We start from the raw sequence: 144,179 nt of genomic DNA on the forward strand, positions 1-144,179 counted from the left end.
TACAAAGAGTTTGATACCTCTGCCATTTTTCCTGGAGCCACAAAAATGCTTTTGATACTCCGTAACCTAACTACAGAGAAAAACATTTCCTTGGCTGCAAAGATTAACTGTTGCTATGACAAAAAACAGAAACAATAAAGTGGAGATGAGCCCAAAGCCTGAGCCAGCTTTTTCAGATACACCAGACACCTCAATTTTAATAGCCCCACATTCCCTCTTTATGATCAAGGATTTCAAGAAGAATTCTTTAATCACTTTATTGTCCACCATTGATAATAGTGCCTTCTTCTGCATGGACTTCAGGCGCCAAATATTTTGGATGGCTACTCATCCTCATGAGCTTTTAAGGCCCTGGTGCTACTTATGTTTAGGTCATGGCGTGCTTTGGCAAGCTGTAGGGGTAACTGGGCACCATCCATCGATTTGATGTCTTCAGCCTGCCATAGCTTTAGCCTCTTGCTTCTGTGGTCTCTTTATGTTAGTGTTAGTGAAGGGCAAGGCCATAGTAGAGAAATAATCTAGTTTCTGAAGTGCTAGCTCAGAGATTGAACTCAACTCTGTCTGAAATATGAGCAGTCTCAATGTACATTATTATTTTCGTAGACATTACCTTGGAATTTTGAGTTATAGTATTTGCAAAGCATTTCATACAACATTTAATTACTCCTAGGATAACAACAACTGTGATAAGTACTAACAAATCAGTGAGTAAAACAGAGTGAACTCAAGATCCTGCTCCCTTAGGTAACCAACTGAAGATATCAAGAAAGGGAGAATTGAGCTTAGGGGGCACATGAAGCCAAGTAGTCTGCTGGCATATCTGTCTAATGTGTTTTTCCACCTCTCCTGATGTGTTTATCCACGTGCAGCAGAAGGTGTTAGTGATAGGGCAGACTCTTCTTGGTGGGCCTGGAGACAATCAAGAGATATGCTGTCATCTATCACAACTTTGACCAGGGAGTTTAAAGACTTTTGTTGGGCTGCCACTACCAGCAGCAGTGTCATTGGCTATCTTTTCCGTGGTACCTGATAGATTACAAATAGACCTTTCAGGCTCAGGGATATGATAGACTGGTAGGAGGGATTGGAAGAACATTCATCTGTCTCCTGATTCATCTTTCCCAATTAAAGAGAACCGCAACCCTTGCCTGGACTGTCCAACCAACCAAAGACTCACCCTGTAAGTTAGGTCTTACTGATTAATAATAATTGACTTATATATTAGATTATTAAGCAAAAAGCAACAATTTCAATAGTTTGTGTTACCAGGTAATAAGACCTACTTTATGTAGTGCATCAGTCACTACAAGGAAACCTCAAACCGGAAAACACTGTCCAAAGATGTCTTCAACTTTAATTTTCAAAAGGCCTTGTTCTGTGATCTTGGAAGAAGTTGCCTGCTTCGAGTGCAGTCATCTGCTTCTGGCCCCTTTGTAATTTAGTGGCACAAGGATTAGTGAGAAGGACCAGGTAAGGTTCCTTCTGTTAAGGCTCAAGGGAGTCTTTTAATTGTCTTTTCCAGTAAATATAATCTGGTTGAATAGTAGGTGATTTAGACTCTTCCAGCTTTTGGGTATCAGAAGTTTCTTTAACTTGTGAAAAGTATTCTCTACGATATTGAATTAAGGACTTACAATATTGGAACAAGTCAGACTGTACCAGATTTGATTCAGAGCAGGTTGCTCAATATAGGAGGGCCGTTGGCGCCCCAGTAATAATTTCATGAGGAGTCAGTTTGTGAAATCCAAATGAAGTAATTCTTAAATTTAAAAGAACCAGAGACAACACCTTTGTCCAAGGTAATTGTAAAGATTTGGAAAGTTTGGCTAGTTGAGTTTTTATTATACTGTTAGTTCTTACAAGTAGACCAGAGGATTATAGTTAATAAGGACAATGGAGCCTTTGAAAAATGGGAAAAAATTTACATACTTCTTTGATTATTGGTCCAGTAAAATCGGTGCATCAGTCAGTACAAAGGACTTTTGGGACTCCTCAGGTGGGGATAATATTTTGAAGAAGATTGTTAGCCAAAAAAGCTGCAGTAGCTTGATGACTGGGGAAGGCTTCTACCTAGTGAGAAAACCTGAAAATCATTACTAGTTCAAATTTTTAGCCACTCGAGGGTGGGAGGTCAATGAAATCAATTTACCATTCAAGCACTGGCCCTGAAAGGCAGAGGGCACCTTCCAGGCAGAGGTTTATAAAGTTTATCTGAATTATACTGAGAATGGACAGGACATTCAGAAAGTACTTGTTCAGTGGCTTCATACAAGTGCCCCCATCAATATTTCTTTAAAATTTCTATCATCTTGTCTCTTTCCAGATGGGTATTCATGTGCAATACTTCCAGCACAGAGGTTTCTAAGGATTTGTGGAGAACTAAGTTCTCATTGGGACTTTCCCATATTCCAGAGGTGGAACACTGGGAACAACCAAGTTTTTTTCCATCTTGTTTTGTGAGTCTGATTCTTGATGTTCAAACACATCTTTTAAAGCAACTCCTCCAGACCTGGAGGGGTTCTCTGTAAGCATATTAAAGGGGTGCTCATCAAGTAAAACTGCCCTGACATGAGGAACCATACATAACTGTTATGAGCCTGTGGGCAGAACTATCAGGAAGATAGTCCTCGAAACTGTGGCAAAGTGCATGGTCAACAGGAGCAGAAAAATCTCCCCACCAATAGTTTTCTAGAGCTTGAATCAGTGCATCTGCTTTCATTCCTGTATTATTATGCAAATAGCTTCAAACCATGGGACCATGCAGACACTCTGGTAAAATGAGTTTGTTGTTAGGCTCAGTCCATAAGCTGGTACTTGTATCTTGGTGGCAGCCAGCCTGTTTCCATTTCTCAGTTTCATCCTTTGGAGTTAATTGCTGGTGTTTAAAAAGTGACTTTGGAATTTCTTTTAGGTCAGATTTTGGTGGGGAACATTTTACAGGTGCCATGACTGCTCTATCCTTATTAATTATTCCCTCCTTTTCATCATGATCACAAGTGGGATCATCACTGTCATGAATGGGCAGTGTCTTTAGAAGGTGATTAGGAAGTGGCCTGTTTAGCAGCTCTATCAGCCAGGTAAAAAAAGTTTCCTTTGATTTCCTCTGTTTGTGGGACCCCTTTGGTTTGTTGGGCCTGAATTTTAATTACAGCAGTCTTTGAGAGGAGCAAAAGGGCTTCCAAGAGGTCTGCCACTAAGGGATCATTTTTAATTTAGGTTCCTGATGGGGTGCGGAATCCTCTTTGTTTCAACAGCATACCAAAATCATGGGTAAACCCCAAAACATACCTTGAGCATAAAAACACCGACTGTCCAGAAGCCAGTTTGTGAGCCTTTGTGAGAGCAATCATTTCAGCTTGTTTAGCTGAAATGACTTTAGAAGGGTGCCACTTTCGAGGACATTGGTGGAGATGGTCATGGCATATCTTCCTGGTAATGAGGGGGCTGGTAGGTTCAGGCTTTAAATATGACCCATAACAAATAGAGCTTATTCAGGATTTGATAACAGGTTTTTTTTTTCTTTTTTTTTTTAAATAAATCGGGACAAAAGCTGTTCAGTAAGATTTAAAAAATCATAGGATGGATGACCATTATCATTAGGTGGAGGTAACAACATGGCTGGGTTTAAAGAGGTTACAGTATGTAACTGAATATTAGAAGCAGCTAAAAGAAGAACTTCATAAGAAATCAGCCTGTTGGCTAAGAGATTTTGGATTAATGTTGAATTTAAAATGGCTGACACCACATAAGGAACATAAACATCAAGAAAATTTCCTAAAACTTAACGTCTGCTGTGGTCTCAACCAACCTAGCAGTAGCAGCGACTGCTTTAGGCAAGGGGGTAGCCTCTAATGACGGGGTCCAATTGGACACTGTAATAGCCAATGGATCTGCTGTCCTCCGTGTTTTTGAGTGAGGATTCCTAGAGCATTTTCAGAAGTTTCATATACAAAAAGTGAAAAGTCTAAGTTATGATTAGGAAACCCTAGAGCTAGGGTATTAATTAATGCTTCTTTTAATTGGGTGATGTCCTGTTGGCCATCCTTGGACAGCTGAAAAGGGTCAGGTTCTGAAGTTTTCAAATATTGCTAAAGCGGTTGAGCTAACAAAGAAAAATTGAGTATCCAAGTTCTGCAGTAACTGCAAAGTTCTAAAAATTCTCTCAGTTGTTTCCTTCTGGTGGGGACAGGATAAGCTAGGATAGTTTCTTTTTTGGGGGTCTGTAGTATCCCGTTTGTGGAGATTATATGTCCTAAGTATTTGACAGAAGTTTGGGCTAGTTGTAATTTGTCCCTGAAGGCTCTGTGCCCTCCTTTGACCAAATGTTGTAATAACAGGATACTATCTGTAAAACATGCTCATTGAGAGTTAGAAAAGACCAGTAAATCATTGGCATGCTGTAATAATGTAGACCCTTGAATAAACTATAATGGCTGCAAATCAGTGTGTAAAATCTGAGAAAAGTAGGTGGGGGACTCAGTTAACCTTTGAGGCATTATGGTCCAGGTGAATTGTTGATCCTTTCAAGTGAAAGCAAATAAGTCTTGGCTGTATGGATACTGGGATGCTAAAGAAAACACTGCAAAGATTGATCACTGTAAAGTGAGTTGCTTCAGGGGGTACCATTAGAAACAAGCATGTGAGGATTGGGGACTGTGGGAAATGTAAATGGTTAATGGCACAAAGTCCTGTACAAATATCCATCCTCGACTGCCAGGGTTCTTAACAGGGAACATTGGAGTGTTTCATGGACTGGTGCAAGGAATAATTAAGACTTTAGCAAGAAAACCTTTAATGATAGGAAAATGTCCTTCTTTAGCTTCTCATCTTAAGGGATGTTGGGAAATTTTAGGCAAGGACTTGGAGGTATCTGTTTGAATTTTAATTAATTCTGGTGATAATACTTGGCCAACCTCAGTAGACATGGTGGCCCATAAACTTTCAGGTGTGGATTAAAAGTCTTCTGTAAAATTGGCTAAGATAAAGGAGCCATTTTCTTGTGGCTACGAGTTAAGTGCCTGCGAAAGCAATGGACTTCTTCATTTACAGTATTCTGTATTGTAGAGTCTATTTGTTAATTGGTCTAAGACAAATCTAACAGCATCTCTCTTGTGCCTGAAAATTTTATTTGACAATTCCATTGGAGTAAAAGATCTCTTCCTAGCAAGTTTACTGGGGTGTCTAAATTGAGCAAAAATAGATGAATATCTTCAACAGGGCCTAAAGAGATAGAAACAGGTTGAGAATGAGCTAAAACTTGTTCTAGGTTAGTAACCCCCACTATTTTTGAGATTTTATTACTCTGGGGAAAAGGTTTTTGTGAACTAGTGCAGTTCAAAGCAGATTAGGCAGCTCCTGTATCAATTAAAAATTTACATGCTTCCCCATTTATTTGAATAGTAGTGTCTCCCTGAGAATTTAATGTTACCACAGGAAAGGCCCCTGTATATTCCCCAGAGCCCCTTCATGCTATTTTAGGAGATGTCTTGTTGATTGATATATTATTAGATGTTTTTTCACTTTAAAACAATCCTTAAAATGTCAGGGTTTCATGCAGTAAAAACAAGCCTTAGTCCTAGGCTCATTGTTATCTCTAGATCTTCTTTTTTTGAAATGGAAATTTCTCACTTGGCTGGGTTTGTATATGTTGCAGCTGTTAGGCCGTCAATTTATTTGTTTTAAGAGCTTGTTTAGCCTCTATGGTTTGAACCAGTTCATGAACTAAACAAATCAGTTCAGCGATTGGGGTACTTTCCAATCTAAGTGATGTCTCTTAATTACAGCTGAGAGATCAGGATTAAGGCTTGATAGAAATGCTGCATTAAAAGCCCCTTAAACTCCCAGAGTCATCAGGTATAATTTGGAATGTTCAACAAATTTTTGATACAGCCTGTTTTGATAATCATAAACAGTTTCTTTCTTAGGTTGTATACAGGATTGAATTTTTGTCCAATCCATTACAGGAGAGAAAAGCCCTTTCCTCTTTTTCTGAGCTTCTCCAAGTATTTCCTCAGCAGTCTTGTTGGTATCTAAAATGACACTGGCTTGGGCATCTTTCCAGCCTGCATGTTCCAACCAAATCTGAGCAGCCCCTGGGCTTACTAACATATGCACTAATTGGTATAAATCTGGCAGCCCAGGTTGGTAAGCGTCAGTGAGAGTTTTAAATTCTTTAGCAAATTTATAGGAATTCTATCACAAGTTTGGGAAATCTTTAACACTGTTACATACTTCAGTGTGAGTCCAAGGAACAAAGGACATGCTAGATTATTTAGGGTTTTCTCTAATCCCTACACCCAGGGGTGCAGGGCAGATTTTAAAGGACATTTCAGGAACAGGTTTATGTTTAACTTCTAAAGATTCCTTAAGACAATAAGGGAGTTCAGATAAAGGAATTTTCAGAGAAATAGGATGGTAAGGAAGGGTAAAGAGGGGTGTCTGTTAGAGAGGTAGAGGGAGGTGAAGGGACCGTTGCTGAGTAGGCAACTGGTGAGATTGCAGATCTCTGACATTGTAATTTTTTTGTTTGTTTATCCTGTTTGGAGATGGTTTCCAGCAGGGAGGTAAATTTACTGTTCTGCTATTTCCTGGAATCTTCCAGGTACCAGTGAAAAAAGGCTTCCCACTTTTGTTTTATTTGGGAGCCTTAGCTTCTAAATTTACTGTGCAGAAAAATTAGCTTATTTAAATCAAATGAGCCCCAAATACCACTGATCTTCTAGATGTCCCTTAGTTAGTGCATGACAGTGGTCACTATACAAAACTGAACTGAGGCCATTATGCTTGCTCATATGAGCTGCAGGCGTCCCTGAAAGGGTCCTGAATCAGTTTTTGATGTGGCATTCCCAATCTTACTAAGAAATTTGCAGGCATTAAACCCTGGATGCATGCAAATCTTATGGTGCACCAAAGAAAAAAGGGAGTTCAATAAAAATAGGCTGGCCACTAACTAGATGGCGATCTCACCAAACTTAATTTGGCAGTGAACTCAGCATGATGCTTGAGAAGAGAGCAGAAAATGAAAGCAAAGTGAAAGCGTAGATGAGACATTTCTCAAAGAGCTGTCTTTGCAATATGTGGAGGCCGGATTCAAGAGGGCTTACCTTAGGTGATTCCTGAGAGTTCAAGAAAACAACTAAGCACCAGGGGCTCGTGCTTAGTACTGGTTCACAGCTTCTCAGGAATGCAGAAGATAAGACACCTTTGAATCCTGCCAGACTACACCAAGAGGACATATGCTATAAAATTATTTATCTGAAATTCACATTTAACTGGGCATCCATTATTATTAGCTAAATCTGACAACCACTCATGTCTCTTCTTTGTCTAGCTTTTTGTCTCCTTCAGACTGGCTTATTAACCTTGTTCTTTGCTTATTCAGTTTGAAGTTTACATGCTCAGGACCATTCACTGAGAACCTCATTCTCTCTGATTTTCAAAGTGGCAAGTGACTAGTCTGATAAAGTAATGTAAATTAGAGTGTTTACTAGCAGTAATGGATTCATGCATTATTCCTTCCAGGTTATTTATTTATCATGACCTTCTGGAGTTAATGCAGAGTAACTGCAAAGGCTAGAATTTTAGATCCTGTGCCAAGAAAATGGGGAAGGGTTTTGAAACTAGTTTTTTTTTTTTTTTTTTAGTTATTCTGGTAGTTCTACTTATAGAACTTCAATTTGTGACTTCAACTATATTTTTTTATCTGAAATTTAATTACTACAGTTATTTGTTTTCTTGCTTTTGATTCTTATGTAGTTCACACATTTTAAAGACAATTTTGGTGCTTTTTTTTTTTTTTACTTTTTTAAAACCAAGTGTGGTAGTATATGTTTAAAAAGCTTAATGGATGATTGAAATCATTAGTAATTCTTGTCACAGATTGAATTGTGTCCCCCTGAAATATGTGTCAACTTGATTAGGCTGTAATTCCCAGGATTGTGTGGTTGTCCTCCATTTTGTGATTGATGTAATTTTCCTATCTGTTGTAAATCCTAATCTCTGCTTGTGGTTAAAGAGGCAAGATTAGATTATGTTAAAGAAGATTAGGGTGGGATGTAACACCCTTACTCAGGTCATATCTCTGATACAATGTAAAGGGAGTTTCCCTGTGATGTGGCCTGCACCACCTTTTATCTTACAAGAGATAAAAGGGAAGGGAAGCGAACAGAGAGTTGGGGAACTCCTACCAGCAAGAAAGCAGTGCTGGGAGCAGAGTGTGTCCTTTGGATCAAGGGTCCCTGCACCTAAGAAGCTCCTAGACCAGAGGAGAATTGATGACAAAGACCTTCCTCCAGAGCCACAGAGAGAAAACTTTCCCCTGGAGCTTACACCTGAATTTGGACATCTAGCCTACTAGACTGTGAGAGAATAAACTTCTGTTTGTTGAAACCATCTACTTGTGGTATTTCTGTTATAGGAGCACTGGATGACTGAGACAATTCCGAGAGTATATTTTCACTTTAGGTAAAATGGTAAATTTAGTAAAATTTATAATAAACTTTATTCTTGAGCAATCAAGTGGGAGAAGTTAGAGTTCTCGGAATCCAACCCCTTAGTCATATGCCAGGGTGGCAACAGACTGGGCTTCTCAGTATACCCAGTCCAAACCAGCACTGTACATGCTCTGCCAAAACTGTAGGAAAGTTGTGTCTTTACAAAAAAAATCTCAGTGAATGCTGGAAAACCACTGGGTAGATAAGGGGGATAGTTTTATTATTTAGTTACCATGAAGAATTTTATTGTGGCCCTGGGACAGATTACCCAATAAGCAGGGTACATATGGGCTTACTTGTGCTTAGTTACTAATATGTAGTGTGCAATTTAACCTGTTTTTTACCACATCGAAAATGTGGTGAAACCCATGTGAAACTGTACATTACAAATTAATAAGTAAACACGATTAAGCCCGTGTGTACCTTGCTTACTGTAGTCCGTGCATTTTTTACTTACAGGCTTATCTGTCCCTGTCGGGGCTCCAGACTCATTTCGGACCACTGAGTGAAAATAGTGTTGTTTTGTTAGCCATAATATGGATCAGGTCAATTCATCTTTCTGGATCTTGGGTCTTCATCTGTAAAATAAAGTGGGGGGTGGGGCTGGATAATATCTGAGGTCATTATTACTGGCTTCAACAGAATTGGGAACTCCGAAGCCAAATGAAGGTTTTTCAAAACTACTTCTCAGGATGCCTTAAGTTAGCTGAGTGATTACAAGAATCACAGCAACTATGTGCACATTGCTTGGAATAGAAACGATGAATCCAGAAAGGCTGCTTCTGTGTTCTCTGCAGACAGAAATGTGCTTAGATTTGACTACAGACGGGGAAGGAATATTTACAGGGTTAAATGACATGCTTTACCTAAGTGATGGGGGTTAGCTGAGATAGCTTTTTAATGGGCCTTTAATTGTGCCATGTCACTTTATCCTTTATAAGTAACGCATCTGAATTTTGATTCTCTTCCTTTTTCCTTCCATCTCTTTTCCCCTTCTATTCCTCCTTCCCTCATTTTCTTTCCTCCTGTTTCCCTTCTTCCTTCCTTGCCATACTAATAGAATGAAAACAGGGCTTTTAGTTCTTGACGAGATAAAAACAAAACAAAACAACGACAACAAATGATGAGTGGATCAGGCATTTGTAGAACAGAGTAGAACTGCCCCATAGGGTTTCCAAGGAGTAGCTGGTGAATTCAAACTGCTGACCTTTTGGTTAGCACTCAAGCTGTTAACCACTGCACCACCAGGGCTCCGGATCAGGCATATTACTCAGTATATATCAAAATCCTAAAGAGGGAAAGACTCACGTGGGCTCAGATAATTGAAAGGTCAGTATGAGGTCAATGGAGTGAGGAGAGGCGACGCTGTGCCTAGAGCCTAGTTCTCCAAATATTTTTTTCTGTTACTAAATTACTTCCTTCCATTTGCTTCTCTTGGTGTTCCATTTTCCAGCAGCCTCATGTGTCTCTCTTTCTTTTTGTATTTTGGTAACAGCTTTATTGAGATATGATTCACATACTCTACAATTCAGCCATTTAAAGTGCACAATTCAGTGGTCTTTAATGTATTTACAGAGTTGTTCAACAATCATCACCATCATTTTTAGAATATTTTCATTACTTCACAAAGAAACTGTACCCATTAGCTGGCACCCTCCAGTCCTCCAATACCCCCTTCCCCCAAGCCCTAAATCACCACTAATATTCTTTCTGGGTCTATAGATTTGCTTATTCTGTACATTTTAGATAAATTGAATCATATAATTAGTGGTCTTTTGTGTAATACTTCCTTTTAAAAACTTCTGTTGTGTGTTCATTTGCTTCCCTCTCTCTGCTCCTAACTCAATGAGATTAGGGTTTTTTCTTGCCTTCAGTGTGCCAACTTATTCCAGTGATCTATTTTTCTTTTTTCCAGAAAATTATGAGCTTCTAAATTCAAAACAGTATTCAGATGCTTAGATACAGTAGTGAAATTCTCATTTATGAAGAATCACCTTTACTCATTATTTTTCATTGTTTACAAATCTTTATAGGTCACCAGTTGGTCTCCTTTTACCTATTATCCAAATCTGGTTTCTTTTACCTAAAAGGATTAGGAATCTGGAATGAGACTGTGTAATATAATAGACACTGCATAAAGCTTCTGTGCTCTTCTGAATAAGAGGAACACTTGCAGAGTGTGCATTTTGATGATTTGGATGGTATGTGTGACGTACAAAAACTTAAAAAAATCTAATCCAATGACTTAAAGGTAGACTGCTTTAAAAATAGAACAGTGATAATTTGGCGCTCAATAATGGTTATTTGTCAGTATGAACTTAATAAATATTTGCTGACTGATACATAATAGCACTATTTTGTTAATGGTTGGATATTCACAGTCTGCTGAAAATCAGAAAAATATAGTTTAAAAACTGGTTTAGTTATAACAATTGGAATTCCTTGATTTCTGGGAAACTGGGAAGTTGCTACTTTCCTAGCTAGGGAGATAAATTAAGAATAATTAAATAATTAATCTTTGTTTACTTCTGACCAGACAATTTGTGGGGTGAAGGAGGAGGTGGGGGTAAATCAGACACTATTAAATGTAAGCGGTTGTAGAAAATCCTTTTGTGAAGACCAGAAGGAAAGAGTCAATGTCCTTCTTGGGCCAAAGCTTCGGCCATTGTCACTACCACCCTGCAAATAAGTAAATAAACACTGATGTTGTGAGTAGGGGGGAGGGTGAATGTGAACCTTGCGTTGTAAAAAGTTAGGGGGTTGTCTTAGTCATCTAGTGTTGCTGAAATACCACAGGTGGGTGGTTTTTGACAAACAAAGCTATTCTCTCACAGTTTACAGGCTAGAAGTCCAAATTCAGGGTGTCAGCTCCAGGGGAAGGCTTTCTCTTTCAGTTCTGGGTGAAGGTCCTTGACATCAATCTTACCCTAGTCTAGGAGTTTTTCAGCACAAAGACCTTGGGTCCAAAGGTCTCTGCTTTCTTGGTGGTAGGAGGTCTCCCTATCTCTGCTTGCTTCTCTCTTTTATATTGCAAAACAAATTGACTCAAGATACAACCTAATATTGTAGATTGAGTCCTGTCTCATTAATGTAACTGCCTCTAATCCTGCCTCATTTATATCATAGAGGTAGGATTTACAACACATAGGAAAATCATATCAAATGATAAAATGGTAGACAGGCACACAATACTGGGAATCATAGCCAGCAAAGTTGACACACATTTTTGGGGACACAATTCAACTCATAACAGGGGCTTAATTCCAGAAAAGGACTTTATACCCGCTCCTCAAAGAAAGCAGGTGCAGGCAAGCTACCATGCTCAGTCATCTTCTGTCTTCATGATGTGAACAACATCAAATTAAAAAATTGTGATTGCAGTGATAGATAATGAGAGTCAAAATTTAAGACCACCCTCTGTCCCTCCCTATGCCATCCTCTAGTTTTGTTTTAGGCAAAGAAGAAGCTAATGTCAAGTGTTTAAGAGCTATTTCAGCTAATGGCAACAGATAGATGGTGGAGAATCACTGCTTGTTCTTTGGGCCAGGTCATAATTACAGACTTAGAGAAATGAGAGTTGAATGTATTCCATTCTCTTAACACCTTCACACGCCTCTTTTTTAACATTCTCTGTTACGTGTGCATTTGCTTCTTTCTCTTTGCTCCCAAGTCAGAGCAATTAAGGGCTTTTTCTTGCCTTCAGTGTGCCAACGTGTCCCAGTGACGTTATTTCTCTTTTCTTCAGACAATTAGTAGCTTCCAAAATCCACAACAGTCTCCAAATTGCTAACTACAGAAGTAAAATATAACTGCATTCGAAGTGTTTAGAAACTCTCATAAGATTGTAGTAATATGAGGAACAATAGGCAAAATATTTTGTCATATCTGAATATATTCAAAAGTTGCGATTGAAGCTTTTAGCCTATTCTTCACGAGTCTAAAACTTAATATTACCTTCTGAATTAAGTGGAAGAAATGAATAATTTTCCAAAAAGAAAGTATGTTTCTTTAAGAAAGATTATTCAGAAAATGGCACAGAATCACTGAATGACCTTGGCTGAGTCCCTGGACCTGTGAGGCCTTAGCTTTCTCATCTGTGAAATAAAATTTAGCCTAAATTGATTTTTAGTGAGATGGCTCATAGAAGGCTGACAATGAGGAAAAGCTTTTTCAAATGATTTTGTCTCTTTATATCAGAATCCCAATGAGCTCTGCCTTTCCTCCCCTCTAAATAAGGTGACTTTATTTTTTATAGTATCCTTGATGGTACAGCAGTTTAAGAGCTTGGCTGCTAGCCGAAAGGTTGGCAGTTCAAACCTACCAGCCACTCTGTGGGACAAAGATGTGGCAGTCTGCTTCCATAAAGAGTACAGCCTAGGAAGCTCTATGGGGCAGCTCTACTGTGTTCTGTAGCTTCGCTATGAGTTGGAATCGACTTGAAGGCAGCGGGTTTTTTGTTTTTTTTTTAAATTATGATTAACAATTCTTTTAAAGTAACTCTCAGAATTAAATCAACTGGCTATGAACTTTGGACCCTGGTCCAACTAAGTGTTCAGGCCTCACCATGGAAACAGTTGACACCGTGGTATGTTTGTCAAGGAAAGCTGACCTTATTGGAAATTAATAACACAAAAACACAGGGATATGAACTCTGGTTCAAAACAGAACAAACTTCATCAAAATTACCTATGACATGGCAATAAAAAACAGAATTAATCAAAGAAAATAATTATAGACTTTGGGCATATCAAAACCTCATCATATATTTAGAGCTTACCTTACCCTCTTAAGAAAAAAAAAAAAAATCACTGGGCTGTTAGTCAGTGGTGATATTCTAGGTGGCATATAAGACTTGTCAAATACCCATGACTTGAAACTAGAAACGGCATGACTTCTTGTCACTTTAGGGAGACTTAGGAGCCAAGTCTGGTAGCTTTGGCGTGCGCTTATTTTTAGCAGTGTGTGATGTTTTTTCTGGTTATTTTCTGGTTATCATCACTGGGCTCAATCTTGCAGCCATAGCATACAGAGCCCAGTCAGCAGATATGAACATTTCCACTTAGTAAACTCTATATCCGTGAATACCTTTTTAATGACTTAATGGACTCAGTTTTTGTTGGCCGTTGAGACTAGTAACCAGAGACATCAAATGGAAAAAAATGATTATCATAGGAAAAAGGGAAAGCAGCATGTTTCTACAAATGCTTTCATGTGGCTTACTCGGAGAAAAACATTTTAACTATTGAAAGTTGCTGTGGGAAAACATGCAACGTTTTCATGGCATTACATAAATATGAGTGCATTATGCACTTTTTCTTTCTTGTTTGCTTGAAGTTGTTCTTAAAATATGTATATATGTATGTATTGTTGTTGCTGCTGTTAGTTGTCGAGTCTTTTTCAACTCATTATGACCTCATGTATGCAGACTAGAACTGCTCCATAGGGTTTTTGAAGTTGTGACTTTTTGGTATCATACCTCCAGGCTTGCCTCCTGAGGTGCTTCTGGGTGGGTTTGAACTGCCAACCTTTTGATTAGTAGTTGAGTGCTTAACTGTTTGCACCACCCAGGGAATCCATATGTATATGTGTGTATATATATATATTTATATATAAAGGATACGTGGTTGTGCAGTGGTTAAAGCTGTCAGCTGCTAACCAAAAGGTCGGCGGTTTGAATCCACCAGCTCCTCGGCCGGAGAAAGATGTGCCAGGCTGTTTCCACAAAAATTACAGCCTTGGAAACCCTGTGGTGTCACCATGAGTTGATTTTGACTCGAAGGCAATGGGTCTCGGTTTATATGTGTGTGTGTGTGTGTATATATATATATATACATATAAACCCATATATATGTATGTATATGTGTGTGTGTATATATATAAAAAGGAGCCCTAGTGGCGCAGTGGTTAAAAGTGCTCAGCTGCTAACCAAAAGGTTGGCAGTTCAAACCCCCCAGCTGCTCCGCAGGAGAAAGGTGCGGCAGTCTGCTTCTGTAAAGATTTACAGCCTTGGAAACCCTGTGGACAGTTCTACTCTGTCTCACAGGTTTGCTGTGAGTTGGGATTGATTTTATGGCAGTGTTTTTTTCTTTTTTGGTTATATATATATGTATATATACACACGCACACACATATAATTAAAAAATTGTTTTTTAAATGCCCAAGTGCCCTTTCTCAGACAGGGCCAACAGAGTAAAACTTAGCTTTGATTATGTTTAGCAACCCCCACCCCCCGAATGCTCCATTATAACCATTTTGTGAATAACTTTGTGGTTGTTTCCTGTATGTGTGCTGGCTGCTTGGCACTATTGTCTTCTCTGTGTTCAAGCTGTGGGACTCCTTTAAAGTTTAAGACTCCTTAGCAAGAGGCTTGGCATTTCAGAGATTGAATTCTCTTATGGCTGAGCTATACAAAATGACCTGCTTTATTCCTAATTCTGCTTGATACCACATTACTTTTCACTAACGTCATAAAAAACAAAAACCAAACCCTTTGCTGCTGAGTCAATTCAGACTCATAGCGACCCTACAGGACACAGTAGAGCTGCCTATTAAGGTTTCCAGGGCTGAAATCTTTATGGAGGCAGACTGCCACATTTTTCTCTAACAGAGTGGTTGTTGGTTTCGAATTGCTGGCTTTTTGGTTAGCAGCCAAGCATTCAGTCAGTGCACCACCAGGGTTCCTTATTAATATTGTAACCAAACCAAAGCTGTTGGTGTCAAGTCAGTTTCGACTCATCACGACCCTATAGATAGAACTGCCCCTTAGGCTTTCCAAGGATGTAATCTTTATGGAAGCAGACTGCCACGTCCTTCTCCCACAGAGTGGCTGGTGGGTTTGAACCACCAACCTTTCGGTTAGCAACTGAGAGCTTAACCACTGTACCACCAGGGCTCTTTTTACTAATGTCATAGTATATATTAGTTAAGAAGTGTTGTTAAAGGACTGTTAGGAAAAGAAATGAGCATTTGGGTGACTATATAAATTCCTTTTATAACTCCGATGGAACAAATTTATATTAAGACAATGGAGCTAGTGGTTAATTTCCACCATTAGCTTCACTTATGCCTGTCATTATCATGGATTGAATACAGGTCAGAGATTCTCATGTATGACCCTATTTGATGCAGTAGATATTGCTTATGAATCCTTAAACGCAGAAATTAGTCACAGGGACTGCATGAAAGGAAAGAGAAGAGAATCAATGGTAAATTATCAACATTAGTGAGCAACATTTTTGCTCATTCTTAAACACTAAGAGTTTGATTCTGAATCAGACTTGTGTTTCACATTCTAATCCTTATCTCCATGCCCATCCTCATCCTCAGTCTAATAATATTAGAGTGAAACCAGAAATATTCTTTTCTGTTTGTTACACTAGGGACTTCAGAGGGAATCCTGCTTTCCTAGAGAAAAGAGAATCTGGCTAGTTTTGAGAAACTAAAAATAAAGCTAAGCAAAATTGTTTTCAGAATGGAATTCATTGGCATTTTTTTTAATGCATGACAACCCGTAAGAACACATCATTGAATCAAACTGTAATTCTGACCTCAATGATTTCTGTAGTCAATTTAAGAATGCTGACTATAGATTTTCTTATATCTATGTGCATTATCCCCAATGAGTCTGTCAGTTTGTCGTACTGTGGAGGCGTGTGTGTTGCTGTGATGCTGGGGGCTCTGCCACAAGATTTCAAATACCAGCAGGGTCACCCATGGTGGACAGGTTTCAGCTGAGCTTCCATACTAAGACAGACTAGGAAGAAGGACCCGGCTGTCTACTTTTGAAAAGCATTAGCTGTAAAAACCTTATCAATGGCAGCAGAATGTTGTCTGGTATAGTGGTGGAAGATGAGCCCTTCAGGTAGGAAGGCAATCAAAATACAACTGGGGGGAAGAGCTGCCTCTTCAAATTAGAGTTGACTTTAATGACATGGATGGAGTAAAGCTTTCAGGACCTTCCTTTGCTGATGTGGCGTGACTTGAGATGAGAAGAAACTGCTGCAAACATCCATTAATACTCAAAACATGGAATGTACCAAGTACAAATCTAGGAAAATTGGATGTCATCAAAAATGAAATGGAACGTGTAAGCATCGACACCCTAGGCATTAGTGAGCTGAAATGGGCTGGTACCGGCCATTTTTTTTTTTTAATTGTGCTTTAAGTGAAAGTTTACAAATCACATCAGTCTCTCATACAAGAATTTATATAGTCTTAGTTGCTCTCCCCCTAATGAGACAGCACACTCCCTCTCCACCCTGTATTCCCCGTGTCCATTCAGCCAGCCTCTGTCCCCTTCTGCCTTCTTATCTCCCCTCCAGAAAAGAGCTGCGCACATAGTGTCATGTGTCTACTTGAGCCAAGAAGCTCACTCCTCACCAGTATCAATTTCTATCTTATACTCCAGTCCAGTCCCTGTCTCAAGAGTTGGCTTTGGTAATGGTGCCAGTCTTGGGCTAACAGAAGGTCCGGGGACCATGACCTCCAGGGTCCTTCTAGTCTCAGTCAGACCATTAAGTCTGGTCTTTTTATGAAAATTTGAGATCTGCATTCTACAGCCCTCCTGCTCCATCAGGGATTCTCTGTTGTGTTCCTTGTCAGGGCAGTCATTGGTTGTAGCTGGGCACCATCTAGTTGTTCTGGTTTCAGGCTGATGTAGTCTCTGATTCATGTGGCCCTTTCTGTCTCTTCGGCTCATAATTACCTTGTGTCTTTGGTATTCTTCATTCTCCTTTGCTCCAGGTGGGTCGAGACCGATTGGTGCCTCTTAGATGGCGGCGTGCTAGCGTTTAAGACCCCAGACACCACTCACTTAAGCGGGATGCAGAATGTAATCTTAATAGACTTTATTAAGCCAATTGACCTAAATGTCCCCTGAAACCATGGTCCCCAGACCCCCTCTTCTGCTAATCTGGCCTTCGAAGCATTCAGTTTATTTAGGAAGCTTCTTTGCTTTTGGTTTAGTCTAGTTGTGCTGACCTCTCCTGTATTGTGTGTTGTCTTTCTCTCTCACCTAAAATAGTTTTTGTCTACTAACTAATTAGTGAATACACTCTCCTTCCTTCCCTCTCCACTCTCTTAGCCATCAAAGAATATTTTCTTCTGTGTTTAAACTATTTCTTGAGTTCTTATAATAGTGGTCCCATACAATATTTGTCCTTTTGCAACTGACTAATTTTACTCAGCATAATGCCTTTCAGATTCCTCCATGTTAAGAAATGCTTCACGGATTCATCATTGTTCTTTATCAATGCGTAGTATTCCATTGTGTGAATATACCATGATTTATCCATTCATCCATTGATGGGCACCTTGGTTGCCTCTATCTTTTTGCTATTGTAAACAGTGCTGCAGTGAACATGGGTGTGCATATATCTGTTCGTGTAAAGGTTATTTCTCTAGGATATATTCCAAGGAGTGGGATTGCTGGATCGTATGGTAGTTCTATTTCTAGCTTTTTAAGGAAGCACCAAATCGCTTTCCAAAGTGGTTGTAGCATTTTATATTCCCACCAGCAGTGTATAAGTGTTCCAGTCTCTCCACAACCTCTCCAACATTTATTATTTTGTGTTTTTTGGATTAATGCCAGCCTTGTTGGAGTGAGATAGAATCTCATTGTAGTTTTGATTTGCATTTCTCTAATGGCTACTGATTGTGAGCATTTCCTCATTTATCTGTTAGCTGCCTGAATGTCATCTTCTCTGTTTGGTGAAGTGCCTGTTCATATCCTTTGCCTATTTTTTAATTGGATTATTTGTCTTTTTGTTGTTAAGTTTTTATAGTTATCGTGTAGATTTTAGAGATCAGACACTGATGAGAAATGTTATAGCTAAAAACTTTTTCCCAATCTGTAGATAATCTTTTTACTCTTTTGGTGAAGTCTTTGGATGAAGCATAGGTGTTTGACTTTTAGGAGCTCCCAGTTATCTACTTTCTCTACTGGTGTTTGTGCATTGTTGGTAATGTTTTGTATCCTGTTTATGCCATGTATTAGGTCTCCTAGCATTGTCCCTATTTTTTCTTCCATGATTTTTTTTGTTTTAGATTTTATGTTTAGGCCTTTGACCCATTTTGAGTTAGTTTTTATGCATGGTGTGAGGTGTGGGTCTTGTTTCATTTTTTTGTAGATGGATATCCAGTTATGTCAGCACCATTTGTTAAAGAGACTGTCTTTTCCCCGTTTAACTGACTTCGAGCCTTTGTTGAATATCAGCTGCTCATATGTGGATGGATTTATGTTTGGATTCTCAATTCTGTTCCATTGGTATATGTATCTGTTGTTGTACCAGTACAAGGCTGTTTTGACTACTGTGGCAGTGTAATATGTTCTAAAATCAGATAGTCCGAGGCCTCCCACTTTTTTCTTCTTTTTCAGTAATGCCTTACTTTTCTGGGGCCTCTTCCCCTTCCATATGAAGTTGGTGATTTGTTTCTCCATCTCATTAAAAAATGTCATTGGAATTTGGATCAGAATTGCACTGTGTCTATAGATGGCTTTGGGTAGAATAGACATTTTTACAATGTTGAATCTTCCTATCCACGAGCAAGGTATGTTTTTCCACTTACGTAGGTCTCTTGGTTTCTTGCAATAGTGTCTTGTAGTTTACTTTGTATAAGTCTTTTACGTCTCTGGTTAGATTTATTCCTAAGTTTTTTTTTATCTTCTCTGGGACTACTGTAAATGGTATTGATTTTGTGATTTCCTCTTCGACATTCTCTTTGTTGGTGTAAAAGAATCCAACTGATTTTTGTACATTTATCTGGTATCCTGATACTCTGCCTGAACTCTCCTATTAGTTTCAGTAGTTTTCTTGAGGATTCTTCAGGGCCTTCTGTGTTTAAGATCACGTCATCTGCAAATAGAGATACTTTTACTTCTTCCTTACCAGTCTGGATGCCATTTATCTCTTTATCTAGCCTAATAGCTCTGGCTAGGACCTCCAGCACAATGTTGAATGAGAGTGGTGATAAAGGACATCCTTGTCTGGTTCCCGTTCTCAAGGGGAATGCTTTCAGACTCTCTCCGTTTAGTATGATGTTGGCTATTGGCTTTGTATAAATGCCCTTTATTATGTTTAGGAATTTTCCTTCTATTCCTATTTTGCTGAGAGTTTTTATCATGAATAGGTGTTGGACTTTGTAAAATGCCTTTTCTGCATCAATTGATAACCTCATGTGGTTCTTTTGTTTTATTTATATGATGGATTACATTGATTCTTTTTCTAATGTCACACCATCCCTGCGTACCTAGTATGAATCCCACTTGATTGGTATTGGCCGTTTTGAATCAGGCAATCATAGGGTCGTCTATACTGGGAATGACAGCTTGAAGAGGAATGGCATTGCATTCATTGTCAAAAAGAACATTTCACAATCTATCCTGAAGTACAATGCTGTCAGTGACAAGATAATATCCATATGCCTAAAAGGAAGACCAATTAATATGGCTATTATTCAGTTACACACCAACCATTAAGGCTAAAGATGAAGAAATTGAAGACTTTTTACCAACTTATGCAGTCTGAAATTGATTGAACATGCAATCAGGATGCATTGATAATTAGTGGTGATTGGAATGAGAAAGCTGGAAATAAAGAAGGATTAGTAGTAGGAAAATACGGCCTTGGTATAAACAATGCCAGGGATCACATGATTGAATTTTGCAAGACCAACGACTTCTTCATTACAAATACCTTTTCTCCTCAACATAAATGGCGACTGTACACATGGACCTCACCAGATGTAATACACAGGAATCAATTTGACTACATCTGTGGAAAGAGATGATGGAAAAACTCAGTACCATCAGTCAGAACAAGGCCAGGGGCCATCTGCAGGTAAGACTATAAATAACTCATATGCAAGTTCAGATTGAAAATGAAGAATATTAGAACAAGTCGACAAGAGCCAACGTATGACCTTGAGTATATCCCACCTGAATTTAGAGACCACCTCAAGAATAGATTTGATGCATTGAACCCTAATGACCGAAGACAAGATGGGTTGTGGAATGACACTGAGGACATCATACATCACGAAATCAAGAGGTCATTAAAAAGATAGGAGAGAAAGAAAAGACCTAAATGGATGTCAGAAGAGACTCTGAAACTTCCTCTTGAATGTCAAGTAGCTAACGCAAAAGGAAGAAGTGATGAAGTAAAAGGACTGAACAGAAGATTTCAATGGGCAGCTGTAGAAGACAAAGTATTATAATGACATGTGCAAAGATCTGGAGATGGAAAATCAAAAGGGAAGAACATGCTCAGCATTTCTTATGCTGAAAGAACTGAAGAAAAAATTCAAGCCTTGAATTGGAATACTGAAGGATTCTATGGGGAAAATATTAAACTGCACAGGAAACATCAAAAGAAGATGGAAGGAATACACGGAGTCACTCTACCAAAAAGAACTGGTCAATGTTCAGCCATTTCAGGAGGTAACATATGATCAGGTACAGATGGTACTGCAGGAAGAAGTCCAGGCTGCACTGAGGGCACTGGGGAAGAACTAGGCTCCAGGAATTGACAGAATACCAACTGAGATGTTTCAGCAAATAGATGCAGCACTGGAAGTGCTCGCTCGTCTTTGCCAAGAAATTTGGAAGACAGCTACCTTGCCAACTGACTGGAAGAGATCCGTATTTATGCCTATTCCCAAGAAAGATGTATTGAACAACATCATTAATATCATATGTAAGCAAAATTTTGCTGAAGATCACTCAAAAGCAGCTGCAGCAGTATATCTACAGGGAACAGCCAGAAATTCAAGTTGGATTTAGAAGACAGTGTGGAACCAGGGATATCATTGCTGATGTTAGATGGATCCTGGCTGAAAGCAGAGAATACCAAAAAGATGTTTACCTGTGTTTTATTGACTGTGCTAAGGCATGCGACTATGTGGATCATACCAAATTATGGATTACATTGCAGAGAATGGGAATTCCAGAACACTTAATTGTGCTCATGAGGAATCTGTACATGGGTCAAGAGGCAGTCGTTTGAACAGAACCAAGGGGATAGCGCATGGCTTAAAGTCAGGAAAGGTGTGCATCAGGGTTGTATCCTTTCACCATACCTATTCAGTCTGTATGCTGAGCAAATAATCGAAGAAGCTGGACTATATGAAGAAGAACAGGGCATCAGGATTAGAGGAATACTCATTAACAACCTGTGTTATGCAGATGACACAACCTTGCTTGCTGTAAGTGAAGAGGACTTGAAGCACTTACTGATGAAGATCAAAGACCACAGCCTTCAGTATGGGTTACACCTCAACAGAAAGAAAACAAAAATACTCACAAGTGGACTAATAAACAACATCATGATAAACAGAGAGGAGACTGAGGTTGTCAAGGATTTTATTTTACTTGGATCCATAATCAGCATCCATGGAAGCAACAGTCAAGGAATCAAAAGATGCATTGCTTTTGGCAAATTAACTGCAAAAGACCTCTTTAAAGTGTTGGAAAGTACTAAGGTGCGCCTGACCCAATCAGTGGTGTTTTAAGTTGCCTCATATGCATGTGAAAGCTTGACAGTGAATAAGGAAGACTAAAGAATGGATGCCTGTGAATTGTGGTGTTGAAGAAGAATATTGAATATACCATGGACTTCCTAAAGAATGAACAAATCTGTCTTGGAAGAAATACAATCAGAATGCTCCTTAGAAGCAAGGATGGCGAAACTCTTTCTCTCATACGTTGGACATGTTGTCAGGAGGGATCAGTTCCTGGAGAAGGACTCGCTTGGTAAAGTAGAGGGTCAGCCAAAAAGAGGAAGACCTCAAGGAGATGGATTGACACAGTGGCTGCAACAATGTGTTCAAGTATAGCCACAATTGTGAGCATAGCAACAATTGTGAGGACCAGGCAATGTTTCGTTCTTTTGGGCATAGGGTCGCTATGAGTTGGAACTGACTCGACGGCACATTATGACAACAACATGTTGCTCATATCTAAACAGACCTAATATAAATCTCTGAAGCAGTAATAGTGATATTACTATGATAGTGATAGCAGTGGTACTTATTGATATCATTATATGTGTCAGACAATGTGCTAAATTATTTTACATCTGTTTTCTCTTTTAATTCTCGTGACTACCTTTCCAATTGGGTAGTATTAACCTCATTTAAAATGCATCAAGTTAGAGAAAATGTCTTGAACAGTCTGACAAAAATGAAAAACTTCTCTTAGGAAGTGAACTATATCTACAAAGATGTCTATGAACTCCCTACCTGGGTGCATGTTTTCCTCTCCCTCTTGCAGTTCAAGGTCTGGGATGTTGCTGATGCCAAGACTTCAGAAACAAGAACTGGATTCCATGGTAGCATGAGAAGAGTTTGGAGTTCCTGGGTTTATGTGAGATGGAGGGAGTGTGGAATAGAGATGGGAAGGGCAGAAAAAAAAGGAAGTCAAAGTGGAAGACAGTGAGAATCTTTCTGTAGAGTTTATTAGTGTTTAGTTTTGAAAACTGGAGAAGGAATGGAGCACTTGGACCAAGTAGGTACAGTGCTGGAAAGAGTCCAAGAAACAGAGGAGGTGACAGGCTGCAGCCTCCCCAGGAACTGGTAGCAAAAGAGGTAGGATTACTTTGGATGTGCACTAGCCAAAGAATTAGAGGTTCAAGCCTGCTATGTTGTGAATTTCAAATGGCAGGCAAGGGAATCCACAAGGACACCTCTCACATCACAGGTTAGGATATTGAGGTTAAGGACTTGCCCAAAATCATCTACCTAGTCAGGGCCAAAGCTAGGAGGAAAATCCAGGTCTCTCTTAATTCAGAGTCCTTGATTTTATTCAGTGCACCTTACCAGCACTCTACAATAATGAATTCTAGCATGATACATAGTAAAGTCCCAACAAATAAATGTTATATTTGTTTACCAGCAATTCTAGATTTCTTCCATTTCTAAACTTGGTAATGAGATATTTTAAAATTTTTTTATATGATGTATTTGTTTAGAGAATGGAATGTGTGCTTGGAATATTAAAAATTTAATTCAATTCAATATCATCATCATACCATTATAATCTGGACTTTTATGACATTTTATTTTACCCTCGGCACTAAGCAATTATGGAACATATGATGCCTTACTGATAATCTACACATGCTGTGTTTTACTATCTTGTTTTCTGATAGTCACGGAGAAGGAAAGTGGCAGATTTTATAAACTGGTTTGTAATGTATTGGGTTGTACAAGAGGAACCCTGGTGGTGCAATGGTTAAGTGTTCCACTGCTAACTCAAAGGCTGGCAGTTCAAACCTATTGAGCAGCTCCATGGGAGAAAAGACTTGGTGATCTGCTCCCGTAAAGAATACAGCCTAGGATACCCTATTGGGCAGTTCTACTCTGTCACATGGGGTTGCTATGAGTTGAAATAGACTCGACAGCACACAACAACAGCAACAACAAAACAAGACACCTGTGATAGGATGAATCATGGTACCCCATAAGGTGTTGTTGTTGTTAGTTGGAATTGAGTTGGCTCTGACTCATGGTGACCTTATGAATAACGGAATGAAACACTGTCTGGTCCTGTGCTATGCCGATGTGATTAAATTAAGGATGTTGAGATGGGAAGAGTACTCTGGATTATTCAGGTAGAAGGAGGTAGAGGAAGATTTGACATACACAGAAAAAGAGGAGGCAGTGTGACCACGGAGGCAGAGATTGGAATGATGCAGCCACAAGCCAAGGAATGCTGGCAGGTGGCAGCCACCAGAAGCTGAAAGACTCAATGAACAGATTCTCTCCTAGAGCCTCAGTAAGGTGCATGGTCTTGTTGATACCTTACTTTCAACCCAGTGAAACTGATTTCAGACTTCTGGCCTCCAGAACTGTGAGAGAACAAACTTCTATTGTTTTAAGCTGCTGAGTTGTGGCAATTTGTTAAAATAGCCACAGGAAACCAATATATCGCAATAGGGAAGTCCGAGCCCTTGACCTACCTTTGTCCTTAAAAAAAACAAGATCGAAGATATTGGCTCTCCTTCCAAAGCCAGGGCACTCATTACCCAGGTAAAATTCACATTTTGCTAAAGCGAAATCTCTAAATTTCTGGGGCCTTTCCACTCGGGGGGAAAGGAGGCTCTGATAGGAAACCAATGGTGGCAGGATAGTCCCATGCGTGAGGTTTCTTGGCAGCATGATATTGCCTCTCTTCCCTCAGGAAAGACAGAATTGGTCTAAAAAAGAGATTAAACATTAGGAATTTTGTTGTTTTTTTTAATTTAAAATATTGACATACAAGATATTTTACGGATTTTTCTTTGAACTCACCAAAATAATAAAAGTAATAAAGTATGTCATCTTCCCAAGAATTTACAAAATCATTCATCACATCTTGAGTCGGTCTAGATTTCATCTCTTATTGTTTATTTTAGTTCAAATAAGCAAAATTAGGAAAATGCATCAGTACTTTGCATTATGAACGTGATATCGTTCATAATTGTTTATAAAACAATTTTTTTTAATTATGTTTAGACAACTGATTATTCAACGCTTTTTTTTTATTTAGCTGAGAAAACTGCATGCATCTAATTATAATAGTTTAGACTTTTTTTATGAATTATTGTTTGGTGTGTAATGCTTCGGAAAACAATTTTCTTTTTCTTGCCAGTTCCAACAATTTTAACTCAGATGCCTATGCCATTGAATATATACATCTTGTTCTTTCTTTAAGATCCTAATCATAAAATATCAAATTAAGAACAAAGAACATGGAGCAGTTCTGTTATGCCTTCTTTAATTTGGAGATGATTCAGATTTTGAGTGGATTTTTTTTTTTTTTTTTAATTAAGTGGCTGCAGTAGAAGTTGACTTCCCATCCCTTCGTAAAGCTGAAATTCTCAATGAGCAGCATTTTTTTTTAGAACAAGCCAGCCACTATGAAAACAAGCTTCTTCAGCTGGTGAGAAGTCGTGTGCCCTGATTAGCAAGCAAACTGCACTAGGCTTCAAGCATTTTAAAATTGAACTGAGGGCCCTGCAGGAGCACAGCTTCCATTGTTCGGTAATGAGTATTTTGCAGAGTCCTTTCAAAAGTAAACTGTATTGTTCCCTTGCTAGTTTCAGGACATCTGAGCTAGGTGATTATGGTTTCTTAAAAAGCACTTTCAGGACTGGAAGAAAATTATCTGTTTGAAAGAGGTTTTTTTTTCCCCCATGTCTGGTGATAAATTTTAAAACCTTGAACATTTCATGAACACCTTAGCAAGGGGCTTTAAGTTATCTGGAAATCCTACCTTTGATCCTTGGTGCAGTGGAGTCTAAAAACCCATCAGAGCCTACAGGCAGGGCTCTCCTTCCTGAGCTGCGGGTTGGACAGGAAATTTTGCATAGTAAATACTTGACAATTTTGTATTCCGAAAGGAGTATTAAGTCCCAAGGAGGACTGGCATCTCTGAGTAAGTAGAGCAAATTTTCCTGACTCCAGGGTACTTGTGTAGATATTGAGACAACCTAGGCCGTCATATACAATTTAACGCTGTTGGCTGCGGAGCAAGGGACAGATGGAATTGGAGCTCATTTTCATCTCTCCATTCCCATATATCCCTTATCGAAGTTACTTGTGTTATTTTATTATTACCAAGTTGATATGGCCACAGCCTTGGTCCTGCTCTAAGATATTATTTAATGAAATATTTGCCTTATAGACTTTAAATATCTTAGTGTAACTGGAGTTTGGAATACGGAGGGCAAGCACAGCATAGGTCCTACAATACCCTATCAGGTTATTGAGTTTGGATTTCCCCACACACATCCTCGGGTTCTTAATTTACTGAATTGATCCTAGTCCTTTATGTTTTTAGGATTCCTTCCTCGATCCTAACTGAATGAAAAGTCTTGTCTGAAGGACTCCCCTGTGCTCTCATCATCGCCTCAGTGTTTGTAGTTATTCTTCTGTCACTTAGAGAAGGTGAGGCTTAGTTATAGAGTCCATACCCCTAAGGATCTCCCTTGTTTTTCCATTGTAAGCACATTATAGGGGTTATAGAAGGGATTTAAAAAACAAAACACAAAACCCATTGCCACCCAGTCGATTCCTAGTCTTGGTGATCCATGACTGCTCCATATGGAGTAGAACTGCTCCATAGGGTGTTTTTGACTGTTACCTTTATGGAAGCAGATCACTAGGCCTTTCTTTAGCGGAGCCACTGGATGTGTTTAAAGCACCAGCCTTTAGGTTAGTAGTCAAGTGCAAACCGTTTTCACCACCCAGGGACCTTACAGAAGGGATTTTGTTGTTAGCGTGTGTCGAGTTGATTCTGACTCATAGTACTAGACCCTATCTGACAAAGTAGAACTGCCCCATAGGATTTCTTAGGCTGCAAATTTTTATAGGAGCAGATGACCAGATCTTTTCTGCCATGGAGTGGCTGGTGGATTTGAACTGCTGACCTTTCAGTTAGCAGCTGAGTGCTTAATCATTGCACCACCAGAGCTCCTTATAGAAAGGAGTTAGAACTGTCTTAGTTTGGCCAAAATAAACTCTACCCTTAAAATATAAGGTCCTGGCAAAATAATCAACTAGAGCAGTGTAATCCCTTAGACGAGCCCCAGTTCTACCCACCCTTTCATAACCCCTGTAGAGAGTTCTCATTCTTATCTCTGAGATTCTTTTCCCTGTTGAAAAAATACCTGTTTGAAGATTAAATTTATTGGCGTCTTATGCACTCACACAACTTTCTATGGAGACATCTCTTATTTTGTTATTGGGATGGTTGAGGTCAACATCACCGCATAAAACTTTGTTATCCCTTCTTCCTACAAGGGAATTAGTCAAAGTTTTGTTAATTCCCTAGCTATTTCTCTGCTTTGAGCAGGAAGGACAACTGGTCATACATATAGTTTGGTCCTTTCTGGAACCAGCTTTTCTTAGTCAATCTGATAGCCTCCCAGCTCACCCTCTCCCGGGCCTCTTGTTCTGTGGTGGTCCATAGGGCTGCAGACTCTTACTTCCACTGGAATGGAACACAGTTAAGACTTTTCCCAGAGGGTTTGGCAGGTCAAGAGTATACAGCTTTTTAAATGTTTTTATCTCCTGACTCCAATTCTTCCTGACCCCAAGTCCCTGGAGTAAACCCATCGCAGTGAGTATTGTACCAAACTGATGGGGCCTCTCTTCTAAAAACCTTCCGTTATAACAGCAGCGTACACAGAAGCTCTGAGTTTTGTTGTTAGGTACATTCAGTCCCAGGGGGGTCCTTCAGTTTCAAGCTTTGAATACCATGGGCTTTAAACTGCATTAGATCTGTGGTAACCTAGTTGAGATACTTCTAAAACACTACCCCCTGCTGCCCCTCCACCCAAACGTAAGCTATGTGAGGGTAGGGAGTTTCTCCTCCTTTTTTGTTAACTGGTATATCCCACACACTTAAGACTATTGTTGAATTGAATACACAGTATCTGTGGTGACATATAGGGTTGCTATGAGTCAGAAGCAACTCGAGGGCAGTGGATTTGGTTTTGGTAGTGACATACTTGCATTTTGGAGAAAATACTACTAATAATTATTTCCATAACCTGGGGGGAAAAACATGCCTCAAAGAAATAAAGAGACAGAACTCTACTAGTTGTTAACTCCTGAAACACAACTGACTACTTTGAGACATTTTTGAGAAAACTCTTTGTATATGATACTGGTGGTCATTCTGTTTAAGAAGACTACATGCTATATAGGTTATGTTTATTGACAGGGTGGTGGCAGATTCTATTTAAATTATCCAGTCAAGGTACAAGTATGTAAGTAAGATGAATTGCTGCTACAATGAAGTGAAAATTGAAAGCAATTTAATTAATTTAAAGGATGTCAGTGTCCCCTTTTTTTTAACTCATTAATCTGGCGCAGGGTAGGGCTATGCATGACATATCCTTTTAGGAGCATTATGCAAAGATTCTGTGCCATGTGACAGATAATCTCATTAAAAGGAGGAAAAAGTCCAATTTGACATGGATCACCTGGGAGCGTCACAGTTTTCTCTTGCTGGCTGTATTTATGCATAGAAAAGAAAATCTCCAAACTCCAAACCTATGTACCTGTCACACCTGGTTTTGATTTTAATGATTTTCAAAATATTCAGTGGGAAGTAAATAAAATAATAAAATCAGTTTTATGGAAAATTTTTGGAAAGAAAAAAACATTTTCTGATTATGAATAATACACATTATTTTAAAGAAAATAGGGAAATTAAAAAAACGATGGATAAAGGAGATAAGATCACATTAAATATCAGCATTCAAAGGGAATCATTCTCATTCTGATGTACAGGTAGTCCCCAATTTATGACATATTGGACTATGACAAACTGTACTTACGACCATCTTTTTTGTACAGCTTATTGTTAGTGATATGTATTACATACAATGTTGCAGCAGGTAATTTGTTGATGTTATTCTCAGATGTTCACTCCAAAATGTTCAAAGATTGAATTTATAGAAATGCTGATAATAAATGGTAATAATAATGAAAATTAAAAAAAAGAGGTATTTGACTTATGTCAGAGCCGACTTATGACTGAGTTGTTAGAATGAACCCTGCCGTAAGTCGGGGACTGCCTGTATTTCCTTCCGTTTGTTCATGGAAAGTGAAGCCTTCTGAACTGTCTTTTCCTCATTCTTTATTTCTAATTTTTGTGACTGGGAACTCGTGGTTTACTAAGTCAGAAGCCTAGGAGTTATCCTTCATTCCTCCTTCTACTCATCTCCTTCATCATTTGACCCTGGTGGTCCTCCCTCCTCCAGTATTCCTGTGTTCCAGCCTGTCTGATTCAACCCCACTTTTATTATCCTAGTTCAGTCTCCCTTCTTCTCCTATTTGGAATCCTGCAGCAGCTTTCTACTCAGGCTTCCTGCCCGTAGTCATACCCTCCTCTGCTCTATGCACCTCTCTGAGACCAGTGTATTATTTTTTTCCAAATGTAAGTGAGATTGTCATTCTCTCCTTTTCATGATCTGCCCCGATGATTCCCCAGCCTCACTCCTTGCCTTTTCCCTCCTTATTGTCTCCTCAGCTGTCACCTTAATCACCTAAGCAGTTCCTAGACTATCTTTTGCTCTCATGGTGCTCACACATACTGTCACTTATACCTATAATACATTTCTTCTAACCTCTTTGTGGTCTTTAATCATTCTGAGGTCTAAAAAATGAAACCTGTGGCACTGAGTATTCATTATAATTTCTGTTTCTTCTCCATAATTCAGGTTGTCATCACCAACTCTGGAAACCCTCCATATCCACAAAGACTAAGTTTGACTCTTTTTGTTTCCACCTCTTTATGTCTAGTACTTAAGCATTGCAGAATTCAGGTCAGTGATGATCCTGAATATTTTTGTCAGGTGAAAATTCCTGGGAAGCTGTATTTTAGGTAGATTTTATTTGAATAGTCAGCCATATATATATATATGGGTTACGTACCATATGCTAGGTGCTGTTTTCTGGTTCCTGTGAATTAGGCAGGCATTGTCTTTGCTTTCGTGGAGCTTGTAGTGTGGTGGTAGGAGACAGACCTCAATAAGCAACAATGAATTTCACATGGAGATAAATGACTTGCAGGATGATGTGATGGGATTGGATAACCTCGAAAAAACCAAACCCATTGCCATCGAGTCGATTCTGACTCATAGTGACCTGATAGGACTGAGTAGAACTGCCCCATAGGGTTTCTAAGGAGTGACTGGTTGATTTGAACTGCTGACCTTTTGGTTAGCAGCCATAGCTCTCAACCACTGTGCCATAATTTTATGTGAGTGAGTTGGGAATAACTGTACTATTTCATATATGCCAATATGTTATTTGGGTGTATGCCAATCAGATCCTAGGTTAACATCAACTGGTAGTGAGAGTTGTGCATATTTATGGACTAAAGGTATTAGGCTTAAAGGAATATTTGAATAAACCTGAAAAACCAAAAAAAAGAAAAAAGGTTCTGCAAAGTAGAATTGCCCCAAAGGGTTTCCAAGGAGTGCCTGGTGGATTCGAACTGCTGACCTTTTGGATGGCAGCTGAACCCTTAACCTCTATGCTACCAGGGTTTCCACTTGAGTAAACAGAGGATATTTAGTTAAGATTTGAAGCAAACATGGTGTCTCTGATTGAAGAATTGAATGACTATGTTATGTAATGAAGAGATTTTGGTTTACCCAGAAGCTGAATATAGTAGACCAATAAACAGAAGTTATGGAGAGGTATGCACCAACTCAATATAGAGAATATCTTTTACATGTAATATACTCATCATGGGAATGAAATGTATTGAGTTTTTGACCAGGGACTTGCTCAGGAAGAGAGTGATCTGACAGAGGTGAAGTAGATAATTTCATTTGGAGAGAAAACTAGTCCAGATGATTGCACAGATGCCTGTTGTGCTGTTAGGGAGCTCAGCTTAGGAGGAATAGTTAGGTACCTGCAGAGGAGGTGATCCTAGCCATACAACAGAGATCCCTCAAAAGAGGTGGATGGAACAAAAAGATGACAAATCTTTGGAGAAGGGACATGTAGCTGATACTTAAGAATGTTAATTCACCAACAAAAGCGTCTTCATGCTATGGAACCAGGAAAGAAAAAAAAAAGTTCTAGAAAAAGAAAGGGTTTTATTGAAGAAGGACTCTATCAGTTGATTCAGGAAAATTGAATGTAGTAATGCAAGGTATCAATTAAGGGGATAAGCTTTGATTATAAGATAATATCTGGCTGGGATGTTTCTTGAGTCACTATTTCTTAGGTAATAGTTCTTGTTCATTAGTAGCTTGAACATTATTATGTGAATTAAAATAATCTGGAATGGTATGCTTATCTTTAATTTTATGCTTAATAATATGGCAAATTTTCATTTTAAATATTCAGAGTTAAAGATTGAGGCATGAATTTGCTCGGTTGCAAGCTTGGTGAGGAAAAAACAAAAGAGCATGTTTTTCTTCAGAGCTGCTATTATGGCCTGTTACGTAGTGGTTGGCGTTTGGCAGGCACAGGTATTAAATTGTGTGCCACCCAGAACTAAATATAATTAACTTAGTTTTCTCAGGCTTTGAAGAGAGAGGCCTTGGCTTTTGAAACTATTTAGCAAGCTTTATGAGTAACAATGGCTGCAATACAATGCTTTTACTTTTATCCATGTCATGTATTTAAGTTATATATTATTCTTAGATTATTCTTGTGTTTATGTTTTCCTTCTAGCAAAAACAATTAAGTGCCAGTGTTTTAAGGTATGAATGTTGCCTAGGAAAAGATATAAACTTTTCCTATTGAGGAAAAAAAAAAGCAGACAAAGTGGAAAGCCCCCTCAGTCATTTCCTAATCTTCTCGGAATGCCCCGGGGCACTAAACAGACTTAAAAAAAAAAAAGACGTAAGGCATCACTTAGAAAAGAGAAAAACAGGAATTACAACACATTTGATAGAAGTGTAAGTAATAAGGAAAAGATATTAAACCAATCCTGACTGATGGAAGTTTGATAATGCCGTGTAGACTGTTATTGTGTCTACCTAACAACCTCTTTATATGCTGTATTGCTAAATGAACAGTATGCTCATTGGTGACTATGTGTTTTTGATGACCCATTTCGTAAGCACCCAGTTACAAACAGACCTCCTCACACGTGGCTGTGCCTGTTTGGAGATATGCAGAAGAAACCCTCCCAATGAATTACTTCTTGATTTTTCAGACTTGACGTGAAATTGCTTAAAATAAGAGGAAAAAATAAAAATTTGCTTGTTTCAGTGTACATTTGGAAGCTTACAAAAGTCGGGTTAAATATTGATATTTGCTCTTGGTATTTTTGTCTTTTATTTGGCAAGTTAATGGGGAGACTTCCTTTGGTGAGGTCATTTTCTGTGAACTTGGGAAGACTCATTTCTCCTGTTTGCCCGTGAACACATGGAAATATGTCATTTTGAGCATATGCTGTTGATCTTTTTATTATGAAATGTTTTAGTAGTACAGAAAATACAAATAATAAATTTTCTTTTTGCTTTTTTTATATCGTACTTTAGATGAAGGTTTACAGAACAAACTAGTTTCTCGTTAAGCAGTTAGTACACATATTGTTTTATGACATTGGTTAACAACCTCACGACATGTCAACACTCTCCCTTTTCAACCTTGGGTTTCCTATTACTAGCTTTCCTGTCCGTTCCTGCCTTCTAGTCCTTGCCCCTGGGCTGGTGTGCCCCTTTAGTCTCGTTTTGTTTTATGGGCCTATCCAATCTTTGGCTAAAGGGTGAACCTCAGGAGTGACTTCGTTACTGAGCTGAAAGGGTGTCCAGGGGGCCATACTCTCAGGGTTTCTCCAACCTCTGTCAGGCCAGCAAGTCTGGTCTTTCTTTTTCGGTTAGAATTTTGTTCTACATTTTTTTCCAGCTCTGTCCGGGACCCTCTATTGTGATCTCTGTCGGAATAGTCAGTGGTGGCAGCTGGGCACCATCTAGTTGTACTGGACTCAGTCTGGTGGAGGCCGTGGTAGATGTGGCCCATGAGTCCTTTGGACTGATCTTTCGCTTGTGTCTTTAGTTTACTTCATTCTTCCTTGCTCAGGAAGTGGTGAGATCAGTGGAGTATCCTAGATGGCCACTTACAGAATTTTAAGACCCCAGGTGCTACTCACCAAAGTAGAATGTAGAACATTTTCTTTATAAAGTATGTTATGCCGATTGAGCTAGATATTCCCTGAGACCATGGCCCCCACAGCACTCAGCCCAGCAATTCGGTCCCTCAGGGAGTTTGGATGTGTCTGTGGAGCTTCCATGGCCTTGCCTTGTACAAGGTGTACTGGCTTCTCCAGTACCATGTACTGTCTTACTCGTCACCAAAGTTACCACTTATCTATTGTCTTAAATAATAAATTAACAAATGCTCAAGTATCCACATTCATCTGAGTCAAATCTATATATTTTATCATATTACCTGAAGACTTTTTATTTTGAGAAATGAAGCATTTCAGATATACTTGATACACTATTTACAATTCACTTACCATCCTGAGTATGTTGTTTATTGTTCTCATCCATGTCTTCTTTATAAACTACACATATTTTTGCATACATATTATATAATATCTTTTTGTATGTTTTTCAACTTTATATAAACAATTTTGTATTATCCACACCATATTTAAGCTTATTATTTCATTGTTGTTGTTGTTAGCTGCTGTTGAGCTGGCCTGACTCATGGCAATGACATGCACAGTAGAAGGAAAAACTACCCAGTCCTGTGCCATCCCCATGATTGGTTGTGGATTAGACTGTTGTGATCCATGGGGTTTTCATTGGTTGATTTTTCAGAAGTAGATTGCCAGGCCTTTCTTCCTAGTTCATCTTAGCCTGAAAGTTCAGCTGAAACATGTTCAACATCATAGCAACACGCACTCCTCCACTGACAGATGGGTTGGCTGGGAATAGAACCTGAGTCTTCTGCATGGAAGGCGAGACTTCCATCACTGAATCACCACTGCCCCATTATTTCATTAAGTTACCATAATTTTTGAGATTTATCCATGTTCATGTGTGTAGCTCTAGGTCCTTTACCTTAGCTAGTATATAGTATTCTAGTATATAAATTACCACAGTGTTTGTAAATCCTTTCTCCTGTTGGTGGATATTTAGATTATTTCAGAAATTTCTGTTCTAAATAGGCTTACTGTGAACATTCTTGTGATTGTGCCCAAGAAGACGTGGGAGAATTTCCCTAGGAGTAGAATATTGAGTCATGTATTTGTTTCCTATGCTGCTGAAACACATTACCACAAACTTGGTGGCTTAAAACAAGACAAGTTAATTATTTTTCAGTTCTGTAGGCTAGAGATCTGACATGGGTCTTTCTGGGCTAAAGTCAAGGTGTTGGCAGGCCTGCATTCCTTCTGGAAGCTCTACGGGAGACTACATTTCTTTGCATTTCCCAGGTTCTAGTGGCCACCTGGAACCTGGTGGTGTAGTGGTTAAGTGCTACAGCTGCTAACCAAAGGATCGGCAGTTCAAGTCCTCCAGGCGTTCCTTGGAAACTCTGTGGGGCAGTTCTATTCTGTCCTGTAGGGTCGCTATGAGTTGGAATCGACTTGACGGCACTGGGTTTGTTTTTTTCGGAGTGGCCACCTGTATGACGGCCTTCTTCCACCCTCAAAGGGAGCAACATTGTTTTTTTTTAAACAATTATTCCATAGTCTCATCTCCCTCTGACCTCCTCTTCTGCCTTTTAGGGACCTCGAAGGTTCCTGGGTGGTGCAAATGGTTTGTGCTTGACTACTAACCTAAAGGTTGGAAGTTTGACCCACCTACCAGTGCCGTGGAAGAAAGGCCTGGCGGTCTCCTTCTATAAAGATTACAGCCAAGGAAATCCTGTGGAACACTCTGCTCTGTAACACATGGGTTCACTGTGAGTCCGAATCAACATGATGGCAATGGATTTACAGGGTCTTTTTTTTTTTTTTGTGATTACATTGAGTTCACTTGACAAATCCAGAATAATCTCCCTATTTTAGTCATTTTATTAGTAACTTTAATTCCACCTTTAACCTCAATTCTCTTTTGCCATGTAAAGTAGCATATTAATAGGTTCTGGAGATTAGGTCATGGGCATCTTTGTGGGGGAGGGGGGCATTATTTTGCCCACCAGAGGCCATAGAGAATTATAAATCTTGTACTTGACTGGATAGTCTTAAATTGCTCTCACATGGTGCATGCATTTACACTCTCAAAGGAAGTGTAGGAAAATTCCAGTTTTTTCTATATCCTTGCCAATATTATGCATTGTAAATCTTTAAAATATTACCCAATTTAATGGATGTGATTTGGCATCTCATCGTTACTTAAACTAACATTTCTCTGCTAACCAGTGAGATCGATTATCTTTTCATGTAGTTATTGGCTGCAGAAATTTTCTTTTGTGTTCATTGCCTGTTCCCTTTTTTGTTTCTAAATTTTTTTTTTTTAATTTTCTTACTTATTTATTGATATTCTTTAAATATTCTCATTACCAATATTTGGTTGGTTATTTTCATTGCAGTGTTTTTTTACCTCAGCATGATTTATCTTTACTTTTTTTTAAAGTTTCTTTTATTATGCAAAGGTTTTAAATTTCAAAGTTGACAAGTTGTGTCTTTCTAAGAAACCATTCACTACTTGAAGTCAAGAAGATATCCCTATTTATATTTATTCTTTAATAAATGTTTGTTTAACAGAGTAAATTATACATTTTAATGGTTGTCTTTATCTCTAGGTGTGTATATCTCTCTTTATGAGGTATAGTAGCAAAAACAAGTCTGATTTACTGGGTTGGCTCAAATGTTATTTCTAGGAAGAACTTTAGGGTTGGTCTGGTCCAAAGCTGAGGCTCAGAGAGACAGGAAGTGGAACTTCTAGAACTACTTCTGCTAACGGAGTGAATTGCATACATATTGCAGTATGTTGTCCTTATTGGCTAAGGAACTTGCCTTGCCTTGAAGAGAAGTTTCATAGCACTGGTAGAGAAAATAACTCTTGGACTGAGTAAAATAATGGATGGTGATTTATATCCAAGAAAATAAAACAACAATTTACGTACAGAAATTTCCATGAGAGAGTAACAGATCACTTTATTTGCCATTTAAGGGGGAAAAAGCTGTATTAAGAGCACAGAATAGTTGCTTACTGTGATTGTCACTCTTATTCTTCCTTCAGTGATGAGGGTGTAATTATAAAAATGATAACTGGACATCAGTTTTGCTGAGAATCATCTACTTTTTCCAGAATATGTTTTGTCTTTTAGGGGTCTTCTGTCACAAATGTGCCTCTACTGTGATGGTCCCGGAGACCAGCTCCCAAAAGAAAAACTTACTTTATTTAGCAAAGTCTGACTACTTTTCTGACTGGTATGTCATCCAGAGCATTACCTGTACTGCACACTGCCTCTCCTCCAACTCACTCAACACGTTTTATTTTCTAAAATCACTCAATTTTCAGACTCTTTAAACACAGGGATAAATTAAGTGCATTTCGTGGGCCCGAAATAAGTGTCTCAAGAATTTTTCACTGTTTTTTTTTCTTAAAGGAGTGTTGCAGAGGAGCTTAAGAGTGAGTGACAGTTGATAGAAGATGTGGTTGCCCAGCAACTGGCAACTTAAATAACTCAGGAGCTGATATGATTTACCAATCTGATAAACAGGAAGGACTTTAATACAGTCCTAAGGACTGCTGCAGATGTTGCACTGAGCTATTTATATGTGTTGATCTGTTTCAGTTTGTTTTAGTATGTGTGTGTATGTGTGTATACGTGCGTGTGCATGTACACATACATACACATTTTTATCTGCAGAGCTGGAATATGACACCAAAGGCCAAATCTCTTCCACTTGGGAACATTAATAAAAGTTGCCTGCAATGAAATGATTTGATTTGGCTGCCTTGTCTTTATACCAATATTCAGTTTCAAAGGAAGCTTTCTTACTCAGAGGGAATAAGCATCCTGTTGATTGAGTGCAGGGTTTGTCTTGAGTCCTGAGATTGTATTTATATACCTACTGCCTTAGGCTGGGCTTTCTAGAGAAGCAAAACCAGTAAAGTGTATTAAATATATATATAGGGAGAGATTTTTATCAAGGAAATTGTTCACATGGTTGTAGAGACTGGAACGTTTCAAGTCTGTGGATCAGGATAGACTTGATTCATGTAGCTGCAGGGGCTGGCAAACCCAAGGTGGCCAGGTCACTGAGTAGCTCTTGCTTACAGGCTGCGAAGATTGATGATTCCCAAGATCAGCAGGCAAGATCGTAGGTAAGCTCCTAGCTCAAGTTTCAAGAGCTGGAGGTCAGATAAACTGGAGCCAGCTGCAGGATCCAGCGTGAGCAAAAAGCTCCGGAGCCTTGCCTGAATGTCTGCATATATTCGATGCTGGCCACATGCCCAAAGAAACTCTCTTTCGACTGATTGGGCACTCACAGCAGATCCCATCATGGGGGTGATCACATATCGAATCTCAACTGGGAAGTGATCACAACATTATGTGACTGTCAAAACACTGAAAATCATAGGCAGCCAAGCTGATGCATAGTCTTGACAATCATACCTAGTAGTTGATACCACCTTATTCTTGTGGTTTTATAATTTGAAGCTTCTCACCATTTTTGGAAATAGAGTAGTCCTTGCTCCTTATTCACAGGGATATTGAGGTTTAATAGCATTGACTCTTATTGAGTTGATTTGATTGGTTAACATGCTTTGCCAATGAGATCATCAGAAGTCTTGAGCCCGTCATGAGCCAGCCAGCTAGTTTCCTGGAGCAGGTGAATCTCTTTCTTTGCTAAGGGCAGCTTCTGTTAGCCTCAGTAGACATCTCACATGGCTCTTCCATAAGATTATAGAAAACCTTTAACTCATCAATCACAATAGCTTAATAATCCAAAGAGTGTCCCTCCTAGGAGATCAGCACTGTTATTTTGTATATAAATAACTGATGGTATACTTGAAAATGGTAGAATTCTCACCTTTCATATGGGACACCTTGGCTCATTCCCAGCCAGGGCACCTCATGTGAGTCACCACTCATCTATCATTTGAGGCTTGTGTGTTACTGTGATGCTGAACAGGTTTCAGCAGAGCTACTAGATTAATATGGACTAGAAAGAAAAGCCTGGCAATCTACTCCTGAAAATCAGCCAATGAAAACACTATGGATCAGAATGGTTTGATCTGCAACTATTCACGGGGATGGCACAGGACTAGGCAACGTTCCCTTCCATTGTGTGTGGGGTCTCCGTGAGTCTGGGGCTGATTCCATGGCAGCCAACAACAACAACAATATACTTGAAAAGCAGTCTGTATAAAATTCTGCCATCTCATTGAGAATGTGTTATATAATACAAACTAGAAGCATCCTGTTACTAGTACAGTACGGGACGTAATATGAGGATACTTTTAACACTAAAATACAAAAATGTAGTATTTTAATCATACAATAGTTGAAGGAAGCACAGTAAGGTAATTTTTAAGTTCTTTCTTGAAACTACAATTCACTGAGGTTAGAACTTCGGGAATTTCTGAGAAAGGAGGTTTCCACCACCTATGCATCTTTGAATAAAATTCAGTATCTAAAGCTGTGTGCCTAGTCTTCCACGGCACCTTTCCCTCCTACCTCTGATCACCATGCAAACTCCCTTCTCCAGGTTACTGTAGCACTTGTTCTGTCGTGTCCCCTTTAGGAAAGAACAACTATCAGGGCTGCTGTGTTTGACAATTCCTGGGGTGTTTTGCAGCACAGTGGCCCTGACTATCGTAATGATGTCTCACATTTACTGAGTGCTATGCTGTCTTTTATGTATATTATCACTAATCCCCAATGACACTGCAAGTAGGTATTCTAGCCAACAACTTACCAATGGGGAGTAACTACCAGTTTACCAACGAGGAAACTCAACAGCAAGGGTGGTTAAAGTAATTTGCCTGTGAATACACAGCAAGAAAATTGGAGAAGTGGGCTTTGCTTTAAGGTCTGTTGGAATCCAAAGCCAGTGCCCTTTTCATTGTGTCACTTTCTGTAATATACTTTTTATTAATTTGTTTTTAATGTTCATGTGCCTGTGTTGTTTTTCCAGTGGTTCTCATACTTTAGCTCAGTTAAGAATCACCGTGGAAGCATGTTAAAAATGTGGTTTCTGGCCTCTTGTAACATAGATTCTGATTCAGGAGGTCTCAGATAAGTCCCAGGTGTCAGAATTTTCATTTGTACAGACATCTCAGGAGCCTCTGATGTAGGGTCTCTTGGATCACACTTTGAGAATCATTAGTGTGGAATCCAGAGGCAGGAACTCTCTCAGCTGCCCTCTTAGCTCTGTACTGAACGTCCATAGCAATCACTCAATAAGTACGTGCTCCATTCAAGCATGATTAAAATTGTCTCTTATGTGCTAAATATAGCCCCAGGAGTTCCAGAGCAGGAACTTGGATTGCTCTAACTTGAATATAAAGCTTGGTAAGCTAGAAAAATTAATACTAATTGTCAGGGTGGAGTTCAAAGGATGAGACATCTGATATCATGATTCATATTTTACATACTAGTGTATTCTGGAAACTTAGGTGTATCCTAAGGTATTGGTGTAAAGTCACTCATAAGGAAGCCTCTGTTGAAAAAGAAGAAGTAAAAGCTTGGAATTGAGATTAAGTCTTAGGTATAAAATAGAGTTCTTTGGGAGGGGATGGATGAGAAGGAAATAAAGATGGGAGATGTGAGGTTGGTTCAACTTGTTAGCGAAGGTGGGTTCTTTAGAAAGAGGTCAAAGAAGGAATGACATATTCATTTGGAAGAGATTCTGGAGAAGGCTAGTGGGAAAGTGGGTCAAAGATAGGTGGATGACAAGTAAAAGGAATCTGTGACAATATGGCTCTTGGTTGGGGAAGGGTCCCATGCACTTCACATGTTTTTACATTGGCCCTGGTGGCTCAAGGCTCTTCCTGATTTCCTTGTTCATTATGGAGTATTCTGCTGTTTTTATTTCTTCACATAAGGGACATATCTGTCAATGCCTGGGGATGTATCTTGGCTGGTCTAAAGTTGGACTGGCCACCAGCAATAGCTAGAGCAGTTAGTAAAATGATCAGTGAAATCCTGCCCCAATAGGAAGAGGGGCCTTAAGCATCTATTGAAATTCCCAAGGTGATCCATTAAATCTACAGGGTCAGATTAACCAGTTAGCTAGATACTCATGAGCTTACTTGTGTTCATTTACTAATCTGTAGTGAAACCCATGTGAAACTGTGCACTAGAGATTAGTAAGTAAACACAGGTCAACCCATGTGTGCCTTACTTATTGGATAATCCGTCCCTGTTTGTAACCAGTTGTTTCAGGGCTGATTCTGAATCTTGGCGGCCCCATGTGTGTCAGTGTAGAATTGTGGTCCAAATAGTTTTCACTGGCTTGTTTTTTGGAAGTAGATAGCCAGGCCTTTCTTGCAAGGTCCCTTTGGGTAGATTCAAAACTCCAACTTTTTGGTTAGCAACAAAGCACCTTAACTGGGACTCTGTTAAACCTATAGAAATGTTCTTTATGGATCTGCAGTAGTAACAGTACTAAGGAATGTATTTCGGGTTTCTCTTCAAGCTTGTACAAAATGATAGTTGCTCCTAACTTACTGTTTTTTATATTCCTATGTTTTCCTTTCCGTCAATACCCAAGTGATTTTTGTTATATTAGTGACATCAGTAAAACATGAGGGTAAACAGGGTGTATCTGAAAGCAAAGGGTAGCACAGTATATTTCCTTAGAGTACGCATTTACCTCCTAATAGAAAAGGAAAGAAAGAAAAAAGCTTCGTAATTAGATCCCTGTTGTAACCCTCGTGGAGTAAGAAAGATTAATAGCTGTGCTGCAGGACTCCATTCTACAGTGATAGGTACTGTGTGTTAACTGCTTTCTCCTGGGATGGAACTTGGTCTGAAGTAAAACACAATGTCTATAATAATAATGCTAGCAATAGCTAACATTTTTGAGCACTTTCTCCTCACCGATTGCTTTATATTTATTTTCTCCAAACCTCACAATGACCTAGTAAGTTAAATAATTTATGTTTAAGGGGACTGAGACTCAGAGAGGTTAATTGACTTCCAGAAAACTCAGCTAGTTAGACATTTTACATAGGCATTTTGCTGCAGGTGGGGATTATCACATCTTCAAGAGGCAAAGGGCAGTATTAAAGAAAAGATAGATTTAAAAAAAAATGTACACAGTATTGGAGCTTGTAAAAGAAAACCATGTCAATCTAAATTGCAATGGTAGAAAAAGGTCCTTTCTGTGTGTCTAGCTAGTCATACCCAGTGCTCGACAGCAGCGGGTTTTTTTTTTTTTTTTTAGCTAGTCATAACCCGTGTCTTCATTCTGGCAAGTTAGTAGAGCTGGGGCCGGGTTCTTTTAAGCATGTTTGCTTGGGCAGTTTTCTGCAGGGAAGGTTACAGTGTACCACTTACAAAGCCCACCTACTGCACAGGTATCAGAGGTCGTCTGTTACAAGTTCCTTCACTTTGACTGTAACTACCTTTTCACAGTTCTATTTTGGACTTCTAGCTCATGTGTATTTACAGATACACAAAGCTTTTTTTTTTTAATTTTATTTTTTTTAACAACTCCTTTGCTGCGACTCTGAAAAGTAGCCTTGTGTATCTTGCAGTTTCTGGACACTGTGATCCTAGTTTTAAACTCAAATTGGTGCTGATGGTGATTGTGAATCCCTGTTGTGCAAAGAAGGAAGTTCCGGGTAGGGGCCTTCAAAGATGATCCCATAAAAATCAGTGCAGTAAGGTTTTTTGATTAAAAAAAAAAAATCTTTTTTTTTTTTTTTTTTAATAGAGAGCTGTTTGGGATATGCCCTGGCTACTGGATACCCTGGGGCTAAGTCCAGTATTTTAAAAATCAAGACTTACTAAGAAAAGACCTATTTTTATTAGTGCAGGTCCTATACTTGGCAGAGTTGCTTCTTATGAAATGAAATATCCAGGAGACCATTCCTGATTATGTTCTGTATTTTTAGATGTTACCATTGAGTTATATTTATAGTATAGACTACTGAATCTGATCTTAAATATGCAAAATATATGCATAAGTAACCTCCCAAGCGGCATTGCCTGCTCTGTATTACATGCTACAATGTGGCCTGTGCTTAAATGCTTCTTCAAAATGTCTTAGAATGGAGTTTATTATTTGCTTTTAAAATGTGCACAGAGAGTGTATTTGAGATGTGTGACCGTCTCAGTGACAGGTTCTGCACCATTAGCTACACTCTCAGGGTGAAGTCAGCAAATCTGTGGCAGTGAAGGCGGGTAGTGAAACCAGTAGTCTTGCATGGATAACTAGCAGAGACCACAATGAGTAGAAAGGAGTTGGGCTTTATCGGTAGTCATTTTTATGGAAGCAGATTGTCAGGTCTTTCTCCTGCAGAGCCATTGGGTGGGTTTGAACTACCAACTTCTTGGTTAGCAGCTGAGTGCTTAACCGTTTGCACCACTAAGGCTCCTGGTTGTAGTATTACTTTAAAAAAAAAAAAATCCATTGCCATAGAGCCATTTCCCACCCACAGCAACCCTCCAGGACAGACTAGAACTGCTCCGTAGGATTTCCAGGGCTGTGTACCACATCTTTCTCCTGTGGAGCGGGTGGTAGATTTGAACCACTGACCTTTTTGGTTAGCAGTCGAATGCTTAACTACTGTGCCTCCAGGTATCCTATTAACCTGTTGCCATCAAATTGATTCCAACTCACAGTGACCCTATAGGACAGAGGAGAACTGTCCTGTAGGGTTTCCAAGGAGCACCTGATGGATTTGAACTGCAGACGTTTTGGTTAGCAGCCCTAGTTCTTAACCACTATGTCACCAGGACTCCCATTAAAAAACCAAAAAAATACACCATTGCTGTCAAGTCGATTCTGACTCGTAGGACTCCCGTTAAGAAAAGTTAAATCACTGACTGCATCATTGGTGTGGCTCTTGCCTGTACCTGTCAGTTTCCCAGTCTAGAGAGCCCCCAGATTCCTAGCGTCCTGTTGCTTAAGACAACATAAATATTGTCAGGAGCATTATGAGCACAGTCTTGCTTCTGCTACTAAAGTTGACGTGAATCCAGATTCTTAAACCTCTGCATTCCATTCTCCAGCGTCTTGATGAATAATGTTTGCTTATTTTGATTTAAATGTGAGTTTGGAGAGCTCTTCTAATAAAGAAATTATTTCCTTTGGGGGGCGGTATCTGGAGGTGATAGGAGGGCAAGAAGCTCAAACCTTCCAAAGTTCTGAGAAATCACTTCAATTTAAAAGCATAGGAACTGACCCTACCCTGTCTTGGACAACATAATTCATGGGTGAATTTGGTTTGGGGTATCTGGTGTCTCCCCTCAACCCATGAAGGGTACCCACTCCATCTGGGTTTGCTGTTCCTAGGTGGTAACACAAACTCTAAAATGTTTTTCTTTCTTCCTCTGATTCAAATCAGGAGCTGTGTTCTAGTCTTTCAGAGCCCTATATCAACAAATTGGACGAATGATTCTGCTCTAAATTCAGAAAACCACAGATTTATTGGTTTAGTCCTTCCCCTCATTCACTCATTCATCAAGAATTTATTGAATACCCACTGTGTATCAGGCATTGTGCTAGGTGCAGGAGTTACAGAGATGAATATGATATAATCCCTGATCTAAGGAACAAAATTTCATGGTGGATACAAGCACTGCACCAAGTGGCCGCTGTCTGACATAGCGGATGTTATTCTAGGTGTGATACAAGACACAATGGGAACACAGATGAGGAAGCTGATCTTTTGCTTGGTGTAGGGGGTTAAGAATTCTCATTTGAATGTGGACTTAAATAATTAGAGTCGGCAGGTAGGGCAGAGGTAATAGTAACCTTTGCAGAGACAGGCACAAAAGGACGCCATACATGAAAAATCAGGGCTACTGTTCAGTTGGTGTTATTTAGTACAGCCAAACTGGTGCTCATACAAGAAGTGCTCACCGTGATTAGTTGTTGCCCTACTTCAGAAGTAGTTAATAATGTTGAGTATCACCCTAGGAATATGACAGATTGCCAGGAACATGGAATTATTTATGAGGAAAATAAGAAAGGTGAGAAAGGGGGGTGGGAAGAATCTGATTAAGATTCAGGTAAGGAATTAGCAGGTCGTGAAATTTTATTTACTCCTTCATCCATTCATTCATTCTCTAGAGTCAGAGATACCAAGCAAAAGGTTATACCAAGAATGTAATCAAGAAACAACTATTTCAGCCAATGTAGTGTTAATAGAGATGGAAAAGAGGGCCCAGATGTGAAAGATATTTTTAAAGAAGTCAGTGTGGCTTTGGTGACTGTCTATGGGGAATGCAAGAAACAGACAAATGAAATAGAATCTGAGTTTTCCATAATGGGTAATGGAGTGTCCTGGATGTGCTCAATAAAGGCTTTTTGAATTGAATTGAATGTTGAAGGCAATTTTCTAATACTTTTCTCTAAAGGCAAAATTATGACAGAATTCCAGTTCTGTGGCATCAGGGACAGATTGTGGATCAGATGAAGCCCCTTGTGCCCAATGCGCTGACACTGTAGGCTTCTTCTACCAATATACTGTCTGTACAGCAGACATTAAAGACTAAGGCTTCTGTATGGATTACACCTGAACACTAAAGAAAATAAATTTCTTACAATGGGACCAATAAGCAACATCATGATAAGCGGAGAAGAGATTGAAGTTATCTAGGATTCCATTTTACTTGGATCCACAGTCAATGCCCATGGAAGCAGCAGTCAGGAAATCAAATGACTTGTTGCATTGGGCAAATTGGCTGCAAAAGATCTCTTTATAGTGTTAAAAAGCAAAGATGTCATTTTGAGGTCTAAGGTGTGGCTAACCCAAGCCATGGTATTTTCAATCACTTCATATGCATGTGAAAGCTGAGCAATGAATAAGTAAGATCAGAGAAGAATTGATGCCTTTGAATTATGGTGTTGGCGAAGAATATTGAATATACCATGGACTGCCAAAAGAATGAACAAAACTTGGAAGAAGTACAGCCAGAAACCTCCTTAGAAGCAAGGATGGTGACACTTTGTCTCACATACTTTGAATATGTTACCAGGAGAGACTAGACCCTAGAGAAGGATATTATGCTTGGTAAAGTAGAAGGTCAGTGAAAGAGAGAAAGACCCTCAACGAGATGGATTGATACCATGGCTGCAACAGTAGGCTCAAACACAGAAATGATTACGAGGATGGCACAAGACTGGACAGTGTTTTGCTCTGTTGTACATGGAGTCGCTATGAGTCTGAACAGACTCAACAGCATCTAAAAACAACAACAAAGTGGACATTATAAATTGAGTCAGCTTATGAAGCTGCCTCGATGGAGGAATCAGGGGCTAATGGCTCCACCTGAGAAGGACCTGTAGATGAATGTGAATGGCTTTGTAGACTGAACTACACATTACAATTCACCTTATCTGGAAAAGATATGTTAGAGACACATAGGCAAGGTTTTTCCTAGCTACATAGCTTGTGCTGTCTTAGTAGTACACGGTCCAAAATAACACCAAGTAGCCAAAAGATAAAAAAAAAAAAACAAAAAACTATAATAAGCTCAGATTATGGTTAAAAAAGCAAGAGAAAGACTGGTATTCAAGGAACATGAAGCCTAAGTCAGATTTGAAAGCTTGTGCTGTGAGACTTCTTGTAGATATTTCTTTCAAATTTTGATTCATTTCATCAACCTTTGTCATGAATTTCGGTCTATTCAATAGGTGGATAGATTCCTTAGTAAATGAGTCATTACAGAAGTTGTGATTACTAGGTAGGAAGGGCCTTGATAGTCAAGCAACTCTGCTAGAATGGCTTGTAATTCATTTTGACGCAATGAAAAGAGCACTGAGCTAAGAAAACAATTCCAGGCCTGCCATTTATGAGTCACATGTCTATGAACAAATCCCTTAAACGCTCAAAGTCTCAAATTTCTCATCTGTGAAATGGGAATAATAATTGCTTACTCACTATACTTCAGAGGCCTGTGGTGAAGATCAAAGGAGATTATCAGCATGGCAAATGCTGTTTAACCTGTAAAGCTCAGCCAATTTGCAGTGTTGCTACTAGTGAATAGGCCATGTAGATGGAACAGTTAAAGAACCTGTGGAGCCACCACCTCAAATGATGTTAATGAGGGTAATGATGCTCGTAGGGTAAATGGCTCCAGGGGCAATGTAATATGTTTGTACCCTCTCTTTCCCTTGTTCGGGTGCAAGCTAGAGATTGTAAGATGCCACCAACTTGGGCTGTTGCCTTGTGTGATATCCCTGGATTTTATTTGCAGATAGCTGACCAACTTGTAGTCAGAGATGATCTTTTTGAAGCAAAGACCCTTTGTTCCTGATTGTGGATCCAAGTAGTTCAAGGATTGTAATCAAGCGGTAAAATAACCATTCCTGCATCTTAGTAGCTAAATGATTTGCAGCAGCAGTTTTGTTCTTGCTCTGCTTGTGTTTTTTTTCCTAAACGTGCATGTATATATTCTTAAAGCATGGACGAAATAATGTGAGAGTATTTTTCTATTAATTTAAAGCAAATATACTTTTATTGGTGCCCTGGTGACACAGTGGCTAATAGCTCAGCTGCTAACCAAAAGGTTGGCAGTTTGAATCCATCAGCTGCTCCTTGGAAACCCTATAGGGCAAATCTACTCTGTCTTATAGGGTCTCTATGAGTCGGAATCAACTGGACAGCAATGGGTTTTTTTTTTTTTTTTTTTTTTTGGTTTATACTTTTATTATAGACATTGAAAAGCCATACTCACAAACGGTGTGCATTTAAAAAAAAATTTACCTGCCCCAAACCAAAAATCCTTTGCTGTCGAGTCGATTCGATTCTGACTCATAGTGACCCTATAGGACAGGGTAGAACTGCCCCATGGGGTTTCCAAGGAGCGGCTGGTGGATTTGAACTACCTATCTGCCAGTTTCCCATTATTTCTAGTTCAGGCTTATCATAAGAATGGCTAATATACTAGGGGAAACTTCTTTATTCTAAGCAGTCTGTTTCCCTGCACCCCAGGTGGATAAAGTGTGGGAGGATTTGTGAATACACTCCCCATTCTCACTGACAGATGTTCTCCACTGACCCCTTTTTATTTTCCACAGCAGCTTAAAGTGGTCTTAATTTGTATAAAATTCTTTATCAACTTTCCACTTATCAATATATCATGGATGAATCGACTTGACAGCAGTGCGTTTTTTTTTTTTTTAGTCTTATGTATTATAATATTTGTGGAAATAACAGGAAGAAACGTGTGGGAATAGAGGCATCTTATAAATTTAGATTTTGGTACAAGAGATAAAAGTTTAGCTTTATTATTACCACTGTTAAACTCTTGGAAATCTCCATCTTCACAGCTATAAAGGAGAGAGGTTACAGGTTACCTATTAGCATGGTTGTGGTGAGAATGTCAGATGTGGTGATATGTCTAAAAGAATTTTTTGAACCTTTAAAGAACTATGCAATTGATGTTATTGTTATAATAAACACAGTATTGACGTTTTTAAATTTGGAAGCCAATATAATAATGTCCATTTCCTAAAACGAAAATTAAAAGACTTTTCTGCTCTTCATTCTTCATCTTCTTTTTGTAGAAATACTGCTTTCTTATCTACATGGAGATTAAGATTCTTTAGATACTGGTAATAAAATAAGCACATCAGTAGAGTTTTGAAGGAAGGTTATAAAAATGTAATTCTTATTTAGTTACTTAGTTTTAATACATGTTAAGCACTGAAGATGTGATGAGAAGGAGCCTGCTAAAACTGATGTCTCTACTTGACTGTTTTTATAACTGAGTAGCATATTTCTATTTATGAGACCATTTGAAATATTATAGGTGTTTTTGGTGATGTTGTACAGTTCTTCAAAGGAAATATGTATTTATACCATGCTTTATACATTTGGGTAAAAATGTATAAATAAAATAAAAATGTGTAAAAAAGTAACAATACTTTCAAAATACTGATGGGAAAATGAGTCACAATAAATATGTTGGATTCTCAAGATAAAAGATGTACAATTCTCAGAGTTACAGTATTTTGTCTATAAAAATAGTGCTATTGGGATACACTGTTTTAGTAAGAAACTCATTAAGTTTAACTTTAAAAGCTTCTTCTTCCTTTTTTTTTTTAACTTTGACATTCCAGTAAACTGTTAGGAAAATGTCCTTTCAATTACTTTTCTTCTGCCTAAGTATCTAGAAGTGGGAGTACATTCAAATGAAAAGCAGAAAGTCCCTTAAATTCCTTTCAAGAAATTCATCTTGTTAGTACCACTTCTAGAAAAGTCATAACTATGGCTGCTCTGACTTTTGGCTGGGACAAGATTGCAAAAGACTTCAAGAAGAAATGAAAATTTTGACGGGAATTTTCTGTCACACCTTAGTTTATGGGTTGTTTGTTACTTTTTTAGTCCATGAAGTTATTATCTCTAGAAGGAAATCTTTCACAATGATAGCTTAAAATATCATGTAATGAGATACTTACAATAAAAAAAAGATTTTTAATTTCCAAAATAATGATAATAATAGCAAACAAATTATACTAAATAGTAAAGTAATTATAATTATGTAAAGTGCTTTCCAGCTCATAGATTCCTTCCAGACCTGTTATTTTGGTGTTCCCAAGATTCCTGTGATATAAACAAGACTGATAAATTTGCTCATTCCTAAATGAAGACTTAGAGACCTGGGAAGTTCATGTGATGGTCTCAAAGACACATGGTTGAACTGTGGCTGTGCTGAGACTCATGGCCAGGTCTTTATGTTGACTTGACATAACCTATATCTTGTTAGCTACTGTCAAGTTGCCCCACTCTAGGCGACCCATGCACAATGGAGGAAAATGCTACCCAGTCCTGTGCTGTTCCCATCATTAGATGTAGTCTTGCAGATCGGACCGTGGTGATCCATAGGGATTTCATTGGCTGATTTTTGGGAGTAGATGCCAGGCCTCTCTTCCTAGTTTATCTTAATCTGGACATCCTGCTGAAACCTGTTTAGCAGCATAACAGCGTACAAGGTTCTACTGACAGACAGCGGCTGCACATGACCGGGAATCCAACCTGGGTCTCCCGCGTGGAAGGCTACCACTTAACCACCGATGTCTCCAATCTGTATTTTACACATTGTATTTTTCTCACATTCTAGGTTTCTCCTGGACCAGCTGAACAAAGGCTGTGAACCTTCATCCTAGCCCACAGAGAGCCCTTCTCTTGATTCCCATGATGAGCTCGCCAGTGCAGCCTGGTCAGTCTGCTTGCTTTTTAAACTCTTAACAGACTTTATGTGAAATATGTTGATTTGTGTTGCTTCATACCAAACAATGTAGGTCATGAAAAGACATTTTTTTTTTTTCTAATGAAGATTGGTTGATATAATGAATTTTGTATTCTATGTCTAATCTTCTGTTAATTAGCCCAGTTTGCTTTTTGGGCAACTCATTTCATTTGTGTTATCTGAGTACTAGACTTTAATTCTTCTGCTTCTAATGTAGCATTCAGATTTAATTTTTTGAAGTTATAAATATTTATTAAATGTGAAATAGACATCTAATTCACACCCACAGTCTTTCTGACCTAATGCGTGTCTGTGTGCTTTTCAGTTGTGCCTGGAGCTTTGGAAGTCAGGCCGTGGATTGACTCTGCCTGAATTTCTTCCACACACAGGAAGGACACTTGCCTCCTCACCTTTCTTTGCCACCATTCCTGTTTCCTATATACATATTTAATTATAATTTCAACACCTGGTTCCTCCAAATACAGAGTGATGTGTGTGGCTCATGTAGTGCTGTGATCAGCACAGCCACCACTCATTCCTCCAGGAACAAGGTGTCACTTTTGGAACAAGCAGAAGCCAAGTCTTGAGAATGATGGAATTGGGTCAGATCCCACATGTGAATGCATAGACAAAGTTTAGAAGAGTTGTCTGCTTAGATCATTACAACAGCATTTCTTTCTATATATTCCTTGGAATTGGGTCAGATCCCACATGTGAATGCATAGACAAAGTTTAGAAGAGTTGTCTGCTTAGATCATTACAACAGCATTTCTTTCTATATATTCCTTAAAAAAAAAAAAAACTTTTAGCATGCTGATGCCCAACTTTCTAGGTTTTGTATTCAGGGTTTATAATGGGAGAACTTTTGCCACGATTTTCACTCCAAGGAGTGCCACAACCAGAGTAACTATTCTGGAATTCTACTTCCTCATCACCCTTTCTTCCTCATCCCCAGTAGGCCACTGATTGGTATCATGAATTTGAAACTGGAAATTATTGAAAAGTGTAACTGTGATTCTGTGTGATGTAATCAAAATTTCCAAGAGTCCCTAGTTACAACCCTGATTTGTAAGTGGCACCATGTTATACAGGAAAAACAGGTGAAAGTTTTGGAGGCCTCTTATTCCTGAGCCCCTACAGTCCAGTGGTTCTCAAACTTTAGCACTGCTTGGAGGGCTTATTCAAACATGGATGGATGGGCCCCATCCCTGGAGATTTTGATTCAGCAGGACTGGAGTAGGGCTCAAGATTTACAATTTTTACAAGTTTCTTCAGGTGATGCTACTGTTGCTTGTGTAATACATTTTGGGAACCACTGGTCTAGCCTCCTATATACCTGTTCATCCCTGCGCCTTCCCAGAAAGCACTGTTGTGAGCTGCATTGCCCATCGTAATTATAGTATAACATTATTATCCTTTCTGTTGAGGTGAAATTAAAGTCAGGTTCGTATTTTGTATACATATTTAAACGTCTCAATGGAATAATTTAAGAGAAGCATTTAATTTAGAACCATCAAGTCAAAAAATTTATTTTCTTTTGATAGAATGTGTTGGACTCATTAGAACACACACTAAAAGCAATAGGAACAAATAGGTCATTAAGTACAGAAATGGCAGTAAACTCCCTCCACCTCTGGAACTTACTGTCTAGAATTTACATAGAGGTTTGTCATCAATTCTCAAGAGTAGAAACTACACTTTTTATATATTTAAAAAACTAGTCCACGTCTCTTTATTCTCCACACATCCCTCTCCATCCTTTTAAGTAAACAGTTTATTTACATCCCACTTTAACTTCACAGGAGAGTAACTGGGCAGATTGATTAATGGGGAAAATAAAATTTATGACGGTGTCAACAACTGTATCCAAATGAAACATTTGATAAGGTGTTTCTACCTTGATATGTAATCTTGAAATGTACACAAAATACAGATAGAGATACCACCAAGGCTAGTGAAAGATGGAACGACACAGGAACAGTTTGAATCCAAATTATAATCAAACTCACTTTATAAAACTTAATAACTTTTAAGCAGTGAAAGTATAGCAATATTATGGTTTACCCACTGCTGTTGAGTTGATTCCAACTCATAGTGACCCTATAGGACAGAGTAGAACTGCCCCATAGAGTTTCCAAGGAGCGCCTGGTGGATTTGAACTTGCCGACCTTTTGTTTAGCAGCCGTAGCTGTTAACCACTTCACCACAGGGTTTCCATATCATTGTCTGTATGGTCTTTATTTAACATCTTTCTAACCTATATGGACTTGGACCAGCTTGTTTTGGATGAAAACACATAATCCCGTTAGAACACTGTTATAAGTGGTTAGATTCAGGGCTTTGAACTGGTTTGCTCCAGTTCATTCCTTTTGGAACCCCTGCTGAGAATTTGCATTTCCATCCCAGATCTACTGTATCAGAATCTTCATTTTAACAAGATCCCTGGGTGATTCTTACGTATACTAAATTTTGAGAACCACTGCTCTACTAGCATTAGTGTCACCTAGAAACTTGTTAGAAACCCAAATTCACAGCAGGAGTTCAAACAGCATGAAACAGTTTCGAAGCCCTGGTTAGATTCTAAGAGTGGTCCATCAAAGCCTATTTAAAGGCAACTAGCTTGCAGATTTGCAAATGTTGCATATTTACAATGAAATGAGTACAGAAATATTTTGACAACATTAGTAGTTGAAAAAGAGAAACAATACAGTGTAATATGAAATATTTTTAAGTGTTACATGCTTAAGGGAAAGTGGGCCAAATGGGGGAATATAAATGAGAGAAATTTTGTGGTGATACTAAAAGTGAACTGTGGGCATCTTAGGGAGCCTCTCAGGTTGGTCTCTGATACCAGTATATCTAATTTCATTTTAAAAGTAATGTTTTTTTCTGGGGAGTTGGCATAGGGTACTTCTCTTATTTTCTCATCTTATGTGTGGAACAAGAGGATAAAAGGTGAGTTATTTATTTATTTAACTGCATTAGATAACGCGGGGGTGCTACAGTGGGCTCAAGCATAACAACGATTGTGAGGATGCCGCAGGACGGGGCACTGTTTCATTCTCTTGTGCATTGGGTCGCTATGAGTCGGAACTGACTCGACAGCACCTAGCAACAACAACAACAGCATTAGAGGTAGAGTATTTTGGGCAAGAAAGCTGTAGAAATGGTGCCTATGTAAGGACCAGATGGTCAGGGGTAAAATTTACTGAACTCTGTGAAGTAAAAGAAAAGGAAGACAGGTGCACGCATGTACCCAGTTCTTCCTGAGGGGAAAGATGTAGAGGTGATGAAAGATTTAGGGTTAAATAGGAGTCTTATTGTCCACATAGATTGTCAGCATAGATTGTTAGTTGTGTAGAAAATGATACTTGATAGCACCTGTGTCAAGGTGCATATAAAGAAGGAAAGGGTAGTATGTATAGTTCAGCTGCCTATACTCAAGATGATAACAACTTGTAGCATTTTTTAAAGTCAGAGTTTCTATATGTTTATACATATTTTTAATATATGTGGTGGTCAAATCAATTAGATTCTTTAAAAAAGAAAGATGAAGTAAAATAATACCAAATGCTTTGATTAATTCTACATATACCTAATACTGGATCACAACTGGTAACATCTGGCAATTAAAGTCTGCCTTCCCCCCCCAGAATATTGATTATGTAATATGAAAATGTCCTTTGAAGCTATTATTTGATGAGGAAGTACTGGCCAGTCATGAGAATTGCTTGGTTAGGAGAAGGGAAAAAGTGCATGGTAAAGGAGACCACCTCTGAATGAAGCTTATTTGACTTTAAAAAAACCCATTTCTGTCGAGTCGATTCCAGCTCCTAACGACCCTGTAGGACAGGGTAGAACTACTCCATAGGGTTTCCAGGGAGCACCTGGTGGATCAGAACTGCCCACCTTTTGGTTAGCAGTCAAATGCTTAACCACTGTGCCACCTGGGCCCCTATTTGACTTTAGGTGCGTAAAATTTCTTTGAGTACTTTTTTTCACATGTAAATAATTCTGCCCTGTTGAGAACAGCAGTATATGGATGTTTCAGTTGACTCTGGGAAGTTTTTATGAATGAAATATAAATTGAGGAGCCATAGCAAAAGGGCTAGGTTGATGGGAGGCTCATCTATTTATTTCAAGTAACAAACTGTGATCAGAGAGCTGAAATGCACTTTGCATTTATAAAGGGAGATGTGCTCGCCACAAACATAAAAACACTCTTCTGCTCTTATTAATCTGTATGTTATGGTGCTGTGTGTATTCTATTGGCAGGGAAATAACCTGATCATTTGACTTAGAAAAAGAGTTTTTTCCTACATCTCCCTTTTTTTTTTTTTAAAGTATCTGAAAAGAGAATGAAATTGGTCTTAAATGCAATCACCATCCAATTATTTTGCTTTTGTTCCACAAATGGTTCTAGGAAGTTATTATACACTAGAAAGAAAAGCAGACTCATTCCAGTTACAGAAATTTTTAATAGTCAGAGTTTCAGACAGTATTTATGTTTGTCTTGAAAACTGGTTCTAGGATAGTGTGAATTCTTATTTTCTCAGTGTATCAACATCATGCTCAGAGAAGTTCTCCATCCATATTCAACTATAGTTGATATCAAGTACAAGATATTATTGCCTTGATCATTTAATCAGTAAAACAATTGTCGTTAGTTGCCTTTGAGTCAATTCTGACTCATGGCAACCCGCTTTATGCAGAGTAGAACTGCTCTGTATCGTTTTTGAGGCTGTGACTTTTCGGAAGGAGATTTCCAGGGCTGAAAAAAAAAAAATTTTTTTTTTTTTCTTCAGAGGTGCCTCTGGGTGGGTTTGAACCACCAACCTTTTGGCTAGTAGTTGAATGCTTAACTGTTGCAGCATTGGTTGTTATATATAGAATTTATTGGTTTTTATTTTAATCCTTTGATGCAATAATGTTCTAAGTTAGAGCACTGGGTACTGCCTGTGCACTGAGGGGCCTAAATGAAGGGAAGGCAATCTGAATAAAATTGGCAACTAGCTGCTGCAGTTGAGGCATTCATTTGTTTCTTCACTGATTTGTTCAAACTTACTAAACATTTATTTTGTGCCAGTTATTGTATTACCCAATAGGGACACAGAGAGTACTGAAATATAACTTTACATTATGGTCGGTATCCATTAGTGAGAGAGACAGAAATGTAAATCGTTTTGGTCCATTCCATGTGTTAAGCGTTTTAATAAATATAAGAGAAATTCATTTCTTTTGTATGCTATTCAATTTTTATTATTTAAATTTTATTTAATGTATTTTACTTTTTATTAGGATTGCCAAATCTCAGAAAGAAAGACTTTAGGGCTCATCTAATCTAGCATTTTCCAAACATCCCAGACCATAAAAATCACCTGGGATATTTGCTAAAAATACAGATTCCCAGACCCAGCTCCTGAAGAGTCTTATACCATAGATCTAGAAGGTACTAGATAACATAATGAATAGTGTTCTTCACTGTTACTTGGCAAAATACAAAAATGTTATTTTAATCTGTCTACAGTACTAGTGTTTTTCATTTTGAGGCTGTATTGTTGTTGTGTGCTGTCAAGTTGATGTGCGATTATAAAACTAAAAATACATCATTAAATCCTAGCTCAGTGTAGGTATTTCTCCTATAAAATAATGCTGTTGAAACCTAGAGGAGGTCATAAATTTGTGGGGAAAATTCTACTGGCTTACATGTATTCTGTTCTATCTAGGTCATCCTGGTTTTTTGTGGAGGTGAAGCAAAGAGATTCTTATAGGTGGAGTATATTTTTTTTCCTCAAAAAGAAGTTTGAACCTACTTTAACCCATAATTGATTTTTAGTATGGCCCCAAGATTATAGGAAATATGACCTGAGGCCGAAGTTTTTTTTTTTGATCATCAAATGTATTTTTATGTATTAATATGTAATTTTTTTATAGTACTTTAGATAAAGGTTTACAGAGCAAAAAAAAAAAATAAATAACATTGGTTAATAATCCCACAACATGTCAACACTCTCCCTTCTCAACTTTGGGGTCCCTATTACCAGCTTTCCTGTCACCCCCTGCCTTCTAGTCCTTGTCCCTGGGCGGGTGTGCCCCTTTAGTCTCGTTTTGTTTTATGGGCCCGTCCAATCTTTGGCTGAAGGGTGAACCTCAGGAGTGACTTCATTACTGAGCTGAAGGGGTGCTCCAGTCTCTGTATCAGGCCAGCAAGTCTGGAGCCTGAACATTTTTTAAAAATGGTAATAGATTGGACTGCCTCAGCCTTAAAATCATCCCAGCGTGACCTTTATCAATTGTGAGAAAAGGACATTGTGTTTGGTAAAGCAGAGAGATGGTCAGTGAAAACAAGGGAAATCTCAGTGAGATAGATTGACACAATAGTCACAAACAGTGAACTCAAACATACCAATGACCATGAAGATGGTTTAGGACTGGGCAGTGTTTCATTCTGTTGTATATAAGGTCGCCATGAAGCTAAGCTGAAATGACAGCAACTAACAACAACGAACAACAAATTTCAGGATGTAATTTTGATGAGATTTCATCCAAAGGAATCTTCCAAGCACAGAACACAATGTCTAAGATGTCCCCTGGAGTTGTGCAGTGCTATGGCCTTCTGCAGCCTCTAGATGAGTTTGGAAGGTAGAGTTGTCATAGCTCTGTTGCAAAGCCCTGTGTATAAAGGTAATTCATTTTCCTTTTCTTCACCATTGTGGGAACACTTATTACAACTACTTCATGCATATGAAATAAGAGGACCGACCAAGCTATGTATACAAACTAAAAGTTCGTGGTGAAAATCTTATATTCTATGCATTTTTTTTTTCTCATTGGCAAATCTTAGGCAAAAATCAGTTAAGGGTTTTCTCTTCATACCCGTTTTGCCAAACAGCTGAATTCTCTTATAGAGATGTAGAGTAGGTCTAACTAATGATCCTAAAGTTCTTTGAAATATAAATTGTTATGGAAATGCTAAGTAGTATAAACAATTTGAGGGCAAACATTAATAAAAGCTTCACTGCAAGCATTTTTAAAGAGGACTAATAAAAACTTCACAGTTCAGTTAACACCGCACAACGTTGGGTTTTCTAGAAGTGTATGGGACCCAGAAGGCCTGCCCCTGTTTTTAAAATTTACAGACTCTTTAATGATTCACCGCTTTTACTCCAGTGCATTACCCACTGTGGTGCCATTTAGTCATTAAGTAGGAAACTAAAACCAGGACAGAGCTACAAACAAATATCATAATGTCCAAGTGGGTATTTTTTCTTTAGTTGGTTCACAGTATGTTATCATAAAAAATGAGTGTTAAATGAAATGAAGTCATAGGACAAATCCAGTAGGTTATGGCTTCCTTAGATGAGTATGATCGGTTGACTTTTTAATGAAATACAGATCAAATCCCATTACATTAAGCTCTATATAACTAAAATATTTTCAAGCCTGCAGCCAATTATTTATTTAAAGTAGTATTCAAGAGATATTTTCCAAGATGAATAAATTAGTCCCTTGAAGTTTGTTGTAACGGAATTCAGACACACGGCAGAGTATTAATGGATAACACTGCATGTTCAGTTTTTTATGTATAGTTTTGGTTAGATCTTTTTTTTTTTTGCTACTTTAACTTCCCAGTTAAGTGATTCATTCTTTGCTGTTGTTAAGTTTAAACTTCTCAATGATATTCAAGTTTGAAACATAAACCAGAGAGAAAGAACATTTAATTCATGTTCCAATTCCTGAGAATGCTTTAAGAGTGAGGCACAAGTGTTCTGGTTAAATTCCTTTTGCACATTTATTTATCCTTACATTTACTTTTCACAATTAATTTTGGTGGGTAACTCAGTTCACATACTTCTTACTTTGTTCATTATGGTAACACTACAAACAAATCCCATAATGTAGTTCACACAGAAGCTTATTTCTTGCTCACGTAAAGACTAAAAAGCTTTTCCGTAGTGGTGGGCTGTTCTTTTTCTAGTGGCCATTCAGGGACCCAGACAGCTTTCAAATTCGTGGCTTCTATTCCTTCAACTCAGGTTCTACATGCTCATCTACAACAAGACAGTGGAAGGGAAATGGAACAGGTGGGTTGTGTGTGGGAAGTTTTCCATAGGCACATCACTTCTGTTCACATTTCATTTGCTAGAATTTAGTCAGATGGCCATGAAGCTAGGAAATGTACTCTGGTAGTAGTCCGGGAAGAGAAGGAGACAGGTGTGATGAACAGCTGGCCAGTCTCCGCCATGTTTGTCTTGAATATTTATATGTAAGAGTGCAGATATATCTGTGCATAGGAGGTAAACTATTTCATAATTACTCTTGACCAATTATTAAAGAGTTAAGTTCCTTCAAAGAGATAGAAACATGTTAACATCAGGGAAAATCAGCTTGCCTACGTTTCCTAAGAGTTGCCTGTCTTTATGAATTATGCTAAATATTGAAGCACGCTCAGTGTTGCTGTTAGAAAATTCAAATTCCTGTTATTAATGGGAGCTTTCCAGAGAATGGAAATAAAATGTATAATGTTATAATAATATATGTTATTATATGCCCCTAAGTAGTATCTAAAAGTCATGTCCATTTATCCAAAATTATAATTGTATAAATGCTGGGGAAGAATTACTTTTAATATTCACAATTTTTAAGTCTGTTCTTTATTGCATATTGGGGTAAAGTTTTTAAGCACTTTCATGGTTTTAGATATTACGATGAAAATCTGAGCTAGATATACACTGCTTGATAAATACTTGTTTTACACTGACCTTTCCATGACTGCAATTAAAAAACAATGTTAGGCTATATTTTCCGAAGACCCATGAGCAAGATTTTGGTACTTCTGCAGAGTGCACACGAGCATCCTTTTGTTTATAGCCTTATGTGGAACTGTTATAGAATGAGCCTTTTTCTTTACGGCTTAAGGTTTTGCTCTTAGGAGTACCAAAACTGTGTGTGTGTGTGTGTGTGTGTGTGTGTGTGTGTAATTCTCAGGGAATACAGAAGTGTGTAGAATCATGAAATCTGCACTAATCCCTAAATATTTTATTTTCTATCGTTGTCTGTATATTTCTTAGTTTTTATCTGTCATCTCCTGAGAATGTCACTGTGTAGTAGTCTTCTTTTATCATTTATTGCTAAGAACTTTGTTGAGTAAAATTGTTGGTAAGGTAAGAACGAGTTTAGAGGAAATGCTCAAATGTCTCTTTTCTGAGCCAAGTACATGTGTTTGTTTTTTCTTAGATACTGTAATTAGTCTTCAGCCGTCTTCTCACACACTTACTTTATTGGTTCTTCCCGTCTTAGCTATATAGGTTTCCAAATTTCTAGGTTGCCAACAGGTGGTTTCCATTATTGTGGTTTCCATTTTGCCATCCTTTTCCTTATAAATTATGATAAGTACATTCAGTGCATATTCATATGTTGATTTGTGTTGCTTTGGAGCTACTTTAATATCTAAAATAAAAGACTCACTTTTATTATTATATAACTTATTAGTGAGTTTTTCTTTAAAATCTTGTATCCATTCACAGGAAATGGAGAAACTGAGGGAGTCTGTGAAATTGGTTCAGTATTTTTTTCACGATCATTTTCTAGCATATGATACATGGTTGCTCCTCAGATAGCACTTTGTATTTAACCTTTTCTCTCAGACTCTTCGCTTCCAAGAAGACTTTCTTTTCATATCGTCTTGTCATTCCACTGCAAGCTGGGTGAGCTGGGTATTTTCCTTTGGATTTGGGATTTGCTGTAATAATTTTGTTCTCTTTGGAATTCCCTGAGTCCTGAGAGAGGGCAAATAATCACAGCTGCACATATGTAGGTGCTCACCTTTTATCTCTCACTCTCAGAGGACATTATTCTTCAGGAAGAAATGCAGAAGTAATATATGAACCAAGTATTAGTAAAAAACAAACAAACAAACAAAAAAAACTAGTGATGAGGTTTGGCTACTCAGGGAATGTGAACATGTTTGGTAGAGACTAGGAATATCTGTGTCTTCTATGACTGGAAATGCTACTTCTTCAGCTGTGTTTTTTTCATCCCAAGCTTTCCAGTGCTTTTTTGAAGACCCAATAGGCAAAGCCGGAACTTTATCCTGAACTCTTTATAAAGTCTCTACCTGATGGGAAAAATGTGTCACTGTCCCTGGGGATCCCACATCACCCCAGTGCATTCACGGACATGGACATTTGGGGGAAACTATTCTTCAGGGTATACTGTCTGTTGAAAAAGACATCAATCTGGTGATTGTTTATAAAATAGCTCTTTCTCAAGTCATGTTTCCTCTCATTATATGTTGTACTAAAAGTATTATTATTAGAGATATTTTAAAAATGACTTTAAGAAAATAAAAGCATCCCAATTTACTGGAATAGCTATGAAACTTCTTTTTGGGTAATTTGTATGTTTTTCTTAAATGTATACTTGTATGTATATTATGGTGCTTCATTTTTTTAATGAAGGAGAATTGAATATACCTTACTTTAGCTTCATGTTTAAAGTAAAGCAATAAAGTGAAAAACAGATTTTAAAGGTATATCAATGAAAGGACCTAGAAATTAGTAGAAAAAATTCAGGAAGTCAATGACAGAAGTAGAAAAAATAATGCATAGTGTAACGATTACTAGGTAATGTGTGATATTGAATCTTCGAATTTCAATAAAGCATGTCCAAGTAAAGTTCATTTTCCTTTCTGTTGGGAGAACAAATAATCTGCCTACCCATCTGCCTTTCTTAGCTGTCTTTCGTTACTGTTGTTTTATCCTGAGTAATTCCAAAAAGGATTTGCAATCTATATATTAAAATACTCATATAGTGAGTATTTTAAAGATTTAAAAAATAAACTATGAGGGGTAAGTGACAATAAAGGAAGGAAAATTGGATAAATACCCTTCGTACCTACACTGATGTTGTGTAAAGTTGCTAGAAGAGGATAGATTTGGTTCTAGGTTCCCTGGTTGCGAATCCGTTTTCTACTGTTGGATTAGTCTTCATTCAGCATAAATCTGATGAGTCTCTGCCCTATTTAAGAAATGTTAATAGCTCTCCATCCCCTCCATCACCTCTGCCTAAGGTACAAGGACCCTGGATCCATCTCAGGTTTTTAACTCACCAGGGAACCTTCTCTTGGTCACCACATGGAGCTGTGTGCCTTCCCCTGCTATTGCTTTCCCCAACTCCTCTGTCTCTTTTTTGAGAAGTTTCTTGACCTTCAAGGTCCAACCCAGACTTATTCTCTCTGTGAAGACTTCTGGTGACTTTAGGCTTCTCAAACATTCCTTACCTCTGTCCATTGTAGAACTCATCACTGAGTGCTGGCATTTGTCAATAACAACAAGGGGCATCTTTTTTTGTGTGGGGGATATAAAGTGAAACAATTGGCTCTTTTATTCATGATTACTTCCCTACTTAAGCAGTACACTGCCTAGCACATAAAAGGGGCCAAACAAATGAAGAACGAAGGGAAATATATGAGGGGGCTGGTGATTGTGGTGAAATTATCTGAGCAAACCAATCAGCTTAATCTCTGTGATGAATCATGTCCCTCCCTGTTGTTTCTTCTTATTTACTCATTGTTGACTTTCTAGTCTTTTCAACTCTTCTGAACGACAGTTCTGAGATGTTCTTTTGCCTCTATTTAGCGCTACCCACTGAAATATTTTTTCTGTTTCTAAGATGACTTGTCTACCAGTTGAACAATGTTATTGTTATCAGTTGCTGTTGAGTCGGCTGTGACTCGTGGCAACCCCCTGTACAACACGAGAAAATGCTACTCATTCCTGTGCCATCCTCACGATCTTTGGTATGCTTGAGTCTGTCGTTGCAGCCACTGTATATTTTGAGTGTCTTCCAAGCTAGGGGGCTCATCTTGCAGCACTGTACTGGGCAGTATTCTGCTGTGATCCATAGGGTTTTCATTGGCTAATTTTCAGAAGTAGATGGCCAGGCCTTCCTTCCTAGTCTGTCTGAGTCTGGAAGCTCTGCTAAAACCTGTCCACCATGGTTGACCCTGCTGGTATCTGCAATACTGCTGGCATAACTGTCAGTATCATAACAACATGTAAGCCGCCATAGTACAACAAACTAACAGATGGGTGTTAGACTTGAACAACAGACATTGCAATCAGGTGGATATTGTTTGTAAGACTCGTGGCCTCATACTGAGTTCCCTAAATGTGGAGAAATTGTAAGTTTGGAACTGCTTTAACTAGCACAGTGCTGGAAGCAGGCCCATCACCCTTTTTCCTTTTAGTACCTTGAACTTCTGCCTGTACCAATGATTACAAGCCACCCTCCTTCCCATAAAAAAATACATAATATCATTAAGAGTACTAGAAATGGTATAAGACACTGAATTATGGTTAAGAAGGAAACTGTTTTAAGCTGGTTTAGAATTCAGTGATCCAACATCCTTTAAAATATAGCTTTTTAAAATTAATGCATTTTTGTATACTGTATTATTTACAGTAACTTTTTAATATGCTAGGTTTCTGAGAACCTTCAGTAAAATATATATATAAAGGAAAAAAGCTGGTTTAAAAATTTATGATCTAATTTATGTTTTAAGTTCCTCTTATTTAAAATAATTAACCTACAAACACTTTAATAGCTGAAGCCTTCATGAAGATTAAATTAGGACCATAAACTTTCTGTGTCTCCATTAAAGATGAGTTTCTGGCTTTATTATTTGGCATTGTTGTAGAATGGCATTTGATGGGTAAAGTGATTGCTTACTTTGAAATGTATCCAGTCAAATGGAGTTCCTTTCCTCTCTGGTCAGAAAGTTCATTTTTTAAAAGATCATGGAAAGAACAAACGTGAAACAGGCAAGCACTACATGTCTTTCACTCACAGCTCTCTGGGGAAACCTCTTGGGGTAGGCTTTTGTTTGTAACACACGTAACAAGTATGTCTTAGCCTTGAATGATGCAATGGTCCAGCCTCCTGTGGGGTAACATCCACTGACAATAATGCCATACCCCATTAGTTGATTGCAAGCACCCTGAATCCATAGGGACGAGTCAGTCTCAATGAGTGACTAATTCTGAAACACAAAGTAAATGCTGAAATGCCTTAGGGAGTAGAGACATGTTAAGGCTGGATTGTTTATTTTGCTTGTTATAAACTGTAGGATCATTAAGGAAATGTTTACATCTTGTTGCAGTTATATATTCTTAATCAATATATGGTGTGAAGGATGTTTGATCTATTTTTTTTTTTCCCTGCTTCCCTTATGTTCCTTACCATTCTCCATTCCTACCTCTATGAAAAAAGTGTTCGTACTCATCTACCTAAATAAACCCATATCTCTTGCTTTGGATATTTTGTTACCTCAGCTGTTTATTAGGTAATGAGAAATTATACAAATGCATATACAAAGTTATTAATAAAAGTGTAATTACACACAAGCTCTGGAAACACCTGTACTCTAGCTATAATTCACCAAATCTCCCTAGATCCCAGTTTTCTCATGTGGAAAATATGTCGTGAATTTGTAATATCAATACATAAAAGTTATAATTGCAAAAAAAGAGAGTGAAGTATTAAGTGTTCGCTTATAATCACCACAGGTAAATTTATGCTTTTTCCCCCTCAACTGTGACCTTGTAACTCTCCTTTTGTGAATGTCACTGTAACGTCTGATTTCTTTCCATGTTTCTGTACTGGTTAGGTAAATGCCTAAAGCCATCACTTCCAGGATCTGTCATTTACAATGTCCAGTTTTGTCTCTCAAGGTTTACTTGCTTTTGAGCAAATGGAATTACGCCATTCCTCTTTTTTATTACGTGCCAGGCCCTGACCTCACGCCACCTCCGATAGTGAGTGACTGTTGCTGGGCCATACAGAATAAATGCGGGAGGGTGAGTGGGTGAGAATCTAGATGATGTAATCCAGATTGTAAAATCAGTTCTTTGTAATCTCCTTTTGTATAATTCTAGAGCACAAGCCACCATCACGCTTCAGTGCTGGTAAATCATTATAGTAACTACAGGGGTTATGCGCAGCCTGTAGACCAGAAAGTGTTTTATGGAAGGGAAAGCATCTATCACCTAAATTCAGGTCAGAAAAATGTATTGAGTGCAAAAATAAGACCTAGACCTTATCCTCCAAGGAATTTATAATCTTACACAATTCTCCTCAACCCTGGAGGTACATTGGCTTCAACAGAGCTGTAAACACTTCTGATGCCAGTTCTCTCACCCACAATCTGCTTGGTTCTGAGGCAGAGCCCAGGGGTCTATCTTTTTTTTTTTTAAGCTCATCAGGAGATTCTTACATGTTGCAAGTATTGAGCACCGAGAACCTCTGATCTACTAGAAGTGTAGGAAAACAGTAGAAGCACAGGTACTGATGAAAATGCAAGACAGAATGCCGTAAGTTCCATTAAGATCTATAGAAACAAAGTACTCAGAGCATGATGAGATCATACCTGGCTCAAGGGGCATCTGGAAGAAGAAGCATTGAAATGTCCTTGATGGATGGGTAAGATTTCAACAGGCATCAATTAGAGGAGGGTTGTGGTAATAGCATCTGAAGAGGTGTGGTAATGGGGGGAGGGAGTGGGATCATGGCTGGAGGCAGGAGCCAGGGGCCAGAGTCTAGGCACCAGTTCTCCTCCTGCTGAGACTTTCTGGCCTGGAACCCTCCAGAATATGAAAATTCTAAGTTTAAACCTGGCCTTCCAGATTATGCAGGTATATTTTTTTTCACAGTAGCTGTTGTTGTTAGCTGCTGTTGAGTCAGTCTTTGACTCATGGTGCCCCTGTACACAATGAGGTTGGACCGTTGTGATCATAGGGTTTTTTTTTTTTAATAATTTTTATTGTGCTGTAAGTGAGAGTTTACAAATCAAGTCACTCTCTCACATAAAAACTTACATACGCCTTGCTACATACTCCCAGTTACTCTCCCCACAATGAGACAGCCTCCTCCCTCCTTCCACTCTCTCTTTTCGTGTCCATTTTGTCAGCTTCTAAGCCCCTCTACCCTCCCATCTCCCCTCCAGGCAGGAGGTGCCAACATAGTCTGAGGTGTCCACCTGATCCAAGTAGTTCACTCCTCACCAGCATCCCTCTACTACCCATTGTCTAGTCCAATGCATGTGATCATAGGGTTTTCATTGGCTGATTTTCAGAAATAGATAGCCAAACTTTTCTTTCTAGGCTTAGTCTGGAAGCTCCACTGAAGCCTGTTCAACATCAGAGCAACACACCAGCTTCCGCTGACAGAGGGGCGGTGGCTGTGTTTGAGGTACACTGGCTGGGAATCAAACCCGTGTCCCAAACGGAAGGGAAGAATTCTACTGCTGAACCATCACTACTGTTTATTTAGCAGCTGGTTAGCTTAATTTATGTTTTTTAACACTTTCAAAGCATGATAGTTGGGCCTCCGTTTGTACTCTTGTTCTTGGCCCTGTATATATTTGGGGGCAGACTTCAGTAAGAAAAATAAAAAATGGAGAGAAAGGTTTCATTTAAAATGTTTTGGAAGAAGAATAGCTGGGATATACTGACTGCCTGGAAGACAGAAAAACAGAGCAGAATAACAAAGGTAATTTTGAAGTTTCAAGAATGATGGTAGAATTAATAAGAGTGAGGAATATTGATTAAAAAAAATAGTTAGCTAACATCTGCTGAGTTCTGTGTACCAGCTGGAGGCTTTGTTACTGCATTTTCTTTATCTTCTTGAATTTGCTTTATAACCCTTGAGATAAGTACAGTTATTATCTCCATTTTACAGATAAGGGAATTGAAACTTGAGTGGTTGAGGATCTATCAAGTCTCCCAGTAAATTGAATGGAAAAGGCACCCTAATTCTAGAGTTTACATTGTTAACCACAGCTCCATTAGTTGTCAGAAAGCTAGCTCGAGAGTAAAGTTGACGAAGAGAAGTTGGGCCCAAAGATACAGGCTTGAGAATCATTTAAGAGAGATCCTAGTTCACACACAGGTACCATCAATTTAGTAAGGATTGTCATATCAATTAAAAGATGGAAGAAAGACAAAAGAGTAGAGTGACAAGGGCCAAACCTTGTTGGAACTTTCAGGGACAGAATCTTACCTCCCTTTGTGCCTGCTAATCACTTCACACAATGATTGATTAAAAAAAAAAAAAAAAAAACGGGTATTTAAATAAGCAAATGAATCAATCTCTCAATCTTGAATTTTTCTGCCTAAACCTAAGAATCTACATACTTAATAACTTCAGTGACTTGCAGGAGACAAATCTAAATACTTTTCTCAAATTCTGTTTCTGGTGTTTGTGTACCTAGTTCAGATCCCTATCCTTAGAGCCATTGTTAGGTTTTGTTTTTCACCTTACTTCTTGTTTTTCCCCTATAGAAGAGGTTACGCTGGTGTAAGAAGATCAGAACAACCGTTTAGTATTTTTGTCATTTAAAACAGTTTGTAAACTAAGATATTGGAGAGACAAATAATACATGAATGGTGAGTTATATTGACTGTTGAGTGTCTCTTTCCTCCTCTCAGAATGCCCTGAAACTTCATTTTATTCCACTGCTCTTAACAATGAGTATGCATAAAGAGGCATTATCAAATAACCCCAAAAAATAAAATTATTGCCTTTGAAGTATATAAATTATATTCCTTTATGCTATCTGTTAGTGTAACCAGATCAAATTTCATATACTTGTCTGGTTCTGCAATCAGAATCTGGCATATTCATTGGAAAGGTTTCATGTATCAAATAAAAAGGTTTTCAAAACAGCTATATGGTTGTGTCTAATATTTTAATGTTCTAATTTGGAATCACAGTTTTTTCTCATTGAGGTTTCATAATTTCCACTATTAAAAATTAGTATCATCAGTAACTCTTTAAAAAACTACAGAGCTCTCACCTGTATCATGTGTGTCTTGTTTTTCCTACACTCTGTCCTATAGGGTCGCTATGAGTCGGAATCGACTCGATGGCACTGGGTCGATTCTGGGTTATAATTGAGTGGCTGTGGATAAGATGGTCTTCCTACGTAACTTATCCTACCTAACTTTATTAGGGAAATGAATGGAATGGAAATCTCACAAAAGTATTTGACTAGAATCAAGGCATATCAAACTGTAACTTGCATTAAAAGTCAAGAATGGCTTTCAGAGAAAACAGATTTGCCATTCAAAATAAACCTACCCTTTTTTACATACAGTAGTTAACAAGGCAAAAAAATCTATCGTTTTTGTTGTCTGAAAGACATCAGGTAAGCCAGTGATTCTGAATTCGGGCTGTGCATTAAAATTACTAGAGAGCTTGAAAAACAAAAACAAACAAACAAAAAACCCAAAAACCTAAAACCTGAACTGGGACCCCAATCTCAAAGATTCTGACTTAATTTGCCTGTGTGGGCCTCGGCATCAGTATTCGTTAAACTTCCGCGGTGATTTTTTTATGCAACCAGTGTTGAGAGCCACTGTTAAACGAAGCATCTGGAGAATATGAAAGAGCAGGATAAAATACGTAAATATAAAATTCTTACTTTCTAGGAGATGACATATCCTTTCTAAAAGAGGAAACGTTTCCTAATTAGTTTTAAAAACTTAAGTCTTAGCTACTTCTATTTTGAAAGGAGACAAATCAATCTTATCTATATATTGTTACAAGAATACATCAGAGTACATATTTTTTGTGTTTTCAAAAGCCATTTCTTGTGTATTTCTAAACTAATTTTCTTATGTTCAAGGCTATTGAGTCTTAGCTGTCATTTCCAGAGGGCCTGGTTTTTGCCTCCTCGTTATTCAAATTATGAACTGAAAATGTGCACTAATTTACAAACGAATAATTCAAAATCAGTGGATTGAATCAGTGACACTGGTAGTTGATAAAAAGTTTATTAATTATCTTGCGCATTTTTTTCTCCCCAAGAAAAGCATGATTACTGTTACAAAGTGACGTTTGGTCACTTTGTGAGAAGTATCTTGATTGTTCTGGGCCTAGGTTGTTTTTTGTTTGTACCTTAGGATAGCACACGTCTTTGAATAGCAATGGGCATTTATTGAGTATTTATTATATTTCAGGTTCTAAGTGTACTAAGTGTTTTACATGTGCTATCATTTTATCACAGTAAAAACTGTATGGAATAAGTGCTAGTTTATCTCTATTTAAAGATGAGAAACCAAGTGCCAGAGAACATCAATAGTACCAAGTAGTATAGTTAGTTAAAGTTAGGGCCAGGAGGTGAATTCAAGCCTTCCAGTGCCATGGCCACTGGTAACAAGACAACTCACTCTGAAGATCAATTTTCTGTTTAATCAGCTGGTGCTTGTGCCTTCTTTACAGGAAAGCTTTCCAAAAAGACAGTCCTACTATTTCCCAGCTGAACACTAGATTTTTCTATTGACACTAACGAGGAACAGGAGACCTCTGCTGGCATTAGATCCACCACTGGCACTGGCTAGAGGGAGGATGCTTCCCTCTGGTGCTGGTTGAGTTTTGAGGAAGGAGCATTACACTCAAAACCTCCCCAAGCCTACAAGACTCTGTGCCACTCTTTGCTTCTAAATCTTAGGAAAGAGAACTTGTGGGGAAAGCAGTAGAACGGAACACACCTGCAAGAACAGAAACTGGCTTGATGAGTGTGGGTGATAGGAAGCTCAGTGAACTTGGGGTCAAAATACCTCAGCTAAACTCCTAATTCTGCCACTCATTTCTTAAAAGTCACTCAGCTTTTCTGAATCTCAGTTTTCTCATCTTTAAAATGATAATAAGCATAGTAGTAACTGACTTCCTTACTTCAAGAGGCTGAAGATCAAATGAGATAGTATACTGCAAAGACTAAATAAAATGATGTTTTTTTTAAACAGCTATTGTTGTTAATAAAGCAGATTTTGTATTCTAACTGGAAGCTTTTATCCCTTTAACATGCAAAAAACGCAGAAAAACAAATCCAAGAAAACAAGCGAAAAAAACCAACAAACAAAAAACTTTTACTCTGTGTGACTATTTGAATTAGAATATCTTCACCAAAACATTTGGACTAACTTACTTCCCCCAAGTGTTCAAAACCCCTAGGCATTTAAGCAGTCTCCAAGTGCATCAGTTACTGCAAATCCCATGATCTTTTCTCTGTCTTCAGTAGACTTGTGATGGTGGTAATAATTCATTCAACAAATGTATAATGAGTGCCTACTGTGTGTCTGGAACAGTTTTAGTCATCAGAAATAAAAATCAGTGAAAATAAAGTCAGACCAAAATGAGATTGTATAATTATTATGCCTCAAATGTTACATATTGTCTCTAACTTTCGTAGCAATTCTGCAAAAAAATATTGTAATAGTATTACTTCATAAATGAGGGTACTCAGGTTTAGAGAGCTTAAGAGACATGTTTAGCACCTTCTAGCAAGGATACAGTAGAATTGGGATTAAAATGCTGTCTCCCTACTGCTTTATACCCACTAGAATAGCCTATAAAAAAAAAAGAGTAAATCTTGGAAAGATGTGGAGAAATTGGAACCCTTGTCTATTGCTGGTGAGAATGTAAACTTGTGTAGCAACTGTGAAAGAAGTTAAACATAGAATTACCATATGACCCAGCAATTCCACTCTTTCAGGTATATACCGAAAGGAGTTGAAAGCAGAGACGCAAGCAGGTATTTGTACAACAGTGTTCATTGCAGCATTACAGCCAAAAGGTAGAAAGAACTTAAGTGTCCATCAATAGATGAATGGGTAAAAAAAATGTGATGTATATATATACAATGGAATATTATTCGGTCATAACGAAAAATGAAAATTTGATACCTGCTATAACACGAATAAACCTTGAAGACATTCTAAGTGAAAAAAGGCACATGCGAAAGGTCAAATATTGTATGATTCCACTTACAAGGAGTATCTAGAATAGGCAAATGCATGGAGACAGAAAATAGATTAGTGGTTACCAGGAGCTTGGGAAAGGGAGAAATAGGAGTTATTGCTTAAAGGGTACAGTGTTTCTTTCTGTTTAGGGTTATAAACAAGTTTTGGAAATAAATGGTGATGTTGGTTGTATAACATTGTGAATATAATTAATGTGACTGAATTGTACACTTAAATATGGTTACAAGGGCCAATTTTACCACCATGAAACAAACGCTCTATCTTCTTTTCTAGCAAATGGTTTTTCTTTTGATCATTCATTCATTTATACTTCAACTAGTTTAAATTCTTTCAACTCTCTTCTTTCTGTGAACATCACAATTATCTTCTTAGTCACCCATACTTTAAACCATGGTGCCATCTTCTCCACTCCTCCCCAGCTTCAATCTTGATTGACTCAGTCTTCCATTTCTGTTGCTCTCATTACTTCTTGCTACTACTGTCGTTCCACTGCTATCCGTAAGATTTTCATTGGCCAATTTTTTTTTTTTTTTAGGAAGTAGATCACCAGGTACTTCTTCCTAGTCTGTCTTAGTCTGGAATCTCTACTGAAACCTGTACACCATGGGTAACCCTGCTGGTACTTGAAATAATGGTGGCATAGCTTCCAGTATCACAGCAAAATGCAAGCCAACACAGTATGTCAAACTGACAGACAAGTGGTGAAGTTTTCAAGGATTTAATTTTACTTGGATTCACAGTCAACACCCATGGAAGCAGCAGTCAGGGAATCAAATGACATGTTGCATGGGGCACATCTGCTGTAAAAGACCTCTTTAAAATGTTAAAAAGCAAAGATGTCACTTTGAGGGCTAAGGTGTGCTTGAGCCAAACCATCGTATTTTCAGTTGCTTCCTATGCATATGAAAGCTGGACAGTGAATAAGAAAGACCAAAGTAGAATTGATGCCTTTGAATTATGGTGTTAGCGAAGAATATTGACTATACCATGGGCTGCTAGGAGAATGAACAAATCTGTTTTGGAAGAAGTACAGCCAGAATGCTCTTTAGAAGTGAGGATGACAACACTTCGTCTCACATACTTTGGACACGTTAGCAGGAGGGACTGGGCCCTGGAGAAAGACATCACGTTTGGTAAAGGAGAGGGTCAGCAAAAAAGAGGAACACTCAAAGAGATGGATTGACACAGTGGCTGTAACAGTGGGCTCAAGCATAGCAACGATTGTAGGGATGACACAGGACCGAGCAGTGTTTTGTTCCGTTGTATACAGGGTTGCTATGAGTTGGAACTCACTGGCACATAACAGCAACACTACTATTGTAATAAGTTTTTTTCCTCTAAGTGTTATTTATTTTTTTTGTTGTTGCAAATATACACAACAAAACATATACCAGTTCAACAGTTTCTACATGTACTATTTAGTGACATTGATCACATTCTTCGAGTTGTGCAACTATCTCGCCCTCATTTTTTGAGTTGTTCCTTACTCATGAACATAAACTGTCTGGTCCCCACCCCCCCCACCGCCATCTTTCGAGTTGCTGTTGTCAATTTGATCCCATATAGATAATTCTTAAAAGAGCATAATGCTCAAGGCAGACATTTTTTACTAGTTAAGCTGAATTATTTGGTTTTAAGAAGACTTCATGGGGCATTTTTGACTTAAGGTTTAAAGATAATCGCAGGGCAATAGTTTCTTGGGTTCATCCAGCCTCCATGGCTCTAGAAAGCCTGGAGTCCATGAGAATTTGAAGTTCTTTTCTGCATTTCCCCCCTTTTGATCAGGATTCTTCTATGGAATCTTTGATCAAAATGTTCAATAATGGTAGCTGGGCACCATCTTGGCAAAGGAGGCAGTTGTTCATGGAGACAATTAGTGACACATTCCGTATCCTCCTCCTATTCCTGATTCCCTTTCTTTCTCTGTTGCTCCAGGTGAATAGAGACCAGTTATTGTGGCATGGATGGCCACTTGTAAGTTTTTAAGACCCCAGGTACTATGCAACGAACTAGGAGATAGAACAGAAGTACCTACCAAACATGTTATTAGGCCAATTGACTGGGATGTCCTATGAAACCAGGGCTGTTAACTTCCAAACCAAGGAACCAAATCCCATGAGGTGTTTGGCTGTACATAGCAGTCTCAGCAGCTATTCTTTTTTGTAAATATATGTGTCACACAACTTTTGCCAATTCTAATTTTTACAGATGTTTATTGACAGCAATGACAATAATAATTGGCTGTGCAACCCTTAATCAGTGTGATTTTTACATCACCATTAACCTCCCTTTTTCCCCCTCCTGCTGCCCATGGTAACCGCTAATAAATTTTGGTCCCCATACTTTTGCCTTTTCTTGTGTTTATATAAGTGAGGTCATGCCATGTTTGTCCTTTTGTGATTGACTTATTTCACTTAGCATAATGTCTTCATGTTCCATCCATATTGTAGCAAGTATCAAGACTTCATTTCTCCTACTGGCTGTGTTGTATTCCATTGTATGTAATATCACCTTGTATTTATCCATTTATCTGTTGATTGGCTTTTAGGTTGTTTCCACCTTTTGGCTGTTGCGAATAGTGCTGCAGTGAACATGGTGTTCAAGTCTCTTTTGAGTTATAATAAGTTTTTATTTTTTTACTTTTAGCCTCTCCTTCATTTAGCCTAATCTGTAGCGTGCTGCCTGGTGAACTTTATTAAAACACAAATCAAATGATTGCTTTTCTCATAATCTTCATGGCTTGCCATGGCCTACAAAAACGATCAGTGCTCACTAGGCATTCTTTGTGTTCAACGTATAGAGAAAACCTTATTTTCAACCTTCTCTCTCAGTGTGCCCCCTCCCATACATGCTATCAGTGTTTTTAAGGCTTGTCTGATAAGTATCACCTGTGGCTTATTAATACACAAGTTCCCAGGCCCCACTTGAATGTACTGATTTAGAATCCTCAGGGCTTTACAGGCCTTGTAGGGGATGGTACCGCCTGGCCATCTCCGAGAGGCTCCGATGTACACAGGTGCAAAGCTGTGATAGCCTCCATGCTGAAATCTCTTGTTATCACTGTGTTGAGGAAGTCAGCCGGTGCTGCCTGATACAATGGCATTTAGTCATACCTGAGTCCTCATGGCCACCCTTTCTTACATATCACTGCGTTGCAAACCAAGTACCAAAAAACCTGAACACACAGTGGTTAACATGAATTCTCCAAAGAGGTGTTTTTCTCACATTTGTATGAGTATATTTTTATGTGAGCACAATGTGAAACACATAAAGGAGTTTAACTGGTAAATCAGTGTTTAGCTAACACATGAATTGTCCTGTTTCTGAATTTTACATATATACATGTAAGATACACATATGTGTGTATAAACATTAAGTGTATGTGTGTATGTGAAGGTATATGTTTATGTGTGAAAATAGGTATATGTATATATGTGTATATGGGAAGATAGGTCACCAAGAATTGGACCTGACTTGCCAGCTACTAACAATAATGACACGTACACATAAATATGGCTTGCCTTCCCCCCAAAAGAATAAAAGAATGTAAGCTGATAAAAAGTTCCCTGATATTGCTAGATAGAAGACATTAAAAAGAGGAAAATAATGACCAGAAAGTAAGAGGGAGTGGAGGCATTTTTCTGTAAAACTTTGTACATTATTGTTTTAATTGCCTGGTAAATAATGTGTTGAAATAAAGATTATTCCTTTTGTCCTTCTGTTCCTCTCAATTTGGACCACTAATAAGTTGAATTAGCTAGTTTTTAAAATCTCTTGGGTTCATCACGCTATATAGTTAGAATTTTTTTATTCTCAGTAATTTCTATTTTCCCCAAAGTGCTTTTAAATATAGTGTTTTTATGAACCTAGCATTTTAAACATTGCAAGTGAAGTAGTAGCATGTGGTTGTTCTGTTTCTGAAAGCAAAAAAATCACATCTTTTGGTTATAGTACAAATCAGGTTTAGAAGTAAATATAGATTCGTGTTTACTTGGAAGGTGAAGAAATCATATTAAAGCTCCTAAGCAAAATGAGATATTTAATTATACATTCTGAATGTGGCCAAGTAATATGAGTACTAATTCATTCTTTCCTTTTTTCCTGCCTGCATGCATCCACCCACTCACCCATCCCTACCTCCCTCCACAGTGTATTTATTAAGTACCTACTGTGCACAGTAAGGAGGCCTGTGTCTCCATGGGAGAAAAGACCTGACAATCTGCTCCCATAAAGATTTCAGCCTAGGAAACCCTATGGGACAGTTCTACTCTCTCCTGTGGGGTCGTTGTGAGTTGGAATCAACTTGATGGCAAACAACAACAACAACATGCACAGTGCCAGAACAGATGTACACTCCTGAATTTTTAATTATAGCCTTGATGTTCACTGTCTGTCTAACACTGACTTTCTCAGATCTGAATAAAGATAAATGAGATCATTGTCAACATCCTAGGTTGATTTGCTTCAATACCAAAGTTCTTTTGTATTGATTTAATTTGTTAAGTATGTTCACAGGAGAAAGACTTGGAGATCTGCTTCCATAAAGATTACAGCCAAGAAAACCCTATGGGACAGTTTTGCTCTGTCATATGGGGTTGATATGAGTTGAAATCAACTTGATGGCACCTACCAACAACAACATACATCTTTATTCTCCTGTTACTCAGGATTATGAAATGTTTTTTGACAATTATAATCATACTATGTATGACCACGAGATCAGTGGCTCTACTGAAGTACTATATTTGTACATAATTCCTTTTACGTTTGGTTGCTAACCATGCCCACCTCCCACAAGGTATTTTCATAAGTGCTGCTATGCTATTTTTTTTTTTTTTACAGCACAAATGTAGAAAGTGCGTGTTATTTGCGTAAAAATATGGCATTGGATTGAATACCTTTTTCAAGATGGGACAGGTTAGCCTAGGATATATACTCTTAATTAGTTCCCTATTTTTTTTTAACTTTTATTGTTGTAAAAATAAAAAAAATGTAACATTTGACAATTCAACATTTTTTACATGTGCAATGCAACAAAACCAATTACATTAATCATGTTGTGCAACCTGTTTACTTCTTATACAGAGAGGAAGTATATGTGCCAACTGTGCTTGCAATTGGCTGTTGGGATTGCTCTCTTTCTGGGTAAAAAGGGCCATGCCGTGCACAACCTTGAAGAGACAGTGAGGTGGGCTGTTCCTGTCCTCGGTACAGCAGACCTGTTTCGGTAGAAAGAGGCTGGGATTTGAAGTTAAGTAGACCCATGTTTAAGTCCAGTCTCTCTCACTCCTCATTATCTGATCTTGGATACATGACCATTTTTGAGTCCCAGTTTCCTCATTTGTAAACCATGGAGAATTTTATTGATCTTATCTTACCTCTCATTCACCACTGATAAATATTTGTCAAATACAAGTAAGAGATAACATTTTTAGAATTATAAATTACTTGTATCAAACTAATTGTAATTGTTTACCTGTTGGGTTCCCTGGCTAAACTTTTTTCTAACTCCTTAGACCAAGGGCTATAATTGCATCTTGGTTCAGGATCTCCAGTGTTTAGCATGTTGTTATTGTTAGCTGTGGTCCAGTCAACTCTGACTCACGGTGACTCCATGCACAACGAATGAAGTGCGGCCTAGTTCTGCACTCTCCACGTGGTTGCTTGCAGATCGGACCACTGTGCTTCATAGGGTGATTTTCATTGGCTGATTTTGACTAGATTACCAGGCCTTTTTCCTTAGTCTGTCTTAGTCTGGAATCTCCACTGAAACCTGTTTAACATCATCGCTGGTATGGAAACCTTGGTAGCATAGTGGTTAAGTGCTATAGCTGCTAACCAAAAGGTTGGCAGTTTGAATCCGCCAGGCACTCCTTGGAAACTCTATGGGGCAGTTCTACTCTGTCCTATAGGGTCCGCTATGAGTCGGAATTGACTCGACGGGAGTGGGTTTTTTTTTTTTTTTAACATCATAGCAACACACAAGCTTCCACTGACAGACTAGTGGTGGCTGTGCATAAAGTACATACATTGGCTTGGAATTGAACCTAGGTTTCCCACGTGGAAGGCAAGAATTCTACCATTGAACCACCACTGCCCTCCACCGCTGCCCTCAATATTTAGCATACTCTCTGGTATATAGGACTCAATAAGAAACCGTTGAACTTAATTTAGGATAAAAAAACCAAAAACCAAACTCATTGCTATTGAGTTGATTCTGACTCATAGCGATGCTATAGGACAGAGTAGAACTGCCGTGTAGCATTTCCAGGGAGGGTCTGGTGGATTTAAACTGCTGATCTTTTGGTTAGCAGACGTAGCTCTTAATCACTATGCCACCAGAGTGCCTGATAAATCAGTCTTTCATGTTCTTATCATCTACAGCCTCCATGGATCATGACCCCCTCCAACAATACACAAAAAATAATCAGAGTTTTAGATACAGGTAAAACCAAAAATCTATAGTTTGATTAAAAGGCCAATAGGAAAAACAGTGAAATACTGTTTCTACCATGAGATTGGGTATCAGTACGAGATTTAAATTCTAGCTCTGACGTTTCTTAGCTAGGTGGCCCAGGAAAAGTTAAGTAACTTAATCAAGCTCAGTTGATGTCATCAAATAATCTTTTTTGAGAACTGACCCAAGCATTAGATGAAATCATGTAATAATAAAACAAAAGTGAAGGTTTTTCTGGTAGTTTTACCACCCCATGCCGTCATTTAAATACATCTCCCTTATTTCTCAGTTTCTGAAAGAATGACTTTAGACTAACTGGAGAACTTTCCTTTGAATGTCATTCTTTGCTTCAAATGTATTTCCTTGTGGTAGGAAGCAATAAAAACCCGTGGCACAGACAACTACTGACTGAAGAGGAAGTTAATGGTGTTTGTTTTTTCTCCAGATATAATAGTTCAAAAATTAAAAATGTGTCTTGCCAGGTTTGGAAAATACACAGAATGCTTTGATTAAAGGATTACAATGGACTTAATTTTTTTTCGACATTTGTATTTCTTTGATATTTATGAATCGAAGTGTTTTTTACATTTAAAACTTTCAGACTTTACATTTTATTTTATAAGTTTCACTGCTTTAAATATCCAAATACTTTCATACATATGAGGAGTTTATTTCTTCTTGACCCCAAAGACCCACAAACCAAGAGAATATTTAGAGTAAAGCATTTTAAAATTGCTGACAAGCACAAATGATATTGTTAAGAGTCCATGTCAAGATTGTATTGCTTTTGAGGAAACAGTGTTTTAGGTGGTTTTTAAGGCATAATGATTAGAAGAAAACAAGGCTATGTACTTTCCCCACCTATGTACTGAAAATAAACCCAATTTTGGCTCTGCAGTATTGTATGACAAAAAAAGCCAACTCATTTCTCAGCAGAGATGCCTGCACACCCAAAAGTTTGGGGCATTACTAAAGATGGCAGAGGTGAGATAGGGTGAGGTGGGGTGTGTCCAAGTAAAAGGCAGTGGATTAAGAAAATCTACAAGAGTGACAGTTAGATGCTATTCTGGAAAGTTAGAACATTTTTCTTTCAGGGAACAAATAATGTAGTTTGGAAGGAAGGAAGCAACTTCTTTGAAATATCTTTCATTTAATTAGATGAGATGGTTTCGTGTTGCATGGATGTCATTTTGACTTTTGCTTAAATGTTGCCTTGTGGTTTACAAATTTTCAAATATGCTTCATTATATTATGAGTAAAAAGGAGTTCTTTCGGTACATGTTTAATTTTTTATTTCAAAATCTCTTGTGCTTACTTCTGCTGTCAGGTTTGGCAGTAGCCATGTACGTGGGAAATCATTTTTGAAGACCACTGAGTTGAAAGGATCAGGGGCATTTACTGTGGGAAGTAGAGAAGACAAAGATGTTTTAGGGGTTATATCTTCACTCAAGAATTAGCTTTGGAAGGTCATTGAAGGAATAGTACTTGGGAGTGGCAGATATTTTTAGATCACTTTTAAGTAAAATCATGGCTTTTATTTTAATGAACTGGAGAGAAACTATCAAGTTCAGTGTTTTCAAACTGTATGTCATAAACTATTAGTGGATTGTGAAATCATTTTAGTAGATTGCATTAAAAAAATAAAATAAAGCAGGCTACAATAAAATGTAACCAGAGTGCACACACATTGTAAGATGAAGCATTAATTTGTGAAACTTATTTTTTAGTTTTACATATACAAGCATGTTTTTATACATGTGTGCATATACTGGCCAAAATCCACTGCCATCGAGTCAACTCTGACTTGTAGCAACCCTATAGCAACCGTATTGAACAATATCATTATTCTCATACGAGAAGTAAAATTTTTCCTGAAGATAATTCAAAAGCAGTTGCTGTAGTACATCGCCAGAGAACTGCCAGAAATTCAAGCCAGATTCAAAAGAGAACGTGGAACAAGGGATATCATTGCTGATGTCAGATGGATCTTGGCTGAAAGCAGAAAATACCAGAAAGATGCTTACCTGTGTTTTATTGACTATGCAAAGGCATTTAGCTGTGTGGATCCTAACAAATTATGAATAACATTGCGAAGAATGGGAATTCCAGAATTCTTAATTGTGCTCATGTGGCACCTGTACATAGATCAAGAGGCAGTCGTTTGAACAGAACAAGGGGATACTGCGTGGTTTAATGTCAGGAAAAGTGTGCATCAGGGTTGTACCCTTTCACCATACTTATTCAAAATAATCCGAGCAAGTGGACTATATGAAGAAGAATGTGGCATCATGATTGGCGGAAGACTCATTAACAACCTGCCATATGCAGATGACACAACCTTGTTTGCTGAAAGTAAAGAGGACTTGAAGCACTTACTGATAAAGATCAAAGATCACAGCCTTCAGTATGGATTACACCTCAATGTAAAGAAAACAAAAATCCTCACAACTGGACCAATAAAACATAAAGAAAATAAAAATCCTTACAATTGGACCAGTAAACAACATCATGATAGATGGAGAGAAGATTGAAGTTGTGAAGAATTTCATTTTACTTGGATCCACAATCAATACCCAGGGAAGCAGCAGTCAAGAAATCAGACACCTTATTGCACTGGGCAAATCTGCTGCAAAAGACCTCTTTACAGTGTTGAAAAGCAAAGATGTCACTTTGAGGACTAAGGTGTGCCTGACCCAAGCCGTGATATTTTCAAATGCCTTATATGCATGTGAAAACTGGATAATGAATAACGAAGATCGAAGAAGAATTGATGCCTTTGAATTATGGTGTTGGCAAAGAATATTGAGTATACACCATGGACTGCCAGAAGAATGAACACATCTGTCTTGGAAGAAGTACAGCTGGAAGGCTCCTTAGAAGCAAGGGTGGTGAGACTTCATCTCTTGTACTTTGGACATGTTATCAGGAGGGACCTGGAGAAGGCCATCATGCTTAGTAAAGTAGAAGTTCAGCGAAAAAGAGGGAGAACTACAAGGAGATGGATTGACACAGTGGCTACCACAATGGGCTCAAACATGGCAATGATGGTGAGGATGATGCAGGATCAGGCGGTGTTTTGTTCCTTTGTACACAGGGTAGCTATGAGTCAGAATTGACTGTAAGGCACCTAACGACGACAACAACAACGTGTATACTGTGTTTAATATGAAATGTATTTCTGAGTGGGAGTGGTAGTCAAAAAAGTTTGAAACCCACTGATCAAGTCCTTTTCTTCTTTTACAGATGAGATTCTCAGTTTAGGTGTATAGGTTTTTCTTGAGGCCTATCTACCTTTGGGGCAGTTCTACTCTGTCCTATAGGGTCGCTATGAGTTGGGATCGACTCGACGGCACTGGGTTCGGTTCGGTTTGGTATCTACCATTAGTGCTCTCTCCTGTTAGAATTGCTGTTTTTTTCACCTGTGCATCTTGTAGTCTTTCTTCCATGCTTTAAAATTCTTACATATTTGTGACCAGGAGTTTGGTTAAATATACTGATTCTGGAAAGATGAATTGTCACTGAGTCTCTGAGTACCATGTTTGGGTGAATGGTTGCTACCTATAACACTGAGTTCCAAAGAACAGAACATTTATAGCTTTCCTACAGATAAGACTAGTCTTTGCCCATTAGTAAAGTCAGGTAGAAATTTGGAACACTAATGTATTTCATCAATTGATAGAGATAATCTTTACTAGCTTCTGCCTCTTAGTTCAGTTAAACAAACATTTATTGAAATACTATTCTGTGCCAGGTATCTTGCCAGCCACTTACTTCGTCTCTTATAGGAATGAATTATTGAGATAATTAAATTGATCCCTTAGTTTACTTATATAGGCATGGAATAATATCCCAGTGAGATTTACTGAAGTACGTGGTGCTTTGGGGCTATTTGTTAAAGATAACAGAAAATATAGCTTCATGTTTTATAACACAGTATGTCCCTTTAGAACTCTGTTACGCTTTCTCTAGAAATGTTTCTTTCTCCTTTCACTTGTTAGGAAGTCCTGCAGTGATAAAGTTCATGAAGAATCCTTTTTTCTGTCTTTGCTTTCATAACACATCGATTTTATTGAAAGTTCTCCCTGTTGCTATTTACGCAGGGTCAGTTCTGCACTAAGAGTTAATGAATGTTGTTTTTCTCAGACGACCTGAGAATCAAGGCAGCAGGGCCAAGGGGAATGACTGTCTGGAGGCCTTGGAGGGCTTTGTGGTTCCCACATTATTACTGCTTTCTGGTTGCCTTTTTCTGTGGCAGTTCCTGAAGGTGGTCATCTGTTTTCTGTCTCTCCTTCTTTTTGTTTTTAAATTGCTTGTGCAGAGCATGTTGCTCTGTTTTTAGCTGGGTTATTAGTTGAGTAATGGCCAAGTAAGTCATCGCCGGAGGCAGCTACAGATCAGGGACCCCAGATGGCACCAGGAGTCTGCTTTTCCTTGATAGTTGTCAGCACAGAGTGGGATACCCACTTGGTCCAAACCAAAGGAGGGAGATGTATAAACAGAGCCTGATTTTGTCATAATAAGACAGAGCTTCTTGAATGAACCCCTAATTAATTTTCTGGGTCCAGAGCTGTCATGATTATTGCTACTTCGCTTAAGGAAGTATTCATACCTTAAAGAAACAAGTGAGCACGTGTTCTCATATGACCATCTTATTGCACATGTTCTGTTTTGTTGATTCTTTGTAGTCCTCCACTTTTTATTTAATCTACTGATGTTTGAAGTCTTTCTGGCTTGCCAATGTGGCCTTTCCAGCTGTGCAAGGAAATTTGCTTTCTGTTTGAATACACAATTCCAGGAGCCCTGGTAGCACACTGGTTAAGAGCTCAGCTGCTAAACCAGAAGTTGGCAGTTCAAATCTGCCAGGTGCTCCTTGGAAACCCTATGGAGTAGTTCTGCTCTGTCCTATAGGGTCGCTTAAGTCTGAAACGACTTGACGGCAGAGGGCTTTTTATGTATTAAGGTTTTAGGCAGCAAAGAAAATGTTTTATATTTTTGGTGGTATTGTTAGCATTATAAGGGGGAAAAAGGTTGATGTAAGTGTTCATGATTGGTCAGTTAATTTTTTGCTTTTGATTAATATTATTTAAGTAAAATACAGTGTGTTGCTGATTACAAAGATGGTCAATAATAGTGTGTGGCACTGAAAAGTTATCTTCCATTTAACAAAATGTTCTTCCATGGACCCTAACATTTTTTTGGACAGTAGATGCCTTTGTGTATCTGAGTGAATCTCTAGAACCATAAAGTCTAAGGTCCATAGAATAGTATCAAATCCTTAGGGACCAAGCGTATTTTGGAATTGAGATTTTATCAAATTTTAGAAGTATAATATGAAGGATATACCCTATATTACCTGTTACCTTTAGTGGGATCTGGGACAGCTCCACAGAATAAAAAAAGATACATTTCTGCAGTGAAAATTATAGATATTCATATTAAATGAGATCCGTAAAGATGATAATTAGCCTCATGTTTATTTATGCCGTTTTTTGGCGGCCAGATGAGTTCTATTGCCAAGTGAATTATGGAAAATCTTTTATTCTTTAGGATTGTGGATAAGGGATTGTCACCTATACTTGAGAGGCTTTCAGTTCCCTCTGTTAGAAGTGGATTGGCTCCATGCTCCAGCCATCTAACTTGTTGACCTGCTGCCTGGTTCTCCTAGACTTGGCATCCTTGATGTTAGGGACATTCTTGCTTCTGAAGCCCTGTACTTACTACTCAGTGATTCCTCTGCTGAATTTAACCTCCCCTTTTTCAGCTGTTCTGTATTTGGGTTCTGAGCCTTTACACCCAGTGTGTTTGCCAGTGTGTGCTGCATGTAATAATATCAGTGACAATAATTATCTTTTTATTTAGGTGGATTAGCCAAATATGAGTCATAGAGTATGATTTGGTCTTAATTTTTTTTACCTTTTACCCCAAATTCTTAAGAACAGATTTCGTTTTAGTAAAAAGGTATAATTTTTAGAATTGTGACTTTGTTCTCAGGAGCATACTCTAATATCAACTGAGCTATGAATCTGAATAGAATGTACCCTCCCTTTTTATCCCAAATAATTTTCCCAAGTGATTTAGCTCCCAGTGTTGTGCTTCAGATACTCAAGATCTCTGGACATTGCTTTTTCTTTTATATTTCACTTGAGATGCAGCTTTTTAAATGAAAACTGAAACAGGAATTTGGATTCCTCCACTTTAATCTTGACTTTGCCTTTAAGAATATTTATAGACTCAGATTTGATGGTTTACTTCCTAGGACTTTGATTTCCTTTTCCAAAAATGAGAAAGTTGAATTAGAGAATTTTTAGAATTTCTTACAGTTTAGAAATTCTGGGGCGAGAAATCTATATGCCAAGAGATAGAAAGTAGATTAGTAGGTGCCAAGGATTTAGGTGAGGAGAATATTGGCACTGATTGCTAGTAGATATGGGGTTTCTTTTTAGGGTGATGGAAATGAACTGAAATTACATAGTGGTGATGGTTGTACAACATAGTGAATATACTAAACCCCCCTGAATTGTACAATTTAATGTATCGAATGTTGTATTATGTAAATTATATCTCAATAAAACAAAATGATTTACACACACCAAAAAAATTTTTTTAATTAATGCAAATTAGGCTTAAAAAATCTATATTTCAAAAAATTGTTAAAAGCTGCAAAAATGGCCTTGGTTAAATTCAGAAAATAAATACAATATTACAGTAAATCTTCTCCCTCGCCTCTTTTCTTGAAGTTTTTATTAATTTAATAACAATCAAGATATTAGGTTAAATATATCAAAATTCTCATATAAGGTTGTCTAGAAGCAGCCTTGGGCTAAAATTTTTTTTCCCAAAATATTAAAGTTGTGATATTAAAAGATATTTTTCACAGCAGACCTAACCTTACTTTAAAACGAAAATACCTTACTTTACATATTTTTAAATTCATGTAGCTATACAAAAAAATTGAAGCAGCATTTTCTTTAAATCTCAGGAATTTTATTAAAAATTGTTGGTTACTTAGTTTGAATTACTGTACTTAATTCAAAATTTTGTTGCCCCTTCTCATATATTTCTACATCTGTGATAACATCATACAGATTCACAATACCCATTTTTTATTTTCTTTGCAAGAATAATTTTTGTTTTTCCTGAACAGCACTTTCCTCTCTGGTTAGAGCAGTGATTGTTATACCCTATGTCAGTTTTAGCTATACAGGAGTGTGTTTTTAAATTATAATCTTTGCCCTTTAATATTTTTTTTTTCTGACTCATTGTGCAGTTTGCAATTTGGTGAATTTCCAAAAATGGGCTGAAAAAGAAAATAAAGGCCTGTTTTTAAAATGTGGAGCGTATATGTTGGTGTGATGTATTTGACACAGAGAAGGCAGAACACTTGGGGGATAGATGCCATCAACTTAAAAAAAAAAAAAAAAAAAAAAACAGTGCCGTCAAGTCGATTCCAACTCATAGCAACCCTATAGGACAGAGTAGAACTGCCTCACAGTTTCCAAGGAGCACCTGGCGGATTCGAACTGCCGACCCTTTGGTTAGCAGCCGTAGCACTTAACCACTACGCCCCCAGGGTTTCCCAAAATGAACCCAAGGACAAATTATTTACCTTCAGAAGAAATTCAGAGAAACTTGGAAACTCTATGGGGCAGCTCTACTCTGTCCTTTAGGGTCGCTAGGAGTCAGAATTGACTCGATGACACTGGGTGGGTGGGTTCATTTTTATTTATTTATATATTTGTATCTGAGTCATTTACATTGCTCAGTTGCACCTTAGTTGTATTTGTAGCAGGGCTTCGAACTAGTTCGTTCCATGCCAAGAATCTGCATTTCTGTCCCCGATAGGCTGAATCGGAATCTACATTTTAACAAAATTCTCAAGTGATTCTTGTGTTTGCCTTCCTGGGAACTTGTTACAAATGCAAATTTTCAGCTGGGGTTCAAATCTGAAGCCCTGGTATGAGGATCTGCTTTTACTGTTTGTTCTGCAATCAAATATATAATAGACTAAAAATAATAAAATCTGTATATTCAGGAACATAACAAAGCATTAGTAAAACTTTTGTGAACAACTTTGCCCCCTTTATAAATCACACTAATGAATGCTTTGCTTCTCAGTAATTTTCCATTTCTAATACTTGATACCTGGATACACAGATATAATGAAATTGAACAAGAAAACAATTATCTGTCTGGTGGAAATAGTGTACTTAACTCACTGAAACAATTGACTTGTTTAAAAATATGTAGAAGTTTTCGTTCTGATCAGGCTGTGGTTACCTGTAATTTGTAAAGGATTTCCAGGAAGAATTAAAATCCTCTCGTAATGGGACCAGCTACTGGATCTGCTGATTGGGAATGATAAATTTCTGTGAATTATTCCCTCTCGTTCAAACCTCCATTTGGAGCCATGTTGGATTTGAGGGCTTTTCTTCAATAATCTGTGTAAGAGCCTTGGCTAGATCCCTGGAAAACTGCACCCAAAGGCTGTATCTTCCAGTGAAAGCTTCATGTTGACTTGTGGTTTCCGTGTCAGTAGAACATTTCAGCACTTTTCTGGCCTGGCTCACTGCTTCTCGGCAATTTCTGTGGAGTCTGGCCTAACCACCTATAGGATCACATTAGATTCCGGATAAGTTCCAAAAGCCATAATTCATCTGCAAGCTAATTTGAAATTTTACTGGGCTTTGGTAGTAGGGTAGCACCATTGGGCGGTTTTGGGTTCAATATTTTTTATAATATTTCTAAGGATATATTTGCTTAAAAACAAAAAATAGAGTCTGCTCTTCCTTTATCCCAACTCTTATTCTTTATCTGACCTTTTCACAGAGGTCAATGCCCTATTTTAATTCCTTATTATGAGATTTTCCTTCCTCAGCAGTTTCTAAAGCTACTGCGGATCAACAGCTTTTCCTTCTTTCTTAAAGAGAGACTGCTCTGGCTCTTGGCTGACTTGTCTTCTGATGTGGGACTGATGTGGAGTTTCATTTTCAGTTTAAAGGTACTGACAAAGCCAGTTAACTGTAGTTATTACATTATAGAATGTTGGTGCCTATAGGTACCCTAAAGATCTTTCTGTCCAGTCCCCTCATTTTACGCCTAAGAGGATCCAAGCCCAGTTCCTAAGTTCTTTCAGGAAACCCTGGTGGCACCATTAGTCTGAAACTCATGTGACTCTCATCAAAGAACAGGCCTAAAGAAGCCCCCAGACTGCTTCAAGATCCACCTCCGTTCCCTGTCACAGAGTTTGTAACACTAGATATTTTTCTTCTTTTCTGTAATGCTATTTTTCTTCTTTAATGCTTTTTTAACCTTAGCTCTCCAAACTTCCTATTAATTCGGGAAACCAGGCAGAAAATTTGATTTGCACTTGGTTGGGGTTCCAGGGCGTTATGTACACCCCTTTCTGCCTTACTCTGAGCCCAATAAGTTATAAATACAGGAAAGAGTGAAAATAACCATTCTTAAAAATAACGTTGGATTTGAAAACACATAGTGGACCCAAGATGGCCTTAAGGGAGGACTAGCAGGCTAGTGCCTCTGAGTGTCCCCAGAGCCCAAGGATCTCTTGTCACTGGCCCTTTTTCAACTCAGGCCAATCAAAGCAGCCCGTCCCCAATCGATGGGAAGCAGCGGTGAGGCAGGAAGAAAGATACATGCCCGATGGGTTCCTTTCAAGGAACTCAGCTTCTAGTGTCTTCGTCTTCTTTTTTTCTTGCTTTGTCATTCCTATTTCCCACCAGCATTATGACACCAATGTTACTGCTTTTTTTCTTTTCCTGCAAAATGAATTATTTTCTTATTATTCTCCTGAACAGAGTTGAAAAAGCAAGCATAGTGAAATTAGCCTGTGCAACTGATTATTCACAATTGAGGAAATTAAATGAGAATTAGGCGGCTGCTAATGAGAAATGGCACCTTGTACATGTGCTCAGTATACCTTGCAGTAATGGAAAATGAAGAACTTTCCTCTCTCTCAGCAAGAGGCTGTTCATCTGACATTTTTAAGAAGAGAAAGCAGGGGAGGACTTTTACCTCTCTATCTACCATCTTTGTGTAAGCTCTAGACCCCTGCTGGCACCAACTGTTAGGTTTTAATAAAAAATTCCCCATCTATCTTATATAGCAGATTCAATGATTGTTTTGTCTGTTTTGTTTTCCTCTGGGTCTGAATTAAATGTATTTTCAGGTCACAGAACTCTCTCGGAATTTTTTGTTGTCTAGGTAGGTTTCTACTAGGTTTCACTACTTGCGTGTGTGTCAGGTATTTTAATATGATTATCTTATTTCTTTATCTTCTATATTAACTTTCTTCAAGGTATTTTCTAGACTAGACATGAGAATACATAAGTTTTCTTCTTATTTAGGAAATTTTTCCTTAGGATTTCCTGCTTTATGAAACGTATTGCACCTGTGTGCAGACACTTGTACTTATTAATTCAGAGATAAATTAAAAAGTAATTTAAAATTATAATGTTCTAGATACTCATACCTCCTTCTCTGGTGGTTTGCTTGTGCTTGCTAGACTTTTGCTTCCTCTTAGCAGATTAAAGGACTTCTAGAAGAAAAGATACTGACTTGCAGACTGAGAGACTTAAGATGTTAAAATACCATACTTGGACTCAAATTCATCATCTTTAACTGTTTCTGAAGAAGTGGTGTTATTTCACCTCTGTTGATTGATTAATCATATTTTTGTTTGGTGGGTACACCAAGTATGTCTTACAGGGGAAACATAGGAAATAGCACAGAGGTAATCTCAATACGCAGCAGCTGGCCCTCAGGCAGTAGAGAGTAGTGGGGGAGACCATGGATTCCAGAGCGGCATGCCTGAGTTGGAACTCATTTCCAACACTGCATTTCTTAATCTGTTTCAGTTTGCTCATCTGCACAATGGGAATAATAAGTAATGCCATCTCCCTTGAAGGGCTTTTGTGAGAATACATGAATTAATGTGCATTCTGCGTTGGGTTAATGGGTCATTACTCATCTGTATTTTTAAAGTGTTTCTCTTCCAAAAAACCAAACCGGCTGCCGTTGAGTCAATTCCGACTCATAGCGACCCTATAGGACACAGTAGAACTGCCTCATAGAGTTTCCAAGGAGCGCCTGGCGGATTCGAACTGCTGACCCTTTGGTTAGCAGCCATAGCACTTAACCAGTACACCTCTTCGTACCCCATTATTTGGGAAAACTAGACTGGAAAGATTGGCAGTTTACATTAGAAAGATTGCTGGCTTATATTTTTAAACATGAACTGGGCATCAAGAAATCATGAGCCTTAATTTTGTATATTTTAAAATCAATAAATTAACTAGACTATTTGTAGTCTGGGTGAAATAATTGTTGATGTCAGCTCATTTATTTCCCACTGCCGAAACATATATATTGTTGGCATTGTTTTGGCACTATAAGTGTCCTGTACTCACAGTTTCTCAGATTAGAAGGAAAATAGTGAGAGAGGAAAACCAAAAAAACCCAGCAGTTGCCCTCAAAGCAATTCTGACTTGTGGTGACTCCATGTGTTGCAGAGTAGAACTGCGCTCCATAGGGTGTTCAAGGCTGTGACCTTTCAGAAGCAGGTTACCAGGCCTTTCTTCTGAGGCACCTCTGGGTGGGTTTGAACTGCCAACCTTTGGATTAACAGACAAGTGCTTGACCATTTGCATCATCTAGGCATTCCAGTGAGAGGGTAACTTTCTACTTAATGATAGATATCAACAAGTGTAAAACAGCTGGGTGTTTTTGAGGAATGTAGGGTAATCTCATAGCCAAGGGCATAATGCCCCAAGTAGAAAAATTTCATAATATAAAATATATGTGTTTGTGGGTATGCCAGTTTTCTTAAAAAAAAAAAAAAAAGTTTTCTTAGGTAAGGACAATTGAGGGAAAAGTTTTGGGAAAACCTAAAATTCTTACTTTAGCTTGTATAATTAACTCAGCTATATAAATATCAGAAAGAGTAATAAAAATAACAGATTATGTTGAATGCCTAAAGAAGTATGTTTGACAACTTTTAATTTTCTTTCCTCCCACACGCCACTTCCTAGTTTGTTTCTGGCATACCAGATGTGTCTCAACACAGTAGCTGATCTCGGTATAGTTGTGTGAATTCCCCTAATCGTGGCATAACAAATTTTCTCATTTAGGTTACATTGAATGAAACTAAAAGTAGGAGGAGCGCTGTATTTTACAGATAATGTGATAAAGATACAAGGAGTATATCTTTCTTGCACACCTACACATTAGTGGTCTTTTTTAAAGCTGATATTAAAGTTGTGTTCAAATGGTGAATGCTTAGGAACTAGAGCTAATTGTAACCTTAGTTTTCGTAGGTAAATGCCAGTGGCCTCCTGTGAGGCAGAGGAATGAAGGGGTGATTGGTGGGGAAGAGCAAAATAAAATTAGTGATAGGGGAAGATTTTTAAAAATATCCTATTTCTTTTTCTATTTTCTGGTTTCTTTGAATGAGGCAATTAATTTGCCCTTTTTGAGCTTGAAACTCACTTGAGTTCTTGGTGACCATGGAGAAAATACATTTTTCTAGCTTTTTATTTTCTCTTTCATGAATATACTGTACTCATTATTTTTAACCTTTTCTCGTATTAAATGCCAAGACAAGTACTACATCCCAGAAATATTAATTTCTGTCATAGGGATTAATTTTCTTTCTAGCTGTGGCCTCTTCTGTGATCCTTCTGTGTGGCCTTATTTTTGAACATCTACTACTACTAATTTATATAATGATAACTAATAAAAATTTTCTCTCAATTATTAATAATTGAATAAACGATGTTACAATCAGAAAGGAGATATGTCTCAACATACCAACTTGTGCAAATTTTCTGTTTCCTTTAGTTTCAGGTCATATTCAGTTTCAATTTATATTGTCATTTATGTGTATTACGGTCTTTAATGAATTTATAGAAACTTTTTTCAAGGGCAGTTGTTTGATGATCTGTAGTTAGTCATTCCTCTGGTATTAACAGATTTATATTTATAATGTTTTGCTGATATAAATTAAGTCATCTTAAAAGTCTACTTGCATGCATTAATTTTTTTTTTCTTTTTTTGAATTATTTACTTCATTTAAACTTTCTGGTCTGGAATTATTACGTTAAAGGATTTGGATACTTTTTATGGGTTAAAGTATTGTGATTTTTAAAATGACTTTTGAAATGTTTGGTATGATTACTTTCTCATGTAGATTGCCAACCATAATGTGTGGGTTTTACCAGTTTCACGTTTGTCAGAACCCGGACACCGTCGGATATTGTTTTAGAAATTTTTTGTATTTATCAATTAATGTAAAATGATACTTTGGTATTGTTTTAATTTGCATTTCTTTGATAAATAAGGTGATTGAATGCTCTTTTCTTTATGTTGTGCTTAATAATTCGATTTCCCCTGTGTGTGTCCATGTTACTGACTACCTCATTTTTTTCTATATTTTATGTTTTTCTTTCAGATTATTTTCTCTATGCAACATGGGAATCAACATTTTTTGTCTTGTATTTGATAAACATATTTTTGCAATATGTTGTTTTTATTTTTTACTATGACTAATCTGCAATATGCTCTTTTTCTTCTTACCATGATTTATTACTTTTTTTAGTGTTAAAGATTAAACTGCTATGAAAAATTTGCACATTTTTGTTTTTTATTGACTTAGGGTTTAGAAAGTTATTTTTTAAAACATGCTTAATTCTATCTTACGCTAATTTTTATGAGTAAAAAACGTTATATCTATCTGAATATATAGGGAGAGAGACACAGAGAAAGTGGGACAGAAACTAAAAGATGAGAGCAAGAGTGTTTTTAAAATGTATAGTATAAATTTTGATTTTTTCTCAAATTATCAACCAGTTATCTCAACATGATTTATTAAATTGTTTTTACCCCCCTTGTTGTTTTGAATTTCCTTTTATATTATTCTTGTATGTAGTTAGATATTTTGCTGAACTTTACATTCTTATTCATTGATATATTTCAAATTAAATATCAACACTACATTATGTAAATTATTATTGCTTTATAATATAATTAAAATCTAGTAGGCTTAGCTTTTTTTTCAAGAAACATTGAGCTTGTACTGTGTGCTGGAAAATGTGAATACAGAAATAAAAATTACCCTATGTCCCTACCCCTAGCACTCACAGTCTTTCTAGAAAAACAGACATGTTAAATAATAATTATACTATAATGTGATATAAATCCTCAGGAAGAGGTGAACAAAGAACTATGGGGGCTTAGAGAGTGTAGTTTCACCTGTTTCTAGAATATTTTTTCCAGTTCTTATGAAAGTTCTATTTTAGTTTTAATTGGTATTTTATTATGTGTACAGAATAGCTTGAGAACATTCAGTTCCTTCTTATCTGGTAATCTCTCATTCAGGATCATTGTCAGTGTCAAACTTTTTAATTTTGCATTAAGCTCTGTAGTTCTATTTAATATGAAATGCTTTTAGAAAATTTTCAAGTTAAACGTGTATGGTATGAATATTATCTGTAACAGTCTCCAGGTAATTCTATACATGATTTCTTACTTAAAAAAAGCCTTTTTTATGGGTTTAACAACCACAGGGATATTGGGAACGTAGCCATACCCCTTTATCTTTTTTCTTTAATTGAGGAGGGATCAAATATTGATAATAACTTTGGAGCTTAATAAGATTTAGTGTATATATAGACACAAAGGAAGACATGTCATTAAGATTTTTTAATGGTTAATTTTTTTTTTTTAGTAACTTTTATTAAGCTTCAAGTGAACGTTTACAAATCCAATCAGTCTGTCACATATAAGTTTACATACATCTCACTCCCTACTCACACTTACTCTCCCCGTCTTGAGTCAGCCCTTTCAGTCTCTCCTTTCTTGACAATTTTGCTGGCTTCCCTCTCTCTCTATCCTCCCATCCCCCCTCCAGACAAGAGTTGCCAACACAATCTCAAGTGTTCACCTGATATAATTAGCTCACTCTTCATCAGCGTCTCTCTCCCACCCGCTGACCAGTCCCTTTCATTTCTGATGAGTTGTCTTCGGGGATGCTTCCTGTCCTGTGTCAACAGAAGGTCTGGGGAGCATTGCCGCCAGGATTCCTCCAGTAGCAGTCAGATCATTAAGTTTGGTCTTTTTATGAGAATTTGGGGTCTGTATCCCACTGATCTCCTGCTCCCTCAGGGGTCCTCTGCTGTGCTCCCTGTCAGGGCAGTCATCGATTGTGGCCAGGCACCAACTAGTTCTTCTGGTCTCAGGATGATGTAGGTCTCTGGTTCATGTGGCCCTTTCTGTCTCTTGGGCTCTTAGTTGCCGTGTGGGCTTGGTGTTCTTCATTTTCCTTTGCTCCAGGTGGGTTGAGACCAATTGCTGCATCTTAGATGGCCGGTTGTCAGCATTTAAGACCCCAGACGCCACATTTCAAAGTGGGATGCAGAATGATTTCATAATAGAATTATTTTGCCAATTGACTTAGAAGTCCCCGCAAACCATGTTCCCCAGACCCCCGCCCTTGCTCCGCTGAGCTTTGAAGCATTCATTTTATCCCGGAAACTTCTTTGCTTTTGGTCCAGTCCAATTGAGCTGACCTTCCATGTATTGAGTGTTGTCTTTCCCTTCACCTAAAGCAGTTCTTATCTACTGATTAATCAATAAAAAACCCTCTCCCACCCTCCCTCCCTGCCCGCCTCGTAACCACAAAAGTATGTGTTCTTCTCAGGTTTACTATTTCTCAAGATCTTATAATAGTGGTCTTATACAATATTTGTCCTTTTGCCTCTGACTCATTTCACTCAGCATAATGCCTTCCAGGTTCCTCCATGTTATGAAATGTTTCAGAGATTCGTCACTGTTCTTTATCGATGCGTAGTATTCCATTGTGTGAATATACCACAATTTATTTACCCATTCATCCATTGATGGACACCTTGGTTGCTTCCAACTTTTTGCTATTGTAAACAGAGCTGCAATAAACATGGGTGTGCATATATCTGTTTGTATGAAGGCTCTTGTATCTCTAGGGTATATTCCTAGGAGTGGGATTTCTGGGTTGTATGGTAGTTCTACTTCTAACTGTTTAAGATAACGCCAGATAGATTTCCAAAGCGGTTGTACCATTTTACATTCCCACCAGCAGTGTATGAGAGTTCCAATCTCTCCGCAGCCTCTCCAACATTTATTATTTTGTGTTTTTTGGATTAATGCCAGCCTTGCTGGTGTGAGATGGAATCTCATCGTAGTTTTGATTTGCATTTCTCTAATGGCTAATGATCGAGAGCATTTTCTCATGTATCTGTTGGCTGCCTGAATATCTTCTTTAGCGAAATGTGTGTTCATATCCTTTGCCCACTTCTTGATTGGGTTGTTTGTCTTTTTGTGGTTGAGTTTTGACAGAATCATGTAGATTTTAGAGATCAGGCGCTGGTCGGAGATGTCATAGCTGAAAATTCTTTCCCAATCTGTAGGTGGTCTTTTTGCTCTTTTGGTGAAGTCTTTAGATGAGCATAGGTGTCTGATTTTTAGGAGCTCCCAGTTATCGGGTTTCTGTTCATCATTTTTGGTAATGTTTTGTATTCTGTTTATACCTTGTATTAGGGCTCCTAGGGTTGTCCCAATTTTTTCTTCCATGATCTTTATCGTTTTAGTCTTTATGTTTAGGTCTTTGATCCACTTGGTTTTAGTTTTTGTGCATGGTGTGAGGTATGGGTCCTGTTTCATTTTTTTGCAAATGGATATCCAGTTATGCCAGCACCATTTGTTAAAAAGGCTATCTTTTTCCCAGTTAATTGACACTGGTCCTTTGTCAAATACCAGCTGCTCATACGTGGATGGATCAATGTCTGGGTTCTCAATTCTGTTCCATTGGTCTATGTGTCTGTTGTTGTACCAATACCAGGCTGTTTTGACTACTGTGGCTGTATAACAGGTTCTGAAGTCAGGTAAGGTGAGGCCTCCCACCATCTTCTTCTTTTTCAGTAATTTTTTACTTCTCCGGGGCTTCTTTCCCTTCCATATGAAATTGGTGATTTGTTTCTCTATCCCCTTAAAATATGACATTGGAATTTGGATCGGAAGTGCATTAAATGTATAGATGGCTTTTGGTAGAATAGACATTTTTACTATGTTAAGTCTTCCTATCCATGAGCAAGGTATGTTTTTCCACCTAAGTATGTCCTTTTGAATTTCTTGTAGTAGAGCTTTGTAGTTTTCTTTGTATAGGTCTTTTACATCCTTGGTAAGATTTATTCCTCAGTATCTTATCTTCTTGGGGGCTACTGTGAATGGTATTGATTTGGTTATTTCCTCTTTGGTGTTCTTTTTGTTGATGTAGAGGAATCCAAGTGATTTTTGTATGTTTATTTTATAACCTGAGACTCTGCCAAACTCTTCTATTAGTTTCAGTAGTTTTCTGGAGGATTCCTTAGGGTTTTCTGTGTATATAATCATGTCATCTGCAAATAGTGATAACTTTACTTTTTCCTTGCCAATCCGGATACCTTTTATTTCTTTGTCTAGCCTAATTGCCCTGGCTAAGACTTCCAACACGATGTTGAATAAGAGCGGTGATAAAGGGCATCCTTGTCTGGTTCCCGTTCTCAAGGGAAATGCTTTCAGGTTCTCTCCATTTAGAGTGATATTGGCTGTTGGCTTTGCATAGATGCCCTTTATTATGTTGAGGAATTTTCCTTCAATTCCTATTTTGGTAAGAGTTTTTATCATGAATGGATGTTGGACTTTGTCAAATGCCTTTTCTGCATCAATTGATAAGATCATGTGGTTTTTGTCTTTTGTTTTATTTATGTGATGGATTACATTAATGGTTTTTCTGATATTAAACCAGCCTTGCATACCTGGTATAAATCTCACTTGATCAGGGTGAATTATTTTTTTGATGTGTTGTTGGATTCTATTGGCTAGAATTTTGTTGAGGATTTTTGCATCAATGTTCATGAGGGATATAGGTCTATAATTTTCTTTTTTTGTAATGTCTTTACCTGGTTTTGGTATCAGGGAGATGGTGGCTTCATAGAATGAGTTGGGTAGTATTCCGTCATTTTCTATGCTTTGGAATACCTTTAGTAGTAGTGGTGTTAACTCTTCTCTGAAAGTTTGGTAGAACTCTGCAGTGAAGCCGTCCGGGCCAGGGCTTTTTTTTGTTGGGAGTTTTTTGATTACCGTTTCAATCTCTTTTTTTGTTATGGGTCTATTTAGTTGTTCTACTTCTGAATGTGTTAGTTTAGGTAGGTAGTGATTTTCCAGGAATTCATCCATTTCTTCTAGGTTTTCAAATTTGTTAGAGTACAATTTTTCATAATAATCTGAAATGATTCTTTTAATTTCATTTGGTTCTGTTGTGATGTGGTCCTTCTCATTTCTTATTCGGGTTATTTGTTTCCTTTCCTGTATTTCTTTAGTCAGTCTAGCCAATGGTTTATCAATTTTGTTAATTTTTTCAAAGAACCAGCTTTTGGCTTTGTTAATTCTTTCAATTGTTTTTCTGTTCTCTAATTCATTTAGTTCAGCTCTAATTTTTATTATTTGTTTTCTTCTGGTGCCTGATGGATTCTTTTGTTGCTCAGTTTCTATTTGTTCAAGTTGTAGGGACAGTTCTCTGATTTTGGCTCTTTCTGCTTTTTGTATGTGTGCATTTATTGATATAAATTGGCCTCTGAGCACTGCTTTTGCTGTGTCTCAGAGATTTTGATAGGAAGTATTTTCATTCTCGTTGCTTTCTAAGAATTTCCTTATTCTCTCCTTGATGTCTTCTATAACCCAGTCTTTTTTCAGGAGGGTATTGTTCATTTTCCAAGTATTTGATTTCTTTTCCCTAGTTTTTCTGTTATTGATCTCTAGTTTTATTGCCTTGTGGTCTGAGAAGATGCTTTGTAATATTTCAATGTTTTGGACTCTGCAAAGGTTTGTTTTATGACCTAATATGTGGTCTATTCTAGAAAATGTTCCATGTGCGCTAGAAAAAAAAGTATATTTTGCAGCAGTTGGGTGGAGAGTTCTGTATAAGTCAATGAGGTCAAGTTGGTTGATTGTTGTAATTAGATCTTCCGTGTCTCTATTGAGCTTCTTACTGGATGTCCTGTCCTTCTCCGAAAGTGGTGTGTTGAAGTCTCCTACTGTAATTGTGGAGGTATCTATCTCGCTTTTCAATTCTGTTAAAATTTGATTTATGTATCTTGCAGCCCTGTCATTGGGTGCGTAAATATTTAATATGGTTATGTCTTCCTGATCAATTGTCCCTTTTATCATTATATAGTGTCCTTCTTTATCCTTTGTGGTGGATTTAAGTCTAAAGTCTATTTTGTCAGAAATTAATATTGCTACTCCTCCTCTTTTTTGCTTATTGTTTGCTTGATATACTTTTTTCCATCCTTTGAGTTTTAGTTTGTTTGTGTCTCTAAGTCTAAGGTGTGTCTCTTGTAGGCAGCATATAGATGGATCGTGTTTCTTTATCCAGTCTGTGACTCTCTGTCTCTTTATTGGTGCATTTAGTCCATTTACGTTCAGGGTAATTATAGATAAATAAGTTTTTAGGGCTGTCATTTTGATGCCTTTTTATGTGTGTTGTTGACAATTTCATTTTTCCACATACTTTTTTGTGCTGAGGCGTTTTTCTTAGTAAATTGTGAGATCCTCATTTTCATAGTGCTTGACTTTATGTTAGTTGAGTCGTTACGTTTTTCTTGGTTTTTATCTTGTGTTATAGAGTTGTTATACCTTTTTGTGGTTACCTTATTATTTACCCCTATTTTTCTAAGTAAAAACCTAACTTGTATTGTTCTATATCGCCTTGTATCACTCTCCATATGGCAGTTCAATGCCTCCTGTATTTAGTCCCTCTTTTTGATTATTGTGATCTTTTACCTATTGACTTCCATGGTTCCCTGTTATGTGTATTTTTTTTTTTAATTAATCTTATTTTGTTTGTTTTTGTGATTTCCCTATTTGAGTTGATATCAGGACGATCTGTTTTGTGACCTTGTGTTGTGCTGATATCTGATATTATTGGTTCTCTGACCAAACAATATTCTTTAGTATTTCTTGTAGCTTTGGTTTGGTTTTTGCAAATTCTCTAAACTTGTGTTTGTCTGTAAATATCTTAATTTCACCTTCATATTTCAGAGAGAGTTTTGCTGGATATATGATCCTTGGTTGGCAATTAATGGTTAATTTTTGAAACCAACAATATAGGTCAGTAAAAAACTCTTGTGCCAGGAAAGCCATATTCTTATGAAAACCTGATTGAAATTGTGGAACACAATCTATGTTTTATGGTCATGGAAACCTGTGGCTTATCATTTGAGTCATGTGAATTATAGTTTCTATAATTGCAGCTATAAATTAGCAACATGGAGGGGTTAATGTATAAAGGAGTTTTGGAAAATAAAATGTAAACACACATAGAATAGTAATCATTTCTGGAATTCTGGTTATGTCAGTTGTTTAAACCCTACTTTTAAAATGCAGAATAAAGATGATTTTGTTATTTCAGTTTTTTAAACTTTGCTCATTTCAAACTATTTTTGTATTAGCAAATTAGGTCAGGGGTAAGCAGGACCTTAGTGACGTCAATAAACAAATCCCACTGGAAGATTGTCTTTCCACTTTCTGTTTTGTGTAATTCTTTTCATATACAAGAATACTTCTCTTGGCCAGGATCCCATTATTTGAAAAAAAAAAAAGGTAGCGGTGTGGGGGATGAATATTCCCAGGGAGACTCCTTGAATTTCAGCCTTTCAGTTACTTGATTATTCTTGTGGCTACAGAGATGAAAGAATAATGAGGAATTGGTTTCCTATATGGATCATAAAATATAATACGGGTATACACAAAGCTGTTGACTTGAATAAATGAATGGCCTTTTTAAAATTCTTTTTTTGTTGGGACGTGTTTTTTTTGGCCACGCTGAGATAATTTTAGCGACCCAAGTTCCATGTCTTTAGAATAAATTCAAGTGCAGGAAGGGGAGTGGCAGACACTTGATAATAAATTTAAGTGTTTGTCTTATTATGTCCTGCCTCCTTAAAAAAAATGATTTGAAACATCTTATAAGAACATACTCAACTTGATGATAATAAGGCTATGTATGTAGAATAAAAGATTCATCATCAGGAAAAATATTAATAAGTAGGAAGTCTTAACTAGAGAAAAGAAAATGAATATTTGGGGTCTAGATGGTTGTTTTGATTGGTGGTTTATTTTGATCCCGAGTTTCCTAGAAGCTAAGACAAAAAGGGTATATATCAACACATAACTATATCTCACCCTACACACACACATACCACATAATATATACATATACGTGTTTATTTGTTATAATTATGTATTTTACTTATTATTAAATCTTTGTTATTTTAAAAAAGTAATTTGTATTCATGTTTTGTAGGAGAAGCTATGTGAATCTCTACTTTCTAAAAGAAATTTCTCATATAGACCTTTACAGAGTGTGTGCCAAATGATGCAATTAATGGTCTGTTAAATGACTTTTTTAAAAAAACTGGATTACCTCTTGGTGATTTTTGATTAACCAATTCAGTACCTAATTTAAGAATGGAGAGGTAAGAAATGATTGGGAGAGAGCAACATGATAAATATGATGTAGAAAAGTTACTGAATTCTCAGTTTGAGACACACCTTTATATGTGTCTGTTCTAGGCTAGGTTCTCTTGAAGAGCAAAACCAGTGAAACATATATATAAATACATATGTTGTTGTTACGTGCTGTTGAGTCGGTTCCAACTCATAGCGACCCTATGCACAACAGAATGAAACACTGCCGAGCCCTGAGCCATCCTTAAAATCGTTGCTATGCATGAGCTCATTGTTGCAGCCACTGTGTCAATCCACCTGATTGAGGGTCTTCCTCTTTTCCACTGACCCTGTACTCTGCCAAGCATGATGTCCTTCTCCAGAGACTGATCCCTCCTGACAACATGTCCAAAGTGTGTAAGATGCAGTCTCACTATCCTTGCTTCTAAGGAGCGTAAATACATATTCCCAGTGCCGTCGAGTAGATTCCGACTCATAGCGACCCTCCAATTCAAAGAAAAGGCTCACTAATTTGTGAACTGGCAAGTCCCAAAATCTGCGGGTCAGGCATCAGGCTGAAGGTTGCTTCTGACTCACATGGTTGCAGGGCTGATAAACCGAAAATCGCCAGATCAGAAGGCAGGTTCCTAGCTCTCAGGGCAGTGGGAGCTGGCCAGTCCCCAAATCTGCAAGTCAGGCAGCAGGCAGCAGGCAGCAGGCTCTTGTCCCAAGAACCAGAGGTCAGATGATGACGAGTTGGATGCAGGATCCAGAGCTAGAGTGATCCTTGCTGGAACATCCATTTATATACCAGAGGCAAGCCACACCCCCAAGGAAACTCCCCTTTCAACTGATTGGCTGCTCATAGCACATCTTATAGCAGAGGTGATTACATTATATCCGATCTCATTATGGAAGTGATTACATTATATTACATTATGGAAGTGCAGTCAGTCCAATGTCTGCCAAACCACTGCAAATCATAGCCTAGCCAAGTTGACACATAACATTAACTATCAGTGTCTAAATAGTTATTAGATCATCACCTTTCACAATATTTAGCTTTTTCTTCTGCTCTGACACCATCTGCAGCAAACAAAACAAAAAATAATTCCCTCAATCAGAAAATACTTTTAAGGTGTGCGTTGGACTTAATCATTTGTACTCAAAGTGCCCAAGAGTATTTATTACTTCTAAATTGTAAACAAAGTCATCCTTGATAGGATAGAGCATAGGAAGAAGTTTTAAAGAAATATTTGATCTAGCTATCAATGAGAAAGTTCGGAAAACTGAATAATAAATATTAGATTAGCACAGGAAAATGAAAAAAAAAGAGAGAGAGAGAGACTGAAACATACCATATAAAGTATGTGACTTGTAAGACATGAGTAAGAGTCTTGAAATATATTGAGTCAGAAAAGGATCACTGTCTTACTCAGATGTACATTTTCTTTTTTCTTCTTTGTTTTTATTGTATACAACTTAATTGCCCTTATTTTAGTGCTATTTACTAAATAAACAAAAGTAACCGTTAGCAACCCTTATTTAGTAGCTTTTCCTATTCTTTTTTAAAAAATTTATTTTCAACCCTTCCTTAGCCCTTTCATTATACATAAACCCATTGTAGCCATGGACATTTTGATGAAAAGAGCTAGTGACTTTTTTCTGGCTGATAGACCTTTTACATTCTGATTCAGTAAACTTTTATTGATCATCTACTTAAGCACCATGCACTATGCTAAGAGCTTTTTCATATCTTATCGTGTATTACTTCCCATAATAATCCCATGAGGTAAATACTTTATTGTCCCTATTTACTTCATGAGAATGCTAAGCCTCAGGGAGGTGAGGGAACTAGCCTAAGGTCATGTTACTAGTAAGTGCTGAAGTTTGGCTCAAATTCAAATTCTAAGTTTTTGACCTCAAAGCCAGTGTTCTTTCCATAGCCATATCCCTTGCTGAGCACTCTGACATTTACTTGTGATACACTCTTTTCTCTTTCTATGAATTATTCTTACCTGATGGTGCGTGGTTAAGAGCTCAGCTGCTAACCAAAACGTCGGCAGTTTGAAACTACCAGCTGCTCCTTGGAAACCTTCTGGGGCAGTTCTACTGTGTCCTGGAGGGTTGACATGAGTTGAAATCGACTCGATGGCAACAGGTTTGGTTTGGTTCTGCTAAGCTGAATCTAAGGCTTCTACTGTTATCTGGGCCAAATTGTGGAACTGAAGCATTGAGAAGGTCTGGTTTTTTGTTGACTGTACAACAGTTTTGAGAAAATTAAAGGTCAAATTTACCTTGGTTGAACCCAAAGTAGATAACCAAAACAAACACCAATCCTATTGCCCTTGAGTCTATTCTGACTCACAGCGACTCTATAGGACACAGTAGAATTGCCCCATGAGGCTTTCAAGGCTATGTATCTTTAGGAAAGCAGACTGCCACATCTTTCTCCCACAGAGCAGCTGCTGGGTTCCATCTGCCAACCTTTTGGCTAGCAGCTGGGCACTTAACCACTGCGCCAGCAGGGTACCATCTCTTTAAGTGAAAAGGAATATTTAATTGTGTTCACGCTGGTATTGGTGCTCTTTTCAACTAGTAAAGGGAACTTTAAACAATGTATATGGTAAATTTTCTATCTAACATAGGGAGGAAATTGAAGCACATAGTAAGAATTCTATAAAATTCAGTATGTTCATCAAACATTTATCGAGCACCTAGTATAATCCAGACATTTGCTACATTTGGTGATACAACCTTAAATAAGATATACCTCTGGCTCTCAAGGAACTTAGAGTCTAGTAGAGACTTTGATTTTATAATCAGATTGCTAATTTTTAATTCAAATATACGTTCAATAAATTGCTTACTAGAATTGTTGACTTTGGGCATTTATCACTGACCTAATGAAGAACATATGTTCTAGTAGCAAGAGTTGCCTATTTCAGACAGTGGAAGGTAAACCAGCTGGGATCATAGTTGTAAACCAGCTAGGATCATAGTTTTAAACCTTTTTCAAATGCAACCCATATTTTACTTTTAGAACTAAAAGACGTTGAGAAGAGTTCATTATGATTACATCGAGTCACTTACTGGGCCAATTTTAAACCAGTCACACTTCCTTTCCTTTTTTTTGTGCCCTGTGATACATTTTTTTTTTTTTTTTTTGATACGTAGACTTCCAGAATCAGGGAAGTGTTGTTTTTGTTTTTAGGGAGTTGCTGTAATATGTGCAACCAAAACTAATATGGGTTGTGTTTTTCAGCATAAGGTAATAAATTAAATTGAAATTGTTTTCTTTCCCCTTATAAATTTGGGTACAAAGTAATTTCTCATGTTATAAATTGTCAGTTTTTATTCACTTATAATGAAACAATTCCTTTAATTTATAGCCAGGTTTATCATTTTAACACTTAATCCTCCATGACAGACCGGAGGGGAGGAAACTTGGCAACCATTCATTATTATCTGTTTTTACCATCAGAGGGTATTTATTTGTAAGGAGAGCGTGGCAATGACGTCAAGGATAAGAATGAGATACTCTCTAACGTTTGTATACAGGGCAGCCTTTCCTTCAGAGTCATGGTGGGAAATATGACCATAATTACTTAAAATTGTGTGAGTAGTTACCAGTCAAGATGTGCAAAGTCCCGAGGAAACCCTAAAGCATGTTAATTATAGCTGTAGATTCTCATGATAAAAGGGGAAAATGTCATTCTCGGGTTAGTGATTTGGGAATCTTAACAATGAACATCTACGGAACCACATTTTATCTGTTTTAAAAGAGCCTTACAGAGCTGTTGTTGAGTTGTGCTTCAGCACCTTTGTGTTTGTATGAAAATTCGTTCATTAGATAAATCCCCAAATTACAAATCTAAGAGCTTAAAAAAATTAGATTTTCAGGCCCTGATGCTATAGATTGATTATAAATACAGTTCTAATTAGGTGACTTTCTGATGTTGTTTGTTGTGAGCCTGATAGCGCTGTGATTGTTACATTGAGTAAAGTCCAACATCGAGGACATTGAAACAATATGACTTTTTGCCTTTTCGTGTGTGAATGATAGCCTTCTGTGAAAGCGCTGATATCTTCATGATTGCCTTCCAAAGTGGTCCTAGTATTCTGTGGCTGTTATTTGCACTGGTCCTTTGCTACTGTTATACATTTACTGGTGTCCATCTGCTCTTATAAAGATTACAGCCTAGAAAACCCTGTGTGGCAGTTCTCCTGTGTCCCATGGGGTCTCTGTGAGTCGAAATGGACTCAGTGGCATCTCATAACAAAGCAACTTTACTGATGATGAACAAGAATAAAGCTCAAATCTGGAGAGGACCAGAGGTACTGAGTATTCTAAGTTTGTATCTGGAAAGAATGACTTCTGTGGGCATGCATTCAGCAAGCACCCCTGACTGCTGGTCGTAGTGATATAAGCTCGAGAATGCAAAAATGTGCAGGGAAGACCTGGCCTCTATCTAGATTGCTGTCTGGCTAGAAAAACATAAATAACATTTAATGTAATATATAGCATGTGTTAGTTAATGTTAAGTGTGGCATTTGTGTTTATTTCTGTTATGGTATTAGTGGAGTATATAATGGGGAAGGGGTAATAAAAGCCTCATGTGAGGAGGGGACATTAAGCTGAGAAAGAAGGGTGAGGAGGAGAGTTGGAAGGGTGTGAAGAGCTGGAAGAATGTGAGGGGAGGGGAAAGTGAGAGTTGGAGGAATAAAAGGCAACTGTGGCTGGAGTGAGCAAAGGGGAAAGTGGCCTGAGGTGAAGACTAAGATTCAAGCATTCTCTTGGGAGAGAATTCTTTGGTTACTGTCATGGATTGAATTGTGTCCCCGCAAAATATCTGTCAGCTTGGCTAGGTCAGGGTTCCCTTGTATGATTGTCTGCCATTTTATCTTCTGATGGGATTTCCCTGTATGTTGTTAATCCTATCACTATGATGTAATAAGATGGAAGAGCGGCAGTTACATTGATGAGTTCAACAAGATGAGGTAGTGTCTTAAGCCAGTCTCTTTTGAGATATAAAAGAGAGAAGTGAGCAGAGAGGTGTGGGGACCTCAGACCACCAAAAAAGCGGTGCTGGGAGCAAAGCGCGTCCTTTGGACTTGTAGCCTACTTGACTGTGAGAGAATAAACTTCTCTTTGTTAAAGCCATCCACTTTTGGTATTTCTGTTATAGCATCGCTAGATGTCTAAGACAGTTGCCAAAAGATGGAGCCATTCACTGAGCTCAGTGATTCATGGACTGTGTTTCCTTGAGCAGAAAAAAAAACAAACCAAACCCATTGCTGTCAAGTCAATACCGACTCATAGCAAGCCTATAGGACAGAGTAGAATGGCCCCACAGGGTTCCCAAGGAGTGGCTGGTGGATTCGAACTGGCAACCTTTTGGTGAGCAGCTGAGCTCTTAACCACTGTGCCACCAGGGCTCCTTTCCTTGTGCAGAGGTCTGTATAAATTAGAATGTCTGTATTGTTTTATTAGTCTAAATGTTTTCTGCATGCTTCTATATAGCATCCTTGGTCTGACTCCATCCTAATTTGGTGATGATGAGTGATACCACTGTGAAGATTTAAATTTGAAGAAAAAAGTTTCCTTTTTTATTATTCACCATCTTTGTTCTTATAAAATTCAGTTCTAGAGAGTTCTAATATGTTTCTTCCATCACAATTTTTGATTTTAGCTTTTCATTAAAAGTATTATTAAATTTTATTCTGGTAACATAAAATTATTAGCATGAATTATTAATCCTGTCAATAGTGAAACAATATTATCTTTTGGTTAATCACTCAAGTTGTGGAACCGGAAGATATGGGTGTGAATCCTGCGCTGTATCAGTCACTGGCAATTTTACATTGGTCATTTTATTTAGCCTTTGTAAACCTTTGTTTCCTCATCTGTACAATGGGGATAATAATTGTACCAGCCTCCTAGGATGGACATGATAAAATGCAGTTAAGTTTTTTGCTGAAGTGTATTCCCTTGATTATTGCATAAGGCAGAGGAGGTGTCTCCTCTGTGTTTCTCCCTTGAACATGAAAACAGAGAGGAGGCAGGTGCTGAAATATTAGGTTTCAGACTCTTGTATTCAACTTGCAGACCATCTTGAACAGCTGAAGTCCAATAGCATCATATAAACTTTTTCCTTACCGAAGGTGGTCGTTCATTTATTAATGTAAACACCCTGTGCCTTGGATGTGTGAGCCCTAAAAATAAACTTCCAGGGGTAAAAATAGATCTCTGGGAGTTCTGAGATGCTGCTTAATCAGAACCAGCTGCAAGCTGTCTAGAAAATGCAAGTTGTATGAGCCAGATGGCTTTTGCCCTTTTTGCTTTAGACAGCATGCAATTTGGATAACTACAGCTACAGTAATACATTTTGCCAGTCACACTGTTTGATAAACATATTTGTTGAGAGCAGCCACTTCCAATTAGAGACACAGTAAAATGTTAATTTATTTTAATATTTTTTCCTCTAGGGTAAGACAAAGAATACTTTTAACAGAAATATCTGTTCACAGGAGTGAGTACTGTTGCAGAGTTATTGTATGATTGTAGTGCATTTTTAGGTTTAGCATTTAAATCAGTATTCATGAACTATCCTTCCATTTTCATTCTCATAGTCTAGTGTATGTGTGAGGGGCCAGGATTTTCTGTATTTTATGATTATATTTGCTTTGCTTATAAAAAGATGGTTTGCCCAATTTTTAACTTTCTCTTACCCATAGGTAATTACTCGAAACCTCTGATAATACTTAGTTATTGTTTGTCTACAGACCAGTGTTAATGTAGTATCCCTGGGCATTTTACTTTTTTTTTTTAATTAATTTATGTACTTTAAGTGAAAATTTATCAATCAAGCCAGTCTCTCATACAAAAACTTACACACCCTTGCTGTGTACTCCTAGCTGCTCTCCCGTAATGAGACAGCACACTCCTCCTCTCCACCCTGTATTCTCAGTGACCACTCAACCAGCTCCTCTTCCCCTCTGCCTTCTCATCTCACCTCCAGACGGAAGCTGCCCATGTAGCCTCATGTGCCTACTTGAGCCAAGAAGCTCACTCACTAGTACCATTTTCTGCTTTATAGTCCAGTCCTGGGCATTTTACTTTTATGAATATATTCTTTGAGAAAGAATTTTCTCTATTATCTTTATATAACCGTGACTGATTTTCATTGACTGAAGATGACTGCAAACATAGTCCCTGATATTGGCTGGATTCTACTGTCATCCAGCTCGTACTCTAATCAGATTAGAGGTGCTGTTAGCTGCCGTTGAGTGGGACTAATAGTGCTGCATGCGCAACTGAATAAGATGCTGCCCAGACCTGTGCCATCCTCATAAGCAGTTGTGTATCCAGTCGTTGAGTTTTCATTGGCTGATTTTGTAAGTAGATCTCCAGGCCTTTCTTCCTAAAACCTGTTCAGCATCGTTGCAGCATGCAGGCTTCTACTGACAGATAGGTGGTGGTTGTGCGTGAGATGCTTTGGCTGGAAATTGAACGGGATCTGCCACGTGGAAGGTGGGAATTCTGCCACTGAGCTATCATCGCACCCAGATAAGACCTTACAAAACCCACTGCTGTCGAGTCGATTCTGACGCATAGCAACCCTATAGGACAGAGTAGAACTGCCCCATAGAGTTTCCAAGGAGCGCCTGGCGGATTCAAACTGCCGACCACTTGGTTAGCAGCTGTAGTACTTAACCACTGTACCACCAGGGTTTAGCAAAGTTAAATGTTTTGGCTATTCACCACTGTAAGACCTAAGCTTGGATGCAGTCTGTTTATAAGAGATGAGAAGCTGGTACTTGTTTCACTTCTTGGGAAAGCATTTTTATGCCCTAGCTTCCCATTTCACTTGAGGAAGTATTCTGTATTTTATTTCTTGAGACAACTACTAGGCAGCAAGTAACAGATTGGTAATACCTCTGAAGCATCTCTTGTATTGTAATTTTTCCGTGGCTCCAGGCCTCCCACAAGCAGCATTGTAAACTTAGTAATCTCCCAGCCATTTTTTTTCTCTTTTTATCCAGCTTAAAGAGAAGATATTCCATCTATAGGAATAGTGATGTTAGAACATAAACTTCATTATCATAATAGCTACACGTTTATTTGCTGCTTACTGTGCTAATCACTTTATAGATTGCCACATCTAAACTTCATAACAGCATTACAGGGTGTATTTTTATTCTGTTTTACACATAAAGAAGCACTGGTTTTGGAATAGAATTATTTATTCAACACCATACAGAAAGTGTCAGAGCCAGAATGTGAAGTTACTCTTGTTTCAATGGTCTCTCTGACTCACTGTCTTTAATTGCACTCATTAAGCTCCGAAAATTGGCATTTGACTTAGCTAGAGCTGTGTTTTCAGAGGTAAATGCATGCCTCTGTCCATCCTTGCATAACAGTGATGCTTCTTCTGAATTTATTTTAAGCTCAGGTTAATATGTGAAAGGGCCTAATCTGTCTCACTCCAACTTGTTAGATACATTTTAATCAATGTGTTTTAAAGGTAGTTTATATCAAGGGGGAGAAAGTCTCACTTTAGTGCTTTTCTAACCCTTAGTTAAGGGTTATGCCAATGGGCAGTGCTTGGAGGAACTAGTAAGCCCTTGCGTGATATGAAACAGCATAGGAAACGAATGTCTACAAAATTTACCAAAGTGCAATCCTACATTTATGCCTTTATCTAACGCACTAAATACTAAGTTAAAGCAACTCCATGATGAATGCAGCAGGCTATACCTATGCATTGTGTCACAGGCAGCAGGAAATACAGCGCGGCTTTCTTTATAAAGACTTTGTAGTTATGGCTCTGCCCAGCAAAGCAAACTTAACAGTCATGGACAGGGATTTAATATTTCTGACTATTTGGGAAACTATACTGGTGGTGTTATCCTCATATGGAATCATATGATGCTTATTTCTTGAAAGATAAAGTAATAAAAATTTGTTCTTAAGCACTATAGGGTCTCTATGAGTTGGAATCGACTCAACGGCACTGGGTTTTTTGGTTACTATGGTTTAGTGATAGATTTTGCTTTCTGCTAATGAATATCTGATGTTACTGTTTTCTGAAAATGAAAAAAAAAACAGAAAATATCATTTTCTAAGAAATTGAATATATTTATTATACAAAGTTGTATTTAAACAATTTCTTAAACAGCTTTTTTACCCAATTGTGTTCAGTTATGATACAGACTCTAATATGAAATGTGATACCTGCTTGGCCCAAATTAAACATAGTATCTTTAACAAAAAAACCAAACTGTTTGTCACTGAGTCAATTCTGACTCATGGCGACCCCATGTATTATAGAATAGAACTACACCATAGTTTTCTTGACTGTAATCTTTTTTTTTTTAATGTGCTTTAAGTGAAAGTTTACAAATCAAGTAAGCTCTCATACAAAAACTTTTACACACCTTGCCATGTACTCCTAGCTGCTCTCCCCCTAATGAAATAGCACACTCCTCCTCACCATTCTGTACTCCCCTTGTCCTTTCATCCAGCTCCTGTCCCCCTCTGCCTTCTCATCTCGCCTCCAGACAGGAGCTTCCCACATAGTCTCATGTGTCTACTTGAGCCAAGAAGCCCACTCCTCACTGGTACCATTTTCTGCCTTATAGTCCAGTCCAGTCTCAGTCTTGGGCTAACAGTGGGTTCAGGGACCATGACCTCAAGGGTCCTTCTAGTCTCATTTGGACCATTAAGTCTGGGCTTTTTACTAGAATTTGAGGTCTGCATCCCACTGTTCTCCCACTCCCTCAGGGATTCTTGGTTGTGTTCCCTGTCAGGGCAGTCATTGATGGTAGCCGGGCACCATCTAGTTCTTCTGGTCTCAGGCTGATGTAGCCTCTGGTTTATGTGGCTCTGTCTGTTTCTTGGGCTCATATTTACCTTGTGACTTTGGTGTTCTTCATTCTCCTTTGCTCCTTATAGATGGCTGCTTGCTAGAGTTTAAGACCTCAGACGCCACTCACCAAAGTGGGATGCAGAACATTTTCTTAATACATCTTGTCATTTGGCTGTAATCTTAATGGAAGCAGATTGCCAGGCCTTTCTTCTGTGGTAATGCTTGATGGGTTCAAACTGGGAATCTTTATGTTAGTAGTTGAGCACAAACGAGAGAAATTGTAGATGGCCCACAGAGTCTCAGTCCCTTATATGGAGAGATTTGACTTGGAATGAGCCAACAAGGAAGGGTTTATTCAGTCAATACATATCAGTATGCTGTTCATGTGTGAGATCCTGCATTTGATGCTGCAGAAAGAAAAAGGATAATTGAAAACTGATCTCTGTCAAATCTAGCCATGTTTATGCTAAAATGAGTGAATTGTTCCTTTTCTACCATATGGTGGTTTAGTAGCTTAATAAATAGACTGCTTTGCTTAAATTGTTTAATAAAGAAGTACAGAGCATCTAAAGAAGTTACTGTGCCCTGGTCCTCAAGGAGCTTTTGGCGCTGGCCCCAGAAGGGGGCATTGTTCTTACATGACTTAAAATATGGCCTCAGAATAGCGTGGCTTTGGAGGTCAGTGACTCCAAAGGAAACAGGGTAGATGAAGGAAAATCTTTTATTCCCTCCTTTTCTGGGGGAACTTTGCTGCTGTGATCTTCCTGATGAGAAGATAAGTGTTGGGCTGAAAATTTATTGTATATACTCTTGGGCTCCACTGGCATATTGCAAGCTGTTATTGTCAATCATATAAATACATATTTAGACAACTTACGAAATACTTCTCATTCCTTGAAAAGAGAGCAGTCACTCATCATCAGATTAGTATGTATGATGGCTTTCTAGAGATGTGTCATTTCTTCACTATGACTGCTTTTGCACTGCACCTCTTCAGAAGGCACTCCCTTTTCTTTTTTTAGTGGATAACCATAATTTCATTCCTAGACGTGTAGTGGTGTAAAGTGTGTGTGTGTGTGTGTGAGTGAGTGAGAGAGAGAGAATAGAAAGATAGATGTTGATTGATTGATTGATTACTGCATATGACTGGGCTTCCCTCCCCCTCAAGGTTTTCCAGTTGTTCTTCCTGGTGTATTGGGAAGCTTATAAAAATCTCATTACTCCTCATGGATTTGAGTTAAATCTCTCTCTCTTTTTTTTTTACGCTAACCACCAATATTGTCTGCACCGATATTCCAATATTTATAAATCTTAATGCTCTTTTTGTTTTATCATTAAGAACGTTACAATTTCATGCTAATATTAGTGATTGGTGTCTGTATGTCTGATTAAAAAAAAATTAATCAGTTACTATACAGTTTAATGTGCAATAGGGTGTTGACTCTAGGTTGAAGATAAAAACCAAAAATCAAACCCGTTGCTGTCGAGTCGATTCCAACTCATAGCAACCCTATAGGACAGAGTAGAACTGCCCCAGAGAATTTCCAAGGAGCACCTGGTGGATTTGAACTGTCAACCTTTAGGTTAGCAGCCGTAGCACTAAATCACTATGCCACCAGGATTTCCAGGTTGAAGATAGAGAGTCTTTATTACTGAACTATTGCAGTAGTCCTAGTTTCCTAGGCTTTGGACATGTATTAAGATGACTACGTTTTGCTTGTGTGTGTGTGGGAGGGAGGAGTCCTGTTTCATTTGCCTTTAACCTATTGATGTCATAAGTTTATTAATAGAGTTTCCAATATCAAACCATCCTAGGATTCCTGAAATAAGTTGAACATGGACATGTTTTGTTATTATTTAATATGCTGTTGGGTTTGATATGTATTTCATTTAGCATTTTTGCCTCTATGTTCATAAGTGATACTGATACGTAGTTTTCTGTTTTGTCGACTCTTTCAGGTTTTAGTGTGAAGGTTAGCAGGTTCATCACTTGTGAATGTGCACGCTGAGCATTGCCTCCTATAATATTGTAGATCTGTGTAGTTATTATGACAGTTTTACAGATGAGGGCAGTAAACTGTCTTGAGGAAGGGACCTTTTTCTAGCACACAGATTTAACATATTAGCTAGCAGAAGGGTAAGTGTTACTTAACATCATAAAAGAGATTTAAAAAAAGTCTCCATATTTTTATGTTATTTCAGTGTTTAAAAGAATTCGTACATAAAATCATAAGGGTCTGGCAAATTTATTTGGCAGTGGTTATTCATTTTCTTCTTGAAGTATTGGTCGGCTTAGGTATATAGTCTCCTCCTCTATTCTTGAGTTATTTGTTTATTTATTTCTTGGAGGATCCTCTAACTTTTGAAATTTTAAAACTCCTTAGCACTAAACTGTACTTTACCTTGTTGATCTTTTAAACAATTTTTTTTCTTTTTAAATATTTTATTGTGTTTGTATGTGGTACTTGTCATGGATTGGATTATGTCAACTTGGTTAGGCCATGATTCCCAGTATTATGTGGTTGTCCTCCATTTTGTGATTTTCCTATGTGTTATAAATCATAATCTCTGCCTATGGTTAAAGAGGATTAGGGTGGGATGTAACACCCTTGCTGAAGTCATATCCCTGATCCAGTGTAAAGGGAGTTTCCCTGGGGTGTGGCCTGTATCATCTTTTGTCCTACAAGAGATAAAAGGAAAGAGAAGCAAACAGAGAGTTGGGGACCTCTTACCACCAAGAAAGATGCACCAGAAGCAGAGCATGTCCTTTGGCCCTGAGGTTCCTGTGCAGAGAAGCTCCTAGTCCAAGGACCTTCCCCCAGAGCCAACAGAGAAAGCCTTCTCCTGGAGCTGACACCCTGAATTTGGAGTTCTAGCCTACTAGACTGTGAGAAAATAAATTTCTCTCTGTTAAAGCCATCCGCTTGTGTTATTTCTATTATAGCAGCACTGGATAACTGAGACAGCACTCTATAATTATTTTAATCTCTTCTGTATCAGTGGTTTCATCCCTTTTTTGTGTTCTCATTTTATTTGACATCATGCTTGGTAAAGTAGAGGGTCAGCAAAAAAGAGGAAGACCTTCAATGAGATGGATTGACACAGTGTCTACAACAATGGGCTCAAGTATAGCAACAGTTGTGAGGATGGCGCAGGACTGGACAGTGTTTCGTTCTGTTGTGTATAAGGTCACTATGAGTTGGAACTGATTGGATGGCACCTAACAAAAACAACATTTTATTTTTTGGTCCTTTTGGTTTTCTTTTTCTTTTTTTCCTCTCGAAGTACCTTTGGATCTATTTACCAGGATATGTATGACTGTATTCTATTGGGCACACTTAACAACCTTGATACATTGTGGAAAGTTTCATTATAAGGGTGTGAATGCCAGAGTTGGGGATCATTGGGGTTATCCTGAAGGCTAACCACCACACATACAGAAGGATACAAGAATTACCCCTAAGTTCACCGTCCAGTATAGTGGATCTTCCAGGCTTTTTTTTTCCTCCATTGGAGGTATGACCTTGAACATTTTTTAAAACAAATTAGGGCATATGCTGTTTTTAGCCTTTTTTCACTGAACAGCAGGTCATAACCATTTTTCATGTTATGAAATAGTTTCCTAAGATACGATTTTTATATGTCTAGTTAGTATTCATTGTGTGGGCATACCATAATTTATTTTGCCAGCCTCCTAGTGTTGTTTTATAACTAGGTTGTTTTGAGTGTTTGGGTGTTATAAATTTTCAAGAAAATTTTCTTGTTCATAAATCCTTAGATATGTCTCCTACTGTTTACTTAAAATAAATTCTTAGAAATGTTATTGCTGGGTCAAGGTGTATGAAGATTTTAAGACTTTATATACATATTGCCAAAATGTTGTCCAGAAATTTGTATCAAATTTCACTCGTCTTGGCATAATGGGAGTATTTAAGAATACCTGTTTTTTTTTTTTGTTTTTTTTTTAATACACTCACCAATATTGGGCACTATATCTGGAAAATAGAAAGAGTCTGCTAGGGAACATAGTATCATATTGTTGCTTTAATTTTTCTTTATTGGATTACTAATTTTAAAAAAAAGTTGCTGTTGAGTCAATTGCAACTCATAGCGATCCTATAGGACAGAGTAGAACTGCCCCATAGGGTTTCTCGAAGGAGCAGCTGGTGGATTCTAACTGCCGACCTTTTGGTTAGCAGGCAAGCTCTTAACCACTGCGCCACTAGGGCTCCAGAATTACAGATTACTAGTAGGGTGGGGGTATTATTTTATAAGTCTTATTCTTGAATCTATATAGTATTTTTCTTTTTGATTTCCAAAAGTATATCTTCTTCATAGTTACTTTTAAAAGTGTATATAGTTATCTTCTGAAAAAATGGTGTTTGTTTTCTTAGAAAATGTATTTCATTGAACTTTTCCATTAGGGCTGCACAATCGAATTGTTCTGTAGTTAACTTAGCAGTATTGGGAAATAACTGAATAGTTTAAAATTTTCCAAATACTCATTAATTAGTTTGAAGTTTACCAAAGTTTCCCAACCTTCCCGCTTATTATATGAATATTTGCTAGAATGATGAGTTAAAAAATGAGATGCTTTTTTTTTTTATTTAAATTATTTCTGCTCTCAGCCATCTGCCAAATGTGGTGAGTGTTAAAGAACATTTTTCAAGGGCTAAAAGCATAAAGAAAAAAACACTTTCAGTGTTCTCGTGGGATAGAATGACCGCTATTACTTGAAAGTTTTCCTGCCGTAGCACTTTCTTATTACCGGAGTTTGTAGTCTCGTACAGAAATACTAACTTGCTGAACAAGTTTCTGGATTGCAAAGCGTTCGTTCTAATGTCTGATGTTTTCATAATAATTGTTTTTAAACTGGAAATATCGTTAAGTTGCTTAGACACTGCAGTAGCAGGAATAGAATATGAAAACACAGATTGTCTAGTGAGGCAGGAGTAGAGAATACCAGAGAGATGTAGGAAACTATAGTCGCTATAGAGTTGCTATGAGTCAGAATCGACTTGAAGGCAACGGGTTTGGTTTTTTACAGGTAGGAATATGAAAGTCCTTATTTGACGGTCGGCTCTGTTATTTATTCGCTTCGTGACTTTGTTGTCTTAGTTATCTAGTACTGCTGTAACTGAAATACCACAAGTGGATGGCTTCAAGAAACAGAAGTTTATTCTCTCACAGTGTAGTGGGCTGGAATCCAAATTCAGGGTATCAGCTCCAGGGGAAGGCTTCCTCTGTTGGCTCTGTAGGAAGGTCCTTGTCATCAATCTTCCCCTGGACTAGGAGCTTCTCTGCACAGGAACCCCAGGTCCAAAGGATGCACTCTCTTCCCGAAACTGCTTTCTTGGTGGTATTAGGTCCCCACTCTCTGCTTGCTACCCTTTCCTTTTATCTCTTGTGAGATAAAAGGTGATGCAGGCCACACCCCAGGGGAACTCCTTTTATGTTGGATCAGGGATGTGACCTGAGCAAAGGTTGAGTTGGTTCAGACTCATGGGGACCTCATGTGTTACAGAATAGAACTAAGCTCTGTAGGGTTTTCTTGGCTGTAATCTTTACAAAAGCGAATGGCCAGGATTTTCTTTCATGTCACCTCTGGGTGGGTTCGAACCACCAGACTTTCAGTTAGTAGCCCATCAAAAATGATAGCCATTGAAAACCCTATGAACTGTAGGTCTACTCTGAAACACATGGAGCTGCCATTAGTTGGAATCAACTCCACGGGAACAGTTTTATTAGGGCAGTTAATCTCAGCTTCCCATTTAATTTTCACGACATCTTTATAAAGCAAGTGAGGTTATTCCATTTTATAGATGAGAACACTAAGGTTTTTCAAAGTTAGTCATCTGGTGAATATGCACAAATGCTGTGCTCTGTAACATGATGCTTCTTAAGAGAATCTGGACACCATACAACTTTTGGCAGGAGGAATGAGGATTAAGCTCCAGATAGTGTGTTCATTTTTATGCTGCAGAGATAGGGAAGTTAGTCTCCCTCAGAGGACTCCAACTTGATTCTTTCCAAGGGATGTAATATCTAGTCAGGGCTGTTCCCGTGCTTCATGAGGAAGTGAAATTCCTCCCCCGAGGTAAATTCTGTGGTGGCCTTCCATATTTAAATATAGTTAGAGCTTGCTTTAGTTGAAATGCTAAAAACCATGGAAAATGCAAAATATTTGCTCTCGAGAAGATTCTAATATCCTTCATGGATAAAAACAATATCTTGTATTGTTTCTACTATAAGAATCATAAATTTTCCACATAACTATGGTTTTTGAAAGAAACTAATTAGTTTACCTTAAAAGGTAAGAAATGACATTTTCTCCTTTGAAAAACTATGATGAAAGGTGCAGGGTTTTTAGGGTGTAGGGAAGTTCTTAGTTTCCAAAGCCTAAAAAACATTTTGAAAGTCAAATTAAATTGGACTCATTCCTGTTATTAGGATTTCTTTAAATGCTCTGCCTGGTAAGATTTATAATTCTTGGTTTCAAGTACTATTGGAGATGTTAGTGATAAGTTAAACCTTGAACTGCAAAACATGCTTGTGAATTCCTTTATAAGTGGCTGTTTTAATTGTAGCTCTTTTAAAAAGGAAGTTAATACTTAAGTATATATTAAATCTTGACAAGGACCTTATTAAACCTAAGCAAAAAGTGTTTTAAAAAGGCAGGTAGCTGTTAGCATTATGTGAGAATCTGAAACTGGGAGAGTAATTATTATGAGTTTCTTGATAATTTTTTTCCAAAATGAAAGTGTCTTTATTTTTCTTATTATTAAAGTAATTGTTGAAGTTAAAAAGTATTCAAATAATACTGCATGATGTAAATTAAAAAGTGAAAGCTACCTGCAATTTTACCCCACACAGATGAGCACTGATTACATTTTTTTATTTGCAAATATATAATCCTGTATTGCTATCTATATATGTTTCAAATGGGATTGATTGTACTGCAGTTTTTATTTGGAAACTTGCTTTTTTATTGAATACTATTGTTGATTTCTTCCTTGTTCAGTACATTCACTCATCACTTATTAACATGGTTACGTTACAAAGATCAGGTCATTATGTGAAAATCGGCATCATGTTGATGACCACATTAGATCACAAAATGGAGGATAACAACATCATTACATAACTGCCAAATTACTTTGTTACATACTGCCAAACCACTGAGAATCATGGCCCAGCCAAGTTGATGCATAACCTTAACCATCACAGCCAGCGTTGCCCTTGCCTGGAACCTCAGCATTCGTTACTGCCAGACTTATGTCATTAATGAGCAAAATAGTTAGATAGTAGATTTTTTCCTACTATTATCTTAAATGCAAAATGTTAAATAATGAGATAATCGATAAGTGAGGAGTAGGTGTAATTACAGATCTACCTCTTAGGTTATTGGTTTGTTTCTTTTGCTATTTTAACATCTGTGTGAAGAATGACCTCTTTTGTATGTTTTTGCAACTTTTTAATTCCCTTAGGCTAAATTCATACAAATAAAGCTGTTAAGGGAAAGGCAATGCATATTTTAAATTTCCGTATACCTTTGTAAAACCAAAACTTTTGCCATTGAGTGGATTCTGACTCATGGCAATCCTGTGTGTTACAGCGTAGGATTGCTCCATAGGGTTTTCTTGGTGATGATCTTTATGGAAGCAGATAGCCAGGCTTTTTTCTACAGCTCTCCTGGGTGGGTTTGAACCACCAGCCTTTAGATTAATAATCTACTGCCGTCGAGTCAATTCTGACTCATAGCGACCCTATAGGACAGAGTAGAGCTGCCCCATAGAGTTTCCAAGGAGCACCTGGCAGATTTGAACTGCTGACCTTTTGGTTAGCAGCCATAGCACTTAACCACTACGCCCTAAGGTTTCCCTTTTAGATTAATAGTCGAGTGCAAATCATTTATGCCACCCACATAAACTGCTCTCTAAAAGATTTCACCAGCTTATTCTCCCACCAGTAGTATATGAGAAAGTCTTTTTGTCTCACTCTTCTACAATTCTGTGAATAATCAGTTTTTGCTAATCAGATAAGAAAAAAAAAATCAAATAATCACATAAGAAAAAATGTATTTTATTATTAGTGAGGTTGAAAAATATATGTTGGTGGAAACATATGAACACGTGTGCCTCTTGGGAACAGCCTGTTCATGGCATTTACCCACTTAGGGTGCTTTTCATTTTGATTTAAAGAGCTTTTATTATATCCTTTGAGTATATGTTATAAATAGTTATGTACATCCTTATTCTTTTACCTCTATTGTGTTACTTGTACAAAATATCTAAAATTTGATACATTCAAATATGTTTTTCTTTTTGCTTATGATTTCTGGCTTTTGTTTCCATACTAAGAATCATATCCATAGCTAATGTTTGTTGGGTGTCTAAGTACTTTATGTGCATTCTCTACCTGCAATTATTATCCGAAAGTCCGGTTTCCTTTAGATTCATTCATATGCTCAGTTATTGTTTGAGTTGAATTATGGATGTGTTAAACACTTTATCTGAAAGTCACATAAACCAAACTCAACCCATTGTCATTGAGTTGATTTCAACTCACAGTGACCCTATAGGACAGAGTAGAACTGCTCCACAGAGTTTCCAGGGAGCACCTGGTGGATTCGAAGTGCTGACCTTTTGGTCAGCAGGTGAGCTTTTAAATGCTATGCCACCAGGGCTCCTGAAAGTCACATAAAAATCCAGTCAAACTTGTTGCCATCAAGTCAATTCCGACACATAGTGACCTTACACGATAGAGCAGAACTGCCCCATAGAGTTTCCAAGGAGCACTTGGTGGATTTAAGCTGCTGACCTTTTTGTTAGCAGCCGTAGCATTTAATCATTATGCTATCGGGGTAGCACCATGGAAACAGGAATATGTGAAATTTAAATTGTTAGCTTCAATAGTTCTATGTGAACGGGTGTGACGTTTCCCCCCCAGGGTGGATGCTTTTGCCATTCCCGTAGGCTTTGTGAAGGGTTTAGCATTCCTTGAGATTGAAGACCACAGTGACAACACACGTGAACCACAGATCGAGGCTCATTGCTATTTCTTTCATTATTGCTCTGTGTCTTAGATAACCAACAGAAAGGGGGACTTGGTTTACATTTTCTTTACAAAGTATGATCAAGGACTGTAGAATTAGAAGTGATTAAAGAGGTTATTTTAAACTGAATTTCTAAGAGAAATGTAATGCTGGAAACTAATTAAAATAGTGAAAGAAGATAAAAGCTAAAAACCCTTTGTGGTCGAGTTAATCCTGACTCATAGCAACTGTACAGGACAGGGTAGAACTGTTGTGTAGGGTTTCCAGGGCTGTAAATCTTTATGGGAGAAGACTGCCACATCTTTCTCCCATGGAGTGGCTGGTGGGTTTGAACTGCTGGCCCTTTGGTTAGCAGCCAAGTGTTTAACCACTGTGCTACCAGGTATCCTTGAAAGAAGACATAAGGAGCCTAAAGAAGGAGAAAGAAAAATAAGGAAGAGTATGAAAAAAAATTCAGTGAAGTAAAAATGAAGAAAATTTAGTAAAACTGAATGATACTTGCAGATATAGTTGGTTACAAAGCAAAACCCCAAACCACTGATCCTTTAAACCTTCTCTGTTTTTAAGCTGTTGATTTCTCTTTAGCAGGCCATTTCACTAGTGCTTTTGGGAGATTTCTTCATGGCACATTAGGCTGTTTTACTACCTGAATGAAAGTGAATAAACAGAACTGGAGGATTTCTGCTTTGCACATTTCTGAAGCTTTATTATATCCTTATATAGGTAAAGAGAGAAGTTACACTATGAGGATGCCAAAATGACCACATGCTTCGCACTTGCACTACCTCTTTTTATGAAGCTAAATTTGGAGTTTTCAAAACCTCCTGTTTAAAAATACATCCCCAAAGACTTCTGCTTCTTGCACATTTTGTTCCTGTCCAGTACAGCTTAGATCTTCATTTACAGTAATTCTTTTTGGAATGTTTTTCCTTTTTGTAGTAACGAAAAGGAAGATATTGACATATCATCCTTCATTGTGTTTTATGTATGCATTACCATCATTATTCTCAAATAACAAGAAAAATAATGTATTTTTTTCTTTCAGTCTAGAGTCAAATCTTACAAGAATTTTTAATTATGTACTCATGCATATGCATACATTTTCATGTAATTGAAAGAATACAAATTAAAATTAGTTTATGCAGACATTCTTCACTTCCCAGAGGGGGGAAAAATTCCCTGACAGATATTTTTCTGTTATTTGATTTATATTTTTGTAATGGGTTTCATTATTCCACTAAAGGGAAAACTTGTCATTTTATTTTATTTTATTTTATATCAGAAGTCATATGGAAGAATGCATCGGCCTTTTAAAGTATTTAAGAGTAAAGTAATCTTATACAAATCGTTAGCAAACCTATTTATAATATTGACAGCCATTCTCCATTATGCTTAATAATCCAAAAACAGAAAACCAAGCTAGTTGATATGGAGTTGATTCTGACTTATGGCAACCGCCTGTGTTATAGAGTAGAACTGTGCTCTGTAGGATTTTCACAGCTGTGATGTTTCAGAAGCAGATTGCCAGGCCTTTCTTCTGAGGCACCTGTGGATGGGTTCAAACTGCCAACCTTTCAGTTAGTAGTTGAGCACTTAACTGTGCCACCTAGGGACTCTGTGTAACTCAACAAAAATTTTAAAATCAAAGATGAAAGTATCAGAAACTAAAAAATATAGTAATTAATCCATCTCTCCTAACTTACTCATAAAATAATTTATTAACCCATTATTCCACTTTGCCAAATGCTGACTTGCCTCTTTTCAGCTGTCTTGAAATATACTTAACCAAAACACATCTACAGTTTTTTTGTGTGTCCCTGAATAAGATAAATTTAGAGTATGTGAAGTTTAGGGTTTGACATGTTTGTGAAATTGCTGTTTGAAGTATTTTCTAAATGTATGATTTTCCTCCAATGAACTAATAGATGAAAATGATCTGCAAATTAGTGAACTCTGAACGTGCTAGTGCTCCTGTTTCCAATTTATGGTTTTTTAAAATAACTTATGGTGTCATTAATAGGGATTTTTAAAGCATATCTGATTGATGTCAGGAGCCTAAAATTTGTTAGATAGAAAATGTTGGATAGAGTATGGAAGTAAGAGATAAACTATGGGTAAACTAACCAGCTTAACTGGAAGTAGTTCTCTGACAGAATAGTGGATAGGATGGAAACATGGGATCTAATTCTTCATTCAACAAAAACAATGTATGTAGCGTCTTGCAAAATGCTTACTAGGTTACAGGGAGTACAATAGTAAACGAGACTGACATACATTTCTCTGCTTTTTCCAGCTTATGGACTGTCATCAAAGACAACACATAATTATATATAATTTGGGGGGTTTGAGTGTTCCCAATAAAAATCACACCTTGGCCCTTTATGATTCCTGAAAAAATTGAGAAGTAAGAGAAAAGAGTATTGAGGATAAACAAATGTATCACCTTTATACTGGTATAGCTGGTATTGCAGCATGGGGCATATATCAGGAGTAAGTGGGCTTTCTAATACTGAACCTCAGGATTAGAGAGATTTACCCACCCAGTTTTGGGAAGGGTGGACAATTGCAGACCTTCCCACAGGGAGAAGAACCTGCCCCTGTGAGACATACGGCACTGAGAAGCGGAGCACATGCTCTCTGTGAGTAAGTGGGCTTCCAGGAAGAAAAATGGAGAGAAGAATGGAACTATGTGTAACTCTTTTTAGATTCATCAGGTAAGTCACTCCTCCTACTCTGGGGAAGTGCTCCTTCCACCTATAGGAAACCTCAGGAGTAGAGAAGAAGTATTCCTCCCCTTAACAATAATAATATGTGGTAAGTTAGGGTTTATGAGGAAGTATGAAATACTATGGGAATATCATCTAGTCTCAGTGTTCAGTGAAAGTGATATTTAAGCTGAAGGAGTAGAGGGTTATAAGAGGTGTTTCAGGCTACATGAGATTTTTTACCACATCTTGATACATCCATTAAATTCGCAGCAGTTCAACATGATTGGCCACAGTCTAGACGATGAGACGAACAGTGGATAGTGATGAAACAGGGTGTTTGAGCAGTAGCTAAATCATGGCGTGTGTTCTGAGCCAGATTCAGGTAAATAAAGGGCAATCAGAAACATTTGAGGGGTTTCAAATAGATGAATGACAGTCTAATTTGTGTGGTATTTTTTGGGGGGATCAGGGAGGGGATCATTCTGACTATAGATGGAGGGAATTAGCACTGGAGAGGAGGAAAACTGTTGGTGGAAACCAAGGAAAGGAGGCTTAGGGGCAAGGATGTGTAGGGGATGAGCCTAGTTTTATGTACTTTGCCCTTGAAAGGCAAAGCTTTTCAGTAAAGACATCTAGAAGGTTAATTGGTACATACACATGCATATTTTATGAATGCCTTTTACTCAGAATACAGCTCAGTGAACATATTTTAAGCCAGGGCAGCTGTGAATTTAACTAGACTTCTCACCTTCTGAGAGAAACTTCCTAATGCTTTTGAGTATTTTCTTTAGCTTTCTGATGAATCCAATTCTTTGAATAAAATTATTTGATCAAAAAAATTTTTTTGAAAGGACTGTGAAAATTCACTGTTTACTGCCACTGGTATCTTGTAAGGGTCTGGATTATTATGGGAGAAAAAAAGAAATGTTTAAGTTCATTCTTTGGGAAAACACTTTTCCACTGAGACTGAATTTGCTAAAATTACATAGTCATACCCAAAATGCATTGTTTACCAAACTTTTCTTATATGCCACCAAAATACAGTTACTTTATAGCTATAGTATTTTAAAAGATAATGATTTGTTATCAACATTCTTCTTAGATATAAATGAAGAGCTCAGAGCCATAGACGGTTAAACAGTCCCAAATGTTCAAGAGGAAGTTCTTGGCAAAAGTAATCATAAGCTACCTGGATCCCTTAGCATCAACTCATAATGCAGTCTTAAGCCTGTGGTCATTTTTCCTCAATTAGAAATATTATTATTTTTACAGCTTTTGTGAAATATCATAATAGCTTCCAAAGAATTTCTCTTAATATTTTGAGAACTTTTGTTTGCACTCTTAATTTGAAACAGTGTGACCTATTAGTGCTTATTGGTTGAATTATATGTGTTGAAGGTCTTTTTCTAAGCCACTGTACTAATATATTTTTTATTCATTTTCCAAGCTGCTGTGCTAATACGTTTTTTATTCATTTTTTCCTTGTGTTATAATGATTATATTTAAGTCTCCTGGCAATCTTTAGTTTATATGTACTGAAAAGATTTATTTGCATCTCCATCTAGAATAAATCAAAATAACTTTGATGGAAATGGTTTCATGTGAATTGAATTTCTTTAGCATGCAATTCATAATCACTGTGCTTAATCTGGTGGAAATATTAATGGTTAGTGACAAAAGAATTTCAAGTATCTTTAAAAACATCTTTAGTTATATGCACTTTCATTGAATAGAGGTGGTTGATTAATATTCTAGGAATTCAGTATTTCTGATTCTGATTTTGTTGTTTTGTTGACAACTGATTTTTTTAAAGAAAAGTTATCATATAGAATTAGATAATTTCGTTGTTAAATGAAGTAGATGACTTTATTGGAATGAAATCTAAAATGCAGTTTTTGTGGTACATACGTGTTTCTTTGATGAAAAACAACCTTACAACACCACATCCCCTGGAACATAATTTCACTCATGAAAAAACCCTGATGTTTTCTGTCACCATTATAAAGGAAATCTGTGACATTACATGGCAATATTTCTAGAGAAAATAGGCAAATAATATTTCCTTCCCCCTAGTGAGGTTGTCTAGAAAGCCCTCGTGCAGGCTGTGGGGTAGGACCAAGGAGAAGTGAGAAGTTCTAGAAAGGAGCAGCAGCCTGAAGACTATTTCCCTTCTAGCATGCTGTTTTCTCTTTTTACTCTTTGGTTCTAGGACCAACGCAAAATTCCACGTGCCTCCTGTTACTGTCTTTATGAATGCGATGGGGGAAGGCTGGAATTAGCAATATGACTTTGAGCTCAAGAAGAAAGTTTAGCTTGAGAAAATTGAGCTGAACAAGATAAAATTTGCAGCCTTCCAAACTAGTCCTGATTTCTTTATCAGTCCATGTGGTAGTAAAGTGAAACTAACATTATCTAACAGCATACAGCTGTGTGAGCCTGTAATTCTGAAAGAAATTCTCCCTGTGGAGCAGTCAGGCATTGGTATGGTGACCCATGCAGGGAAGGATCCAGGTTGTGTGGGCTGTGAATCTAATACAGTTAGGAGAGTCTTACACATTTTAAAAAAAGGGATACCAAGTTATGAATATAAAATTAGTTAAATCTTATACAGTTTGGGGAATCTTATACTTTTTAAGACAAGGAATACAAAGTTATGAATATGAAATTAGTTAAAAGGTCTTAGAAGGGACTCATGCAAGTCAAGGGCCCCAAACTTAAACTTCATTAATTCACAGTAAATCCACTTTTAATCTCATATATAAACCTACATCTGTTAAGTTAAATTCTGAATTGATAATAAAGCTAAATATTTAAAAATAAGTTTGAATGTCACCTTCTTGGAGAAACCTTCTCTAATTCTTTCCTTTAAAATCTCACTATGTCACCTACAATGAGGTAATTATTCATTTACTTGTTTATACTGTCCAGTAGGAGGGCAGTAGTCGTTCAGGGGTAGCAGTCTTACCTTCTCCATGGGAGACCGGAAACCCTGGTGGCATAGTGGCTAAGTGCTGTGGCTGCTAACCAAAAGGTTGGCAATTCAAATCCACCAGACTCTCCTTGGAAACTCTATGGGGGCAGTTCTACTCTGTCCTATAGGGTCGCTATTAGTCAGAATCGGCCTGATGGCAATGGTTTTTTTTTTTTTTTTCATGTGGAAGACCTAGTTTCGAGTCTCAGCCAATGCAGCTCAAGTGCAGTATCACTCATCTGTTAGTGGAGGCTTGCATGTTGTTATGGTGCTGAACAGGTTTCAGCGGAACTTCCGTACTAACATAGGCTAGGCAGAAAGGCCTGGAGATCTGCTTCTGAAAATCAGTCATTGAAAACCCCATGGGTCTCAATGATCCAATCCTGATGTGCATGGGGTCGCCATGAGTTAGGGGCTGACTTGATGGCAGCTAACAACAACATCATCATTGTCTACTGGACTCAAAGCTGCAGGCAGGCTGAGATGTCTTGCTCAGTGATGTATCTCTTATGTCTAGCAGTGTGCCTGGAAAATTTTAGCCACTCAAATTTTTCTTCAGAGAATGAACTGATAAAATAATTTGCTCTACCCATTTTGGTGTATTTTATACGTTGTTAAAACTAGAATGGAGGGATGCCGGGGTCACAGCACCTTCCAGCATATTTCAACAGCATCTCTGGTGCTGTACTTGAAGGGCTTAATAGAGGCCTCTGGTGCTATTACATGAAGAAACAGTTTTCATCAATCATGTGGACAGCAGCAGCCAAGGCTTATTCTACTTGGTGAGCTGTGTACGGGAAAGATATCTTTCAACTACGCACAAAAACTTCTTTAAGAACGGGCTAGGAATCCACCTCTCTGGTAGGAAGGAGTAAATATAACAGGCTTGAAGGTAGATTAAACTGCCAAATGCCCTCAGAATATTTTACTTCTCTTTGAACACATTTGAGCATTTATTTCTTAAGACAGGAGGATCAAGGAAAAAAAATCGTGGAAGGCATAATTCAGAAATCAGTTTCTTCAATTTGATGAAGCCATATGTCATCTAATTGGGTAATTGATTTTAAACCAGAAGTCCATTTATGGATTTTAGAGCTAAGGCATCTAGCTATATATAAAAACCATTGTAATATTTATGTACTTTCTGATGAGAAGTGTCTCCAACTTAAATATGTAAAGGCAGAAAATGATGGCTTTTCCCCAAAATAAGAGAATTCAATTATTGCTTAAAGCTTAATATTTATAAGATTTCAGATTGGAGGAGGTAGAGGTGTACATATCCATGATGAGTTATTTTTAAAACTCAGAAAAAATGTAGTGTAAGTTCTGCAAGTATTATATTTTATATTGCCAAAAGAGAAACATCCTAAGACGAGAAATTAAGAGACTGATACCAAAACTGGCTGTATGAAAGATGCCATGACTGGCTACATAATTTGCAGTGCCCAGTGCAAAATAAAAATGTGAGGTTCCTTCCTAAGAAATTATTAAGAATTTCGGGATGACAAGAGCCGAGCGTTCAAGTTCTAATCATGGGGCCCGTGCACCTGCACAGGCTGCATGCCCATGAAACCAGCCCTGAAAGATACCTTTACATTGTGTATAAAAGCTGCTGTGAAAGACTGTATTCACTACATTGCCTGGTGAACCATAAGGAAAGCTTCATGTGATAAATTCGTCTTTGATCTCAAGCCAGAATAGTGTTCATCAGCCTAAATAACCTCTTAGATTCCTTTGACTGGGCAACAAGAGCTACCAGAGTTAAACATTGTGCTCAAATGGGATTACTTTCCTCATTTTGGGTTTCCTGATGCCATTTCTTTTCAATTAAGGAGCTCTGGTGGTGCAGTGGTTGAAGTGCTTGGCTGCTAACTGAAACATCGGCGGTTCAAACCCACCAGCCGCTCCATGGGGAAAAGATGTAGCAGCCTGCCTCTGTAAAGATTCATAGCCTTGAAAACCCTGTGAGGCAGTTGTACTCTGTCCTGTAGGGTCGCTATGAGTTGGAATCGACTCCACAGCAGTGGGTTTGGAGTTTGATTTCTCTTAATTATTATTTGGCTTTGGTTTTGTATGCAATGTTAATGGATTTGGGTTTTGGTCTATTGTATTTCAGGCCACCTCAAATCTTTTCTTGGAGGCAGGTAAAGAGCATAAATAAACGAAATCCATAAAAGTGGTTTTAAAGTTGATTTTAAAAACCTATCATCATCAAAATTATTTACTGACTTCAGTAATAGCTCTATTAATGAAATTAATGCATTCCAATGACATAATTGTTAGGAGCATCATAACCACAAACAGAAATAAGTTGGGAAGTAGAGAAATGCACTCCAGATTAGCAAGAGGCATTTTAAGTAGCAATAGAGGTGTCTTAGCCTTAAACAAAGGGTTCAACAGTTAAGGTTAAAGGAGATGAAGGACGTGGCTTGGTTTATGCTGGGAAAGGAAAATCCATTGGTGCAAGTTTAGAAGTAAGAGGCCTGCTGGCAGACATCCCTTTGCTGGGCTGATGTAGGCTCACTTCAGAAGACATAACATATGCTCTTTTAGTCCCTAGAGTATCCAGCAGCCTTAGCCAGCATCCCAGTAGAGCAATGAGCTAGCCTGGTTTGTGGAGACTGTTTCTTCCTCCCCAAGTCATCCTACAAGACTTTTCAACTGGATTGTCCTTTAAGCAGGGCTGCCGTGTTGTTGTGCAAAGTTTTTCACTGCACAAATTCATTGGATGAGGGGCAGGTGGCATCAGGTTCCTCCCCACTTTATGAAGCTCCAGCTGAATCCTCTCAGGAGGGGCACTGTATGTGCTAGTGTTTCTATAGTCCAGGAATTCAGAAGTGCCTTTAAGGTGAGGAAATGACTTTTCTTCAACAATTGTTGTTGGTCGCCCACAAGTCCATTCCAACTCTTGACGACCCCGTGTGTGTCCATAGCAGAACTGCTCCATAGGGTTTGCAAGGCTGCGACCTTTCAGAAGTAGATTGCCAGGCCTGAAGAGCAGAGGCATCTCTGGGTGGGTTCGAATCAACAACTTTTCAGCTAGTAGTCAAGCACTTAATTGTTTCAGCCATTCAAACCACAAAAACCAAACCTGTTGCTGTGAAGTTGATTCTGACTTATAGGATTCTGACGTTATAGGATAGAGTAAGAGTAGAACTGCCCATAACTTTTCCAAGGCTGTATTCTTTACGGAAGCAGACTGCCACATCTTTCTCCCTCGGAGCCACTGGTGGGTTTGAAGCACCAATCTTTTGGTTAATAGCTAAGCACTTAGCTACTTCGCTACTAGGGCTCCTCGTTTGCACCATAAGAGAGCTCTAAAACTGAAAATATTTTGAGTTACTCGTTGGTGTTGGTATGAATGAGTACTGGTTAAAGTGGAATGGTAAGAGTAGTGATTCTTCACTTTTTGATAGGATTATGGGATGTGTAGAGCCAGAGCCTCTCTTCAGAGGTTTAGGGCTGGGGAGTGGGGAGAATGGAAGCAGAAGGTAATATATGTAGCATTTTTTAATATGTTGACTTTGGTTTTAGGTACCTCCTTCCCAGGGGATTTGAGTGTCTAAGTTTTTCTTATCCTTTAGGTATAAAAAAAATCATATTTATATTCCTTTGTTAAAAGTGATGAAAACCTGTAAAACCACACATGGACACATGGAAAGATGCAACTGATACATTAGGTAACATTTTTGTAAACACAAAAAAGAGAACAAGTTGATTTCCGTTGAAGGTAAAATAATGAGCATGTTTGTGATTTGTACTACTTACTCATCATAATTGTGAAATATGACATTTAAACACATACAGAAATGAGACTTAGCCTGCACTTTCACATGAAAACACTACTAATCTTCTAAGTAAAATCTTACACTTGAATGGTTGTCTTAGTTGGGTTTTACTTTCTCTTTGATTTTTTTTTTTTATGAAATTGGGCTCGACTGTCTTTTCCCAAAATACGTTGAGTGCCTGCTATGAGTCACTTATCCCAAAGTATGTTGAGTGTCTAGGCAAGCAAGTTCCTAGAGGGTACAAAACCAAAAGGCCTAGGGTTGCAATATAATTAGTATACAGTGTAATTATAGCCTCTCTTGGTAGTTTGTTTCTCCCAACACTTCTGCAGGTGCACCTTTTAACCACTGTCCTAAGCCTTCACACCTTAGGGAAATTATAGGCTTCTTATTATTGCTGTCTTTTCTGTAAAACCTTTGCCTCGCCTCCAGTTGGAGGTAATCACTTCCTCCCTGGTGTTTCCACAGCACATTGTATTTTTCTTTTCTATCATGGTTACTTCTATTTCTATCTTTATTCCCCACTAGACTTAAGTTCCCCAAAGAAATGGATTCTAATTAATCCTTGTATTTCTCCTCTTCATAATATCAGCAAAATACCTTTCTCACTGTTGCTTAAAAATAGCTTACTGAGTTAAATCAGATGGATTAAAATAATAGTTTACATGCTAATGGTTCAGGAATACAGATTGTAGAGTCATGGTGAGTTAGCGATTGTTGTTGTTGTTAGGTGCTGTTGAGTTGGTTCCAACTCATACCGACCCTGTAGGACAGAGTAGAATTAGTGTTAGCGTTCTAAGAAATTCCTGTTTACTGCCGAATTGAAAATTTAATGCTCGTTTTCCTTCCTCTGAACAAACAATGATTTTCATCATTTTCTATTGCTCTTTCTGGTCTGGTCTATAAGCAAGCGTAATTTCTATGTGCATATTACTATAATATGGATAATACGTAAGTATACATGTATAAAAAATTTTTTTTATATTTATGTATTAATTATATGTAAGTTTGTATTACTGTATAATCTAATCATTTATATTATATGTTGTTGTTGTTAGGTGCTGTTGAGTCAGTTCTGATTTGTAACAACCCTATAGGACAGAGAACTGCCCCATACGGTTTCCAGGAGCTGTTGGTGGATTCGAACTACTGACCTTTTGGTTATCAGCTGAGCTCTTCACCACTGTGCCACCAGGGCTCCATGGTGTTATATATATGCTCATAATAGGAAGTCCTGGTACTGCAAGGGTTAAGCACTCAGATCATAGCTGAAAGGTCAGATATTCCAACGCACCAGCCGCTCTACGAGACCTGCGATCTGCTCCCACAAACATTACCCAAAAAACCCACTGCCCCACAAAGATTACAACCTAGGAAACCCTTTGGGGCAGTTACACTCTGTCCTATAGGGTCACTATGAGTCAGAATCGACTCATCGGCACACAACAACAAAGTGCTCAGAGTATATAGATTGAAGGCTTTTATTTTGCATTCTTCTTTCAGATATGTAGGAGGCTCCTAATTAAAAGGACAAGGAGTTTTGTCTATAAATATAAAACTTTTGAAAGATTGTTGCACCAAAACAGCCCTTAATGCTGAAGCATGTCTAGTGACTTATCAAGCCTCAAATATTTTTAATAACCTAACCTAACCTATTGCCGTCGAGTTGATTCTGACTCATAGTGACCCTATAGGACAGAGTAGAACTGCCCCATAGAGTTTCCAAGGAGTGCCTGGTGGATTTGAACTGCCGACCTTTTGGTTAGCAGCTGTAGCTCTTAACCACTATGCCACCAGGGTTTCCATGTTTCTAATAGCAGTGTCAGTAAGGATGCCCACATACATCAGAGGATCGCCACAGATGGGGCTTTTGCTCCAGAGAAACAGCAGTGTCTAATAATTTGCAATGAAATTCTAACTATTTTAGTGGAATTATTCTGTTTCTTGGCATATCAAACAATTTGTTTTACACCTTTACTCATTATTTTTCACTTTTGCCAACTTAAATAGAGGAGACATGACAAAATGGGAGTCCTGTTTCATCTCTTGGACCATTCATTATGCCATGATGGTTTCAGTACTGATGAGACCCCAAGAGAAATGAATCTTGTCGGGTTTTACTCAGTTTAAAGGATTTCATTCTTTATACTTCAAACAAGTTTTCTTAGAAAACCATTAATCACTAAACTATGGATTAAATAGTGACAATAATGGAAATATAACCGACAACAAATTGTTCATGGTTGGCTTCTCCAGGGATTTGACAGCTAATTTATAAAACAAGTTATTTTTATACAGAAAGACTTTTGTGACTAAAGTAATATTGCTTTGGCAAAAGGGCTTGGCATTTTTCTGGAGTCTGTGGGAGAACAACGCATACACTGACCACCATTCTTCTTTCTTGACTCCCTTTCCTTACCACTTTTTGCAAAGACTTCAGCTTGTACACCTGTCCTAACTCGTTGCCAGCACCTGCCCTTGAAACAATTGCTGAGCTGCTCATATAAAAGGCTGTGAAGTCTATTCTGTCAACTCAGGGTGCACATTGGAGAGCTCTCAAGCCATCTTGTAGGAAACTTGGCGAATAGGTAAAATAAAATTTCATTTTTTGACTTTGTTTTCATTTTATATAATGATCTGCATCAGTTACATTTCGAATTTGTATAGCCCAAACCGCAACAGCTTCTCATACCAGAAGCTGGACCGTATGAGGAAGAACAGGGCATCAGGATTGGAGGAAGATTCATTAACAACCTGCGTTATGCAGATGACACAGCCTTGCTTGCTGAAAGTGAAGAGGACTTGAAGCACTTACTAATGAAGATCAGAGACCACAGCCTTCAGTATGGATTACACCTCAACATAAAGAAAACAAAAATCCTCACAACTGGACCAATGAGCAACATCATGATAAATGGAGAAAAGATTGAAGTTGTCAAGGATTTCATTTTACTTGGATCCACAATCAACAGCCATGGAAGCAGCAGTCGAGAAATCAAAAGACGTATTGCATTGGGTAAATCTGCTGCAAAGGACCTCTTTAAAGTGTTGAAGAGCAAAGATGTCATCTTGAAGACTAAGGTGCATCTGACCCAAGCCATGGTATTTTCAATCACATCATATACATGTGAAAGCTGGACAATGAATAAGGAAGACTGAAGAAGAATTGATGCCTTCAAATTGTGGTGTTGGTGAAGAATATTCAAGCTACTATGGACTGCCAAAAGAACGAACAAATCCATCTTACAAGAAGTACAGCCAGAATGCTCCTTAGAGGCAAGGATGGTGAAACTGTCTTACCTACTTTGGACATGTTGTCAGGAGAGATCAGTCCCTGGAGAAGGACATCATGATTGGCAGAGTACAGGGTCAGCGGAAAAGAGGAAGACCCTCAACTAGGTGGATTGACACAGTGGCTGCAACAATGAGCTCAAGCATAGCAACGATTGTAAGGATGGCTCAGGACCGGGCAGTGTTTCATTCTGTTGTGCATAGGGTCACTATGAGTTGGAACCGACTCGATGGCACCTAACAACAACAACAACAAACTGCAACATACATCTCATAAAGTACATAGAATTGCTTTATTAATTTGGAAGTTTTTAACCTCTGCTATCTTTTTGTTTTGCCTTGTTGGGTGATCAGTGCCAATTTTTGTGTTGTAAGCATATGCAGGAAACCCTGGTGGCGTAGTGGATAAGTGCTGTGACTGCTAACCAAGAGGTCAGCAGTTCAAATCCGCCAGGCGCTCCTTGGAAACTGTACAGGGTACTTCTTTCTACTCTGTCCTATAGAGTCGCTATGAGTCGGAATCGACTTGATGGCAGTGGGTTTGGTTTTTGGTTTTTATGCATATGCAAAGGAAAGGATTTATCCCTTCCAGACACCTGTTGTACCAGTGACACACCCTACAGGTCCTAAGCGATTGCTACTACACACATGGTAACAGTTAATGTGCTGGGCTACTAACCTGCTCGCTGGACGATTGAAGGTTTGAGTCCAGAGTCCAGAGGAGCCTCGGAAGAAAGGCCTGGTGATCTACTTTTGAAAAATCAGCCATTGAAAACCCTATGGAACACAGCTCGACTTTGACAGACATGGACTGGCCATGAATTGGAGTCAACCTGATGGTAACTGGTTTTGCTACACACGCAAAGCCTGTGCTGGGGACAGTGAGACTAAGTGTACAACCTGGTTGTTGCCATTGGGGGTCTGAGGTGTATTTGGGGAACTTAAACAATTATACTAAAAATTGTAAGTATCAGTAAAAGATAACCAGTTGTGGCCACTGAGTCAGTTCTTACCCATAGTAATCCCATGTGTGTCAGAGTAGGACTGTGCTCCACAGGGTTTTCAGTGGCTGATTTTCTGGAACTAGATCTTGAGGCCTTTTTCTGAGGCACTGCTGGATGGACTTAAACCTCCAAGCTTTCGATTAGCAGCCAAGTATATTAATCATTTGCATAACCTGGGGGACTCCAGAGTAAAAGGTAGTGACTAATTAAAATATATGCAAAAGAGGATAAATCTTACGGGAATTCAGTTAAGGGGCAGCTAGGCCAGAGTGGGCAGGCAAGTTTTCTTGTTGTTGTTAGCTGCCGTTGAGTTGGCCCCTGACTCATGAGACTTTATACACAATGGGATCAGACTACTGTGATCCATTGGCTGATTTTTGGAAGTAAATCTCCAGGCCTTTCTTTCTAGTCTGTCTTAGTCTGAAATCTCCTGTGAAACCTATTCAGCATTATAGTAACATGCAAACCTCCACTGACAGATAGATGGGTGGTGACTGTGCTTGACTTTTCTTTGGCCTTTCTGACTGTGAACTCTGCTCCACTTCCAATGGCTTTTATTTCCCTGACTAAAATGTGCTTAGTGCATCTCCTTCAGCTTGACACATCTAACCATGGCCTTAACTAGGGTGAGACCAACTCATCCCTGTTGGCCTGGGATTTTCCCAGGATTTAAAACTGAAAGCCCTGTGTCCTGAGAGCTCTCTCAGTCCCAGGCAACCTGGGACAGTTAGTTACTGGTTGCCATTGAGTTGATTCCGACTTGTGGAGACCCCATGTGTGTCTGAGTAGAACTGTGCTCCATAGGGTTTTCAGTGGCTGACTTTTTGGAAGTAGATCACCAGGCCTTTCTTCTGAGGTCCCGCTGGGTGAACTTGAACTTCCAACTCTTTGGTTAGCATCCAAGCGTGTTAGCAGCCAAGGGTATTTGTACCACCCAGAGACTCCATATGTCACCTACCTGACTTAAGAGCGCAGCTGGGCATTCCCTTTTGCTGCTTTGACTGGTCCAGGCTGATTCAACATTTTTGACAGGCTGGCAGCCCCACTTTGTGCTGCTCTTGGAGAACTTCAAGGCAACTGGCTACTGAAAGTTGCTGTGATACGGCCACTTTTATTTCTTGTAAGTATTTCAAGGCTTCAAACCAGTTATTTCCCATTGGAATCCCTGCTGAAAATTTGCATTTCCGCTAAGTTCCCTACTGAGAATTTGCATTTCTAATAAGTTTCCTGGAAGTTATAGATAAGAATCTTGTTAAATCTTGTTAAAATATAGATTCTGATTTGGTATATCTGAGGTGGAAATGCAAATCCTCAGCAGGGAACTTGTTGGAAATGTAAATTCTCGGCAGGGGTTCGAACCCGAATGGACTGGTTTGAAGCTCTGTTTTATGCATAACTAAGGTTTGTAGAAGGCTCGATTGGAAGTTATTTTTAGCACTTCATTATGTATTTTTTTCTGATTTGGAAATACATAGTCATATATTATTGTTACAGCCAGATTATTAAATGCACTTTGCTAAAGCTTGCAATTACTTTGCTGTGGGGTGAGTTCAGTTAAGGACAGTCACCTACGTTGGAATTCAAAAACATGGCATGGCACTGGGGTATTGACTATTTGGAATAAGTGAGCAATACCTGAAAATGAGTTGTAGGAAAATTAATTCTCATCTTAAAACCAAACAATAATTTAACTTAACTAGTGAAAAAAAAGTCTGCCTAGACCTCTTTTAAGAACTATCTATATGGGATTAAATCAACAACAGTAACGTGAAAGAAGGAACTTTAGGGGGCAGTGACTTTATGTTAATGGGGGATGAACAACTCAGAAAAGGAGGGTAAGGATGGTAACACAACTCAGAGAATGTAATCAGTGTCACTAAATTGTACATGTAGAAACTGTTGAATTGGTATATGTTTTGCTATGTACATTGTCAACAAGAACTAAATAAATTTTAGAAGAAAAAAATTAATTTTGCCATCTGTAGAATAGAATAGAGGGACTGTGGCATGGAGGCTCATTAGGAAACGTATCAGTTAGTCTAGGATTGAGATGATAAAGGTGTGTTGTTGTTAGGTGCCATCAAGTCACTTCTGACTGATAGTGACCCTGTGTACAACAGGACAAAACACCACATGGTCCCGTGCCATCCTGATAGTCTTTGCTCTGTTTGAGCCCATTGCTGTAGCCACTGTGTCAGTCCATCTCATTGAGGGTCTTCCTCTTTTTTGCTGACCTTCTACTTTACCAAGCATGATGTCCTTTTCTAGGGACTGGCTCCTCCTGATAACATGTCCAAAGTATGTGAGACAAAGTCTCACCATCCTTGCTTCTAAGGAGCATTCTGGCTGTACTTTTTCCAAGACAGATTTGTTCGTCCTTCTGGCAATCCATGGTATAGTCAATATTCCTAGCAATACTGTAATTCAAAGGCGTCAATTCTTTGGTCTTCCTTATTCATTGTCCAGTTATCACATGTATATGAGGCAATTGAAAATACCATGGCTTCGGTCAGATGCACCTTTGTCCTCAGAGTGACATCTTTGCTTTTTAACACGTGAAAGAGGTCTTTTGTAGCAGATTTGCCCAAGGATAAAGGCGTACTAGACAGTTAATGGTTTAATGACATTAAAATTGAGTTCATTTCAATTGTCCAAATTTAGACTTGGCGTATTTTTCATCAGTGGCCTCACATTTTCTTCATCACCCAGGCTAGTACTCCATCCATTCCTCCTTTAAAACATACTACAATAATAATTTCCTTGTATTCCAACTGTTAACTGTCTGGATAAAGGTATACTAGACAGTTAATGGTTGCAATATAAGGAAATTATTATCGTAAGATATTTTTGAAGGAGGAATGGATAGAGTACTAACCTGGGTGATGGAGAGAATGTGACGTCATTGATGAAAAATAGGCAAATCTAAATTTAGACAATTGAAATGAACTCAATTTTAGTGTCAGGTGAAAACCTGGAACTCATGATTCCAGGAAGTTGGGGACTTGAATTAAGACCCAGGAGAGAGATTTGCAGCACGTTTGTATTCTCTTAGCGGAGGTGATGGTTGAAACCTTGAAGGTGGCATAATATCCTTGTATCATTGAGGCAGATGATTTTTAGGAGTAGATGGCTGATGGCTGAGTAATGTCAACGGCCATAAATCTTTTGGTTTTTCCTCTATACAGTGTCATACCATGTCATTAACTTTTGTTCAGAGTTTTATTGAGGTTCTTTCCAAGTTGTTTTAACAGTAGAAATTTCAGTAAACCCATTAGAACAGTGAACTTGATTGCACGTGTTAATGTAGGTCATCTTAATAGACTTTTTAGTTAAAAACATCATCAGGCCCTCATCACTTTTGCAGTGATAAGGAAACCAGGGCTTGAGAATACTAACAATCATCTAATATTTTAATTTCTATAGCATTTAATAATTTGTAAAGCATTTCATCATTTATTGTTTCGTTACCTCTCACTAAAACCCTTTGACTTGGAGCCCTGGTGGCACAGTGGTTAAGAGCTATGGCTGCTAACCCAAAGGTCGGCAGTTAGAATCCACCAGCAGCTCCTTGGAAACCCTATGGGGGAAGTTCTGCTTGGCTGTGTAGGGTCACTATGAGTCAGAATCAACTTGAGAGCAATGGGTTATGTTTGTTTGTTTCTGTTAAAACCCTTTGAGGTGGGTGGTATAATGCCCAATTTATAGGTGATTAAACTGAAACTCAGAGTGATGGTGTTGCTTGCCCAAAGACATATGGTGAAAAAAATATAACCAAGCCAGGTCTTTTGCTATTCTTTGACCAGTGGCTTTCTACAGCGTTGTAATTGTCAGCTGCTGCAACTTAACTCTATAGTATTGTGAGTGGTTGCGTCAGAGTTTCCCTAGCCTGCCTGATAAAGACTTCAGAAACTTGTGAAGACATGTCTTCATGAATCACAGAAAGAAGTATTCTCTAAATATAGAAGTTTAGATTGATAAATCCATCTGACATTGCTGTAAGACTTTGGCTCCCAAATTTCAGATTCAGTCATTTTCACTGAGAACCCAAAGGATAAAATCAGGCTGATTGAGGGCAGAAAAAGGCTGAGCCAATTAAAGAAAAGCCCCGGGAAGCCAGGATTGAGTAGCATAAAGACGCAGATGAGTGAGCTGATGGAATCGCACCCTGGTTGAAAAGCAGCACAGTTGCAGTAAAACCGTAGAATGTTGCGCTAACTTTTAGCAGTGGGAGTTATATAATCTAATAATTAAGTGTCTGTAGCTTCCAGGCCTATTAAGGAGGTGTGGAACAGACACCAGAGGCCTATCACTGGCTTCTGCAGTGGTCAGGATCATTGCCTTAGGCACTCAGCTTCTTCATGGTAATGCTTACAAGTTGTTTTTCCGGTAATTTTTAACCCTGGTGCAGTCCTTCTCTGGCTAATGGATATTTTAAGTGTATCTTAAAGATTTTTCACTATTCTTTCCCTTACAGTTGAAAATTGCCTAATTTATAACAATACCTTTAAGTGTCAGATTTGGCACGTTGGTTTTTTCCCCCTGAAAGATAATGCTCTTAATATAAAGTGAAAGAATATCCACAGCACACTGGAGAAAAACTAAGATCATGTTTGACGAGAAGGATATATATCCTTTTAAAAATAGTTTCCGTGGCTCTTAGAAATAGAAGGGAACCCATTTTATCTGGGTTACTTTGAAAAGACCTTACTCTCACAAAAGGAGAAATATGAACAGCCAACACCTTCTTTTTGACATTCTCACTTGGAAAGGAAGAGCCCCTGAAACCACACAGCATGAATGGCGTGGTGAGAGAGGCTGTGAGTAGACGAAGGCTTTCAGTTGTCAGAGGCCATCGTTTTGATGTACATGAAAGCTGACCAAGGACTTTGGGAAAACTTTGAGCTGCCTTCCTGACCACCTTGGTTTCTTTACTTCACCAGTAGATCAGCATCATTGAGAACCCAGTCTTTTCATGTGGCAACAGAAGTTAAAAATAAAGTTCTATTTTAGATGTACCTTTGATTTACTTCAAAAACATTTCAGATGATAGGAAAGAGAAGCAAGTGATAGATTTTAGCTGAGATCTCTGGCAGGGTCCTCCTTTAGTTTAATACAGATGGGCTCTGCTTCAAATGTATTACGTTGCCACGGGAGAATGGGAGTGCTTTTGGGGAATAGCTAATAAGTTCCTGGGATTTTAATCTGCTTTTATCATAATATGGGGTAAAAGTTCCAAGGTAAATAAAGAGGAATAACATTTCAAGGAATAGAGCATGAAACTTAAGAGGTGACATATTTAAACAGGTGTATGAGTTGGAATCGACTTGCCGGCAGCGGGTTTGGTTTTTTTTGGTTTTAATCCCTGTACAACTCACCGTTCCTACGAGGTGTAGTGCTCATTTTTTCTGCACGATTTAGACTTTATCCAAGACAGCTCATTCCAGTGTTTCTAATGTCCATGTAGTCAGTCTCTTCTCCTTAACAATGTCAGAAGAGGTCATTTAAGTTGGAACTTTATATACGTAATGGGAAATATTATATGAGATTTAAATGCATGCATTTTGGAATAAATTATTTAAAAATATCTGGATATTTCCTAGATTTATAATTACAAATAATATACAGCTATAACTACCGTGGCATTTGTCATTTTTTTTTTCCACTTGGATATTGATGAAGGCCTTAATCAAAAGTGATTGGATTAGAATCTTGGATTTAAGTTGTGACTTGAGATCTATGTTTTCATTTGTTGTGCTGGATGTACATTGTCTGTTGATTTCCTACTGTCTTACTGCATTTTGCCCTGCTGAGATAATGATTCCCTTTATTGGAAGTTATTAAAGAATTGTAGTTATTTGTAATTTGTAGTGCTGTAGTTATTCCAGCTTCTGTTTTTAATGTAAAAATGTAAAGAATATTTTATTCTCTGAATAGCTGGTAGGAGAATTCCTCTGAGAACAATATTTGCCTGGATTGTTGCAGTAGTCTCCTAACTTATCTTCCTGCTTCTATCTTGTACCCGTATAGTTAATTCTTTGCATGGTAGCCAGAGTGATTCTATCAAAAGTCAAACTGTGTTACTCAGACCATCCAATGGCTTCTCATCTTATCATAACAAAATCTAGATCCTTACTTTCTCCACTGGTGACATAAGTGATATGTACCCCATGTATTCCTTTCTGTTTCATCTCCAAAACCCTCTCTATTGCTCGTTTTTACTTGACACTGGCCCCCTTACTGCTCGTAGCATACAGCAAACACAGTGCTACTTCAGGGCCTTTGCATTTCCCTTTGCCTGGCTCCCTCTTCCCCCAAGTATTTGCGGGATTTGCTACTCTTCTTTTCCTTTATGTCTCAGCTCATTTGTCACCTTATCATTCAGACCTTCTTTAACAATTGGAAATTGAATAGGACGACTACCTCCAGATGGATACAGGGTCCTAAAGCATGACAGCTTTGATGCGAAGAACTAGGGGAAATCTTTAGGAGATGTAGGGCTTCCCAGACCTTTGAGGAGGAAGTCCTATCCAGGTCTCAAGGGCCAAGGAAGTTCCAGCCAATATAAGGGTAACCTTATGTTACAGATACTTTCTGCTCAAGTTGTACTGTGTTGCTGTATTTCTATAGCAATGTAGGTTGTTTTGCTACTTTATAAAACTAAGTGTATACTGAAAATTCAGAGAGTACATCTCCTCCTAAATACAAATGTGATCAACTCATGTTCTTTTTGAGAATTCTTTGTGGGCAATGCCCTGTTACTGCCATAGATGGATTTATAGCCTTTCCTGGTGTTAAACAAGAAAAATGTATTTTCTCCCATATCCTGGGGCTCTTTTCTATATTGTTTCTGTCCTCCCTGGCTCTTGGCTATTTCAGATGTGTTGACAGCTGCCTCTATGAAGTAAACTGTGACCTCCTCACATTACTGCCTCTTTGCTGTTTCCACTAACTGTCCACCATGTGACAAGAGACAAGACTTGACATGACAAGGGAATAAAAGATGTATTTTCTTATTAATCATTTAGAAGACAATGGCATCATTCAACTAAAAGCCCAAATCAACATTTTAGTCATATTTACCTAAAAGTTTTCTGATCACTTGTCACACGCATAGTTACATGTAAAATTTCAGCATTTCCCAGTACTGAATCATGTGAGCCTGATCGTGGTCCTCATACACATGGCTGGGCACTATTGCTGGTCGCAGTGGTATTAACCTGCTGTAGTTAATTTAAAAAAAAATTTTTTTTTCTTTTTTTTATTAGGAAAATTTGGGAATTGCTCCTTGAGTCAAAAAGTGCAAATGCTTTTAACTTTATGGCATAAGACTCTGCTTTTATATGGAGGAGGGCAGAACAGAGTGTGGGTCAATATGGGGACTGGACTTATATAACCACCCCAACTGAGCTGTAGGGTTTTAGCAAACCTTTGGGCATAGCATGAATTGAGTTTTAGATTCTGGCCTTTGAAGAACTGGCATAGAACCACTTGTTTTTTATATCTGTTTCAGATCCTTCATGCTCTTGAGTCTTTCCCCAGACCATGGTAAGGGAGTCATTAGGGTATCTGTCCTTCCTCAATACACTGTGCTGTGTTACATTGTTTGACTTTTAGATGGTCCTAGTCACTGGTTTCCCCCACTAGCTTGAGATTCTTTGAGGAGCTTTCTGAACATACACCCCAGCTCCTAATACATGTAGGCATTTGATACATTTTAATGCAGAATTGGAACTGAGTGATTTACAGTTATTATATTTCGTATCATTAATCCTTATACAATTTTTTTGTATGGGAAGAAGTTATCAGGTATTACAAATCCTAAGTCATAGGAGGAAGCAGGAGTCCCATTGACTTATTCTGAGAAAAATGGATAGGAAAGCTAGGGATATAGAGTTGAATTTGTATCCTTGAGATTATCTAACCATCCATTGACAATATTTTCTCAGTTAATTTTCCTGGCATTTTTCTTCATTTTCTTCATTAGGAAGAAATTTATAGCATATATTCTTATTATTCCCTATTCCTGTGGAATAGGGCCACTATTAATCATTTTCTCTTTATGTTTCAGAGTGCCATAGGAGTAAAATTATACTTAATTTGTGTGCTGTTTGCAGCCTTTTTATATTTTTGTTTTTCAGCTTTCTACTTTTTTTCCAATATCTCATCCCCACTGTAGACATTTTTCTCTTGTTTTCCTAAAATGTTTCTGTTGGTTCCCTAGTCTCTACGCTGAAGTTTCTATGAATCTCTTGGACTAGTAGGTACCCTTAGAATGGAAGGGCCTCATTAGAAAAAGTAGATTAACCTACATCACTGTTTACTGACAGAAAAAGACTTTATGGTATATTGTTAAGTGAATTAAGTAGCACAAAAGGTATACAGTAGTAATTCAATTTTTTGAAAAAGAAATATTTTGTTTTCGCTATTTGAATATAAAAAAGTCTGAGAGGATAATCACCTATTAACTGTGATTATTTAAGACTGATGGGACTTTTGAAGATAGTATTTTTCTCTTTTTTTAACACTTCATTTATTTTTTTCTTCATGTTTTTTATTTTCTAATTTTCTATGTTACTAATGTAAAATACAAACCCTCCATGGGAAAACATACATAAAGAAAAGCTCTATGGACATAGCAAAACCAATGTGAACTCTTTATAATTTGATTTCACAGCTGGTGCTATAAAATTTTTCTTAAATTTCTTTTATTTGAGTTCTGAGTATTAAAGTACAATGCCTGCTCCTTTTAAGCTGTTGGAAGGCATGGATCTGGTCTTCCACATAGAGTAGGATTGCTCATTTTTGTCAGAGTGATCAAGGAAGGAACCCACTTTGAATATCCCTTGGAACTTTACCTGGCCAGGGAGAAGGCCTAATTAAACAGTGATAAATTCTAGCTGCTGGTACACGTAGGTAAAGTGGCAGTGCTTCTTCTCAGCCCCACTTAAAACCAAAAACAAACCCATTGCCCTCGAGTCGATTCCAACTCATAGCGACCCTGTAGGGTGGGGGCAATTCCACTTCTGACCTTGCAATTCCTAATCTAGAATATCATTTTAAACCTGTTCTAAATAACAGTACAAAGGCCAGAATGATAAGATTAGGGAATAAAATATGCATCTAACTTTGATCTACTTTCCACTGCCACCCACCCATTTATTTTGTTTACTTGGATGAACTGTGGAGCTTTTACATTCCTGTATAACAGAATGATATCAATAAAATGCAGTCTAGTTAAAGAATATATTTTATTTTTCCATTTGTGATTACATTAAGTCTCGGAGAAAATGCAACACACCAGTTTCACAGCAGGAGAGAATAGACAGCAAGATTAGAGAGGTAAAATGTTCAGGATTGGAAGGATCTGTATGCTGATAGTGAGGTAATGGTAATGATTATGTGATAGTAGTGCTGTTGTGCTGTTTTATGAGGCAGTAACCCAGCTCCCAGAGCAGATAAACTATGGGGGTGAAGGCTGAGTTTATCCCATGGAGGGGAATAGATTGCTGCTGAATAACCCAGCATGACAGTAAGGCTTTTTCTTTTTTGAAGCAAGAGCTTAAAAGTAAGTTTTTAACATAAATGAACAACTTCCCAAATATGAGCAAGAGAACAGCTGAGCAAAAGGGAAGCAAGTTGTATGGAGAGCTGGAGTTGGGGGAGGTAGGGAAGGGATTCTTTTGTTGTACCAGAAAATGGAGTCCTAGTGATAAGAAAAAATAAAAATTTCAAGCCCCAAACCAAAAATAAAACCCCAGTACCATGCACATTGGCAGCAGAAGTAAAGCAGTGTTTTTCTAGAAAAGCATTAAACTACTGCAGAATACAGATTTCCATTCATCACATTTTAAATCACTGTTCATTCATTTCTTGATGAGTTACTATGTGGAAGGGATTGCATTAGTTGCGATGGAGGTGACAGACAAATGGCATATTATCCTTGGTTTCTATGAATTTACAGATTGTATTTCTTATTAAGATGTTGAAAAAGCTAAATCTTTGGCTTTTTTTTTGTGACCAAGATTGAATGGAAAACAAATATCAGTCTTGAGGACTCGCCCTTTCTCCTGCATATACATGAGAATCCCAAAGTTTGCTCAGTTCTAGAAAATAGATGAGCAGTGGGGTTTGGTCCTGTCCTTACTGGTCACTTCTGTGTTTCAAGTGGAGTTTATTCAATTTGAGTGGCTCCACTGGCAGCTGGTTTCACTCTGAGGCTGCTGGGGGAATTTTGCTTTAGTTCCCAAAGCTTCAGTGCTCAGTACTAATTTTTTCTCCCTCACAGGCTGCCAGCAACCATCCTGTCGTGATTCTGTCACCTGAAAGCTACAAGTCAAATGGGTACATATATCTTACACTCTGTAGAGTTGCAGTTCCTATCTTTTCTAAGTTATCTGGAAACTATCAGACTCCCAGGGCTGGGGATATTTCCATCCTTGTTACCTCCTTTGATCCTTCTGGGCTTTGACCTTCCTGATGCAAAGGCCCATTTAGGGTTCTCTTTCAGGCCACTGCCCAGTGGGAACTTCTCCTTTTCATCCTAATTACTCAGAAAGATGAGCTTTAAGGACATAAAATTCTTGGTATCTTCTGGGGGATATAGTGACAGAAAAAAATAGCTTTCATTCCTCTTTGGTGAGGCTAAATTTGAGAAAAAGACTAACTTAAATTCTCAGGTGGTTATCTCAAAACCCTGAATTCTTTTTTTTTTTTTTTAGCTTTTATTGTGCTTTAAGTGGATGTTTACAAATCAAGTCAGTCTCTCATACAAAAATTTATACACATCTTGCTATATACTCCTAATCGCTCTCCCCCTTATTAGACGGTACGCTCCTTCCCTCCACTCTCTGTTTTCATGTCCATTCGGCCAGCTTCTGACCACCTCCACCCTCCCATCTCCCCTCTAGACAGGAGATGCCCACATAGTCTCATGTGTCTACTTGATCCAGGAAGCTTACTCTTCACCGGTATCATTTTCTATCCCATTGTCTAGTCCAATCCCTGTCTGAAGAGTTTGCTTTCGGAATGGTTCCTGTCTTGGACTAACAGAAGGTCTGGGGACCATGACCACTGGGATCCTTCTAGTCTCAGTCAGACCGTTAAGTCTGGTCTTTTTACATGAATTTGGGATCTGTTTCCCACTGCTCTCCTGCTCCGTCAGGGGTTCTCTGTTGTGTTCCTGGTCCGAGCAGTCATTGGTTGTAGCCGGGCACCATCTAGTTCATCTGGTCTCAGGCTAATGTAGCCTCTGGTTTATGTGGCCCTTTCTGTCTCTTGGGCTTGTAATTACCTTGTGTCTTTGGTGTTCTTCATTCTCCTTTGCTCCAGGTGGGTTGAGACCAATTGATGCATCTTAGATGGCCGCTTGCTAGCATTTAAGACTCCAGATGCCACTCTCCAAAGTGAGATGCAGAATGTTATCTTAATAGATTTTATTATGCCAATTGACTTAGATGTCTTCTGAAACCGTGGTCCCCAAACCCCCACCCCTGCTATGCTGGCCTTGGAAGTATTTGGTTTATTCAGGAGACTTCTTTGCTTTTGGTTTAGTCCAGTTGTGCTGACCTCTTCTGTATTGCATGTTGGCTTTCCTTTCTCCTAAAATAGTTCTTATCTACTATCTAATTAATGAGAACCCCCTCCCTCTCTCCCTCCCCTCTCCCGTAACCTTCAAAGAATATTTTCTTCTCTGTTTAAACTATTTCTCCAGTTCTTATAATAGTGGTCTTATACAATATTTGTCCTTTTGCAACTGACTAATTTCACTTGGCATAATGCCTTCCAGATTCCTGCATGTTATGATATGTTTCATGGATTCATCATTGTTCTTCCATAACCCTGAATTCTTAATAAGATCTCTGCTATACTTGAGAAGAGGAAGTTATTGTGCCTGTTTGTTAACCATCAAATTCCTGACATATAGAAAACTGCCTGGCCCATAGTAACCCCAGTATATAATTTTGACGAAATAGTAAATGATTCAGGCTATTCAATAGTCTCTAGAAGTTAGTTACCATGGCTGGGTCAGTCATTGCTCACCTCTGGGAGCTCCTCAAGAACACGTATTCATAGATGTTTACAGACTGCTCATATGCACTAGGCATTTAATTGAGCCCTTGGAATCCATTACTGAACACAATAGACAAAGACTTCTGCCCTCATGGAGTTCTCAATTTTGCAAGGAGACAGTAAGCAATATTTGAGTAAGTTAATTATCCAGTATGTTAGAAAATAAATATTGTAGAAAAAATAAATTGTTGAGCAGGGTAAGGTTAATAACAGAGTAAAAAGTAGGCCTCAATATTAAAGAGAGTGGTCAGGGTTGACCACATTGAGAATAGGAGATTTGAGCAAAGAATTATTTACGAGAGGAATGGAGCTAGTTGAGTGGGTGTAGTTTGTTGCTGTCCTGTCAATTCTGACTCATAGTGACCTCATGTGTGTAGAGTAGAACTACACAACCTAGGGTTTTCAAGACTGTGACCTTTCAGAAGCAGATCACCAGGCCTATCTTCCAAGGTGCCTCCGGGTGGGTTCCAACCACCAACTTTTTGGCTAGTGGTAGAGTAACTGCTTGTGCCACCCAGGGACCAAAGTTAAGTGGATATGTGGGGCAATAGCACTCTTGGCAGAGGAAACAGCTACGGCAATAGTGGGAGGTGTTCTAAGCATTTTGAGAAAGGCCAAGGGGCTGATGTGGGCTGGAGCATAGGGAATAAGAGGTGGGTTAGAAGGGGAAGAAGCCAGTGAAGTAACAGAGAACTGGATCCCTTGTAAGCCCTTGGAAGGAGTATGGCTTTTACTCTGAATGAACTGGGGGAATCATTCCAGACTTTTAAATAGAGGAATGAAATGCTCAATAGGAGAATAGATTGTGTGTACGTATGTATTGAGCGGGGGTGGCTAGAAGGAAGAAGATTGAGTAGGAGGTTATCAGTGTAATCCAGCTAAGAGAAAATGATGACTTAGACCAGGGTGACAGTAGTGGAGGTGTTAGGAAAAGACTGACATCTAGAAATACTTGAAAGGATTTGCTGATGGATTGGATTTAGGATGTGAGAGAAAAGAGAAGTCAAGGATTGCTCCAATGAATTCTGTCCTGAGCAATTGAAAGGATGAAGTTGCCATCGACTGAGATGGTGAAGCTGAAGCTGGAGCAGGTTTTGGGGAAATAACAAGAATACAGCTTGGGGCAGGGTAAGTCTGAGACGTCTGTTAATCCAAATGAAGATGTCAAGAAGGGAGTTGGATGCGTGTGCCTGGAGCTCTCTACAAGTTCAGAGTTGGGAATGGGTTTCAGAGAAATCAGGTTCAAGAATTAAGAGAGCCCTTAACCTCTAGTCTGAGTGGTGAGATTGATGCTCTAGCTTCATGTGGCTTCCGAAAAATCAGACAGCTAGTGTAGAGCCTTTCCTACCTCTCCAGCTAGCATTTGTATATCATTGCTATAAGATCACGCATTGTCACCAATAATGGGAATCTTATAAATTATTTCTGGAGCCTAATTTTCTTGAAGCTAATTTTAAGTCACTTAGTAAGCATTTCAGTTAGCTGCTTTATAGTTTTTATAACAGACAATAGCGGAATAGAGGAGCCCTGGTGGCACACTGGTTAAATGTTCAGCTGCTAACCAAAAGGTTGGTGGTTCGAACCCACGAGCAGCTCTGAGGGAGAAAACACCTGGCAATCTTCTCCTATAAATATTACTGCCTAGGAAACACTATGGGGCAGTTCTACTCTGTCCTATAGGGTCGCTAGGAGTCGGAATTCATTCGATGGCACACAATAATAACAAACGGTGGCATGTTTAAGAGCTGTGATGAGTATGTTTTCTGCTTCCTAAAATGAATCTATCCCTCTTTTCCTTTCTGCTTTCATTCCTTCTTAACTCTCTTATTTTGAACAGAATTTTAAAATACATAAATATGATACTACGAAGGCTAAAATGTAGGAAAATACGGGCCAGTGAAAAATAAGAGAAGAAAAAGCTGAATGAATTATTTAAGGTGAGATTGTACATCAAATCCAGGTGCTAAGACCCTGCCATTCTCTATAAATAACTGACCCACATATCTGTCCCTGAGATTTCTAGCAGCCACAGAGAAGAAGGAAAGACAATAGGTTTATAATATTGACAGTGTTTGCAATACAAAACCAAGAGAGTTGCTCAGAAGGAGCACAGCTCATCCTAATACCAAACCCAGAGAGGAATCTTCTCTGTGGATCCTCTGAGAGAAGCTCCATAGAATGTAATGAATAATGAATGTCCTCAAAAATACCCTTGCAAGTAAATAGAACACAACTTGTCTCAGGACTTTTAAAAGTACACTTTAAAAATGTTTTTGGATAATTGTATAATGCCCAAGCAGTGCCCAGGAGAAACATTTCCA

Source organism: Loxodonta africana, chromosome 8 (assembly GCF_030014295.1).
Source record: "Loxodonta africana isolate mLoxAfr1 chromosome 8, mLoxAfr1.hap2, whole genome shotgun sequence".
NCBI lineage: Eukaryota > Metazoa > Chordata > Mammalia > Proboscidea > Elephantidae > Loxodonta > Loxodonta africana.